Source organism: Anolis carolinensis, chromosome 5, assembly GCF_035594765.1.
Source record: "Anolis carolinensis isolate JA03-04 chromosome 5, rAnoCar3.1.pri, whole genome shotgun sequence".
NCBI classification, from domain to species: domain Eukaryota; kingdom Metazoa; phylum Chordata; class Lepidosauria; order Squamata; family Dactyloidae; genus Anolis; species Anolis carolinensis.
In genome coordinates, this window is record NC_085845.1 from 119,391,627 (window position 1) to 119,535,805 (window position 144,179).

Sequence of the window (144,179 nt, forward strand, 5' to 3'; positions counted from 1 at the left end):
TTTGGGGGGCATTTGAAGAGACCATGGGCACAATTAAACCAATTTGATTCCATGGTGTCTATTCTATGGAGTGCTGATTTTGGTGAGGCACTATTGCTTTCTCCCAGGGTGCCATAGCAAACACTTTGTTTGGGAATGGGAGAAAAATACAGTATATGAGAAATGGCTCCTGGAGACACTGCCTTCGGCCTCATCCCCATCCTTCATGAGTAGTTTGGCTGCAATACTGGGCATGCAATTCCTCCAGTTAAATATTATTATATTAATATTATTAAAAAAGGAAGTTGAGAGGAGATATGGGAGCCTTGCATAAATATGTGAAAGGAAAATAATAATTATTATTATTTGGAAGTCTGGACTTCTGAATCCAGACTGACAAAGTTCTGGAACACAATACACCAGACATCACGGTTATAGAAAAGAAAAAGGTTTGGATCATTGATGTCGCCATTCCAGGTTACAGTCGCATTGATGAAAAGCAACAGGAAAAACTCAGGACCTCAAGACTGAACTTCAAAGACTCTGGAAGAAACCAGTGCAGGTGGTCCCAGTGGTGATTGGCACACTGGGTGCCGTGCCAAAAGATCTCAGCTGGCATTTGGAAACAATAGACATTGACAAAACACAAGAACACAACTACTATGGGTTGCTGTGAGTGTTTTTGGGCTGTATGGCCATGTTCCAGAAGCATTCTCTCCTGACATTTTGCCCACATCTATGGCAGCATCCTCAGAGGTTGTGAAGTCTGTTGGAAACTAGGCAAGTGGGGTTTATATCTCTGTGGAAAGTCCAGAGTGGGAGAAACTCTTGTCTGTTTGAGGCAAGTGTGAATGTTGCAATTGATCACCTTGATTAGCATTGAAAAGCCTGGCTGATTCCTGATTGGTGGGAGGTGTTAGTTGGCCCTGATTGTTTCATGTCTGGAATTCCCCTGTTTTCAGAGCGTTGTTTTTTATTTACTGTCCTGGTTTTAGAATTTTAAAATACTGGTCACCAGATTTTGTTCATTTTCATTGTTTCTTCCTTGTGGATTTCAATGGCTTCTCTGTATAGTCTGACGTGGTGGTTGTTAGGGTGGCCCAGCATTTCTGTGTTCTCAAATAATATTCTGTGTTGGTTTATTAAGTGCTCTGCTATCAGGGCCAGTTAACACCTCACAACAAAGGATTCCCCCAGGCAGGACACAGCCAGACCTTGAAGCTTAATAGCTATTCAATGGTAATCAAGGTGATCAATTGCAACATTCACACTTGCCTCAAACATACAAGAGTTCTTTCTCCCACCCTGGACATTATTCCACAGATATATAACCCACCCCCCCCGCCTAGTTTCCAACAGACCTCACAACCTCTGAGGATGCCTGCCATAGATGTGGGCGAAACGTCAGGAGAGAATGCTTCTGGAACATGGCCATACCGCCAGGAAAACTCCCAGCAACCCAGTTTTTTAATGTTTGGAACGAGACTTCAATTCCCAGAAGCCTCAGCTGACTTGGCGAACGGTCAGGAATTCTGGGAGATGAAGTCCAAAACTCCTGAAGGGATCAGACTTTGGGAGACATTGCATGAGGAGGAGGAAGATTCCCAAACACATTGAATGTGGGGAACTCATTCCAAAAATGGGGGGAAACAATGAAATGGGAGGAAAAACTGGACGCTTCTGGACCAGCAGACAGGTCTTCATGATTGACTCGGTTTCAATGAATGGACCCCTCGTCGAGGCTCTTTGAGGCTGGCAGCTTGCGAGTACTGCGCATGCGTTTGGGAAGCAACGAGGAGGAGGAGGAGAGGAGAGGACCCAATCGCTGTGACGTGGCTGCCTCTTGCGCACGCGCAGTGGTCCGCGCCGGCGGTGAGGAGAGCAGCCTCTCCACCGCATCCGCCTGTGTCGTCAGTGCGCGCGCGGGGGGCATCTGGGGGCGGGGCCTCTGCCTCGGGGGCGGGCGCGCGGAGGCGGCAGAACGGCGTCGGCGGCAAACAGCAGCAGCAGCAGCGGCGAGGCTCGCGCTCCCTCCTCGCGCCGCTGAGGGAAACCCTTGCAGAGCTTGAGATGAGGCTCGTGCTGGTGCTCCTGGTGCTCCTGCCGCTGCCTGAGGCGGGCGCCGCCCTCGCCGCTTCCTCCACGCCGGCCAGAGACGGGGCCCGAAGGGGAAGCAGCAGTGCCGGCGGCGTCGGCGGGGCTGCGCCGGCCTCCTTCTCTTCCTTCTCTTCCTCCTCCTCGTCCTCCTCTTCGTCCTCCTCCTCGAGGCCCCTGGGGACAGGTAAAAAGGCGGGGAAGCCGAGGCGGGCTTGGTTGTTGGCAGCATCCCCGCGGCTCCGGGCATGCGCAGAAGGCCCTTCGCGGTGTGGAAGGGACCCGGGGTTTCAGCCGCGCGCGGGATGGGCTGCGGGGCGAAGAAAGCAACGAGGGTTGGCTGCCACGTCACGCGGGGGAAGCTAGGGGAAGGGCGCCCTGCTGGTGCGTGGGGCCGACACGTGTCTGTCGAAGCCGGGATGCGCAGCGTGTCTGCGCCCCGTGATTCTGTGTAAGGTGTGAAATGGGTCCCAGGAGGAGAGATCTGGCCCAAGCGAGGCTCTCTTGGCGCTTCCTGGAATCTGTCAGTGGGCTTCCAGGATGAGGAGATCTGATGAAGGAGGGATCAGGAAGTGTTTGCTTCGAGGTCCTCTTTGGCAGCACTGAGGCTTCCTTCCTAATTTCCTTCCTTCTATCTTTCCTTCCTTCTTTCCTTCCTTCTTCCTGATTTTTCTTCTTTCCTTCCTTCCTTCTATCCTTCCTAATTTTTTTCTTCCTTCTTTCCTTCCTTCCATCTTTCCTTCCTTCCTTCCTTCCTTCCTTCCTTCCTTCCTATTTATTTCCATCCTTCTGGCCTTCTTTTCTTCTTTCTGTCCATCCGTCCTTCCTTCCCCTCTCCTTCTTTCCTTCCTCTCTCCCTCCCTTCCTCCCTCCCGTCCTTCTTTACCCCCTTTCTTCTTTCTTTCCTCCCTCCCTTCCTCCTTTACTTCTTTCCTTTCATCCTTCCTTCTTTCCTTCCCATATTTCTCTCTCTATCCTCCCTCCCTCCTGTCCTTCTTTCTTTCCTTCCCTCCTTCCTTCCTTCCTTCCTTCCTTCCTTCCTTCCTTCCTTCCTTCCTTCCTTCCTTCTTTCCTCCTTGTGTCCTCCCGTCCTTCCTTCTTCTGTCTTTCCTCCCTCCCTTCCTTCCTCCCTTCCTTCCTCCTTTCCTTCCTTCCTTTCTTCCATCATCCTTCTGGCCTCCCTCCCTCCCTTCATTCCTCCTTCTGTCCTCCCTCCCTTCTTTACTCCCTTCTTTCCCCCTTCTGTTCTTCCTCCCTTCTTTCCTTCTTTCCTTCCTCCTCCAAGGTGTGATGTGCGTGAAAGATGGGAAGGCACTTGCTAAAATGAAGTCTAAATGAAAACAGTTGGTGGCATTTCATCCAATGAGTAGCACTTGACAATTTGGTTGGTCAATATTCTGCACATCCTGTTGGTGTCTATCTGAGCTTTCCACGCATTTCATGTTGGTGATCCACTTTTTAGACATTTCAGGACACATCATTATTTATTTATTCATTTCCAACATTTATATCCCGCCCTTCTCACCCGAAGGGACTCAGGGCGGCGCAACAATTCGATGCCTACACATAATTAAAACATAGCAATGAAAATCCAATTAAAACAATTAAAAATATATAAAAATATAAAACATGGTTAAAATCCATTCATCCAAAATCCTTGTGCTTTATTAATAACATTATTATTGTTATTATTATATTTCTTCCATTCTAAGTCACACTTTCCCCCCTATACAAAAGTCTCTAAAAATGGGGTGCGTCTCAGAATTGCAGGTGTATCTTATGTAATTTTGTTGTTGGTACTGAAATGAGAGTGCGTCTTACAATCAGTGGCATCTTAGAATTGAAGAAATATAGTACCAACTTCATTTATACCTCGCCTTTCTCCTTGTGGGGACTCAAGGTGGCATGCAGTTTAGTTTCAGAAATTTATTTATTTATTTATTTCTCACATTTATATCCCACCCTTCTCACCCGAAGGGACTCAGGGCGGCTTACAACAGTGGCAACAATTAGATGCCCATACAAACCAATATAAAAACAGCACATGAAACAGTTAAAACTATTAAAATACATTATAGCAGATATAGAAATGTAGCAGAAATATATGGAAATTTGTTTTTAGGGTACATGGAGGAAATTGGTTGCCTGCACCTTAATACCTGTACATGATAGACACCAGAATGCCTTGAGTTAATGCTCTTTACATCGGAGTTATTCTGTTTTCCACAGCTTCTGAAACATTTCATGTTGATAACACACTTTTTAGACATGCATAATTTTGTGACACAGTAATTCAGTTTTGTTTGCAACCAGAGGTTAAAGGAACCCCTTATAAGAGATATGGACACATACATAAATTGTAATCATGTGTAATCATGTGTGGGGATGCAGCATATATCAAGAAAACCTTTCAGGGATATTTTTAAAAAGATACGATTTATTGCTTGTTTCACATAGACTCAGAGGTTTCTTGTTACATCCACACGGCATCCTTACATGCTGCAGGCGACATACTAAAGTCTATATGCCAAAAGGTAGACAGCATTGTGTCCTTTCAGTGCATGTTTATTGACTGGAGCAGGAGGAGCCGAATCTGCATTCAGCATTACATGAACCAGCTTTAGTTCTAATTTTCAATTAGCAAAGTGCTTTATGCACTATTTTCTCCTTTGTGTTTTCAAACATCCCACATATTCTCCACCCTCCCCATCCAGAGGAAACTGTCACTGCTCTTCCTGCCACTGATTATTCTTGCAGAAGAAACAAATGACAACTGGACTGGGCACTTGGTGTGTGTTTGAATTACTGTTCTAAAAGAGCAGCAGCAATGCGGAATAGAGGCCAGTTTATTTGGCTTCCTTGGCAATCCCATACTTCCGATTCACCATTAGCCTGCAGGAAGTTTGCATAAAAGTGTCCAAAGGTTTTTTTTATTATTGGGGAGAAAAGATGTGGTGTATTCACCATATCTTTGTGTATTTTATAGTTGTGTTTCATTGAGGAGGCTTCCAACTGCCATTGAGACAGTCATAACTGTTTTGGTCATTTATCTCTTTCTGGATTTTGTGCTGTACATAACAGCAAAAGACACTGTTTAGCACATTAGGGAAATTTTAAGCAGAGAGAAGGAAGTTGGAATAAAGTAAACAGTCCCATGAAAGGCTGATAAAATATTATCAACAGGAAGGCATGCTGTAAGTCAGGGGATTTTTTTCCCCAGGAAAGAGACTCACCATTCTTGTTTCTGCAAATAGGAAGATGAAACGTAGATTGCTCTGATGGAAGATTAATGAACATGATGAAACTCAGTAACTGAATTTATAGCCCTGGGCGCCTGCATGCATTTAGTGTAAGAAGGTACATATTCATCATTAAATATATTTAACTAGGAATTGGTATGTTAAGAAACTCAAACAGTTATTTTACTCCTCCATACCCCACCCTTCAACATGTTTGTTCTGCCACTCTTATTATAGTCCTCTGCTGACAGTGAGTTCCCACTTCAAGCTTGCTGGTAAACTAGAAAATATAAGTTTAAACAGCATCAGCTGGACATAGTCAATGCAACTGATATCCAAACAGTTAAAACAGAGTTAAGATTTACAACTTTAAAGATGCCGATCAACAAATGTATACACTCAAACAATGAGAAAATGGCCACCTACATCCAGCACGCCAAGGTCTTGATTATGATGTTGGATTACACTATGGAGTTGTCATACTTGACTGCACTGCACCTCTGCACTAGGAAAATGGATATACGAACATGGACTACTTTGCACAGCCGGCAGAACTCATGCTGCCTCAGCTGCAGCTGTGATTCCTGCATTAAGACCTAATAGTGATGAATTTTGTCTACATACAAACTTGGAGAAAAAACTCTCATCATTGGGTATGCAACAAGATCAGAGTTATTAGAAGATCAGTAACTTCTGGTTTTGCTGCTTCCTTGGCATAAACACACTACTTTCTCAGTTCAAAATCTTGGATTGCTGAATTGGTTTTTCTGGTGCTCTCTATTAGGAAATACCACTCTTTCCCTGGCCTGAGCAGGTTAAAAATGAATAAATAAGTTAGTTGTTCAGCCAGTGGGTGTGTCATGCTAATCTCTTTGTCTTTATGGTCAACTCTGCTTTATTAAATGCCAGTCATAAGTGACTAAAAACCTAAAAGTCAGAAAAGTAAAATGAATTGGAGGAATACTGTCTGCATATTTCCTTTGTTCTGATATTTTACCCTGGAGACTTTTTTTTAAAAAAAGAGAAAGCTTGGAAAGCAAGACTATGTAAATCTTGAAATATTCTGGTTTATCAGTAGGGCCAATTATGAGGACCCAGTGGTGGCACATGACAGTCACTGACCCTCATGTCAAGCCCACATTTCTTTCTCATAACAGGTTAAATCTGGGATGAAAAAGATTGTAGTCTGATTCTTTCCCTTTAACCTGCTTTTTTGGTGGTTTTAAAAAATGCATGACAGTTTTGGACTCGGCTTTGATCTTGCACCAAGAGGTGGTGATCTTTTTGTTATTTTTGTATAGGAACCATTCTTTGCCCTTTGGGATCATGCAAACATACATATAGTTGTAGTGTTTTTGTTTTACCGTGATATGAGGTAGAGGAATGTGATATGCAAAGGTGCTGTGGCTAACTGCAAAATTAGGATAGGGTCATTGGTTTGGGTAAAAATCCTTTGTTGTTGCTTCTGGCAACTCAGATTCTGAGCATTTCATTGCAATGTTTTATTATGATCAATAGGTGCACACTGCAACCACTTCCCACATCCAATATTTAAGGGACAATCAAGGATCAGGGACTCTCAGCAGGTTCCCTCATTGGGATGCTGGAGGAAACCTAGACCTTGTCCCTTTTCTCGTCAAAGTGAAGGAGGATTTGAGTGTGAACCATTGTCTTTGAGTCAGTCCCACTGAAGGCTCTGGAGCTTACTATGAAGTAGGAGTAGACTGTAAAGCAGAGGGATGTGTGCAAGTAAGACACACATCAGAATGAACAATTTGAGGAGATACTGAATCTGTGCACATATGTGTGTACAAATATAAATATTCGGTAAGTAAAAGTATTTCCTGAAACAAATTAACATGTTCACATCCTAGGGACAGTTTAAAAAATATTGGTGGCCCCATCTTATCTGAATCTATGTTTCAGTGCAGTACTTGACCTCCTTTTGATGAGACTCACTGTTGGTCAGGCCCCGTGCTGTGATTTTACAATGGTGTGGGACTTGTAAGCTCAGGTCAGAATCATACTACAGAAACCTTTCAGGTGCAGACCGGAATCAAAAATAACTTGCAGCAGATTGAGAAGAGAGTCAGAAAATATATTGTGTACCTTGGAGGAGACATTGTTGCCATTGCTTTCTGTCCTGGCTATTCGGAGGGAACATTGTTGCTGTTTCTGTGGATTTTTGTGTGTGTCAGGAGTGACTTGAGAAACTGCAAGTCGTTTCTGGAGTGAGAGAATTGGCCGTCTGCAAGGACGTTGCCCAGGGGACCCCCAGATGTTTTGATGTTTTACCATCCTTGTGGGAGGCTTCTCTCATGTCCCCGCATGGAGCTGGAGCTGATAGAGGGAGCTCATCCGCGCTCTCCCCAGGTGGGATTCGAACCTGGCAGCTTTCAGATCAGCAGCCCAAGTCACAAGGCTTTAACCCACTGCTCCACCGGGGGCTCCAAGGTTTCTGTGGATGCTATGTTATCTTATGGTTTATAAGAGCTGTCACAGTAAGAGATCAAGAAAGGCTGGAGGAGTTTACTTTGACACCCCCTCCCCCCTACTTCTTAAATGCTGGAAGCTTATATTCTGGAGGAAATGTAAACCATCTTCCAGCTATCCAGTGATGCTTGTGCGCATAATTGGCATGCAGACACATAATCTGGTCAGCGAGAGTACTTTAAATGTGAAAAAGTGCTTCCTTTCCTTTATTTCCCTTCTCCTTTGCCTCAGTTTCTATCCTCTTGGGCCAGTAGTGTGACATCAACAGCATGTTAATACATCATCAACAATGCAGGACTGTACTTTGCTTTGCCTGGCCATGTAGGTACCTATTGTTCGAGAAAGCATTATTTATCATAATCCAGGTTTCCTTGTATTCTTCTGACAGCCTAATATTAGTTCTAAATGTGCTTGGAAGAAGAATTCAGTCTGCAAAGAAAAGAGAATTGTTGCCAGGGTTTAAGATCTTACCTGCTCCAGCTATGTTTTGTCTCCACAGTACCTTTCAGCTGCAGCACACAGGTATGTGGTGCTGTTGATATTGCTGTACTGATATTGTGCAAGGTTACTTCCAGTCTGAATTGATAGCTTTTAAAAATCAGTATAGCATATTATCTGCTCCACATTGAGATTTAAAGGAGCTATCCAAGGCTCTGTACACAATTTTGGGATAGTGTTGTGCATTTTGGATAATTTGGAAAGTTCAGACAGAAACATGGAGGGTACTCACAGCCATTCTGGCATGATAGTGACCAGCTGTCATCGGTTGTTTCCCTTGTTCAGTCTTGTGCAAATATTTAGTGGCAGCAACAGGCAGAGAGGGAGTAGGATCTGATAGCAACAGCAGAGGAATGCTTGTTCTATTTCCCACCATCTGCAGTTTTGTTGAGAAATGGTCATAGGTTTTTCACTGTTAACTGTATGTATGTACATTCACACTGGCATTTGTAAGCTAGAGGTTAACATTAGGCTGAGGAAAAATGCATATTCTATAACAGTGCCGCCTTACACATTCTTAGTTGGAAGTATGTTATGTTGACCATAGCATAACTCCATATTGAGTTAGGCATTGATTTTGCTACATACTCTTATTGTCTTGCCTTTCCCCCAGTCTGGGACTCAAGGTGGCTTATAAAAGGTAAAATGGATACAACTGAAAACGTCACAGTGCAGGAATAAAATTAAAATCAGTTTAGAAAGATTATTAAAAAGAACAATAAATCTAAACAACAAAGTACAAAGATGGCCCTTTCCCCTTTTGTAGTTGACCATCAGAGGCTTTTTGCAACAAAGAAACAAGCCTTTTCTTGCCTTGTGTTGAATGGTAGTATTGTGGAATTGATTACACCCTAAAATGTGCAATTGAATGCTCATACAGATCCACATGGTCATTGCATGTGTGTGTCCTATGCAGAAAAGCATTTCATGGGTAATGCCACTTCCATAGCCCTGAGAACTAGAATGACATCATAACCTTGAAGTGGATGGAGGCGAAATGATGTGGCCTGCCATTCATACCATATTTCCTAGGATTTTATGTATGGATTTTAGAGTTACTTTGTCATGGTACTCTGGAATTGAAAATAGAATGGTTCTGTACTGAATCTAACACTTTGAAATGCTTTAATGATAGTTAACTGACCTGGATGGAGATGTGCATTTGCTTTTTTCTTTGGGCTGTTTGACAATATCATCCAATGATATTAAGTGGTTGGAGGGTGTGGCACTGGAATTTGGAATTCGTGAACAGGGCAAGCCTGCTGCCAGTTATCCCTCAACTTTGCTAGCAGAGAACTTTAAGTTTTGCAGTCCAGCAATACATTCTAGACTAGGCATGGGCAAATTTTGGCCCTCCAATAAGCTGGCTGGGATTTCTGGGAGTTGAAATCTAAAACACCTGGAAGGATGAAATTTGCCCATGTCTGTTCTGGATTCTTTCTTTTGGTGACTTGGTAGAAGGTGTTGGCCCCCTTCTCAGAGTTCCATTTTGAGACTCCCTCCCCAATTTCAAGTCCTGCCTGCTTCAACTCCCAATCCTGCCCACAAACGCTACCCTTGTTCAGTCCCCTTTCCATGTCAGATGACTCCATGTCAGATGACTCCTTTTCTCTCCTACCAGTGGAGATGGGCTCTTTCCCTAGACAAACAAATACATTTGGAGGCTCTCCATCTTTGGACAGCTGACTAACCCCTTCAGAAGGCAACCTCAATCACCCAATCCACCAGGGGGAAGAGGGTTCACACGGGTGGGGCACCATCGAGGTGGTGTGGGGGAGGAGGAAGATCGGTCACTTGCTGCCCAGGGAGAAGCGCAACAGAGTTCTTGCGACCCTGGAGAGGAATAGGTGTGGTAGTCTCCAGGACAGACCCCCCGGTCTTAAGGTTCTGCTTTTGAACGCCAGATCCGTCAACGGTAAGACAGCTGTCATTCAGGATTTGATCCTGGATGAGGGGGCGGATCTGGCGTGCATCACCGAGACGTGGTTGGACGAGCTGGGTGGAGTGAATCTCACCCAGTTGTGTCCACCGGGTTTCGGGGTGCATCAGCAGGCCAGGGCTTGGGGGCGGGGAGGAGGAGTCACGGGGATCTTCCGGCAGTCCATCGCCCTGATCAGATGCGCCGTTCCGCAATCCTCGAGGTTTGAGTGTGTCTTCCTGAAGGTGGGAGCCCGAGACAGCTTGGGGATTCTGCTGGTGTTCCGTCCACCCCGCGACCCAGCAGTCTCTCTGTCTCAGCTAGCAGAAGTGGTCTCCAATTCGGCCCTGGTCTCCCAACAACTGTAATTCGCTCTACGTGGGGCTTCCCTTGAAGACGGCCCGGAAACTACAATTGGTCCAGCACTCGGCTGCCAGGTTAATTACAGGGGCGAGTTACAGGGAGAGATCTACTCCCCTGTTCAAGGAGCTCCACTGGCTGCCTTTTATTTTCCGGTCCCAATTCAAGGTGTATACCATCACATATAAAGCCCTAAACGGTTTGGGACCCACCTACCTTCGTGACTGTATCTCCTATCACAAGCCTACCCGATCCCTTCGTTCATCAGGGGAAGCTTTCCTGTCCCCACTCCCGATATCCCAGACCCGCCTTGTGGGAACAAGGGAGAGGGCCTTTTCTGCTGTGGCCCCCCGATTGTGGAATTCTCTGCCCGCTGAGATTAGGCAAGCCCCCACACTAGCAGCCTTCAAGAAAGACTTGAAAACATGGCTCTTTCGCTGTGCTTTTGGAGAGTAACCATTTTATATTTCTTTTCCGTTGCTCCCTCTAATATCTATCCTCCAGAATACCCCACTCCCTTATGACCCTGTTTGCTGTGGTTTTTATTTTTATGTCTTTCTCACCCCGAGTTTTAACTTAATGTTCATGTGGTCTGCCCTTGTTTTCATTGTCTCCTTGTTTTATTTTGTAATGGATATTATTATTTATTGTATTGCTTATTGTATTGTGATGTGCTGTTCTTTTATATGCTGTTTACATTGTATTGTTTTGGGCATGGCCCCATGTAAGCCGCCCCGAGTCCCCGTTGGGGAGATGGTGGCGGGGTATAAATAAAGTTTTTATTATTATTATTATTATTAATTGTGTGCCAAAGGTTGATGTAGCTTTTTTTTTGTTTCTGTGATACAAATCATGGCTTCCTGTAGATGCAGATCTTCTGTGTTTACTACTTTTATCTAAGTGAGCTAATGATAAAATGGTTTACAATTATTTGAAAGTCTGACTGTATGTGTTCTTTTGTGATGTATCCGTGTAATTTGTATTGTTAGATAATATGCAACATATGATATGAGTTTGTGAAGAGAATGGTAGATTGCCGTTGTTCAAGATTCCTGTTTGAAGTAAATGGATATAAGCATACACATAGTACATTATTTTGAAATACGTATGTGAGGAGCTCTCAGTGATGAATTTGGGAATGGAAATTATAATCAAATTTTTCTCCATGCTATCTTGGGTGAAGATATCATCACATGCAAAACAGTGTTCAGTGAATAATTGTCGACATCTCTGTTTTGTTTAGTTAAGGTTCTTGCAAAATCTTACCCAAAGTGGTTTAGTTAGGGAGGGAGACTATTTTTCCTTGGAATACTTCTGTGTTCCAAAAAGTTATGATATGTTTCAGCATAAATCAAAATATAATTAAATCAAAAGTTATGTCATGTTCCAGCATAAAACAAAATATAAGATGGTACAGGATGAGAAAGACAAGGAAAAATAGACTGAGAAATAACTTTTATCCTAGTGCTTTAACTACTTTGAACTCCATGGTTTTGCATTGGTGTGGCATTGGGGGCTGTGCGGTGGCAGTTGGAGAATAGGGGATGGGTGTGTTGTTTCTGTTATGTGTGCTGAGGAAAGTATTTAAATTTGTTGTGCAATGTAAAATGACAATAAAATTGTTTAATTCTTTTCTATAGGCAAAGAAAATATAAATTCTCCCCTCTTCAAGTTAAGTCTCAACATGTCCATTCTTTAGTCTTAATAACTAAAACACTTCAAGAAATTGGAACTAATCAAAATGCTAACAAGATACTACAGCCTTTTGAATTCTCCAGAAATTTCCATCAGTCTAGATAGTACAAAAAGCACAGGCTAAAGAAAGATACCAACTCAATTCCAAAAACATTAAAAAGATCTGATCCAGCTCTTGGGATCTGCATCTAGGAATCTGTATCATGATACTGTAGACCAGGGGTCCCCAAACTTTTTAAACAGGGGGCCAGTTCACGGTCCCTCCGACCTTTGTAGGGCTGGATTATAGTTGAAAAAAAAACCCCCTATAAACAAATTCCTATGTACACTGCAAATCTCTTACTTTGAAGTTAAAAAAAAAACCAAAAAGGAACAAATACAGCCTCAATGTTAATCATAATCATAATAAAAATAATAAAGAGGGTTGGAAGATACCCCTTAGACCATTGAGTCCAACCCTCTTCTACCTTTGTGCACCAAAAGCACAAGCAAAGCACCCCTGACAGATGGCCACCCAGCCTCAATGTTGTTAATAATGATAATAATAATGCATCACACAGCTCTAAACGCTTGGGAACTTGTGATTTGTGATACGAAATCCAGCATATATATCTCGTTTGCTGTGTTATACTGTGTCTTTGTGTCAATAATAATAATAATAATAATAATAATAATAATAATAATAATAATAATAATAATAATAATAACTGGACAGTTTGGACAGAAAAACAAGAAAACTCATGACCATTCATCACTCACTGCACCCTTGCAGTGATGTTGACCGGCTGTATCTGTCTAGAAGATCAGGGGGCAGAGGACTCTTGCAAGTAAAACAAGCAGTCAAAGAAGAACATGCCCTGGCAGAAGATGTCAAGCAAAGTGAAGAACCTGCTTTGATTGAAGTCAAAAATCAGAAACTCCTCAAAGCACAGCAGACAAAAAACCAGTACAAGAAAACCGCACTACAAACTAGAGCTGACCGCTGGCACAACAAAACATTGCATGGAAAGTTCCTTGACAAAATTGAAGGAAAAGCTGAGAAGGAGAAGACCTGGCTCTGGCTCACGAATGGGACCCTGAAGAAGGAGACAGAAGGCCTGATCCTTGCAGCCCAGGAGCAAGACATCAGGACAAAGGCAATCAAGGCCAAGATCGAAAAATCAGCTGATGACCCAAAATGCAGACTGTGCAAGGAAATCGATGAAACCATGGATCACATCCTCAGCTGCTATAAGAAAATCACACAGACAGACTACAAACAGAGGCACAACTATGTGGCCCAAATGATTCATTGGAACTTATGCCTCAAGTACCACCTCCCAGCAGCAAAGAATTGGTGGGATCACAAACCTGCAAAAGTATTGGAAAATGAGCACGCAAAGATACTGTGGGACTTCCGAATCCAGACTGACAAAGTTCTGGAACAAACACACCAGACATCACAGTTGTGGAGAAGAAAAAGGTTTGGATCATTGATGTCGCCATTCCAGGTGACAGTCGCATTGATGAAAAACAACAGGAAAAACTCAGCCGCTATCAGGACCTCAAGATTGAACTTCAAAGACTCTGGCAGAAACCAGTGCAGGTGGTCCCGGTGGTGATGGGCACACTGGGTGCCATGCCAAAAAATCTCAGCCGGCATTTGGAAACAATAGACATTGACAAAATTACGATCTGCCAACTGCAAAAGGCCACCCTGCTGGGATCTGCACGCATCATCCGAAAGTCTACAATTATTTATTTATTCATTTACTACATTTATTTATTACATTTATAGCCCTTCTCGCCCCGAAGGGGACTCAGAGCGGCTGTATGTACATACAATATATTTTATTATTAGCATAGCACAATATTAGCATTATATATTACTATATTGAACTATACCACTATACTGTAATATTATATGTAATATATATCATATAATTAATATTATTATATGGCATTATTAGTATTATATTGTATAACATTATAATATTATTATCAGTATTATATGTATATACAATGTATTATATTATTTAAAATGATATTAAAATATTATATTATAAAACTGAGGGCGGGGGCCAGGTAAATGACCTTGGAGGGCCGCATCCGGCCCCCGGGCCTTAGTTTGGGGACCCCTGCTGTAGACAAATAGATTTGTTAATGATACATGTTTCATATCTCTAGTTTTCTTATCACTTTAAATTGCTGCTTTGCTTTTATATGGCGGTTTTTATTTAATTACTACATTATTGTTCAAAATGATGTTTTATTCTGTTTAAATTTTTTGTTTTATTTTGTATGTATTTTATCCTGTTTTATTGTGGTTATCTGGGCTTGGCCCCATGTTCGCTGCCCTGAGTTTCTGCAGGGTGATGGAGGTGGAGTACAAAAATAAAGTTGTTGTTGTTGTTGTTGTTGTTGTTATTATTATTATTATTACATTTTGGAGCAAATAAGTAATAGCCGATCCCCATTTCTGCAAAAAGGAAAAAGAAAAAAAAAGATCTGGCTTTATGTATCTGTCATGTCTATTTCTTGCCTTGTTTCTGAGAAGACAGAGAGCAAAGGGAGTGAGGATGGTGTGTACATGAGCAAATCTGGGGATTAAGTTTAGTAAAGGTACCATATCGTAGAAGCTTAGCAGGATCAGCTCTGGTTAGTACTTAGATGGAAGACTGCTAACAAATCCCAGATCCTATTTTTCAAAGGAAGGCATTGCCAGTACCACTTTGAATATTCCTTACCTAAGAAAACCCTATGAAATTCATGGGCTTTGCCTTTAATTGACATGCTGCCTGAGGGCACATGCATAGACAGAACTGTAGGTAAAATTAATATCTGGCTTGTATTATCATCCTCTCTTTTCTTGATCATTGATACTGGATACTTCTATAATTTAGGGGATCTATGTAGTAGAAGTGGGACCTATCAGTGACTGTGGTTTCTTTGTCAGTAGTAGATGTCTACTGCTCCATAATTTAACTTGACCAGGAATGAGCAAGTTGGTGTGCCTGAAGTTCAATTTTGCCACCATCTTGTCCTCTGTAGGCTACATTCATTTTACTCCCTTATGAAAAAATTGCACTTCAAAGACTAATAGGAAGATAGGAACACATGGCTGCTAGCTTATTAAAATGCCTAATTTCCTTCCTAAGGAACAGAGATCCTGGCATCACCAGTTGCATCTTTTGAGTGCCTTTACTCTCAGGGCCTTGAGGACCTTGAGTGAATTTACAAGAGCAACATGACATAGTTGAAAAGAGGCAGCTTTCCATCCTTGGAAGGGTACGTCATGCATACCTGTGGATTGCACTTGTTAAGTTATAGGGGAGTATCACTATTATTGAAAACTGTTCTTGGAGTAATCTTAGTGTAATGATAGCAGATATAAAAATTAGAATGTACAGCAATAATCAGTACATTTTTAAGTAAGAAGAAGAAAAAAACCAGAATGTAATTATATATTTTTTGTGTGCATTATTCTTAGGATCTTAAGACTAATAACTTGGAGCAAATGGGTCTGTTGATTGGGAACTGTTAATGATATGTTATGCCAAAGTGAAAAGTTAGGGAGATAACTGTTCCATATCTGTCAGTGCTGATGACAAGATTCCATCAGTTATATAATGGTTTGTAGCTCATTCTCTTTAAATTCAGTTATCATTCTGGAGTGTTGGTTGCTGTGGAAACCAAGCTATGAGACACCTACAATTGTAAATTCATTACATAACTGTTATATACTTTTTAATTGTAATAATTGCAAGGTGACTGCATTTGCATCAACCACTGACAATAAAGCATATTATTTTGAATGTAGTAAACATAAGAAACTTGAGCCCACAAATTACTCCATGTCAAAAATATGTGTTTTGGACATTATGTAAGAGCCAATTGTTTTCAGTTGGGAATGTTCATGCCTGTTTCTATCATTTCCATAGTAACGAGAACTTCAGAAATGTAGCAGAAAGGATACAAAGTAGAAACTTTTTGGCATTCTGTGCACATTTGAATTGGTAAAATTTGCCAAGAGCTCTCCGTTTTTGGGTACACACACAGTTTTGAGATCAAGCAGTATTGATGGATGGCTGCAAAAGGAGAGCACCCATGTGTCCCATCTTGGATCAGTTGAAAAGAGCTTGAAGGATGATAATTTATTTCTCAAAAAAGGTTCAGTACCTTGGATGGGTTTTCAAAACTTCAGACTACAATCTAGAATGAATTTGCAGTCTCACTAACGACCACTAGTGCTTCCATGTAGATTTGTTAAAGAGAAGCCTTGTCCCAATCTAGGCATTGGGATATCAGCCACTGATGATCATGCTTCTGGGATCTTTGATCAGCTAAGAATGTTATAAGAGCAGTTGCCATATATGTTCAGACAGACAGGTACTTTTCAGATGTTGCAGAATCACCCAATTGGGTAAATGAGAATCCATACTTTAAAGCAATATTTCCATAACTGGTTTTCCAGATATTTTGAACTTCAGCTTATAAACACCCTGATCATTGTCCAAGGCAGCAGGGATTTCATGGAATTGAAGTCCAAAACACATGGAGGACTAGAGTTTAGGAATCCCTGTTTCAGAGTAACATATTAAGTTATTTTTATTTATTTTTTTCTAAATGAGGAAGGGTTTAAGCTCCTTTCTTTCTTTTTAGTCTCATTTCATCATGTGCCATAAATTGATTGTGATGTTTTAACTTTTGAGTTTATGTTCAGTGCTTCTGTCTGGTTTCTTTTTGTTAGCATGCTTTCTGAAGGGAGCAGCTACAGTTAATAGAATACAAGAATTATTGAGTTGAATTAGAAATGCTGATTACTGCAGCCTTATAGATCCATAGAAATAATGAATTTTCATGTCCTTGTTATTTAACAGATAATGAATTGCTTTGAAGGAATATTAATTTATCTTGAACACATGTTTAAGAACCGCCTGTTAGTCCAGTTCTGTTTTGCTCCACTTTGAATTGTATTGCAAAGCATTCAATTTTATTTCTACAATACAAAATTCATAGCTGTGCAGGACAAGGTTCATAAACCACCTCAGTACAGACATTTGGCTTGCTCTAATTATCCCCCCCCCTCTTTTTAGGTAGGTATAGCACACTTTTTGTTCATCATTTTGTTCATCACTTTTTGTTCATGAGTGAAGTTAGAGATTCAATATTAATTATCTAGCCGCTGCAGTAGCAATACATATTCTTTTTAAACATTTTAAAGTAAATTTCATGCATATGATTTCACTGTAGTTTAAACTCTAGGAAAATCACTTGCCACTGGTTTGTTTCTAGAAATGTTGTTTCCTTATATAGGTTTGCGGGCATCCAAATTGTATACGCTCAAATTATAAATTGTTTGCTTAGCCTTTTTCTCATAATAAAGAGGACTCTCTTACATGTTTTAGTGGTTTATAAAAAGTATAAGGTAAACATTTTGAAATAAATTATCATCCTTCAAGCATAGCTAAAACTAGGGTGTTTTACATTCAGCCACAGATCAGGGACCTCATGCTTCATTTCCCATCTAATATGATTACTTTTTGTAATCTAGTATTCTTAAAAATAAAAAGGGCTTTTGTTAAGCTTGTATAAAGAACAATTTTAGTGGAATATATTTCACCCAGCCATTAAGTGCATTGCATACTGTTCTTCTGAGCCCACATAAAAGCAGGCTTTGACAAAAACAAAATTATTGCTCCTACAATTTGATGAACCCTTTCTCAGTTAGTTGTACCTGATTTCATAAGAGAAACTTGTCAGTCGTTTTTGTTCCTATTTTTAACAGCTGTTATCTGGCTTTTGAGGCTATTTATCTTCGCCAAAGTTTCTTCTAGAACAGGAAATTCACTCCTACTACCACAAACTATTTTGATGACATTTTATTATATTATCTATTCTCTGTTCCTTTACAAAAATAGTTTCAATTACATTATGTAGGTTGATATGTTTGTATTTATTTCAGGGGATTTATAATATAATATGGAACAATATCAACTTTATGCAAATATTTCAAATTGGTACTTCACTACTGTCCCCATTTAAAAGAACACGTAAGAACATTCCTGCTTAGTCAAGCTTCACCCCCATCTAGTTCAGTAGGCTGTTTTTGAAAGGAGCAAACTCTAGGATGTTTCAGATATGCATGCAATAGCTGTCCATTGTTTTCAACTCCCACCAACTAGTTTCTAGTGGCATACTGCCTCTGGACATGGAGAATCCATTATGATCATTATGACCCCTTTGGCTTCATATCTTGCTTTGAATGTGCTGTATTCCCCCATCCATCCCAACCTCTGCCCACCCCCCAGTGTGTGTGTGTGTGTGTATGTATATATGTATATGCTCGCTGTTCTAGATCTATACCAAGGATGGATCTATGGGCCCATTTTTTACTTCTGCTGTGGCTGTTCAGCTAAAGTTTGGTGATAAAACACTAACTATAATTAAAACAAGCAGGACATGTTTGATTTAATCAGATTTCCTGTTTTGTCACAGCAAATACGGCTTTTAACTATATTTGATTTATTTTTTCTGATTGTCCTAGAATCCCAGTAAGATTTTTCTGAGGGGCTTTGACTTTCTTTTCCTCTAAATCTGAGGGAATGTAACTTGACAAAGGTCACCCAACAGGTTTCCATGACCAAGCAAGGATTCAAATGCAGGTCTCCATAGTTGTAGTCCAAAGCTCAAACCACAAATCTATCTCAAAAAGGTGTGACATAAAGGAATAAATAACAATAACGGTCATATCAGTCCTTTGAACGCAAGCAGGCTTTCTGCAGTATGGCCTTGGGAGTCTGTTTACAGCTTCTGAGTACATGTGTCCCTGATCTACAGCATGCCGGTCATTTGCATTGGGTCACCTAGACTGTTGGTATTATGGAAGAAGGAGAAAAGGATCTCACCAATGTAGTTGTTTCATGCCAGGCATAATTTCAGAAATCACTGCCACATTTTGGCCACATGAAGGAAGCAGGATGTTGGACTAGCTGTGTCTTTGATCTGATCCCGCAGGGATATTCTTATGTTCTAGAAATGTCTGTGATGAGCAACACTTTGCTTATGTAGCTGTTGTTTTACATGCTGAAGTGCCAACTGGAAATACTTGCAGCGTGTTTGCATGTTTTATATGAGTTTGCATAGTATAACTCTTAAAGAGCTTCCAAAATTTGGTGATTTGAGTCTTTTCTCTATAAGTCAATTTGCTCTTTCAAATTAGTGTTAAATGGACTTTATTTGTAATTAGCAGAAACAGAATAAAAGAAAACAAACAGGCATGTTGTTTTCTTTTGGCATATGGCATAATGGGGGTGAGGTGAACAGTGAAGGCATCCTAGTCTATGATAGACTAATGGTAAATATTAATTAAGCGGGAACTATCCATATTACATTTTACATCTTCATTTACGCATCAGAGATTGGGGAAGAGACATTAAAATGAAAAAGAGATTTTGGGCCCTTCTACGCTGACACAAAATGTGGGCCTGATCTCAAGCTCATATGGAGTTCTGTGAAAGATCCTGTATGCTGTGCTGGCGGCAGCAGGGGGGGGAGGGCATGGGGACTGTGCAGAGCCTTAAAGGCTCAGCAGAGCACAGTTTGAGAATTTCTGCTTTACAACAATATTCAGAATGTACCTCTTTTGTTAACTTGAATGCTGTAGCTTGGTCCTACAGACTCTGAAATTTGCAGTTTTGTTATTGACTGGAGCTCTGTAGAGGAAAATTTTAAATGTCTCACAAAAATATAAATCCTGGGATACTACAGGTTGGAACCATAACAGTTAGTGTAGAGATACAAGTAGTTCAAGAAAAAATAGATTATTATCTCTACATGATGGAAACAGAGCAAATACATTTTAAAATAACTTTAGCAATCATAAGCAGTAGAAATGAAGACCAAGATTTTTCAAAAGAATTTTCTCTCAACTGCAACTTTCTTTTTTCTTTTCTTTCTTTTCTTTCTTTCTTTCTTTCTTTCTTTCTTTCTTTCTTTCTTTCTTTCTTTCTTTCTTTCTTTTTTTTAACCAACCATTGAGCATTTTTCTAGTGCACACACAAATTTAGTGTCACTATTTGGCTTCCAACTCTATGTAGTAGAACTGTTTTCTTTTCCTTATATGTTTTGCTGGTGAGCAAGATTAAAGTAAAGGTAAAGGTTTCCCCTGACATTAAGTCCAGTCGTGTCCGACTCTGGGGGTTGGTGCTCATCTCAATTTCTAAGCTGAAGAGCTGGCGTTGTCCGTAGACACCTCCAAGATCATGTGGCCGGCATGACTACATGGAACGCGGTTACCTTCCCACCGGAGCGGTACCTATTGATCTACTCATATTTGCATGTTTTCGAACTGCTAGGTTGGCAGAAGCTGGAGCTAACAGTGGGCGCTCACTCCACTCCCCGGGTTTGAACCTGGGACCTTTCGGTCTGCAAGTTCAGCAGCTCACCGCTGAGCAAGATTACATGACATTAATTTGGGTTTTGACAGAAATTGTTTATTTGTGAACCCAAAAATTGTATAATGTTCACTTTCCTTGTCTTGATTCTGTCTGAAGGATGTAAGATTAACTGTAAAAAATGCATTATATAAAGTTAGAGATGTAAATTTCCAGAGATTTTGAAGCTGTATTTGTGTGCACGTGCAAAAATGCCATGTATACATGCTCTTGGAAACTCTGAAAGTTCTTGGAAAAATATTAGCACTCTTTACTGGTTAAAAGCCACCACACAAAATACTTATCTATAACTGGTTAGGCATAAAAATATGCTTACAATATTAAATGAACATTTTACTCAGTATACAGTTTGAAAGTCAGATTTTAAAAATTTTTTTTGTTGGTTTGTTACAAATGGAACTAGAATGTCCTGTACTGTAAGAACTATAAGGAATCTTTTGTCTGGGCTGTTCAAGGAGTAGGAAAACACACATGTAAGTAGTAAGTAAGTAAGTAAAAGTTTATTTGTATACCGGCCTCTCTCCCGAAAGGGACTCAGGGCGGTTTCCAATATAAAATCAGCATAAAACATTGTACAATAAAACACTGAAAACACTATAAAACGCTATAAGAATTAAAAACAAAAACAAAACATAACAATTGACTAAAACAATCACATAAACAGAAGGAATATAATCACTCAAATAACATATGAATATGAAAAGAAAAAAGACCACTGGGATGGAGGAGAGGATGGCCTAAAATGCTTTGGGGCAGAGGAATAAAGTACAGTGTTTCAAGTCAAAGAGATGGCCTGTGCAACTACTATATCTATAGGCTCGGTTATCCAAAGGCACAGCGGAAGAGCCAGGTTTTAAGCAGCTTTTTGAAGGAAGCCAGGGTGGGTGCTTGCACAAGAAAACAAATAAACAGAAGACAATATCAACAAAGGTAAAACAGAAAAATTACTTCTCTTCACTAGATCCCAATAGTATCAAGCAGACATAATATACTTATTCCTTTAAGAAGAACTGAGAAATGAATGCCAAAATGAGGAAATGTAATAATCTGATGCTGTACTTGGTCTTACATAAATGCTTTCCTTTTACATAATTTCAAAAATGATTGATGTAGTAAATATGTAAACACCTTATCTAAAACATTTTATTTATCAATCTAAAATAATGATGTTCCATAATCCATCTTGTTCAAACTTTCTAGAAAAAAATATGTTTTTGGGGGGACCCCCCCCCAGGAAACTATGACACCCCTATCCAAGGACTTGAGCCATATTCCCAAAATAGTTCCAGAACCTTGGACAGTTCCTTTAAAGTACAAATGAATGATGGACACATTCTCTGCCCCATTGACATGGGAACCCTGAACCCCCATGCTTGTAATCATAGATAGCTCTTAACCTGCTGGTAGCTGATTAGAACTTAATAACAGCGTTTGAATTTCGGCCAAAGTCCTGACTGGTCCAGTATTATTTCTTCACAGTTGGCAAACAGACTTTGATGGGAAGCTCCCAAGCAGAACATATATATGTGTATAAGCATGATTCTGAATCATCAGATGAATCACGATCTCTTTCTAGCATTTATTCTGCTATATTGTAGCAGTATACTATTTTGTGTCTGGTAATGGAAAAATTAATTGCGTTAATTCAGTAACAGAGATGGTGCATGTTAGTGAATCTACATTGAATGGGAATAATGTAGAATTGCAGGCTTTTGAAGAGGTGTGTTTCAATAAATTAATTGTCAATACTAGATTGTGTGATTTTTTTAAAAATACCGGTATATTTCTTTCTATGTGTTGTTGGAATTATTGTATGGCTGGAATGACTGGGTTGCTGTGAGTTTTTTTGGGATGTCTGGCCATGTTCCAGTAGCATTCTCTCCTGATGTTTCTCCTGCATCTGTGGCAGGCATCCTCAGAGGTTTGTTCAGAGGTCTGTGGGAATGAGGCTAGTGGGGTGTATATATATCTGTGGCGTGTCCAGGGTGGGAGAAAGAACTCTTGTCTGTTTGAAGCAAGTGTGAATGTTGCAATTAGCTAGCTTGATTAGCATTGAGTAGCCTTGTAGCGGCAAAGCTTGGCTATTGCTGCCTGGGGGCATCTTTTGTTTGGGAGATGTTAACTGGTACTTGATTGCTTGTTGTGTGGAATTCACCTATTTCTGAGTGGTGTTCTTTATTGTTTTGCTTCTAGTGTTTTTAATACTGGTGACCAGATTTTGTTCATTTTCATGGTTTCCTCCTTTCTGTTGAAATTATCCACATGCTCACTGCAGGAGTCTACCGTATTCCATGCAACTGTGGACAATCTACACAGGGACCACCAAACTCAGCATTGCCCAAACATGAATCAAAGAGTATGAAAGGCATTGTGGACTAATTCAACTAGAGAAGTCAGCTGTAGCAGAGTACTTGATAAACCAACCTGGACACAAAATACTATTTGAAAACACAGAAATTCTAGACCACTCTGACAACCAACATGGCAGACTACACAGAGAAGCCATTGAAAGCCATGTCATAGCTATGAAAGAGTTTGTCCACTTGTAATGAAGTCTTCTAGATAATCTTCTGCTGTCCTAAGTACATTTCAGTCCAAGTTTTGTAAATTAAACTAAAAATATACATATAATTATGTACTGCATAAATATATGGGGACTTTTGCAATAACATAAAGTAGAATATATGAAGTACTAGTGGAGGAGGGCTTAGTAAAATACGTAGTGCATCTTAAATTGTATAATCTGTCAAATTTAAGGGTTTTCTCATTATTATTTTTAGATACTTGTAAATATTTGAAGCCGACACGACACATTTTTTTTCAAACAGTGACATTATTGACAGAATCAATGCATGAAAATAAAAGCACTGAAATTTGTTAAAATGTTAATTTGAATAAATGTGAAGGGGCATATGTATATTTGTGCTTTTTATGAAAATCCTCTGGAAAGATTAATATGCTTGATCATAGGCGTACAGTAAGATCCTTTCAAAACCAGAGATGGCCAACTATGTCAAACAGGTGTTCTTTCTACACAACAAGAAGTCCCACTAAGTCTGTATAGGATTGCTATCTTAATTACTATTGCTTTTACTTCAGGTGATCAATTTGATTTATATTGTTTTCCTACATGCTTTATGAGATAATGTGTTTATAAAATCTTCCACCTCACCCATATATTTAGATTGCAGTTTTATACACATTTGAAAACAAATCTCATTGAACTCAGAGGAATCTCTGTTCCTTTTGGAACATTGTGCTTTTTAAAAATCATAGGTTTGTACAGAACAGGATACCAGAAAGCTTTTCACAGTAAATCTTGGATTCTTGTCACTCCAAAGCAATTGCCTTGTGTAACAAAAAACAATAAACATACATGTAAGAAAAAGGGAAGGGAAGAATAAGTAGAAGGAAAGCATAGAGTCTTTTTAGGAATATCCTGAGAGGTTTATGAAGTTGTTTAAAACTATCACAAAGGGCTGTTGTTTTTATTGAATACCAGCCAGACCGGTTGTTTGCTTTTACAATCTTAGTAAACTTCATAACACCACACATAAGGGCAATACTTCTCATTGGTAATGCTTTGTGAAGAATTTATGTTAACTTCATTGCTTTGGTGCACTTTTGGGAAACTATGGATGTTTCAAAACTTTTTATTACTTGTTGAAGAGATAAGTAGCTTTTCAGTATTTTACCTCTCATTTTTGTCTTAGTCTTGGAGCTTCTGGGGCGTTGGCTTATGGGTTCTGTTTTTATGGGTTCTGAGAATTTAGATGAATGCAATGACTAGAGGTGCTAATGAGGTTTTCACATGTCCTGCTTGAGACTTCAGAAAAGACCTCTAAGAACTTTAAATTCTTCCACAAAGGAAACATGACCTTTTAAAATCTGATTTGCAGTCTGTCATGAAAGGCAGCCCGCATCACATGATTCTTCTAAAATGAAAGGGTTTCTCTCGCCATTCTAATATCTTTTACAGTCTTTCACCCCATTTAATAGGGCTGCAACGGGGCACATTTTTTCTACCAAGAGTGACTGACCTACAGGAAAGGAAAATTAGGAAGAAGTCTCTCGTCATGGGAGTGTCTGGAGCTAGTGGATAGAAGCATTAATTCTTTTTCTGGTCCACACCTTTTGAAAACATCCTGCTTTCCCTACTCAATCAGGAAGTAGTGATGTTTTCTTCTGTGCTATTGTATTCTCCACAGAAGTATTCTCCATTTGGGGAACGAGAGGTTGCAAAAGAGAATAAATTATCCTGCGTGATGAATTGGGGGCATTGCCTGTGAATCATTTAACATAAACAATTTGGTTTTGTTTCGCAGTGGGTCGGTGGGCAAGGACCACACTTGACTTGTTCTCCCTGTTTAGAACTTCAGTTTTACATAATAAAACTGATGGAGTGAAAATTTTCCACTTTTCTTTCATTCATCCAACATCTTTCTCAGCCTTCTTTTGAAACTGGATTAGATAATTATTTTTAGGATTTTATTTTTGTGTGGGTGCTTTTTTAAAAGACAGTACAATCAGTTAGATTTCCATGTTCAAGGTGCTGTACTTTCCCTATCCAAGTGGATAGCTGATTGCCTTTTCTTCATCTGAACAGGGAAAGCATTGTGAAGCCTTGCAAAATGGGGTGTGCCTCAATGGGAGTATGTTGGGGCAATGGAGGAGTAGCTCCTTTAAGAGATCGAGTTTTCCACTATGCATATGTTTCCAGTTTTTTTCCATACAGTGATAACTATGTTAGAAATATTGGGTTCTCTGAACCACCAGATTTTTTAAATCCCCTTTTATTCTCAGTAGAAAGTGTATGGGACTTGGGAGCACTTAAAGAAAGCTTGTATTTTTGTGACAGTTTAATTAATATTTTACCTAATTCTTTTCCCTTTCCTTTCCCCGTATTTTTGTAGGAACTTAGGTACGACTCTTGAAAGGAGAAACAGATTCTGGTCTGTTTCTACATTGGCAAAGATGCTGATAAATATTTTGGGAGGGAGTCAAAAGATCAGGGCATGTGTTCTGGATTATAAAAAGGAATTTAGATGCCAGTATCTTAAGTTTCATTTTCTTAAATCTTTCTTCAATAACAAAGAGCCAAGGCATTTGAAAAACAAAACAATGACTTCTTGTACTTCACTTGCTAAGTCTTAATTTCTGCAAATTTCTATGATGCTGATTAAGTCCTGTGATTTATACATTAAGACTTTTTCAAGTCTTATGCTTCTTTTTACACGTACATTGTAAAAGATATTGCTTAGTAGGAGAGTAAACTTATGAAATGCTTGTACAAAGCTTGTTATATAGGTTTTTTTATCATGACCAGTGACAGGTGTGCTATTAAAAGGCATTGTTGCTTTATGACTTGTGAGTAATGTTATGATTTTTACTGGAAAGCTAAGATTCAAAATATGAATATTTTCCATACCTTTCTATTTAAATCTCATAAGAAGTCAGTCCTGATTTTTTAAGTGGGAAATTTTCAGAGGTAGGGGGTGGGGGTAGAATTGCAAATATTGCAAATTAAGATTGTCAGTTGATAAATATTAGTAAAGCAGTTAGTGATTATGGGAAAGCTGAAGTAAATTTACAAAAGTAAATGGATGACAAGGTCATTTGATGGTCAAACATTTTTTTCTTGATATCAATACCCTGTTGGCTAAGCAATAAGACTTCATTCTGATTTTTCTAACTGCTTCAAAATGGGTTCTCAAATAAGGAATGAAGAACCATATAATACAGGCAGTATAGCAGAACATGGTCCACCATTTCAGCCATACCTGATTGGCAGAAATTAGCACATTGTATACAGGAGATTCATAAGCTTCTTCCTTCCAAGAGAGCATATATCAGATGTTAAGGTAGGTCAGAGTAAAGGATCTGTGATATTTAAGAAAATTGAGAGTGCAAAAGCAAATAGCTGAAACAGTGTTTTTGCTGAGATTGGCGCTACAGGAAAATATTGGATTCTGACTCTGTCGTCCTGCAGAACTACATCCCAGATCTGTTTTTTAATTATTTCCTTAGCCCTGGAGAAGCTCGAGCACATCAGGGTTAAGGAAGAGAAGCCACAGAAACATACCTCAGACTCAGAAGAAGGCAAAGCCTAACAAATCTTGCCAAGAAAATTTCTATGATAGGTTCACCTTAGGATCTCCATAAGTTGGAAACAACTTGAAAGCACACAGCAGCAGTCTCTTTATGCCATAATGTTTCTATTTTGTTGAAAAAAGAAGCTTCTAGTCTTTTTAATGATTTTTGTGGGAATAGACATACAGACAGATCAAAATTCCAGGCTAGAAATTTGCAATCAGTCTGTTCTTTGGAAGAACTAAGATTTTTTTCAAAGCGACATTCTCATTAACAAATGAGACACAACTAACATTTTCAAACTGATTATTTTACAACCAGCTAGTAGCTCTTTATTTTCAGGGAATGATCGTGATCCACCACTGAAGTACTTGTTCAATAAGTACAGAGTATGTTTATTACAAGAAGTACTTAGAATCCCTTTTACACAAGTAGCTGTTGTGTGATATGATGAACACACAAAAAGCTTCAGTTAATTGTGTCAATGCTGACTTACCAGTTTTGCTTTCCAGTTATTTCAACTTACCTGTTAATTTTATTGAATAAAAACAAGCAACTTAGCAGAATGATAAAAAGCAAGGCTACAACTTGCTGCAAACAGAAGCTACAAGACTTTTATTGATCAGTTCATAGATCAATGGAAATTTATGCTAAGGGAATCTTCTTTTAAAAGGTGGCTAATTTTTCAGGAAACGAACATGACTTTACTAATGTTCAGATGTTGTACTGTGTATTCTTTATTGCAAGACCTCAACATGTATTTGAGTGAATGTATTTTCCAGTTACCATATCCTGGTTCACCTTAGCATTACATGCCTCTCTGTTCCCTGCTAACTTCACCAATATTATATTGTCTTGGTGAATATTCTACCTTCTCATTTAATAGTGTGTTTGTGTGTCAGTAAAGATACTGCCACATCCTTCTCCCTTTCGCCAAGCACTATGAAGCCAAGAACAGGTTGTCTCTGTGTTTGTATTTTCCTGTGCTTGGCATCACAGCCATTTCCAGTTGCTATGATAAACCATTTACAGAGGAAGTTGTCTCAGCCATTTCAGGTTCCCACTTACTCTGGAACACCCTGAATACAGATGGAAACCTCAGAAGAATGCAGCCAAGCTATAATAAGGATTTGTTTGTGTAACTGTTGCATAAGTTTAATCTTAGAGTAGTGTTTTAAAGTTCCCATGATCAAAGGTGGCAGTGGCTCCCTTATCTTGGTATATTTTAAATGTTCCTAGATATTTATGTGTTATTTCCAGGTGCTGTAGTCTATATTTCAGAATAAGGCAATTACAAACTACCTCCACATTTTCAATGCCCTAAAAATCATATGAAATTTATGAAGTTGCCATTAGCTGACTTGAATTCACATGCACACATATTTATATGTAACATATATTACAGAGCACGTGGTGATCTAAAGTCACCTAGAGTTTCTCCTCTGGTTTAGACCATAAATGGAATCCATCTGATCACTTATGGATGTGTGAGGAATTACATGGAATGTTACTTGGATAAACCAAGATTTCATGTTGAATTCATCCACAGGACTCCCTGATTCCTGCTGTGATGGAATCATGTACAATATTCTGCATAGAATTGTAGGTTGTGAGGTCAATATTGTTGTACAACCTTGTGGATAATTGTGTAGTAGTAGTAGTAGTAGTAGTAGTAGTAATAATAATAATAATAATAATAATAATAATAACAACTTTATTTATATACCGCCCTATCTCCTCAGGGGACTTAGAGTGGTTTCCAACATATCAGGAAACGTACAGTCAGTTAAAACATACAGCAATTAAAACATTGTAAACATAAACAGAAGTGCATAAAGCAGATAACCATACAACACATAACTGAACATTTAGAAACCTAATAACAAGACTTAATAAATCCACATACAGTGGCCAGGATTTAGCGTTGGAGTGGCCAACTATAAAATGCTAAATGTGCAAGGTATTTCAATACATAGTGGGCAAGGGTGGATAAAGAGCTAAGTGAGGGCCTAGCTGGAGGGTCTAAGGAGCTCTATTCACCAGGTTAAACCACCAGGTTTTCTTCATGGAACAAGATTAAAGTGGGAGCTTGCCTAATCTCTCTAGGAAGGGCATTCCAGAGCCGGGGAGTCACCATCGAGAAGGCCCTCTCCCTCGTCCCTACCAATCTTGCTTGAGACGGTGGCGGGAGCCTCTCTGGAGGAGGGCCTCTCTGGAGGATCATGGGGGAGATGTGATCACAGAACTGTGTAGGTATTTTGAATGGCTGAGAAATTGTTAGTTTTAGCAAAAGGGAGCTCCATTCAGATTCCAGGTCAGCTCCAAATCAGAGAAAGCGTGGCATCCAAAGAATGTCAAAGCAAAACTTTCAGATAATGCTCCTTACACAACTTAGAAGGATGAGGGCACAAGGTGGTAAAAAAAGAGGGACCCTCCAGTATAATAAAGCAAGATAAACACTTCTTTGTGGCTGGAACAGAGATTTCTGAGCAATCGATGCAGCTTTTATGGTAGGGTTTAGTTTATTCTGTAAGTTTGAAAGGAAAGGGAGTTCATGAAATGTGAACTCCATGTCATGCACTCCCTGACCCCATTTTCTTATACTTTCAGAATCCTTTCAGTTGTTACAAAGTTTGTCTATTTTGCAGCTTAAGTAGTATTTTTGGCATGGAGTTGGTTTGAACTGCGCAAAGTGCTTTTCGCTCTGATTCAAATCAACTACTCCCAAAGAACTTTTTAAGCTGTGAGGGGGATAGGCTTAAAGGGTCGTTGAGGTGGAGAAAATTGGCACTAGCGGGAGGAGCGCCTTCTGCAGCTGATGGTCTGTTTTCCCTGCTCCCATTTTCTTTTCTTGCCTTAAGAATTAGATCCTAGGCTGAAGGGAAGTAAGTGGGAACTTGAATGCTACTCAGTATTCCTATTTTAGATTTGTTCCTTCTTAAAACCCATTACTCCTTCTGTCTGGTAGACCCTATTTTCCTGCTATACTGTTGAAATGTGTTACATAGATATTGGTAGTAAGTGCTTCCTAAATGTAAGGACTCACTGAATTGGAGATTGTAGATGTCTCTTATCATTTTTCGGGCAGTGGTTTTGTTTATGACTTTATCCATTGTTCGGTGATGACCAATACTCTTCCACCCTGCTATCGTATTAGGTGGCTCTGCCTAAATGTATCAAGGTTTATAGTAGTCCCCTTTGGGGTGAGAAGAGCGGGATATAAATGTAGTAAATAAATAAATAGTATCCTTTCTCCAGACATAGACCCATTAATGTACATAAAAGCATGGAGGGTTTGGAATGTAAAGTCTCTCCACAGATCCTTTATAAGTAACATTTTTACAATGTGAAAAAAATGAGAGAGACTTTGTAGATTTTACTGTATAAATTAGTTGTCTATTGTAAAAGGCTTTTGTCACAATTGTTTCAGGGTGTTTAACATGCCAAGGCATTGCTGCCCAGGCTGGAAACGCTCTCTATTTCTTCTAGTAAACAGACTTCACAGTTTTTGGTAGTGTTGAAAATACCTCTTCATCCACAGTAAACTTTGGGGAAAAATACATTTTAAATGCATTTCTTAAGACATAAAAGTACAAGGCAGTGGGCGGGGGAGAGCTAACTTGGCCAGTGTCCTATAGCAAGTTTTATTGGTCAGTGGAGATTTGAATCTCTAGAGGGCAGTAAACTATTCATACTCACTCTGCAGGGAAATCCTCTACATTATGTTCAGTGGCCTTATTCCTAGGCAAGTTAAATCTGCAGCCTTTGTTTAAACAGCCAGATTAAAAGCCCTTCAATTATGCTGTACAAATCAGATTAATTAAGCATACTTTTAAAGTTGATGGAGAATAAAATTACTTAGGGGCAACTTTAGAGAATGCATTACTGCATCAGTTTACTTGTTTTTCTATTACAAATCCAAGGTATCGCTCATCATCTTGAAAGCCATTTGCAAGGCTGCCTCTGGTTACATGCAAGGACAAACTCTCCTGTGTGAACATGACCTTCTTGAACAGCTGTGTTAAGTTAAAACAATGGAAGTAGTGATCCTCAGTGAAACTTGTTTCAAACTGAGCTTATGGTGTTCTTTGAAGAGATCAGACTCCATGAAGTTTGAGCTAGATTTTTTGCTGTCATGCTACTTTCCTTCTTTTTGCCATCTTGCTTTATTTTATTTTTTATACTCATTTCCTGTGTCATTCCCTCAGCTATTTGTCAGATGTATTCCATTGTCATGTGTTTCCTTATGCTACAATTACAGTGAATATGTAGTTAAATACTTAATTGTAAACTTTAGAACAATGTAGATACAGTATTCCCTCCCTACTTTGCGGTTTGCTTTTCGCTCTCTCACTGCTTCGCGGTTTTTTGCCTGAGAGGTGCGCATGCGCAAAAGGTGCCAGTTTCCCTTTTGCGCGTGCGCTCTTCCTCTTGTCGGTGACCAGCTGGGCCACTCTGGATGCCGACGAGAGGGAGGCACATGCAGAAAAGGGAAACTGGCAGGCGCCGGAGAGGAAGAAGCACAGGAAGAAGGCTTGCAAAGGGGAGAAAGGCCACCCAACTACTAATATAATGTGTAAATACTGAAATAAATATAGTGCCCCTACTTCACAAAATTTCACTTATTGCGGGTGGTCCTGGAACGTAACCCCTGCTATAAGTGAGGGAACACTGTATTTGATATTTGGATATTCTTTGCATGTGCTTCCTCACCACCATCCTTTACTACTATTTGGGATTGTACAATTTTGTTTTCAATTCTGTTAATAATGCTTAGTGTTATGAGATACACTTGCTCATTCCATTTGGATGATATATGACTAATCCTTCTTGTATAAGGCACTTTTCATGTGGGGAATTGTTGTTGCCTATCAGCATGAGACTCTATAGTGGTGTCTCAATATGTATATATAATTTGATAGTATCTTTTATGAAAATTACTTTCCTATTTTCAAATTCTTGACATTTTCATACTTATCAATTAAGTGTAAAAATCCGAGTATGTGGTAAGATTCTGATTTGTACTTGTACTTTACTGTCTTGTCATTTTAAAAATGATAAGGTATAATTTAACCCTTCTCATCACTAGCTGATTAAAATTGTCAAGATACATCTGTGCAGCTGGTTGCAGAAGTGACTAATATGACAGCAGTTTGGGAGAGAGTGGAACGGTGATGGTTCCAATAATTCGGGGTGGAGGGAATTTTTTGTAAGGTCCCTGAAAGAGAGAGAGAGAGAGAGAGAGAGAGAGAGAGAGAGAAAGAAAGAAAATGATGATCTAAAAATGTTAGTTATTAGCTCAGTTGTCACTCCCTATTTGAATATGAATATACAAGCTCACAATGCAGATTATTTTGCCTTCTCCACTTTTCTCCATCTATGTGAAACCTCCAGGAAAGTCTTGAATTAAATATAATCAATATTGTGATAACATAAACCACACATCTCTGTTACATGATTCCAGAGAACACCCACTTGGGCTTGCTGGTATGACTCACTAAGTAGAATCCGATGGCTGGACTGTACTTGAACCCACTTGTGTACCTCTTAATAGTTTTGTGCTCTCTTGAGCTCTCTATTTGAAGTTCTTTTCAACTTTCCCTTATGGTACTTTTTGACTATATGCCTTGTTTCGGTATTTAGACTAGAGTTGAATACACATTTCGGGCTGCATTGTCAAGCAACTTTTGTACTGCGAAGGGGTCCTGAGTCAGCTTTGTGGTTGGCTAAACCTCACACAGAGGTGATCCAAGGTAACAAGGGGCAGAGCATCCTTGATACATGCTTGATCTGAGTTTAAACCAAAGTCACAGGATATTCTGAATTCTGGTCCCAGTATTCAGAGCAATCCATAATTTTGGGTTTGTGTAATCAGTTATGTCAGTTCTAAAGCAGAACTGGCCACATGTACACTGCCATCTCATGTTTCCTGGGATACTCCTGTTCTCTGTGTTGCAGCAGTCTCTGGCTGCAGTCTGGCTGCAATGGTTGGCCATTGCCTGCTGTGACATTGGCCAGGGTGAGGGGATGATCAGGAAAGAGATGGGGTAGGGTGGTGATTCCTCCTTTCCCCATGCTCCCTCTCTAGTTGTCTTGTTTTAGGCAATGGCTCATCGGTAGGACCCATGTTCTATTACAATACAGAAAATGGGACGGGATGGTAAGGGTGGTTATCTGGCAATACCAAACCAGGTTCAGTGCTACTGGATAGTAAGGACTCTCTTCCACGTCCACAACAATTTACAGGGGGTTGTGTAAATCATCTCAGGGCTGATCTGCCATACAGCACACCAGATTAGCTCCAGGGTAATGGATCAGTGTGGATCTGTCCCTTGACTCTATGAAGAATAGGTTCTGATATGGCGGGGGCTGGTAATGGCCCACAGACATTTTTTTAAATTTCAAAAGCTTTCAAAAGTATTTTGAGTAATGTTAATGCATAGTTTCAAAAATTGTAACATTTTTAAATTTTGTTTTACACCTAGTATATTGTTTAATATGTTTTAGCTTAATTAAATTATCTCATTATTCTTTTAGCCTGTTCACCCTGCTTTAAATCTACTCGTAATCTGCCATGAGATCTCTTGATAGAAAGTGTGTTATAAAGACTTCAATAAATAAATAAATCAGATATTACTTTAATTTCATTTTGAATTTGATTCCTCTCTTTCAGTTGTGTTGTTCTGAATCTAGCCTTAATTCTCTTGGTAGCTGATATGAATTCTACATTCAGTTATACTTTTTAATATAAATATCAAGCATGGGTTTAAAATATTTAAGATAAATAAGAATAACAATTTAAGAGTATTAATTTAAAAATATTATTTTAACCTCAAGTGAAATAAAAGCACAAATAAAAATCCCTTTTCTGTGTTTGCCAAAAGAAGCAAATGAGATTAGCTTGATTTTTCTTCCCTTCCCCCCACAGCTGTAAAATGGCTTGTCTTTTAATTTTCAATCAGGTCACTGTCCTCCCTTCGCCTTCAGAATTTGATCTGTGAGAGGTATCAAGTGTTCTCTTGACTAGTCCTCAAGGGAACCGATAGTTTCCTTGTGTCTTCTGTTGAAAAAACATAAGGAACCCTTCCCAACCTTCTTTTACAGAATAAACAGAATACAGTTTCAGTACAGTATCATGTATTAGGTAACCTATGTAAAATCAAGAACCAGTTGGTCTCAATAATAATTTTTTGTGATGTGGTGAACGCTTTTCATGGATGCTTCATATCTGCAGCTTTCATTATTCATTTCTTTACATGAACTGCATGATAGCAGTTTTAGGTCCAGGCAAAAGAGGCCCACCCCTGTTGCAAATCAAATTCCCTGAGTTCCAAAAATTGTTTTAATTCTGGGGTGGGATAGGGATTGGCTTCTTATGGAGTCTCTGTTTTATTTATATTACAGTATTTTGTTGGTCTGCCCATATTTATCTATGGGTATTTTTACTCTGCCTTCCACAAAACATCCTCAAAGCTGTGATGTGTTTGTGTTCAAATATGAGGAGGAGAAGAGAGAGAGAGAATGGACGCTGACTGCCATATATAGCCACTGTAAACTATGCAAAGGAGAGGAATGTGCTTGTCCTGCCCCATCATTATGCAATTATGTTGCTCTCCACACAAAAAAATATTACTTTTGGAAGAGGAGAACATCCCCAATGCATGACTTTCCAGGATTCTGAATTATGTGGTGAACAAGTCACATTCTGTATGTAGAAAGTGACAAAACATGCAAGGTGGTGACAGAACTATTGCTTCCCCCTTCTCAGTTGTTTATTTTATAACTACGGGATTGAGCTAAAGTCATGATCCAATATAGGAGATTTTAAGGTGATGTGAGTGAATTCCTCTGGTGGGGTTGAGTTTAGGGCAAGCTTTCTCCCCTTGCATTTTAATTAAACTTTATTCAGTTTAGAAAAAAAATGCTAATAACAAACCAGACGCAGATGGTGGAAAACAAAACAGAATAAAAAAATGAAATAATGCAAAATAAAACTAAACATGTAAGTCATTAAATACATTAAAAACAACATTAAAATGTTTACCTATTATAATGTATAACATTATTATTCCCTCTGTCACAAACGTAGGTATTGTTATCACCAAAATTATTTCTAAACTCTATACCCACTAATTGTGTGTCAGTTGAGTTGTATTGGTAACTGTTTACAAATCACAATATACGAACTAAACCTGAGCTCAATACCCCTAATCTAATATCTCAATTTTCACTCGCCAAACCTTATTTTCTTGAAATCATTTTGTGGTCTTCCCAAATATTGTACAAATAAATTCCAGTCTCTCTCAAAATATTCTCCAATCTATCTATTAATAAATATATCCGTTTATCATTTTCTTTTCTTTTAACCAATCTATTTTGAAAGAATATAAATTATTTCCCAATATTTAGCATAAACTATACCATATACTACATTAATCTTCCATGCACTTTTTTTGATATCGAAACTTTCTCCAAGATGGCAAGCAAGAAAACATCCAGTTTTAATTCTGCTTTATCTTTCTCCCCCCCCCCCCTTTTTTTTTGTCTAATCATCATCCAGGTTGTTCTTGTTTTGCTTTCCTTCATTTCCAACTCATATGGAAAAGGAACCAGCTTTTTTTTTACTCTTCCAACAGTTGTTACTCATCTCTTTATACATTTATGTCAATTTAACTAGATAAAGATACCACAGATTTCAGATTATAACAAAGAGTGTACTTAAGGTTCTTCCAAATTTTCTCTCATTGGGCCCAGTTAACACTACATCCTGAACTCGTAGACTGTTTGATCATCCCGCTTTTTTATTTGTTCCTCTTCCTGATTTTTATTAACAAATTATACATTATAGCTAGGAAATACATCATCTACTAATCCTTTCTCAGATTCTGATTTAATTCCCTCACAATCTCTTTTATGTATGCTTTACATCTTTCCAGGATTTGTAAATAAGAGAACCATTTCAACTTAAAATCTCATCATATTTATGATTAAAATGCTAAAACAGTGAAAACATGTCATGGTTAAAACTGTGTCTTTTAACGTAGTTTTACTTAGATAGTTGGACAGCTGGAACATATTGCAGTATAGAGTATGTGATATGGAGAGGTGATGTATAGGGTCTACCAGATTCAGGGCGATGGAAATGCTGTACTTGCTCTGAAGCTTTGAATAATGGACTTTTCCATTGATTTCTCTCAAGATTGAAATGTAGCCCTTCCATCCTCATGAAGCCTTGACATAATGTTGTGGTTTAAGCATTTGGCTAACAGCAGATTTTTTTTAAAAAAAGAAAATGTATATGCAAGCTAAGCTAACAGCAAATTGTGTATGTTTGCTGCAACTATCACTACACTTTCCTACGTTTAGTGAGTTGTTCTTGCTAGGCTATTATTTATTCCATTAGAATTTCAGGAACGGGACAGTTCAGTGTTTTGTTCAAATAGTGCTGCTTTGCAAGAGCAAGTGTTTTTGGTAAAATCAGATAAGATTTCAGCTAATCATGACTTTGATTAGTGTATGATGTTGTGTTGTTGTTGTTGTGAGCCCCTAAAACTGTTGAAAATTCTGTGCAGTTATTAAAAAATAAAGAGGCCCTAACAATTCAAGAGACACAAAACAAATGGGCAAGAATGAGAAAGCTAAAGGGAAATGTGAAGCATGGAATGCTCTGTTCTTTATCACAGTATTGCCTCTCAGCTGCCTGGTGAGAAAACTATTTTTCTTTTGGTTTTGTAATCTTTGTTCACCTGAGAGTACTTTAAATCTCATCTGATTATGGCATACAGTTCACAGAGTTGATGTGTTCCCTGGCATTGCCTCTTTAACAGAAACTTTGGCAAAAATAAGGTTGGATAAAAATAACAGGAAAAAGTAAGGATAGATTCTTATACTACAAAAAGAAGAGTAGTTCAACAGATTCAGTAAATATTTTGTTTAAAACTTTGGAAAGTGGATACATTGGATTCATGTAAACCTTGGATATGTCAGCAAAAATATTTTGAATATTTTGAAAAATATTGATTCCATTGGAGCGTCTCCAAATGGATCTAGGGATAATCTTTAATATTTCACCATTTGCCACTTCTCTTAGGATTTTGATTTTGGTGGATTTCATTAATGTGCTGGGATTAAATGGTGAAGCAACTTATCTGCTTTCTTGTTTTCTGTCTATTTTGCTATTCACTCATATTCGGTAAGGGGTTTGGTAGGCAGCTCCTGTTTCTTTTGCCTGTTGCAGGCAGGAACACATAGCAACAGTAGTATTGCTAAAGCAGAATTCCTTTTCGTCCGAGCTTATGCCTTGGTTTTTTGTTATTACAAGTATGATCCAGCAAATTTACAAAGAAAGCCGGTGTTCCTTCATACTTTCTTTACCATCCTCCCAGTGCAGATACTGCTAAAAAGCTTCCAACTAGACAAACCAAAGAAGAAAAGTAGGGCCTGAGGGCAGACAAACATCTTTTAAAAAGGTGTTTTTTTGTCAGGAGCTTTGTCAACAAAGGTGTACCTGTGTCTTTACACTAATCATGGTGGAGATGTTGAAAATATCTGACAGAAGAACTAAATTGGTATTAATGTGTATGGAAAATAAACATAGAAGATGGTAGTGTTCTTTGGTGTTAAATAGATGTTCTTCTAGGCAAGATGAGTGTTCACTTTGAAGCTAGAAGTTTCAAGGGTGAATTCTGGATTCCCATTTCCATTTAAGTATATACTAAATTTCTTAATTAACAATTCACTTACCTTAAAAAAATGAATGTATCCAGGTTGCCCCCCCCCCTTTCCCGTGTGTAGTATAACAATCAGTAAAGGGGAAGTAGAGTTTCCTGTTCATGAATAATTATTCTCCTGACACTTGGCTTGGAACATCTGAAAATGTAATTTAAGAAATTGCTCTTTGTCAAAGATGAAAAACCATTTATTTATCAGTAGAGAACTAACAAGAAGATCTGTGGATTGTATTTGAGAAAAGTAATGATTTCCAAACTCTAGTTCGTTAGGTTTTTTGGATTTAAATTCCTTGGCCGATGATAAAGGGTTTCTGGGAGTGGAAGTCCAAAACATCAGCAAGACCAGCATTTTGGAAACACTGATTCTAGTACATTGTGCATAAAGAAATCAAGAAATAATAGTGGTAGTGTGCACGTTACGATGATTTATGAGTAGGGAATTTGGAACAATCCCTTAGCAGAAACAGTTTTCCTGCAGTACCTTTGTTGCTTCTTTTATGTGACTTTTCAAGTCTATAATGTTTTCCCCCTTTCTCCCACAGATCCTTGTCATTTATTGAGCCCACCATGTTTTACAGAAGAGGATAAATATAGTCTAGAAGCTCTCCGCACAATTCATAAACAAATGGATGATGACAAGGATGGGGGCATTGAAGTAGATGAAAGTGATGAGGTAAGTGGAGGAAAGACTTTACTTTCAGTACATTTTTAAATAAAAATATGAAAATTATATGAACAGTAAGAAAATGTGTATAGTCCTTAACAGTGTTTTGGTGTGCTTCAGTAAAATGTGGGGCTTATAAGACTCTTGGTATAGAATTTTGTTGATAGACAACTAATAATGCAAGACGTTGGGTTGCTGTGAGTTTTCTAGGCTGTATGGCTAAGTTCCAGAAGCATTCTCTCCTGACGTTTCACCCACAGCTATGGCACGCATCTTCAGAGGTTGTTGACCTCTGCAAGACTTTTATGGCATTTTTCATTACTTATATATTAATGTAAGTCATTTGTGAAGGGTGCAGATCTTTTCAGTGGCACAGTGAAACATTGAGAAATGAAGATAAACAGAGGAGCACAAATTATTTTATCAGTTTTATCCCCATAGCAGGGATGTTTTGATATCTGTGTAGTTTCTAGAAACCTACCTCCAGTTCACCTTTCTCCTTTTATCTCATACAAATGTAAACTAACTGGGGGAGAGCAGAGACAGTCAAAAGCTACGTTGTCATAGTTGACACACAGTGATGCAGGCAACTTCTGGAAACTACTGTGGAACTTCATGAGATCCTGGGTGATGATGTTATCATTGTGCTTCTACTTTCAGAGCCTAAGGGTGACTGCTTAGCTATATTGGGGGAGGGAGGTAAATCCAGGCTGCAGGAAAGTAATTCTCAAAATCTATTTGAAGATTTGGGGGGGGGGGGAGTAAAAAGGGATTGCAAGAGGACTCTTGACATCCAAGAAGCTCTTTTTTGTCTTCTTGAACCCTTTTAATATTCCCCTCATCCCTAGCATTAAATTTGAATACAGATTACAACGAGCTTCTTACCTATCTTAGCAGAAAAAATGGTTGCTGGACATGATATGCAAATTTTAAACCATTTGTTGTCCTATAGTATTTTCTTGCTTTTGACAGGTCAGCTAGGAGGATGAATTTCATCAGTCTTGTACAGGTGTATGGCCACATGTTTCGATTTTTAGTTGTTGTTTGACAACATCCTGGCAGCTTAAGGTGGCAATTTTTAGAGTGTAGTTAAATATAATAAAGGATAAAAGAAAGTGGAAATGTTATAGTTGACAGGGAAGTGGAGTGGATTTCTCCACTCACATTTAACTTTATAGCATCAACCTGTTTCTGGGTTGAAATAGCTTCTTATCATCTAAATGCTCACTGGGCCTGTATTCCTGACCCCTGAACAGTATGTTCAGAACTTGGTCCTTTGGTGAGAGCTTTCTTTTTTGACCAGTTAAGGAAATATTATTGCCTCCAAAACTGTTAAGTCCATATATTATTTAAGCAGCACTCTTCTTAATAATAACAAAAAATATTTATCTGCTTTGGACAACCTTTGGCCAGCCTTTACCCAACTGCAGGGAGTGAGAAATGAGGGACAGAAGAAATAGTTGTTGATCTTGGGTGAAGGTTTAAGGTTTTATAATGCAACAGCTGGATACTTTCTTGTTGATGTGTGAAGAGGAGTAAACTAGATGAAAATAGGAGAGGGCATCACTTTGAAAAACATTTTTTGAAAAAAATGTGCTGGTGAATAAATTATCTCTGCCTACCTTATTTTAATTCTTGGAGGCTTGGTGTGTGAAGAAAAGTGTTAGCTAATAACACACAGCAAGGTAGGCTACAAAGACGTAGATTAAACCCTTCTGAGTGATCATATATGTTGTGCTTCAAAGAGAAGCTCCTTCTTAATATATATGAATGAGATAGACATGTGTATGCATGTATATAGTTTCCCCATGTGTGGTTTGGCCTCAAGTATGAAATAAAATTTAATATAATGTTATATACAGAGTTTAAAATGATCTAAACTGGACGTTTGTTCAGTAATCTCCCCTCAAAACCGGTCGTTTGGTGTGAATATCTTTGATTGTTAGGTGGGGACTTGTAATACTAAATACTTGGTCATAAATTGGAGATCTTGGTCTTATTTAAGACTTAATTGTTGTCAACCTGCAATCTACAGCAGCCCTTGCTTGAGCAGCCAATGATGAAAAATGCTGCAGTCAATAACCTTTGGATGGAAATATTTTGCCCATCCTGCTTTATGCTATGATGGATATAGGCAAATCACTGCTTAAAAACAAAAAAACCCCTATCTTTCTCAAAATCCGAACTTTACTTCCTATCACATTTAGGTTGTTGTATGTTTTCCGGGCTGTATACTTCTAGAACATGGCCACACAGCCCGGAAAACATACAACAACCCTGTGATCCTGGCCATGAAAGCCTTCGACAACACACATTTAGGTTTCTTTGCAGGGTGTGTGTGGCATTTTTGGATCTTTGGGTAGACTGTTGGACCCATCACAATTGTTTACTTTTGATCAAATTTGTATTTTAAAGGGGATTTAACAGGTTTTCAGTTGCCTGGAGAATATATAAATATTTTCTTAAATATGTTTAAATTATAGGAGTCCTATCCACATTTGTGGGCATTAGAGTCCCAAAGAAAACTGGGAAAACCACACTTTTTTCGGTCATGTACAGCAGCAGACACGGTGGCATATACAGTAATCTGCAAGTATTCAAATCCATGTATGGTTAACCTGAAAATGTGGAGGATGACTGTGCATATAAAATGTAAGATAGATGTCCAGGAAACCATCTTAAAACACACGCCCTTAAAAAACAAAATACTGTAGTCACAGTTTTCTCTTGAGTTATTGCTATGCTTATTTGGTTTTCTAAAATCTGTTGAGTTAGAAACCCACTTTTCTGACTTCCTGTGGGATCACTAATTGCATTTTCAGAAAAACGCCCAAATCAGAATACAATAGTTAATTTTAGTGATAAGTCATTTAGCTACTTGTCATACTAAATAATGTAACAAATGTTTTAAAAATCAATGGCAGGCTAGTTCAGCATAGATATTGTTCTTGCAGACGCCCATCCGAATGAGCTCTTTCGTTTCACCATCTGAATATACAAATGCATTCATCCCATTGGCAGCAATGGGCGGGCTGCCCGGGCTTAAGGTACCACTGATTCTGAGATGTCTCCCTCCTGATCTGCAGAGGAGACATGAGGTTAAAGAATAAGCAGGCTGCAAGGCAGGCACTGAGGCAGGCAAGAGGCAACAAGCGTGTCAGGCAAAGCAATAGCAGCACCACCCAGCAGCTAAGAAGGACATGCCCGCAATGAGCTCCCAGGGCCGCAAAGGGAGCGCCACATGGAACAAACAGCAGCAAAGCAAATGGTTTTGTGCTGCTTTCACTTTCATTTCACTGTTTCATCCATGTGGGGAGGGGTCTGCCGTACCGTTTAATGGAATGAATGGTACGGCACAAAAGCACGAATGAAACACATGAAACAAATACCAGACCCTACTCTATTGGAAACCCTGATACCTCTTGCTTTTTGTCAGCATCAGAATGAAAACATGACTGTCAGATGTTTTACAAACACATTATTTATCATGTTTAATTTCTGAAGAAAGAGGGAAAAAAAAGAATTGAGTTCAAAGAATGTTGTGCACTTCTAAAGGAAATGCATCTTAAAGAATGTCAAATGGCTGGTAATTTTTCTCTTCCCAAGTTTTAATTTTATTATCACTTTGAAAAGATAATATTGTATTTCTTTGTTTATATTCCCACTCCTTGCCCCCAAAGCTAGAAGTGGGAAATTGGGAATTTCATTGTAATTCCACCAGAGTTATACATTTAGGAATATAGACTAATCCACAGTACAGGAAAGTGCAAATGGCTTAAACTTGACCTCACTGCCTGGGTTAGAGCACAGCCTGGCCTGCCTGAATGCAGTTCTCTCTGTGAAAGACAGTAGAAGGTGTGAATTGCTCAGCTGCTTCTGCTCCTCTTGATTTAGTGCAGCTTCCAGGGCCGGCCGGAGATATTTTTTGATGTGAAGCGGGGGTGCTGAAAAGCGCCCCCGCCACCGGCGCCCTGTGTGAAATATGTTGTGTTAGGATAAGTGGAATTACTGAGCTATATAATGTTTTTTTGACATACAAGGAAATGGTTATAGCTGACATTTTTTGTTGAGTGTTGTTGTTTGTGAATGTGTTAGAAGTCCATATGTGACAGGGACTTGGAAAAATCTCTACTCGATACTCTGGGAAATTGTCAGAGCAAGATAAACTATCAACCTTCCTAGGACGTTTATCGTTTAAATGCTGCATCTTACTGCTGAGGGAGAATAGGCTAGGCTCTTCTGTTGTCAGTCAAAGACTTGAGTTCAAATACATGATACCAGTATGTTTGGTCTGTATTTAAAAGAGATACACTCTCAAGTTGTGAAAGATATTTGTCATAAAGTGCTTGCCCTCACTTAGGCATTTTGCACTTTGTATTCTTTGGTTTTTCTCTGGACTTTAGAAGGTAAATATGGACATTTGCAAATCTGACTGCTGTTGTCCATAGCATTGAGGAAACCTCATGCAGAGGTGGGCCACATATAATTTGCTGATAACACTTTGAAGACGGATAGGTCTATAATTCGAGGGATCAGATCTTTTTCTTTTCTTGTATAAAGGTATAATGATTGATAAACCCCAATCATCTGGAATCTTTGCAGAGAAATCAATGCTAGTGAACAAAGCAGCTAGCACTGGTGCCCACCATTCAGTATTGGCTTTCAGTAGCTCCGGTGGGATGTTATCCACGCCTGGGGCTTTGCCCTGTTTTAGTTTTAGAATAGGTCTATGAACTTCCTCTGCAGTGATTGGAGGCCACTTTGGTTTGGCAGTGCTTGCGATCGGGGGTGGGGGTGATTGGTCATCTTGCTTGCTTGAATATAGGGAATGAATATGTACTTCCCAGACTGTGGCTGAAATTACATATTCCACTTCTGAAGGAGCGTTTTGCCATCCTTTTAAGACAATTCCCCAAAAGGTGACAGATTCTTTCTTTCTAAAGGGCCTCTATTAGATATTGCAGTGTTTCCCTTTGAGTCTGGTTCTTTTTTGTTTTAATCAGATTTTTGTCCTTTTTTTGAAGATCAAACCGCTTTGTTGGTAATTTAAAGAGGTTAGCTGACCTAAATAACCTATATTTACCATTAGGGTGTGTTTTATGTCCCTACACTCCTGGTCAGAATTGGTTGAAGCCTCGCAGCGTCTAGGTCCCTTTTTGTGATTCAGACTGGCCTGGATGGAGAGAATTATATCCTGAAATATTGTTATTGTTGCTTCTCGGGAGGTTGCCCTTAACAAGGCATTTTACTTGTGTAGGCTTTCATCAGGATGAAGTTTCTTGGTTATTTGTTCATTTGGTTGGCCAGACCATCTAATATGGGAAAACCTTCATTCTACCTCACCAGTTGCTAAGGGTTTATACTCAGCAATATGGGTTATTTCATTTTCTGTCTTTAGGGATATATTTGCTACCTGTGCAATCTCCCACCTTACACTCTAACACCCTATTCAGGAGATTGTGTGATACAGTAATGTCATCTTTTGTTGATGCCCCAGCGCATGATATGAAGGTGAACTCCCTGCCCTTATCACCTTTAGCCCTCCCATTCAGCATCACCAGGTCTAATTTAGGTGTCATTTTAGACAGACATAGTCTTGCATAGTTGCAGCCTTTGTCTTTTGATTGCCTATAAGTATGTGATGAGCTGCCGGGTCAGGTGGAGCTTCATGATAGTAGGTATACAGGGCATCCTCATTTTGTCCAATTCGGGCACTGGTGGCTAGGAGTTGCAATCCAAAAATGCATACCTACTATACCCTTTTGATTTTTTAAATGTGGAAATTAAATTGACAGAGCAGCAGCCGGTGGAGCAGTTATCTATTAAAAATCCACTGACCATTATATCTGGTTGCTTCAAAGGATAGATTCTAGTTTGGACTGATTGACTGATTAGAAATGTTTACTTTCTAAACAGTCATTATAATAACTTCATAACTTTAGGAATCTATGCTTTTGTTTGCTTGTTTTTCTCTTCCCCTACCCTTTTAAAAGAAATTTAATCTTCATGCATTATTTAATAAATGCTGGGTATTTCATAAACTGTATCTAGTAATGGTTATATAAAAGCAGGGAACACACAGATAGGAATTAAAAGAAACAAAAGTTACCACCTGAGATAAAAAAAACAGTTAAATGTTGGTGGTTTTTGGATATCAATAGGAAGGGTGAAAGATCTTGCAAAATTATGAAGATTCATTTACCCAATTCTTAACCATTTTAGGGATTTAACGTACCCTGAATTGTGCCAGAGAATACATTGGAAACCACTGCAGACCTTTGAAGATGTGTGATAAGTTTGGGGGTGGGGCATGCTGAAGTTATTAATATATACCATTCTAAAACAGTTAAGTTTTTATTAGTTTTCAAAGGAAACCTCAAGCACACTATGTTGTGTTGTCAAATCTGGGTCCACTAGAATAGTCAAGTGCAAAAAGACTTTCCAGGACCAGCTAAAACTGACATAGTAGCCAAATGTGAAGCACTTTGCACTGCAGGCTTTCTTTAAGGAGCTGGTAAAAAGACTTGATCTGACATGGCTCCTAGGTTGCAAAGAAATTATTATTTTTTCTTTGCAAGAGAATACTCTAACATCACCCAAACAGATCAGATGCCATTCCAATGGGCAGCTGCATCATCTGTCAACAACATCTCTATCTTTCTTTTGTTTCTGGAATCATAGGGTTAGATGAGACCACAAGGACCATCCAGTCCAACCCTCTGTCATGCAGGAACATACTATCAAAGCTGGATAGCAGCATTTTCCACTGCTGAACAGCTCTTACCTCAATGAAGTTCTTCCTAATGTTTAGGTGGAATCTCTTTCCCTGAAGTTGGAATCAATTGCTCCTTGTCCTAGTCTCCAGGGCTTTTGGAGACTAGCAAGCCTGCTCTCTCTTTCTTATGACATCCTTTTGAAGATACAGCATTAAGTATATTACTCTCATACAGTGCATTACTAATTCCAGGCATCTGGATATCACTTACACCACTTCTTGTTCAGATAAAAAAACAACAACCAGAATTGATGGGTGGCAGTGGTAAATTAATGGCACGTCAATCCAAATCACCAGACAGGCTCACCCAACCATTCAGCAAATGTTTTAAAAATGGAAGAGAATGGACACAGACACACCATCCAGTTAACATCAGATTTGGGTTTTTTTAAATTCCTATTTTCTTCTAAGCACCATATTTGTGTAATTACCCATTAGGAAAGAGCAAAAACATCTTTAACATCTGAGATGGCTCCATCTGAAACAGGTAGCTGGAAAGATACCATAACTGATAAAGGACTAAAAGCAGCAGCAAAGGGACACCTGCCAGTATCCCTTTTCCAGATCATCCATATGATGACAAAAATAGTTGCAGTGCCAAATTTGAGTTGAAAAATAACATTGGAATGTGTTCAGAACAATGATGTCTGAGAATGTGACCTGATCTACTTGAGGCTTGAGCAAAAAGAGAGAGTTGCAATTTTCATATTGCTGCATTTTCCTGAAGTAGTATTCTGACTTGCTCCTTCGATGCATGAAGGAGTACTTTCATTAACCATTTTCTTGAGCAAGAATGTTATCCTCCTCCATTTAAATCTCCCAAGGGGATAGGGGTTAAACAAACACATTGTGGCCCACATGTCCCAATACCTTGCCCACATCATTTATAACTCCAAGCAAAGGTAGCCTTTTTTTTTCAGTAACATCCTGTATTTCCACTCTGCCAGCAATAGAGTCCAAGTTGTTTGTGATGCAGTTAATGGGATTTGCATGGTGGTTTTTACAAAAGAAGTGCAGAGATTGAAGAAAGAAGAAGTTTTCTTGGGACACCCTTGAGCCTGTAAAGAAAATCTACATCTCTCAAATTGGTTCAGTTGGATGATGCTGTATTTAGGTAGCATTGGCAGGAGACCATCATCTCTACAGAGAGTGCTCTAAAATGAACTGTTATTTATATTTAGTAAGTTTTGCACTATTTATATTTAAGCCATTGTCTTAGTGGTTTCAGAGTTTCTCCAAATACCAACAAGTTGAATTAACTTTACACAGTGGATGAGAATATTTAGGACTGATCATTTTTGCAGACTGAAACACCTTGATATATTGCTTTCAGGGTTTGGGCAGCATATGAGTAGTGCACAAAGACAGATGCTGTTCTGTTGTGCTTGTTTTGGATTATGCTTTCCTTATCCTTTTTATAGTATCTTTTTTGGGACACTATTTAAATAATGGCAGTGATGTTTAAAACTCTGAGTCAGGATTGAAGAACAGACTCTAGGTATTGCTGGACCGAGAACAGCATGGTATAGCAGTTTGAGTGAGGGACTAGGAACTTGGTGAAGTCAGGTCAGGGTTCAAATTTCCACTCAGTAATGGAAACCCTTTGGGTGACTCTGGGAAAGTCTCATTCGCTCAACCTCAGAATAAGGCCATTAAAAACATCTCTGAAGAAATCTTACTGAGAAAGCCCTATGATGTGTTCACTTTAGTGTTGCCATAAGTTGGAGACAGCTTGGAGGAACACCCCAACAATATTATTGGACAGCAACTTCCATCATCCCTCACACTTTGCTGTGCCAACTAAAGTTGATGGGAATTGCAGTCCGATAACATCTGGAGGGTCATGCTTTTTACCCTTGCTTAAAACTGTTTCAGGAAAAATGCCTCCTATGCAACCTGCTTGTGGTTTGAGATTAATGTCATAGGGGCGAGACTGTTCTTGCGTCTGGCTCTCAAGACTTATTCTAGATCGGTGAACATGAGATAAAATAAACTTCTATTTCTGATACTCTTACTTAGTGATATATGTATGATCCCTACTTATTTCTGTTTAAATTGATTTTAATACAAAGTAATTTGTGTTTTTTCATTACTGCTATCTTTGTGCTAGAGCTTTGGTCATAATTTTAGAGCTTTGGTCATAATTTTATTGACTTTAATGAACTACTTTATTTCCATATTAAGTTGTGTGATAGAACACTATTGTGTCTGTGTACATGCCTATGAGTGACCCTATGAATTTCGTAGGTTTTCTTAAGTGGGAAATACTCAGAGGTGGTTTTGCCAGTTTTCCCTCTGCAATATGGTGGGCAGCATCTGATAGTCCCATCCAAATATTGGCGACAGCTGACTCTGCTTAGCTTCCAAGTTAGATAAGATATGATATTTTAAGATATTTAGGCCAGTTTATTGTGGCATGGCACTTTGAAATCTACCATACCAGTGATGGTATGGTAAATTAATGACAATTGGATTTGTTTTAACCATTCAACTATTATTCAATAGATTTGTTCTACTGGAATCAGCAGATAAAAGTAAAAGTAGGAGGAATGTTAATGGTTTATTGAGTTGTATCCTAAGGGCATTGGCTTTGCTCTTACGCTCAGTGTTCAAACAGCTTAATGTACTATGGAAAAACTAGTATTAGTTGTGGAGATTTTTAAAGGCAAAGGAGAAAAAGCTTCACTTTTATACTGTTTTCTATTGGGATGTTTAATTTATCATTGATACAGTCCCTACAAATAATAATAATAATAATAATAATAATAATAATAATAATAATAATAATAATAATAATAATTTTATTTCTTACCTGTCTCTCCTCATGGCTCGAGGCGGGTTACAACATTGCTAATACACATAATCAAAACACATATGGTAACCATTTAAAAACACTCAGTAGAATTTTAAATACGGTAACCATTTAAAATCACTCAGTAGAATATACATATTAAAACATATTTCCATGAAATACATATTAAAATACTCAAAACAAAAGTTAGACGTAGAGTGGAAGTTTAAAAGTTTAAAGTTCATCATGAAAACTATCTGGGTAGGCCTGCCGAAAAAGATAGGTCTTCACTTGTGATCTAGCTGTTGGAGCTGTCCTGGCAGATTGTTCCACAGTCATGGGCAGCTGATGAAAATGCCCTCTGCGTGATAGTTGCCAGTAGGGTTCTGGCAGGCCGGAGGACCTCAGTGTTTGGTGCAGATTATGCGCGAGCTTGTGTTAACAACTTGTGTCTGAATGGCCATATCGATAGTTCCACTACTTTTTGTTTTACATTTATAATTTGAAAAGGCTAATGGGTGGATGCTGTTAGTTTTTAAATATTCTTGTTCCTTTTGGAAATTGCAGGAATTCTCTGCAGTATTCAAAAGAGTTATTGAACACTTCCTACTGTGTTGTGTTTTAAAATAGGGCTTCTGAGGATATCATGTCTTTCCTTTGCACAGGAGAACTTGCCAAAACAACAGGAGGCTTGCCAAATGAAAACAGGAACATCTCAAGTGAAAGGAAATGTACTAGGTGGTTATTATGCTTAAAGTGTAGGTCCTAGTTTTAAGAAGACAGTTAACTGTTCCAAAGATTTGTAAAAGAAATCTTGTTTAATAAATGTGTATTGTCAGTGTTTGACTTTTCCATTGATTTTGCAAATGAAAAGCAAATATTCTTGAAAAGCACTTGAATTTTCTGCCACCTCAGATCCGCTGAAGGAGTGATCCCAAGGAGCCTTGCTGTGCCGGATGGGAGAGTTTTCTTAGCTTTAAAAACAGCATAGTCCTAGAAACATCAGCCTTCCCCTCTGTTGCCTTCCCCATATTCTTGTCTTTCGTCTTCCTTTTTAGTTTGGAACTAAACGATGCACAAGAAGTAGGGCTGCTAGTAGTATAAACTACAAATGAATCTGTGCAAGGAAGGCTGCAGCTGTTGCAATTGTGCTGCTGGTTAAAAGGACTGAAACATTTTCTTGGACAATGGCGTGCTTGAAAGGAACAACTGGATCTGAAAGCAGGAATAAATACACCCTTTTTGTTAACAAGACATTATAAGGAGTAAAAAAAATTAATATGTAAACAGGAGGAACTTTTATGGCTTGTTGGCACGATCAATTATTAACTCTTATTTTGAGTCCTGTGCTTCTCCTTAAATATAATCAGTTGTACAATGGTGTGCCTATTATGATCAATTGCAAGCTTTAGTTATATAAGGAGGCAGACCAAGCTTTAATTAATGGTCTTAGCAGTATTTTTATGCTGGGATGTGAAAAGTTGAAGGAAATGGTTTATTCATCTTAAGAACACTTATCATACACACATTTCACTGAAGCCAAATTACAGATTGAGTAGCCCGAGAGGTTGGAAAGTTACTTTCTAGCCTTTGTTTTATTAGTTAAAGGAGAGGTGTTAAACTAGTGGCCGTCCAGATGTTTGGTCCTCCCAACTCCCAGAAGCCCTAGCTAGCTTGTCTAGTGAACAGGAATTCTAGTAGCTAAAGTTAAAAATACTTGGAAAGCCACAGGTTTCCTATCAGAAGCTTGAAAATAACTAGAAACCTTTATTTGTAAAACTGATAAAACATAGCTTGACTCTTCTCATGTCATTATTATTGAAATGTATTCTTGTTATCCAAGAAAGCAACTAGATAAAGATAATGAAGTTCTAAACTCTGATTGTGTGGCACTAATTTTTGTCAGCCTGTGCTAGGTGTAATATGAATGTTTGAAAAGGGACAATCATGAGAACCAACACTCTTTGTTATTTATATGGAGAATTGGAAGTGCTCAAATAGTGTGTGGGAATAGTAGTAGTATAGTACCACTATAGTAGCTGATAAAGATTGAGAACCAGAAGCTTCATCCAGACAAGACTAAATAAAGTGAGCGTGGGTGTTTGTTTGCTCTGAGAAGAAATAATAAACGTAATCTAGATGTGGTTGCAATCCTGGAGAGAGGGGAGCCCAACCACAATTTAATATATCTATTGGTAACATGATGAGATCTGTGTAATTTGTTCAAAATACATTAGCTAGTACATTGATGAGGTCAGCCAGTGCAGTGTAGCGGTTTGGGTCAGTTTTGGAGTAAGCTCTGAGATACTAGGATTCAGATCCTTGCAAAGTCATAGAAACTTATGGATGTTGGACAAGTACCACTCTCTCACTTTTAGGAAAAAGTAGTGGCAAGCCTTTTCTGACAAAATCGTGTCAATAGGGACCTAACCTGTGGTTGGAGGGTTGCTGAAAGTTAGAGTTGACTTGCAGGCATATGGCAATAAGTAAGAGTAGTGAGTGGGACTAGCTGTATGTAATTTATCTTGCCAGTTCTTAAACAATTACATCGGCCTCCAGCCTATTTTTTTGAGCAAAACAAATCAGAAACAATCAAACAAAACCAACCACTGCTTTTTAAGATACTATATATCATGACATCAAGATAGTAAAAGTGTTGGCTTCTTCCATATATACATGCCCAAGAGGAGAGGTGAATGCTTATAGACAAAAAGAAACCCCATATTTGAACTGCTTATTTATAGAGATTTGCCTGGCAATGGGGTTTATGCCAATGCCAAATGTAAATTTTTTATTTACCTAAGCCATTTTGGACTGTGGTAACACATCACTGTTGTTTTCTGATTTACTGAACTTCAGTTGTTTGCTTTATTTGCATTTTAACTGTATTAAACATATCTACGGATAACATTGGAAGGCTTAGCTGCAAGGCAGGAAGGAGGCAGTTCCTGAGTTGCAAACATCCGATTTATATCTTACTCCTAGTTACAAATGAGGTGAGACAACAGGAAGTGAGAGGAAATCTATCTCTAGGAATGGACATTGACAAGAGTCGTCATGAGAAAAGGTGTCTCCATAGAAGCTTTATATGCTAGGAGCAGGGCTGCATGTGTTCTCAGTAGTATTTTATTTGATTTGTTTTCCAACTAAAAATTAGCCATGTCCTCTTAAAGGCTGCCTTAGACCGTGGCCTGGGGTTATTTAACCAGGAACAACACTGCAAAACAGTGTTCAGTTTATTTTCAGTTTATTTCCTTCTGGTTGAAATAAAACTAGAAGAAATAAACATCTGCAAAGAACCTGCTAGTGGAGTTATACTGAATGATCTTTTGAACACAGGAATAGGAGAGCATTTTATAGCCTGCTATAAACAACGTGTCCATTGTTTTTGCAGTTTAAATGGTTTGGTTCCACACTGACCAGGACACTATAATTAATGCAGATCCAGTAGATTTGACTTTTGTCCCTGCTTGTCCAGTGATAACTAGAGATGGGAAGACCTGGAAAAATCTGGAAAAATTGGGAAAAAACAAGTTTCTTTCTGTTCTTTCCAAAACAATTTTTTTCGAGAAAAATTGAAAGGTGTATAGAATATATGCTTTTCCAATGATAAATAATATATCTATGACATGGTATTCAAACTATATAACACGAAGACCTTAATGAAAAATTTCTGAAACTTTTTATTTTTACACATCTGTTTTTAAATTTTTCTGGAAAAAGTGGTTTTGGAAAAAAAAGGAGAGAAAACTGTCATCCCCCCCCCCCCCCCATTTTTCCAGGTTTTTTTTTCAGGCCTTCCCATCTAGTGACAACACATGCTTTTCAATTTCTATAATACAAGGACAGGATTCCTGTCGAGATGAGAGCCACCATATATGGGAATATAGTGACTAATCTCTTCTGGCTTTTTTGAAATAGCCAAGAAACTAGCTGAATGAGTGGAGTGAGCATTAGTGCCTTGCTAAAACAAGACAGTTATAAGATTATAATTGAAAAAGTCTTCTCTGAATTCCACCATCTCAGGCATTTATCATCCAGTTTTCAGCATTCCATTTGTGGGTGAGGTGCTGGAGCAGTTCTTCCCTAAGTGAGTGATACTGGCCCTTTGAGGTGCTGGTATGATCCAGGCAGGCAGTAGTAGCCTGGGGTGCAATTGGCGGGCGTTGAATAAAAATAAGAAGGTCAAAACATTTTAAAAGAAGAAAAGAAAATTTTGATTTTTTTTTACATGCATGTTTGATCTATTGTGTAACAGAACTATAGTCGTACTGATGAATTTATTTTACAAATTGAAATTATAATGGATAAATAGTCAAGTCCTTCACCAATCACAAACATAGTACAGAGTTTTCAAATTTATTTGACCTATCAGTCCCTTTTCAGAAAATAGAAAACAACCCAGCGCTCTCTTGGAAATCTAGTTATATAGGAGCCATTTAGTTTACAACTACATTCTCTGGATTATATTGTGCTGCTGAATTGAAAATGGCTTGTGGAAATAAGTAGACGTTTTTCTTTCCTAGTTTATCAGAGAAGATATGAAATATAAAGATGCTTCCAACAAACACAACCACCTTCACAGGGAAGACAAACACATCACAATTGAAGATTTGTGGAAACGGTGGAAGACTTCTGAAGGTAAGGCACTGGGAACTGTCCCAGTCTGAAGGCTCTACTGGTTTATTAACTAAAGAGCAAAGTGTCTTCTCGTGGCTACACACTGAGAGTATTTATCACTTTGATTTAGAGAAAAACATTCCGCTTTAAGGCAAACACCACAAATTCTGGCTTTGGGCATTAGGCATATTATGGTCCTATATTTTTTGTACCAACAGATTAGAACTGTCAAGAAGTTAAGACTGTAGAACCAGTTAAAAGGACATTTTAACATTTGCATAGTAATTTAGTATGTCCAGAACTTTCCCAGTATTTATAAATAATAACTTGATTCTGATAACCCGCCTCCATCTCCCCGAAGGGAGTCGGAGTGGCTTACATGGGGACCAAGCCCAAAGAATCAAACAACAAATATAAAATTAAAAATACAACAACAATATCATTAAAACAGTAAATGATAAAACATCATAAATACATCAGCAGACATCATTATTAAAAAGTGGAACTATTAAAATCACAGTATTTTTTACTGTAAAGCAGCCGTTCTCAAAGAATGCTCTGCGGAGCCCTTGGGGCTCCAGAAAGCTTAATGAGGGGCTTCGTAGTTCCTTCTGCTTCCTCCTCCTACCACTCCAAGCTTTCCCTTCTTTTTCCTACTCCTCCCTCTCTCCCTTGTCACCAAAAGCCTTTCCCCTGCCTCCCTCTCCCCAAAAGCATTTTTCCTCACTTCGTCACCCCTAAAACCCTATTTTCCTCCCACTGCTCAGGGGGTGCTTTGATTGTGCTTTCCCTGCATGGCAGAAAGGGGTTGGACTGGATGGCCCACTGAAATACTATTAAGTGTATGTTGGTCAAAACTTTGCCCATGTCTCATATGTACATGTATATACATTATATATAATATAATGTATACAAATTTCTTGTGGCTCCACAAGAACCTTTTGCTTCAAAAAGGGCTCTGCAGCTGAAAAAGTTTGAGAACCCCTTCTGTAAAGTAAGCCAGTATTATTAGTACCATGTTATAGGTGGAGAGGTAAGACTGAGCGTAAGTGGTTCAGTTTTAGTGCACAACTTCGCTTAGAGACACCGTCTTCTCTTTACTGTTTTATGCCAACTTTTACTGGTTCTCATCTCCTACACATATCTGTGTGTTTGTGTTTAACGTTGGTATGCTTATTGATATTCATGCAACTATTATTTCATGTTGTGCAGTGCAGTTCAGAATGTGCTATGTCTTGCTTTTTGAAGTAAGGTTCCATCTTTTTCATACTGTGTTTGAAAGTGAAAAACCTGGATCAAGAGAAAAAGGTGGAGGATTTGAGTATGATTTTATTTTGGGGTGGAATATCTTTTCATGTTGCAGCCACCATTCCTAATTAATCCTTTTGGGTTAGGTATTCTCTATATTGTAGATGTTTTCTGTTATTTTTTCTTAAGATTTTTAATGTTTTTCACTCATTCATCATACCTCACCTTGGGGACCCTGTTGGATCTGAGAGGTGATAAACAAAGCAAAATAAGCAAAATGAGCCAGTAAGTAAAAATGTAGCATGTGGAAGTCTTTTGCTAAACTCAGTACTAATGAAGATGTCCAGTTTATCGATATTGAGAGTGGCAAAGAAAGACGTTCTTTTTTCAGGGCTTTCTGCAGTTTGTTCCAAGCTTGTCAAATTCCTTGGACATATACTTCCTTGATGAGCTTATGTTCAAGTGTATTTGTAGGGCTGTCGTTTTTCTGAGAAGAATAGGCTGGGGTACATGTTGTGTTCTTAAGGAAAATAACCACTATAGCATAGATGCAAAGACTCCTACTTTGCTCTCTAACAAATGTTATTCAGAATACACCTTTTTATTTAGAAATACTTAGAAATTTGATTTACTCTTGTTCTTTGTATGAAATGTTTCATCAAACTATATGAACATTCCAAAGTCATTTGCAATTATATGGAGTTTAATTAACCTCTAGTTTGACTTAATGGTCACTAGGCTGGAAATTGGGGTCGTAAGCAAAGTCCCTTAGGATACTAAATGCATGTCACTTGTTTTTATTAGCATAATTGAACAACTATATTTGCATAAATTTAATACTATCCTTTGCAAAACAAGTTTGTAGTTGTAGGCTATTCAAAAAGATCATGCAATTGCCCTTCCTGCTCTGTGAGGTGGGTTTGTTTTTATCGGTAACATTAATGATGTATTTTGGAAATTAAGGTTGTAGCTTGTTTTTGTTTTTCCAGCCATTTGGTTAATGGCGGCATGTTAAATGAATTATTGGCCTGGAATTAACTGGATTTCTAATGCTAGTGTAAAGGATGGTGTCAATAACATCAGCTTCCTTGAACTTGCTTGAAAGGAATTTGGGTGTCAGAGTCACAGGCTGTAAATAGTACTGATCATGTCTCATTAAGCACTAAGTAAGCCCTACCCAGAAAGGCTCCATCATGATGAGCATATTTCTTGATGAGCTTATGTTCAAGAGTACCCCTGAGGGTGAATTCTGTTCGGAATACATTGAAGCCAGGTCACTTAAAAAAGTACACCTGGTGGTATCCTTTCCCTCTGATTAATACATTTTAGCAGTACAACAACTCTGAATTAGATTAGGCTATAGGAGAGAGACTTCTCCAAGGTCAACCATAGGGATTCATAGTTGAATGTGAGATTTGAAGTTGCTTTTTTTCTGCAGATTTCATTACAAAATTGACTACTCAACTGAAGATATACAGACAATAGAGTGGATTGAAATAGTAGTTTTATCATGTAATGTTTATTAATGAATTAATTACTTCCTCTTATGAAATTGTGTTCTAGTCCAGATTTAGAGGAACAAATGTTATTATGCTTCCTTGAATGAATGTTTATACAGTGTAACCTCGATGTAGGAGCATCCCAATTTAAGAGTGTTCTGAGTTAGAGTTGTCGTTCGGCCCAGGTTTCCTTATGACAAGCTAACAGCATTTTGATTTAAGAGCTAGTGCCAGAGGGAGCACTAACATGAGAGTGCAGGTCTTTAGGGCTTCAGGGGAGCAGCCTCTGTGACTCATGCCTCATGCTCTTGTCCACTTTAGGACATTGCTGTCCGTTTTGCTCTTGTCTACTTTGAGGAACTTTGGATTAGTTGATTTTGCATGGTTTTTATTCCTGGGATGTTTGGCTTCATGAAGAGAGAGGCCCCTTCTACACTGCTATATAAAATCCAGATTATCTTCTTTGAACTGGATTATATTGCAATATGGACTCAGTTCAGAGCAGATAATGTGGATTATCTGCCCTGATAATCTGAATTATATGGCAGTGTAGAAGAGGCCAGAGAGGAAGGTCAGTCGGAATGAGTTCAGGATGAAGAAAAGATGCTTCTGCCTCTGCATTTTTTGCTTTGTTTTTCCTTGGCACGACTTTGTGCTTCTACTATTTTTAAAGTTGGTTTTTCTTTTTTCATTGTTCCATGTGAATGTGCACATTTTGCATTGCTGTTACACTGGCCAACACACATTTTGTTGCCTCAAAACCTTAATGAGGTTTCAGGGGTCTGGAACAGATTAATAGCATTTCAGTGGGAAATTTGCTTTGAGATAAGAGTGATTTGAGTTAAGAACTCAGTAATGGAATGAATTACACACTCTTAACTCAAGGTATCACTGTATGTATGATCTCTAGTTGTCTTCTGCTGTTTACAAACTCAAAAAGTGAGAAAGTGCTAAATGTTTTCTGCTGAAAGATATCTCTTCTTCTATGGATTCAAATGGATAGAACAGTTAGGCACCTGCATTTTATTTTTTGTAAAAGTGAGTTATTTTGCCTTCTTGCTGTTTGTACTGTCAAAATGAATAATACCAATCTATACTTATTTGCACACAATGTTACAATATGGAGAACAGTATTAGTTGTACTGTTGAAGCTTGTAGATTTCTTTAGGTACTTTCCTGATTGACTTACTTATTTATGTAATCCTAAATTAATGTTGGAAAAAGAAACTAAACACAGCTGGGGCAGTTTTGTAGTACACGACCAATTCAAATAATGTTTCTGATGACCTCAGTAGTTCAGATCTCCCATCTCAGAACAAATATTATTTCTCAGTAGCTGGGAATAAATTGCATGCCATTAAGAAATGTTATGGTTGAATTACATAATGTTTGTTATTAGCACCCATGGATTTTAAATATCTAGACAGTGGGAATGAATGTAAGCCAAACATTGTTGTGGATGCATTATGTAACCCTGTTTCTTTTTTTGAACAAGAGTAGTGCAGAATTGTAAGGTCCTATGTCTCAAAGGAACCTCATAATCTTAAACTGCTGATTTACAGTGCAGTGTTAATTTAGCAAGTGGGCCAAGAACTGGCTGAACACACATTAGGCTGCTGAGACTGTCCTGTACCCAAACCTTGCTCCCTCAATAATAGGTGTGGTTCTATCAATGGACTGAGACACCATTTTTTATTTTGGAAGAAGTATTATTGAATAATATGTGTTGGAAATAATTTAGGTCAATCTTAACCTTGGTTTAACTGTAAGGTTTGGATGTGATATAGCCCAGCTTCTCCCCTGCTTTGCCCCGTTTCCACCCCCTTTTAAGTGCCCAGCCAGCTGATATCAGGCCAAGTGCTGGCTGATTTCTCAGCTAGTTTATTCTGAGATCAGTCAGCAGAAGAGGCTATGTTGGCATAAAGGAACTTCATTAGACGGAAGGTCGGTTCATCTGGCACAAGTTTCTAGTGTCTCATTCTAACCATTCCAGCTAACCTATCTTTGAGTTAGGATTGTATTGATGATGTGTTTTATTAGCTGGTGGTAAAGTAGTTCACCATAAGTATAGTTTTGTTTTTTAAAAAATATAATCCTGCCAATGCTGAAAAGATAGTTAACCAGAATACTATTCTCAGTACTGTCTGTGTTGTAGCTGGAACAAATGTGCAAAAATGTGTTCCAATAGAAAAAAAAAATCGTGGAGAGTAGGGAGAGAGACTTCCTTTAAATGTGAAATTTCTGTATAGAACGTGCAGGTTCAGAAAGTGTTCAGTGACATATATTGGGTGTTCCTTGAAAAATAACAATAATTAAGAACCATTTTTTAACATTCCCTTTGATTATATTTGTTACCACTTGTCCTTTTTGAAGAAATCACTGGAACTCTGGAAAAAGAAAAGTTCAGAGTCCTTGGTATCTAAAAGTCTAGAAAATGTAATCAAAAAATCAACCCCCCAAAACTGGGTCAACTTATTCACAGGTCAGTGTGAGTACTGTACTTTAACTCACAAAAGGTAACCATTCCCTTCTCTGAGTAGAATGATAAAACACCCATCTTGGGAGGACCTAAAAGAGATACTGAGCCCTCTACGTCCTCCACCACGGCACTGCTTCTGACCTTTTTGAATGCCTGGGTGGGAAAATGATAGCAGTAGCCAGGGGTCCCCCCAGCCTTTGTTATTTTCCTCCCTTCATGGACTGACCCTTTACTTTTCCACAAGTCCTGTCAAAATCCATAATGTTGTCACCAAACTGCCCTCAACTTATGCATGAGTATACAGTTACAAACATCTGACTTAAAAACAACTCATAGTTAAGAATGGGAGTGAGACAACAGGAAGTTAGAGAAATATACCCATAGAAAAGGAAATTCACTACTGAAAGAGTTATCATAAGAAAAGGGTATCTCCACTGAAGCTTTCCAACCAATCCTTGTTTCCAAAACAAGTGAATCAAAATTGAGTTCTCACAGGGACAGAAAGAGAGGTAAAATCTTTTAAACAGAGGCACAGACAGCAAAACAAAACAAACACCACAGGGTTACACCGTACCCTATGCTATATAATCTATTTCCTGGGGACTGCCTGTATATGGCAGTTATAAATAAGTGTGGTAATCTGTTCAGATTTCTATTGAGCGGATGAGAATCCTTTTCACAATACGAGTTACTTCTTGAGTAACCTTATCTGAAATGAAGCTCAAGATCTTGGTAGCATTAGAATCAGAGTGTAAACGCTACCTTTGCAGCATGTAAAATCCTTTGCAGAATAGGTCAGAATTCAACTTGCCATGATGACAAGGAAACAGGAATCAGGTAGTGGTCTGCTAGTGATATAGAGGAATATTACTTGATTTTTACAGAAAAGTGTGTGTTCTCAGTGACTGTTCCGGGCCTTTGGTTGGGTGACTTTTGGAAATGTGCTGTAGTAGGATTAGTGTCTCAGCAACACCAGCACATTAATCCTTCCAAAATCTCCCATCAGATTCCACAGGAAATTAATTTTGTGATGAATAGAACCCTCACTGTTTAACTAAATAATCAGCTCCTGTTTTGCAACACTTTATGACTTTCCCCAATTGCCTGCTCCGACTTAAGTTTTTAATTCATAGTGGATTTTTGTTGAACTCAATGCTCCGTCGCTTGCTCTAGAATTCCAGTAGTTGAAGTAATAAGACTTGATATCTATGCAGACGAACTGATCATACATAGTATGACATTAACTTCATCATCGAACAGCCTATTTGGAGGCAACCCAAAAAGACTGCTAAATTGCTTACTGGGATATCAGAATAAAATACTAAGTTTAACCTTAATCAAAAAATCTTGCCAATTTAAATTCTAAGACAATAACGTGGTATCCATCACATAGATGTAAAAATATTAAACGACAGCACTCTTGAATATTGTAGCAGGCATCACAGGGCAAAGACTGGCAAGAGGTTCCACACATTGTTCTGAAAGCAGTCATCTGCACCAAGTCATCTTTTTTCTGGTCAGTGGTTTTGCTGGGAATGAGCTGGAGATTAGAGAATTGTTGCTGACTTGTAGCATGTAGTAAGTGCCCTGGTATTTGCATACATTTTATCCTGTTGCAGATAGGTTCATCAGATATTTCTGTTCACTGACAAAAGTGCCTTTGATTTTTGATTGCTTTCCTGGTAATTGTTCTGTGTTGGTTATAGTTTGCACTTACTCAGATAATTTGGTTTTGAATTGGTCTATAATTTTGATAATTTGAACATTAAAATGACAAATATTAGGATATCATACTCCCTTTTAGTCCTTCATCAAGGTAAACAGTTTGTTTAAATGATCATAAGTCTAAACAAAGTAATTTTTATGACTGTGTAAATGTTTTTAAGGTATTTAGATGCTGACTTTTAATTTACAAAGAGATTAAACATTTTTAAAATTTCATTAAATGAAAACAGTTTAACAAATCATTATAAGCAATATAATATGCAAGTGAAAGTGCACAAGTAGGGTAAAGTGAAATTTTTTTTTTTTAAATCTAGCATGTGTTCCCGCTATTTTCTTGATGTCCTGTTGGAAGTTAAGCAGGGGTGTACTGGTTAGCACTTAGATGGGAGATCACAAACCAAATACCAGATGTTGTAGGCTATATTTTGGAGGAACAGGCAAGACCATCTTTTGAATATTCCTTGCCTAAGAAAACCCTATTAAATTCATGTGTCGGCATAGGTCAACAGGTCACTTGAAGGTACATGCGTACACATGCACACACACACCCTGTTGAACATATTAGATCTAGGACTAGAATCCCAACAACCCTTTCAGCTAGTTTCATTAACACAGGGTTTGCCAGATTTGTAGGTTGCAGTATACTCTCCCCCTTCCTCCATGCTGTGTAGTGAGGGCCTTCAGGTCCAGCAGATCATGAAATATCTGGACCCTGCTGCAGACAAAAAAGAAGTTAAACTTGTACTTGATGGGAGGAACTCTTTGACTTGGCAAAAGAGCTCTTTGTATCCTGGTGAGATTGTTACTGGCATTTCAGTGATAGTGTCATAAAATGCCTAAAGCTGTCAGCTAAGGCCAAGATTATGATTCTTTCTATATTTAAGGCATTTGTGCTTTGCTTCTTGTCTGGAAGGTCTGAAAGACCTGGCAGTGAAGATACTGGTTTCCCCATCAATAGCAATTGCATTGCATTTATTTGAAGATAATTTTGGTGATTTTGTTGTTCATATCTTTAGTGAATATATTGCATTTGATTTTTTAAATGTCATGTTTAAGCATATCTCTTCCTTTCTGTATTTTCTCATTGCCCAGTTAATCATTCCATTTACCTTCCCTTAAAAATGCCAAGGAACCATATGGTATTCCATAATAAATACATACACTCCAAAATAAACATCTCCTCTTCAGTATTAGCTTAAATGGGTGTAACATGTATTTGCTTTTGTTTAGTTCTATAGCAAGGGATGAGAGACAACAGGAAAAAGAACTCTGTGTCCACTTTATTGGTCACACGATTTTTCCTTTTTCAATTATGCCATGGAATTTTTAATGAAGGAATATTTTTGAGAATTATTTCTTTATAATCTTACTCTAATCTTCACCTCGATGAACACATGATAAAGAAGGAGAACCTGCCAATAATGTATTGTTTGTTAATTCTTGATAATCCAAAAAACATGTCAAATAGTATTTCTGATTTTGCCTTGTAGTTCACAACTGGACACTAGAGGAGACTCTTCAGTGGCTGATAGAATTTGTTGAACTTCCACAGTATGAGAAAAACTTCAGAGAAAATAATGTCAAAGGAACGACATTGCCAAGGTGACTTTTTCAACTCGGATAAGTTCTGTACATGTTGTACCATTCAATGGCATGTCTGAAGCACTGCTTTCACAATGAAATAGAATGTAAACTTTTTATATATCAAATTTTTCTTCTCAGAAAATTTGTAGTGTGTTCCTTATAGTTTCTATAGTGCATGTTCAAGTGAATATATTAAACTTGCATCAAAATAACAAGTTTTATTGTGTTAAAATGTCTTCAGAAGTTCACTTGATGGTGCATTATTGGTGGTAATGCAATAAATTAATTTTAATAATAGTTTTGCAGGTTTATATTTTAAAACAATTGATAGAACCTTTGGGTTGTATGGAATCCTTGTTTTAAACATAGGTGCTTGGATTGTATATGGTAGTACCTCGATATCCATGGGAACATGAGAACCCTATTGAAATTAAGAACTTCTGGCTCATGGATACTATAGAGTCTCACTGAGGAATCTAGAAAATGCCTAGAAAATACATATTTTGTCAGATGTGGATAAATGAAACTGGACACTGGTTCTGTGCATACAGGGGTGGTTATACTATACTAAATTTGGTGAAAATTCTAAAGCTCTGCAGTCAGAGAAATAGTAAAGTAAAATATTTGGCCAGTTCATGTTATTTTTATTATAACTGAACAAAACTAATATAAAAATAACGAATTTTACATTAGATTGTTATATTGTATCTTCTAACCCCAATTTTCAAGAGTACATTTTATCCATGCAATTAATATCTGGAAAACATAGAAACTGTCTCAATGCCTGATTCTGAGATTATTTCACTCTCTGAGATTTGCATGTTTTTGTATCTTTAATCTTTTTTTACAATCTCTTTTGTATTGTATGCAGGATAGCAGTCAATGAACCTGCATTTATGATCTCTCAATTGAAAATCATTGATCGGAGCCACAGGCAGAAACTTCAGCTAAAGGCCTTGGATGTTGTTTTATTTGGCCCTATTACACGTTAGTACAGTTTTAATTTACTTCAACTTTAGAACTTAGCCTTTTTACTGCTGCCAGAAGGCATTGTTCTACTGAAGTGTGATAATCCTTTAGTTAGATTATCTAGTTCCATTGAGAATATATTCAGAAATACATACCACTATGTTATCACTTAGCCTTTTTTCTTATTATTGGTAATCTCTCCAATAAAGTTTCTGTCTTTCTCTGTTTTTCTCTAAAGCAATAGGCCAGACCTGAAAGCTACATCAGATATCCCATTTCCTTCTGGGACTAGAACAGAGAGGCTCAAATTTCTGACTATAACAGTAATAACACTCCCCATATAGCCTTTATCTACATTCCTGTGTAGGGTGCATGCTCAAAGTTTCTTCTGAAACACCAGGAGATGTTTAATTACCAATTTTTAACAATAGATCACTTTGCTTAATCCTTTCTTTTCAAGTCAAAGGAAACAGAAGTATAATTGTAAAAGTCTTAACTTTCTCTGCACTAAATATTGTTCACGAACTCTTTCTTAGCACTATATGCAGCTGTTGCTGCCTTCTGCTGCTAAGCAGCAATTTTACTTTTTCTAGTGAATGTAATGGTGTCATTGGGGTCAAATTTAGCTGCATCCGTATGTGAAGAAGAGCAACTATTCATCAGCTGAATCACAGATAGCTTCTTCTGAATTATTATGAAATATGTACACATGATTGATTAGGAAGTACTGCACAATGGCAGTTGCTTCTTACCTGTGTTATGGATTGGTGCTGCTTGATATTTTTGACTTACCAAATTGTTGACTGAGGGTGGTGAATGGATCTGTTTTGCTTTTCCTGTTTTGCTTAATCTTGTTTTGAATCTTTGTTATACTTTGAAATCCTAGAATCAAATTCTTATTGTCATCCAAGTCAGGAATTCTTTAAAGTCACGTTTGTCATAATCGTTTATTGAGACGAATTACTTCTTAAGTAATTAGATTTGTTGAGATGAATGACTTCAAGGTAGCCAGGTATAGAAGCTTTATGAAAATTGTTTTTGAATTTTTAAAAATACAAAGGAATAAAACAGATTATGGAAATTGTGAGATGTTTTCGTGTACTAGAACTTCGGTAAATTTATTTGTAGGGCTGCCCAGTTAGTTTTACTGTTTGAACAGCAAGCCAGAACAACTGCTACATTTCAAAATTGGATTTCCATGCAGCATAGTTGATAGATTAATCTGCTGAGATGTGATCCTACCTCCTGTTTCAGAAAAGGAGTTCTTGTCTGAAAAAAGAAAATAACCTCCCTCCCTCCCTCCCTCCCTATCAGGGCAGGTCTGTTTTGGATTATCTAGGATCAGATAAATAGTTCCTATTTATCTACCTTAAATATTTAACTTATATGATGATTGATGGAGACAAGACACCTTGTAAATGGTGATTTGGAGTTGGATTATTTCTGCATCAATTAAAATGGAAACAAAACTTGCCCACCTCACCACGCAAGGTTAAGGTTCACATTGGCTCATTTTTATCATGATAAGCCATGGTTTAGTGCTGCATACAAATCAGTCCAACATGTGTACTGTCTAAATATGTGTAACTGTGTTTTTCAGGACCGCCTCACAACTGGATGAAGGATTTCGTACTCACTGTTTCTATTGTGATTGGAGTTGGAGGCTGCTGGTTTGCATATACTCAGAACAAGACTTCAAAAGAGCATATCACCAAAATGATGAAAGATTTGGAAAGCCTTCAGACAGCAGAACAGAGCCTGTGTGAATTACAAGAGAGGTATATAAAAAGATATAAGGATTCATAGATCTTTAGTCCATTCAGGTGTCCTTATGAGGATCTAGTTTGGCAGATTAGCATTTATACAGATATTTTAGAGTGCTGAGAAATAGTAGCTCATCCCTGCCATCTAGTGAGATAATGGTAGAAGTGATATATAATAAAATCAGGGTAGGGAATACATGGGGAAAGGACTACATATGGTTCTAACCCTAGCATGAGCAAACTTCAGCCCTCGGTGTTTTGGACTTCAACTCCCGCAATTCCTAATGACTGGCAAACTGGCTTGGATTTCTGGTAGTTGAAGTCCAAAACACCTTGAGAGCTGAAGCTAAATTACCACAGGAGACTTCCACAGTCCCCAGAGTGCACCAATTTAAAAAATAAATCTGAGAAAGAAATTTAAAATATGCTTCCAGAGCATTTTAAGTATCATTTGCTTTATTACATCCTTCCTAAAACCTACAACTTCCCTCCCCCCCAAAGCCAAAATGAAACCGACAAGTGATGTCACATCACTTCTATGGCACTATGAACCCAGCGCCTTTCCCACAAAGGACCAAAATCTACCCCCCTGTCCCCAGTGCAACTGTCCACTTTGGTGTAATATGAATTGGAAATAATCAGATTATGGAGTTCTGATAACCTTCACTAGTGGGATTGTCCCTGGTATGGTAAATTGACCCATGAATAAAATTCAGCTGCTTTGTCAAGAGATTAGGAATGTTTTAGTCCTCCCAGTCTATTTGATACAGAGAGGTGCTGCTTGATGATACCACCAGCTAGTTTAAATGATTGCTCAAGCAATTGAACTGTGACCTGAATTAAATGAATGTCCACTAACCTGTGGGGGGAAATGTCTGTTTTGAAGGCTTGAAAAAGCGCAGGAAGAGAATAGGACTGTTGCTGTAGAAAAGCAAAATCTGGAGCGGAAGATGATGGATGAAATCAGTGATGCAAAACGGGAAGCATGTCGTCTGAAAGAGTTGAGAGAAGGAGCTGAATGTGAACTCAGCAGACTTAAGTATGCAGAAGAGGAGTTGGTGCAGGTATTTGCCAATGTTTGTGTGCTTTCTCATTTCAGTTTCCCTTTGCATTTTAGTGTCAGCATGCTTGCAGTAGTGGTCTTTTTTAAAACACTAAACTTATTATACAAATAAAACTGATAGTTCTAATTACTGTACTTTGAAACTGTAGATATGGCTAGGAGAAAGACCTCCCTACTATAGGTGCAAGCACGCTGGGGTAGAAGTAAGTATGCATCTTCATAATGGTGAATTATGCTCTAGTTTATTATCAAGGCATGAGCAAAGTTTAGAGCTAAGCTAGAAGTGAGATATTTTGTTTAACATGATTAGTGAAAGTGAAGAGTCAGAAAAAGTAGGACTTGTAAGCAGAATGTTTAGGTAGTGGCATGTTCATGATGCTCCTGCCCTTTCCCCCGCCAGTCTGCTAACAGAAGTAGATGTTTACAAAGAGTCAGGAAAGGGCTAAAGTGAAGAGGGGTGAAGAAAGGTAAAGCCTCAATCGAGGAACTTGAGGAGGACCCTGTGGCCTTTGCCATTTACTGTATAACACTGGCCAACACATTTTAGTGCCCCAAATGTTATACCCGTTTCTGGGTATATTTGATCTGCTGGTTCCAAAAATGGCACCAGTTTCTCCCTATCAGCTCTAGTTTTTGAGATACATAACATATGGCACATACCAGTTACCATTTGCTTGCCCATAGAAAGTCATAATCACCATATCTACGAAACTAGCACTGATGGGTCTATGCAATGCAATTTTCTGAATCAGCACCCTGCCAAAAAACTCTAGGAACAAGCCTAAAAAGCAAAACACCAAGATTCCTTTTTGTTGGCCTGTGTAATAATTCTCAGAGTGTGGCTTTAGACAGTGTTCCAAAATACTTGACTGAATCAATCTGTGACCAACACACCTGATATATCCCCCTATATTTGAAACAGTGAAAACATTATTGTGCGATTTTTAATGTTAATTAGGCCTCTAGACCTCTTTAGTTTCAACATATGAACTGGAATAGCAGTTCTCTTCAGTACTTTCCTTGTCATAAGGCATTTTTGCTAATACTTAACACTTGTTAGTAAGATATGAAGCTTCAGATTTTTGTCCAGGGTAGCTTTCTACAACTTGGTTTGGGCTTCCTACAGTATGGCCAGTAATAAGGAATTTTACGAGTTATAGTCCAAAGCATCTGGAGAAGACCAGATTGTGGAAGGCTTATCCTGAGAGATCTAACAGAGAAAAAGGAAATGGGAGCAATAATACTTATCCAAATGTACAACTATTGAGGAAGCACTTCATCCTGTGTATGTGTGAATGAATTAATCTTGAAAGTATTGCTGCCTTTGTTTCTGTATGCTGAGTGGGAACATGTGCCTTTTCATCTTGGTCTGCGATTTCTGTTGTCCTTCATGACTGGTATGCTTAGCAGGGATGACAAGTCATGCATTCCTCACCCCTGTATATATACTAATATCTTTATATATATACATACACACACACACACACACACACACACACACACACACACACACACACACACATATATATATATATATATATATATATATATATATTACTAGCTGCGCCCGGCCACGCGTTGCTGTGGCGAAGTATGGTGGTATGGGAAATAAAGTATCTTATATTATCTGCTTAGAACGGGATTATATGAGGCCCCTTCTACACAGCTGTATAAAATGCACACTGAAGTGGATTAGATGGCAGTGTGGAGTCAAGATAATCCAGTTCAAAGCAGATAATATAAGATTATAAATGGGTCATATAGCTGTGTGGAAGGGCCTTGAGTCTACACTGCCATATAATCCAGTTAAAATATGATAATCTGTATTTTATAGGCAGTGGGGAAGAGGCCTAAGTGAGGCCTAACTCTGCCTGTCCCCTGGGCTGAGTGGGTTGCTAGGAAACCAAGTGGGCGGAGCATAGCCTTCTAACTGGCAGCTATTGGATAAAAACAATTATTCCTCTCCCTTTAATTAGGACTTTATTTTTCTTTTCTTTTTGTTGTGTGAACGTAGAGGCATGGATGAGGGATTGTGCTGCCAAGTTTAGTGTTTCTGTGATGTGTAGTTTTGTTGTTTTGTCCTAGGCCAAAATTTCATTACCCTTTTATATATATAGATAATGATTAAGAAATTTTAAAGTGTCCTGTCTGATTAATTGGAGATACCATTTTCAAATCTGTTTTGGTTGCTTAATCAATCATTGATATAGCCTACTATTATAATGTACTGATATTCAGTAACCTATCAGTTGTCTTAAATACAGAAATTTTAATGCCTCAGTGCTTTTTCATGTCTCTCTTGATTCCTAGGTCCGTATGGCCTTAAAAAAGGCTGAGAAGGAATTTGAATTGAGAAGCAATTGGTCTGTTCCTGATGCCTTGCAAAAATGGCTCCAGCTGACTCACGAAGTTGAAGTACAGTACTATAATATCAAGAGACAAAATGCAGAAATGCAGTTAGCAATTGCCAAGGAAGAGGTAATGGGTATTCTTGAGTTATATCTCCTTAAACATAATGCATGCTAACAATGCTGCCTTCTGTGAAAGACAATTTATAAATCAGTTAAATGATAAAGGCACGAATTAAAATGAATAAATTTTAATATCCCTGTTGGTTTGACTTTGGGAGACAATGTTTCTTTAGCTACGCTAATAATTGAACAATAAAACTTTCCATGTGTAGCACAGTCTCTTAAAGAGATTCCCCATCCTCTATTTTTACCCATTGCATTTTTTGAATATTTGCCTTTGATTTTATTTGTTCCTATTTGTTCTTGATTTTAGGCAGAAAAGATCAAGAAGAAGAGAAATACTGTATTTGGGACATTACATGTAGCCCACAGCTCTTCTCTTGATGAAGTGGATCACAAGATTCTGGAAGCAAAGTAAGCAAATGACTAGAGTTTTATGGATGCTTTATGTTGTGGATGGTTTATGTTGCAGATAATTTTTAAGGCCAAAGATTCAGCGTTTTGATATAGGCTCACACTTGAAATTAAATACGTTGGGATTCTCCATGTTTTTATTCATTTAAAAGTCGTTCTGGTGTTGTATAGCAGTTTGTAAATAAATGTTCCCAAGTATAATTTCCATAGAGAATAATGTTTTGTAAAATAAACAAAAAAATCTTTTTTGATTTCCAGGAAAGCACTTTCTGAATTAACCACTTGTTTGAGAGAGAGACTCTACCGGTGGCAACAGATTGAGAAGATCTGTGGTTTCCAGATCGCACATAACTCTGGATTACCAAGTCTGACTTCATCACTTTACTCAGATCATAGTTGGGTGGTAATGCCACGTGTTTCCATTCCACCATATCCAATTGCAGGAGGGGTGGATGACCTTGATGAAGACACTCCTCCTATAATTTCCCAGTTTCATGGTACGTGGAGACGTATCTAGTAAGATGTTGTACAAGCGAAGACTGATAGAAGTTTTTGAAAATGTTTGAGACTTTGACAAAGTAAAGCAGAGGTTGAGGGATTTATTAGAGGTAGTAAAGCAAAAGTACCAGAGGTATGAAACAATAGAGGTCAGAAGAGCAAATATTTATTTAATAGAAAGTGAAAATGCTTTGAATTTGATAGTCAGTACTTACGGAAGTAAAAATGAATCTGGGAAAGAAGACTAAGCTCTTGGGAAGATGTGATTTTATTAGTTTCAGACATATTTTATGTTTGTTTCTTGTATGATGCAGAAAGCCAGTGTTATAGAAAATTGTTTCTCTGCACTTGTATGTGCAGACATGTACACACACATACACAGAGAGTGAAAGAGAAAGAGAGAGAGAGACTGTTTCTTGTAAAAGAGCAAGGCCCCAGGCAAAGGTGGCAGGTTTTTGCACATGTAATTTATGATAAAAGCCCAGGTACTAAAAGAGCTCTCTCTGTCTCTCTCCCTATCTCTTTCTCTCTCCCTCTCTCTCTTGCAGGCTGCCTCCAAGTGCTTTCTATGTGGGTGGGGCTTTTTCCCTTCTTATTTTGTAGGAAGAAAAAGAAAGTGCTCTCAGTTTGGAAAGAAAATCCTCTTGTTTCTAATACGCCTGAAAGGAGAGTGCCTCACCCACAGGGACAGTGGCTCAGTGGCTACCTGTAAGACAGAGAGCTTTATTAGTGTTTTGTACAAAGGAGGGTTATGGTAATGCTGGTTCCCACTTTCTGCTCCTTCCTGTTGGGAGGGTAATCTTTCCACTGCGTGCTGAGGAGGTGGGTGGGAGTGAGGAGACCTGATTTCAAATGTTTAGTACTTACCGTATTTCACCACGTTTTTATATCATTTTTTAAAATAAAGGGGGTGCAACCATGATGCAAAGAAAAACATGCCTTAGGTTTGCTAGTCTCTGTCTTAACTCTGAAAGATGAGGAGGGAGAGCTCCAATTTGATTTTTTAAATAACCGCCTTTCTTTTGAGAGGGGAGGAGGGAAAGCTCTGCTTTTAAAGACAAACTGTCTTTCCTCCTAGAGGGGAGGAAAGGGAATTAATGTAACAATTAAGGAAGGAAAGGCAATAAATATTTGTACCGGAAAAAAGGGGTTCAACAATTATGAGATGACAACTATTACGCGGTGAAATATGTTATCCCTCCTCTAAAAGTATACCACAGATATCAACATTGTCTCCATCATTCAAATATCCAATTATTCTCTCTGTGTGTGCATGTGACCAGATATGTGATTTTCTCACACATTCTCTTAGTATCTCAGATGTCCATAAATGTTGTATAATTATGAAGGTTCCCGAGACAAGCTACTAAAAAGTGCTGAAGCATGATTACTCCTTACTCCCTCACTGTGCCATTTTAAATCACTATTCAGCCATGCCAATAGACAGCACTTCCCTTGCTCATCCGCAAATCATTGGTTTGATTTGCATCTAATAGACTTTTTAAAATTGCTGAGGCATTGTAGTAGTAGCAGGAATGATACTGATAGAATATATTCTGCAACACCAAGTGCAAATCTACCGGTGCTGGAATGATATATAAATGGGGAATGCTGTATTTCCAGGATGGGGTGATCAACCATACTATTCAATTAGTTATCCTTCTTGAAACTGTTTTGGTTTTTAAAATAGCTTTTACAGGACTCCCTATGCAGATTTTGTTAACCTACAGCTCCTACTATCAATGATTACAATACAGTAGAGTCTCACTTATCCAACATAAACGGGCCGACAGAATGTTGGATAAGCGAATATGTTGGATAATAAGGAGGCATTAAGGAAAAGCCTATTAAACATCAAATTAGGTTATGATTTTACAAATGAAGCACCAAAACATCATGTTAGACAACAAATTTGGTAGAAAAAGTAGTTCAATACGCAGTAATGCTATGCAGTAATTACTGTATTTATGAATTTAGCACCAAAATATCACGATATATTGAAAACATTGACTCAAAAAATGCGTTGGATAATCCAGAACATTGGATAAGCGAGTGTTGGATAAGTGAGACTCTACTGTAGTTATAATCTTAAAACTTCTGGAAGGCCACAGGCTCCCTGCCTTAGATATTTTTTAGGTATCATAACTTACTTAGAGCTCATTATGTACTGTCTTTCTACTTCCAGTTTGTCACTTGTCTCTAGTTTCTTCTATGTTAAAATATCTCTCAGGTTTTAAAATGAGTGTTTTTAATCCTTAGAATTATATGGAAACAGAATTCCTGTTTTTCAGTTGAACTTAAGTTCAGCAAAACATTATGGATTCCTGCTAAATGTTTGAGTCAGGTGTTGCTGCCAACAACATAAGTTTGTGACTTCCTGTGTGACCTTCTCTACTAAGACTTTAGAATGGTAACTAAACCTTCTGTGAGATTCCAACAAGTAGAGGTCGTTTTCACACCTGCTTTGCCCTTGCCTTTCTCACTTGAAGATATATTTTAAGTATACATGAATACATACATAGAAAAGCAGAATATAGATGATTTAAAATTGAAACTGAATTCTATCTATAGTATTTTTTACTCCTTATTCTTATATTACAAGAGTCACCTTTCTACTTATGGTGACTATGCATTTCATGGAGTTTTTATGGCAAGGAATAACTGGTTTTGCAAGTTCCTTCCTTTGAAAAATAGCCTACAGCTCCAGGTAGTTGTTGGCAGTCTTCTATCCAAACACTAACCAGCTTCCAAGATTTCTGTGTGAAGTAGAATTAAAGATTGGCTGATAATGTCATTTGATTCTGAATGACGCCAATCTTTTCTGTTTTTCTCAGGGTCTGTTGTAAAAACGAGCACCTTAGCAAGGAGCAGCAGCATGTGTCGCTCCCGACGAAACGTCGTGCCATCATCGCCACAGTCGCAACACTCAGCACAAATGCAACACACTCCGCATACGCAAGCTACTTTGCACTCTGCAGATCCGGACATCCTTTCAGTGTCCAGTTGCCCTGCTGCTTACCGCACAGAAGAGGAGGAGGAGGCCATTTACTTCACTGCTGACAAGCAATGGTATGAACCTTGGTGTGTTATTAATTTTTATTATATTTTCATAACAGATTAAAATAAAAAAACAGACACTGAAACAAAAAACAAATAGAAGAATTTGATACAAAAATAATTCAGTAATATTCCCATCCCCTTCCTCCCAATCTCTCTCAACAACCAACAAAAACCAATGTCGAGCCCTACCTTAAAAAAAAAAAGAAAATAAAAATAACATTAAAAACATAATTGACTTTTCTCCTTCTCAAGCAAAAGTAACTAGCAAACTATTACATATATTTTTGTTCTAATTAATTGCATCAATATATTATTTTAATACATACCACAAGTAATAGTCATATGAACAATTTTCCATTTTAACTAACACTCAAATTCTTGTAGATTTCATCTTTAGTTTATTATATCAGTATCACCTCAAGATTATTATTCTCTTTAATTTAAGTTAATCTTGTCTTATATAGCCTGTTTATTGTATTTTAACTATTAATTTCTATACAGTGCTGTATTTTCCCCCTTTCATCATCAATATTTTATTTCACCAAAAAACCCTTTCCTTAAAAAAATGCAGTCTTTATTTTTATTTAAGATTCTGTCAAAATTCTGAATTCATTTTTCCCAGTTCTTGTCACTTAAAACAGAAATCCCTCCTGTTCAGCCACATCTCCATATATAATCTGCAAAACCCCTGACATTTCAAGCTGACTATGGGAACCATTTGCTTGTTTTAATCTGCTATTATTGATGCTGTTGTTGTTTCTACCATCACCTTTGTCAGTCTACTGCTCTGCGACTCTTATGGTTTTCTTGGATTATGTTAATACATTCTTTATATCATTAAAATTATTATTTAATATTGATTGCAATCTGAATCAGCTCTTTTTTAAATTCCAATAACATTTACAGAATAATAATGTTTTGAATGTCCTGATTTTCCCTCCTTGATGGAAGATCTGTATGTCCCTCCTACCTGGGTTTTGCCATTTGGAAATATTGAAGAGAGGCTATTTCTTATAGCTGTAGAATCATGTTGATAGTCCCAACTAAAGTGGACTGATTGAATCAATTATTAAATCACCTAAGATTTACAGAGGTGATCTGCATAGGTGTTCAATAGATGATAATATTTGAGCCCACATTACCAGAACCAAAGTGCCCAAATCAAGAGAAGTAAGAGTCCTATTATATTTTGTGCTGTTCAGGCCTTATCGGTACTATTTAGTTCAGTTCTGGGTGCCTCATTTTAAGAAAGATTTAGATAGAGTGTTATTTGGTTCAGAGAAGGGTGTCATGTTCAGCCTGGTGAAGAGAAGATTGCATGCTTTTAATACAGGCAGCCCCCAAGTTACAAACATTCAACTTCTCTAGGAAGGGAAATTCACTCCTGAAAGAGTTATAATGAGGAAAAGGTGTCTCCACTGAAGCTTTCTCACCAATCCTTGTTTCCACAACAAGCCAAATTTTTCAAAAGGTTCTGACTTACATACAGATTAAATTTAAGAACAAACCTACAGAACCTATCTTCCTTGTAACTTAGGGGCTGCCTTTATCTGAAGGGCTGTCACAGATATGAGGTGCAAGTTTGTTCTCTGCTGCCCCAGAGGATAGGACCAGGTTTTAAGTTACAGGTGGGTATTTTGATTTAATATTAAAATAAATTTCTTAATCATAAAAGTGGTTCAGCAATGGAGCCATTTATCTAGGAATTCCAGCTAGAGCAGGCATGGGCAAACTTCCTACTTTCTGTTAGGGATTGTGAGAGTTGGAGTCCAAAACACCTGGAGATCCGAGGTTTGCCCATTCCTGAGCTAGAACATCCTCAGCAGGTAACTGTCTAATCCACATATGTCAAATTCAAGGACTCTGAATCCAGCCCACCATTTCATTGTATGTGGTACTTCAGATGTTGGATTACAATTCCTGCATTCGTAATAATTATACATCAGAGTTGTGATACAGTAACATCTGGAAGGCTGCAGTTTGTTTTATTTAGTCTGGATTCAGATTTAGCCTTTGTATTCAGATGCAAGGCCTGTGGATATCATGTCTGACTTTAAAATGTCATTTAACATTTCCCCAACCTCAAAGCCACAAGTGCTGTTGGTTTGCAGTTCCCATTACCCACTATTACCTGTAATCAGAAGTGAAGAGAGATGTCATTCAGTAATATCTGGGGACTCAAACTGGATAAAAACTAAAGAACATCCATGGATCAAAAGCCCTTTGAAGATAACCATACGGCTGATGTAGGCCTAGATGAAAATGAGTTTGACACTCCTTGTCTAATCTCTTTTTGAAGATATCCAGAGAAAAGGACTACACAGAGGTGTAGGGTACTTTTTTCTGTATATCTTCCAAAAAAAGAGAGAGAGAGAGAGAGAGAGAGACAGTTACCTGCTGAGAATGCTGTAGCTGGAATTCCTGCATTGGACAGAGGGTTAAACTAAATGACCTATGAGGTTTCTTCTAAATCTGATTCTAAGTCATGACCTTGGAAGTTCAGATGTAAAATTGAATCTTTGGGGGATTTTTTAAAAATCCTATAATGAAGCCATTCCTTACATTTTTTCTTATCTTTGCTATAGGGAAGTACAAGATACAGCCTCAGAATGTGATTCCTTCAATTCTTCGGTTGGAAGGAAACAATCTCCTCCTTCAAGCCTTGAAATATACCAACCCCTGACACCTCAAAAAATATCACGGGAGGAACTCTCTTTAGAGGAGTCATCTACCGGAGACTCAACCTCCCTAACAGCTGATATTTCCAGGGGTTCCCCTGACTGTGTTGGCATGACAGAAACTAAAAGTATGATCTTCAGTCCTGCAAGCAAGGTGTACAATGGCATTTTGGAGAAGTCCTGCAGCATGAATCAACTTTCTAGTGGGGCTCCGGTGCCCAAGCCTCGCCACACTTCATGTTCCTCCACCAGCAGTGAAAGCAAAGCAGGTCACGAACCCTCTGCCGCCCCTCGGATAAGTAGCACCTCACAAGACCTCTATCAGAATGGGGAACGGAACAAAAAGTCCTCCAAAATAAAAAGTCTCTTTAAGAAGAAATCAAAATGAGGTGACTGGAGAAAATGCTTAAGAGTGACATTGTTAGACTTTCTTGTTGTTTTTTTTAACTTAAGAATGTAGTTATCAAGGTTTACCCAGCTTGGATGCCACAGCCGGAAAAACCTCCTAGGTTAACGTCTCTTCAGTTTCAAACGACTTCAGAGTCAACTTGTGCCAGCTGTCAGTGAGAAATTTGGTATTTCAAGACAGTTGACATTCATTGGTCTATTTATTTCTGCTTCTTCTTTTTTAGTTTATATACAAAACTTTAAAAACAAACAAAAACCCCACCACTTTAACACAAGCTTTAACGGACTAGTAAGCCTGTGTGGGCTTGCCAAGGTTTTCTCTTGTTTACTAGAACATCTTCTTATCTTTCCACAGAAGTTATGGCATTTGCTTAGTGGACAAAAGTAACTTTTAAATGAAGTATACTACTTAAATTGCACTACTGTTTTCCTGACTGGAAAGTATCTTTACAAACAGAACTGTTTAGATTTCTAAAATGATGGAAGAGATGAGTTGGTTCATTGTTGTTTTTTAGATTATTTTTTTTAAGAAGCTACCATTTCTAACAGTTGATTTCTGGAACTGGAACCCCATTTCTTCTACAGAATGCTTACTTAAATGCATTTATTATTAACCTAATGGATTGGGTCCTGTTGTAAAGATCATGATTATCCAGGCAGGGCTTTCACTGTGATTTTACTGCATTGCACAGGTTGTATGGTAAGAAAAAAGACTTACCCGGAGAAGAGGCTTCTGATTCCATGTGCAAGTGAGAAGATTCAAGACTTGATTTTGAAGGACCTTTTAAGTCATTCACAACCTTAAAACTGGGATAGGGACATCTGTGGGCACTTGTTTACATACTTTGACAGACAACGGATGTTTGATTTGTGAATATTTGTTACTGTGGCAAAAATAATAAATTGAAAATATTGTGCACTGACTTGTTATGATTTTGGCCACTCCCTTGTCCAAACCAACCCCTGGATTCCTGTCTTCTGAGTGCAATAATTGTCATTTCTATCTCTTGCATGACATTATAAATGTGCTCACACTCTCCTTCCTGGCATATTAAGCTTTCTTATACTTAGATGGGTAGGAAACCTTGTATCATTACATAAATTGTTGGACCTAAAAGTCTCATCACACCCATCCAGCATAGCCCTCATAATCAGAACTGCTGGGGTTCAAAAGAACAAAAACAAATTCAAGTCAAATACCAAGCATACTTACTATGCAGTGGGCTTCACTGACTCAAAACTGGATGTAATGTTAAGCGATGGTTTGGGTGGGACACAAATAAACTGTGTGCTTGCACATTCTTATCTTTTCTCTTCTTCTTTGCCATTCCCTTGATTGCCATTCTTCTCATAGTTTACTCTTCAAATCAAACTAGCAAGCTAGTTTACCTCTTCTCCCATTCAAATCAAACTAAAATTGGAAGACGGTTTACAATCCTGATTTTGAGATCAAAGCTCATTTACAGTGACTTAGCATTAACTGTGAATTCACCCACATAATTCAATGAGTTTTGCATTCAGGAGGTGAGGAAGAACTGTAGTCTTACATAGTTGCCTTAGTACTAATTTCAAATTCTTATCCATGTGTCAAATGCAAGGCCCCCCATGTCATTTTATGTGGCCCTCCAGATAGATTCTGGACTACAGCTCCTGTATTCCTCATCATTAGACATCATGACTAGAGCTGATGGAAGTTGTGATACAGTAACATCTGGAAGGCACTAGTTTGTTCTGTTTAGTTGGGATAGTGGAGTTTGAATTTAGATACAAGGCTTGTGGATAGATACGATGTCTGATGTTAAAATGTCCTTTAATCTTTCCCCAACCTCAGGGCCATAAGTGCCATTGAGTTGCCATTCTCATTACCCTCAGTCTGTATGGTGGATAATCAGAACTGGAGGCCCATAGCAGATAAAAACTGAAGAGCACCATCCACTATGTAAAAAATTATAGTTGGCCCTCTGTTTCCATGGATTCTCTGTACATGGATCCAGTGGCCCTTTTAAGGCAACCATAAGGCTCGATGAAAATGAATTTGATACCCCTATTTTAGAACATTGGCTTTACTTACCCATGTTAAACTTGTATGTGCAAGACATCATGAGTAGCTGTTGAATGTGTGAGTGAACTCCATGAAAAAGCTTTATTTGCAAAGACTGTAACTTTAGGGAAATACTCTGGTATTATAACTGATAGCCCATTCAATATGCAAACCATATTGATATTGCAATCAACTGATGAGCATCCAGGCGTGATGAATCTATATGTATCTCTGATTCTCTGCTTGTAGTTTTAATATAATTCTAAGGCAAATGTTAAAACTTTTCGGTGATGTAAAAGTGTAGTCCAAGGACTGCTATAAGTTGAGGTAAGATTGAGAGTCAAGCTTCCACATGAAAAGCATTTTATTCTTGGCAAAGTTTTATCATTATCGAATGGCCACTCAGTAACAAAAGAAGCTTTCTTAGCAAAAACAGTGCTTGGTTGTTCAAAACCATCACCATTTTTGTGTTGCTCAAATAACAGTGCCTCTTAATCAGTTCTGAAGTGTTTAAATCTGATTTGGAATTTTGTGGGGGCTGTTGTTTCAGAATTACTCTTTGCTTTGAAAACAAAAATAAAATTGGGGAAGAAGAAAGTGAAGAGTTGAGCCAGTGTGGTGATGTGATTTGAAATCCAATCATGGAAACTCACTGGGTGTCCTTGGTCAAGTCGCACACTCAGCCTTAAAGGTAAGAAACTTCCTCTGAATAAATCTTGTCAAAAGACCCCTGATGGGACCACCTTCAGTTGACTTGAAGGTATATAACAAGAACAGTGAAAGGTTTTTGACCCTCAAGAGATGGTTGTCTTAATAGCTCATAAACTCAGACTATAAAAATTCCTGGCCTTCATATAATTGTATATTGGAATGATTGCCAGAGCACTTCTGTCTTCCTGGTAGACAACCTTACTTTGATTTAACAGATCAAAACATTTGCTAACACGATCTTCCCCTGTCATTCTTCCCATTGCTACCACTGCAGGAGACTTTATGTGTTGCTATCTGAAGGGTTTTCCCTTCTGTCTTTAAACCTACTGCAGCTGGACCTTGTGCCTTCTCCCTGTCCTATTTTCTTTCCCTCTCTCCTTCAGCCTATTGTATAGATTATCTTGTTAAACAGTCAAAAAGGAAGTAGACAAGATGGGAGAGCTGTATCTCCCAGTTTGAATGTCAGAATTACCAGTTCACAGGGCTGTTGGATACTGTTCCATTATCTGGGCAGAGGACTCTAGGGGGCACTGGAAGGAGAAGGATAGTCCATTTGGGGTGGGGGTGGGGAGTTGAATGAGGAAAATCACTCCCCCTTTTTCTCTGATTATGCTCCCTCCCACCTTCCCATATCAGAATGGGGACATGGGTGGGCTGAATAACAGGAAAATGGGGAAATGGTTTAACTCCTTCAGCCCACCCCCATAAAATGGACTATCCATCTTGTTTTAAGCAAGCGGTGGTAAAACCGCTACTAAAAAAGACCTCGTTAGACCCATCGGTTTGTAACAATTACAGACCAATCTCCAACCTCCCATTTTTGGGCAAGGTTCTGGAGCGGGTGGTTGCCACGCAGCTCCAGGGTTTCTCGATGACACCGATTTTCTGGACTGCTCGCAGTCTGGCTTCAGGCCTGGGCACAGTACTGAGACGGCTCTGGTCGCCTTGGTGGATGACCTCCGCAGGGAACTGGACAGGGGGAGTGTGACCCTGTTGGTTCTCCTGGATATTTCAGCGGCTTTCGATACCATCGACCATGGTATCCTTCTGGGACGACTCTCTGGGATGGGGCTGGGTGGCACGGTTCTGCAGTGGCTCCGGTCCTTCCTGGAGGGTCGTTCCCAGATGGTGAAGCTGGGGGACACCTGCTCGGACCCCTGGCCATTGACCTGTGGGGTTCCGCAGGGGTCTGTCTTATCCCCCATGCTTTTTAATATCTACATGAAACCACTGGGAGAGGTCATCCGGAGTTTTGGAGGGCGTTGCCATCTCTACGCAGATGACACGCAAATCCACTACTCGTTTCCATCTGACTCCAAGGAAGCCCCTCGGATGCTGAACCAGTGCCTGGCCGCTGTGGCGGACTGGATGAGGAGGAACAAGCTGAGAATCAATCCCGACAAGACAGAGGCCCTCCTGGTCAGTCGTGCGTCGGATCGGGGCATTGGGTGGCAACCTGTGCTGGACGGGGTTGCACTCCCCCTGAAATCACAGGTCCGCAGTTTGGGGGTCCTCCTGGACTCAGCGTTGATGCTTGAAGCACAGGTGTCAGCGGTGGCCGGGAGGGCCTTTGCACAACTCAAACTTGTGCGCCAACTGCGACCATACCTCGTGAAGTCTGACTTGATCACGGTGGTCCATGCCTTGGTTACCTCTAGACTGGACTACTGTAATGTGCTCTACGTGGGGCTTCCCTTGAAGACGGCCCGGAAATTACAATTGGTCCAATGCTCGGCTGCCAGATTAATAACGGGGGCAAGTTACAGGGAGAGATCCACTCCCTTGTTTAAGGAGCTCCACTGGCTGCCGTTCATCTTCCGGTCCCAATTCAAAGTGCAGACCATCATCTATAAAGCCCTGAACGGTTTGGGACCCACCTACATCCGTGACCGTATCTCCCTCCATAAACCTTCCCGATCTTTACGATCATCCGGGGAGGCCCTTTTATCACCACTGTCTATATCCCAGGCCCGCCTTGTGAGTACAAGGGAGAGGGCCTTTTCTGCTGTGGCCCCCTGACTATGGAACTCACTGCCTACTGAAATCAGGCAAGCTCCCACTTTGTTAGCTTTTAGGAAAGACCTGAAAACATGGCTCTTCCGCTGTGCTTTCGGTGAGTAATTTCTGTTATATATTTCTGTGTTACTCCCCCCCGAACATCTATCCTCTAAACTGCCCCACTCTCATATGTCCCTGTCCACATTGGAGTACCCCTCTGTCCCTCTCACTCCGGGTTTTATCTTTGTGTTCATGCGGCCTGCTCTTGTTTTACTGTTTCTTGATTTCTTGATGTGATGTCTATTATTTTCTATTGTATTACTTTTAATTATGTTATGATATGCTGTTTTATATTTTATTATATTGTATTGCTTTGGGCATGGCCCCATGTTAGCCGCCCCGAGTCCCCGCTGGGGAGATGGTGGCGGGGTATAAATACAGTTTTATTATTATTATTATTATTATTATTATTATTATTATTATTATTATTATCCTCTCTCCAGTGCTCCCTTATGGTCTCCACCCAGATAATAGAACAGTACTATATATGGAAATAAAACTAACAAGATTGGAGGAGACAAACATCAAATCCGGGTGGATGCCAGTATGGTTTCCAAGTCAAGAGAAGCTATAAAATGCAAGAGATATTCTGGTGTGTTTATCATGCTACACCGTAGAAAGGGAAGCCTTCTATATTGCAATTTTTCCATCCAAGAAAAGGAGTTCCAAGGGGTCAGATGAAAACAGACCCGAAAACGGCATGCCATCTGGCCCGAATGCACACGACTAATGTATTATTCTTAGTATTGTTTGCCTTCAAGTCCTTTCTGACATTGAGTAATCGTAAGCCATAGGTATCATGGGCTATTATTGGTGAAATTTATTCAGAGGGGGGTTTGCCATTGACTTCCTGTGGGGTGAGAGACTTGCTTGAGGCCACCCAGTGGGGTTTTTTTAATATATAATGTTTATTTATTTTCATTCATTCAAATGTATGCAAGTGTTTGTTGCATACAATGCAATACTTTCATCTATTAGTCTTTCATAATTATTTCCCAGACAATATATTTTCAATGTGATGCGGCTGCTAAGAAAGCCAACGGGATTCTGGCCTGCATCAATAGGGGTATAGTGTCTAGATCCAGGGAAGTCATGTTCCCCCTCTATTCTGCCTTGGTCAGACCACACCTGGAATACTGTGTCCAATTTTGGGCACCGCAATTGAAGGGAGATGTTGACAAGCTGGAAAGCGTCCAGAGGAGGGCAACTAAAATGATCAAAGGTCTGGAGAACAAGCCCTATGAGGAGAGGCTTAAAGAACTGGGCATGTTTAGCCTGCAGAAGAGAAGGCTGAGAGGAGACATGATAGCCATGTACAAATACGTGAAGGGAAGTCATAGGGAGGAGGGAGCAAGCTTATTTTCTGCTGCCCTGCAGACTAGGACACGGAACAATGGCTTCAAACTACAGGAAAGGAGATTCCACCTGAACATCAGGAAGAACTTCCTCACTGTGAGGGCTGTTCGGCAGTGGAACTCTCTCCCCCGGACTGTGGTGGAGGCTCCTTCTTTGGAGGCTTTTAAACAGAGGCTGGATGGCCATCTGTCGGGGGTGCTATGAATGCGATTTCCTGCTTCTTGGCAGGGGGTTGGACTGGATGGCCCATGAGGTCTCTTCCAACTCTACTATTCTATGATTCTATGATTCTATGAATAAGGGGTCACAGTCTTCTATTTTAATAGTACATATAAAAATATTGTAAGTTCCAAATTTATATCCGTTTCCTCCCTGCCTTCAGTCTATTAGCTTCCTCTATGTACATTTTTAGATCATTGGTTGCCATTCATTAACAAAGTTCTCTAATGGTTCTCCTCTTAAGTGCATCATTATTTTGTCCATCATCAGCAACTCTATAATATATTGTTCCAGTTCTGCTAAGGGAGGTACCTCTGAGGTTTTCCAATATCTAGCGTATACTATCCGAGCTGCCACTGTCACGTAAAACAAAATTCTTCCATATTTCCTTTCCAATTCTTCTTCGGGCATATTCAAAAGGTACATTTGTGGTGTCATTTTAAAATTTGTATTTAATATATTTTCTAGATGTACATGAATTTGTTTCCAATAGCTATTTACTTTGTTGCATGACCACCACAGGTGGTAAAATGTGCCATTTTCTTTCCCACATTTCCAGCATTTATCGGTGTACAATTGCACCCAGTGGGTTTTAATGGCTGAACAAGTTTTTGAACCCTGGACTCCAGAGCCATAGTCCATATGCCCACATGGAGTCCTCCTTTTAGCTTGTGTTCTGGGGAAGAAGTATTTTGTTGATTCAAAAGAGCATGTGAACTAGGCCTAAATCATTACAGGAACATTCCAATATACCCTGTGTGCTGTATTACAGGAGTGGGCAATTTTGGCAGGGACAATTTTTCTTCCACCAGTGAACCAAATTAGCTGGAACTTACAATCAGAAGTCATCTTGTGTTTCAGCAAAACCATTTTGCTTTGTTGATTTTGGACTGAAAACACCCAACACAAATTTTGGCACCTTAAACATTAGCCCTGTTTTGGATATATCTGACTGGCTGATTCCAAAAATGGCACCAGTTTTCCCCTATCAGCTCTTGTTTTTTAGCTACAGAACTTTCCCATTTACCTGTCACCATCTGCTCCCCCATAGAAAATCATGATAATCATATCTAAGCAAGTAGAACCGATACAGCTATCCAATGCAGTTTTCTGAATCAGTGCCCCCAATAACTCCAGGAACAGGCCTAACAACCAGTCAAGATTTTTTCTTATTGGGCTATGAAATCAAACGAACATTTTTAAAAAGTTATAAGGTGATGTGATGACTTCTTAATGTTACAGCAGCCAATTACTCCAAATCTGTTTGAATGACATTTCTATTGTCTCTCTACAGGAGTCTACACAATCATTTTGTCATTCCACCAAGCTTCTGAATCTGCAGATCTGCCTGTCTTTGGTAAAGGTTTTCATTAAAGCTGTTTAGTTAAGTGTCAAAAGCTTATATGCAAACAGTCATGAACTACTGTGATATCATTGGCTGCAGTATTATGTTCAGTTGTGCTTAAAAGAGCAGAAGAGCTTATGCAAGCATTTCTGATGTACCAAGATAAACAAACAGAAAACAAATGTAATTTTACAAACAAGTTGAGCATTGCCCGTGGTGAATGATACGGAAAGGAATTGAGACTGACATTTTCCCTCCCTTGATTTGTTGTGATTTAGCATGTTTTGAAAATTTTGGAAATCTGGGAGATTTTTGTTTTTACTATTAAATCGTAGTTTGCTGCATTGTATGTCTACAAAATAACTTGTCTGGTATTTTTAAGAAAGAGAAAAGGGGCAAAAATGTGGGGGAAAAAACCTCCCACTGCACTTCACAGAGATATGGCTTAGCTAGTTTTTTTGTTTCTTTAGATATCAATTATCAACTCTTATCTTAGAATCATAGAAAACTAGAATTGGAAGAGACCACATTGGTCATCTAGTCCACCCCCCTGCCATGCAGGAAAAGCACAATCAAAGCACCCCCGACAGATGGCCATCCAGCCTCTGCTTAAAAGCCTCCAAAGAAGGAGCTTCCACCACTCTCTGAGGCAGAGAGTTCCACTGCTGAACTTAAGGTTAGGAAGTTCTTCCTTATGTTCAGGTGGAATCTCCTTTTCTGTAATTTGTACCCATTGTTCTGAGTCCTAGTCTCTAGGTTAGCAGAAAGCAAGCCTGCACCCCCTTCCATATGACATCCTTTCACATTTTTATACATGGCTATCATGTCTCCTCTCAACCTTCTGTTCTGCAGGTTAAACATCCCCTGTTCTTTAAGCCATTTCTCATGAGGTACGGCCTCCAGACCGCTGATCATTTTAGTCGCCCTCCTCTGGACACCTTCCAGCTTGTCAATATCTCTTGTGAATTGTGGTGCCCAGAAATTGATGCAATATTCAAGGTGAGGTCACTATACTTCTTCAGATGCAGCCCAAAATCCCATTGGCTTTTTTAGCTGCTGCATCACATTGTTGGCTCATGTTCAACTTGTTGTCCATTAGGACTCCCGAGATTTTTTTGACATGTACTGTTGTTGAGCCAGGCGTCGCCCATCCTGTATCTTTGCATTTCATTTTTTCTGCCTAAGTATCTTACATTTCTCCTTGATGAAAATAATTTTATTAGTTTGGCCAAGTTCTTTAATCTGTTAAGGTCATTTTGAATTCTGATCCTGTCTTCTGGACAGAGCCGGCCCTAGGTATTTTTCAAGTGTAGGCGAACAGAATTTTGGCGCCCCCCCAAACCAATCACTGAAAAATAAAAGCGTTGGATAAGCGAAAATGTTGGATAATAAGGAAGTATAAAGGAAAAGCCTATAAAACATCAAATTACATTATGATTTTAAAAATTAAGCACCAAAACATCATGTTTTACAACAAATCAATAGAAAAAGCAGTTCAATACATGGTAATGTTATGTAGGAATTACTATATTTGCAAATTTAGCACTAAACATTGAACAGGGATATAGGGCAGTGTGGACTTAGATAACCCAGATAGCCCTCAGTATTAAAAAAAACCCTCTAAAATCAGGACAATAAATAAAGAACAACACTCTGAAAACAGAAGAAATCCAGACAGTAAACAATCAGGGACAGCTAACTCCTCCCAAAAAAAGATTCTCCCAGGCAAGAAGAAGCCAGGCCTTGAAGCCACAGGGCCATTAAATGCTAATCAAGGTGATTAATTACAACATTCGCACCTGCTTCAAAGAAAAGTTCTTTCTCCCACCCTGGACCTTCTACAGATATATAAACCCCACATACCTAGCTTCCAAGTTCCTACAGACCTCACAATCTCTGAAGGCCCCAAAGGTGGGCTTGCGTGGTGCAAAGGCGGGTTTGCGCTGGCCGGAAGGCCCGGCGCGGCCGCTGGAAGGCTCGAAAGAGAAGGAGGTGGAGAGTGGTGCCCTCCTCCCAGGACGATGGTGCCCCCGGGACGATGGCGCCACAGGCAAATGCCTATTTCGCCTTATGGTTGGACCGCCTCTGCTTCTGGAGTATCCCTCCCAATTTGGTGTCATCAGGAAACTTGATAAACACTCCCTCTAAACATTCACCTAAGTTATTAATAAAGATGTTGCACAGCACCGGACCTAGAACAGAACCCTGTGGCACCCTACTAGCCACTTCTTTTCAGGATAAAGATAAACCATTAGTGAGCACCCTTTGAGTTCAATCACTTAACCAATTACAAATCCACCAAACAGTAGTATTGTCTAGCTCATATTTTACTAGTTTATTTGAAAGAAAACCATGGGAGATCATGTTGAAGGCCTTACTGAAATTAAGATATGCTACATCCATAGCATTCCCTGCATCTACCAAGCTTGTAACTCTATTGAAAAAAATAAATAAAATTAGTTTGGCATGATTTGTATTTGAGAAATCCACACTGACTTTTAGTGATCAGAGCTTTCTTTTCAAAGTGATTACCGACTGTCTCAATAATCTGGTCCAAAATCTTTCCAGGTATTGATGTCAACAGTAATTGGTTGGGTCCTCTTTTTTCTTCTCTTTGAAGATAGGGACAACATCTGTCTTCCTCCAGTCTGCTGGGACTTTCCCTTTTTCCCAAGAATTCTCAAAGATTATTTCCAGTGGTTCTGAAATTACTTTGGCTAAGTCCTTCAATACTCTTGTATATAATTAGTCTGCCTCTGGAGACTTGAATTCATGTAGAGTAGCCAGGTATTCCTGGACTACTACTTTACCTATTTTGGGTTTCATTTCCCCTATTACCTCGTCCGCTCCATATTGCTCAGGTTGAACATCAATTTTCTTTTGGGAAAAGACTGAGTCAAAGAAGGTGTTGAGTAGTTCTGCTTTTTCCCTACCCAATGTTAGCATTTCATCACCTTCTCCAGGTAGCTTCTTCTCCTGTTATTGTTGTTGTTGCTGCTGCTGCTGCTGTTACTATTAACTTTTATACTTGCCTTTTTCCCTGTGGGGACTCAAGGCAGCTAACAATCTAAACTAGAAAAGTTTAAAAAGTACAATACAAAAGTTAAAAAAAACAAGTAGTAATTGTGTGGTAAAAAAAAGAATTAAAATACAATAAATACACTAACATGGCCTTTAAAACTCATAACCCTCCCATCCCACCCAACCTTCCCAAAGCCTTTTTTAGTTTATTTTTTTATTTTAATTTTTGAGTGATTTAATGACATACAAAATGTGAAAAGAAAACTAGAAATAATCAAGTACACATAATACAGGTATGCCATTCCTCCGAACAAGTACATTGCCATATTCGCTTATAACTTATAAGTACATCTTTCACGATAACCATAAGATATTACTGGCATTACTTTTATATATATATAAATGTGTGTGTGTGTGTGTGTGTGTGTGTGTGTGTGCGCGTGTGCGTGTGTGTAAATATTTATCACCTATGGGTCAATAATATTTTTATACTGAAACATGCATGTAGGAGAGGCAGGAAAAAACCCCACTGAAGCAGAACCAATGTGCAGATAAAGCCTTGTTGTTGTTTATTTGTTCAGTCACTTCCGACTCTTTGTGACCTCATGAACCAGCCCACACCAGAGCTCCCTGTTGTTTGTTGCCACTCCCAGCTCCTTCAAGGTCAAGCCAGTCACTTCAAGGATACCGTCCATCCATCTAGCCCTTGGTCGGCCTCTCTTCCTTTTTCCTTCCATTTCCCCCAGCATCATCATCTTCTCCAAGATTTCCTGTCTTCTCATTATGTGGCCAAAGTATTTTATCTTCAGAGAAAGCCTTATCTGTTTCCAAAAGCTTTTTGAAGAATCAAGATTTTCACCTGTTTCTTCTCCCTTGAAGCTAAGCAGTCTTTGTAGAAAGCATTCTATAGAGTTATTATCACTTCCATTAAGACCCCAGACATTGAATGGAGCATAAGAAGGGGATATATATGTGAAAAAAGTGCGTCTTCAAGTACCAAAATTCTAACCTGTATCACCATTATTAATTATAGGTAATGAATAGTACTTTGAGTCAACTCCAGAAAGAAACAGGTAATCAGTGCAGGTCACAACATTTGGATACACACAAGCATTTTAGGACATATATCTACCAGTTGCATACTATTGTAAAAATACCAGGGTAATGCTGACATACCTGCAAAAGTTGTTATTTAAAGAGTTGAGATGTGCTAATTATAATACAACCTTTTCCAAGTTAGTGTCCCCTGCATGTTTTGGACTACACCCCTATCATCCCTGATGATCTAGCTGACAGCACAGGTGATTAATATAATTGGTCATTAAATGTCCCAACCAGATGGCCCCTGGATGGCTTATTAACTTGCCTCCAGGGCTGCTCATCAAACTACATGTTGGCTCATCATAAAATCTTAATCTGTGTTCCAACTGTGGGTGAAGACTAGAATGGGGCAACCTGTTCCAGCAGTTGTGCCCTCTGTGCTTGGTTTGGTGCCAGCAACAAACCAAGACTTGGAGGGGTGACTGAGGAGGAGCGCTGGCTACTGGAACTGCTTCTCTCTTCCCTGGATTTATGTCTGAGTATAAATATCTTTAATCTCTTGTATGTTGTGTTGAAGATTGGGAAAGGAGTACGGCAGGACTGTATACTATTGCCCTACCTATTCAACTTGTACGCAGAACACATCATGCGACGTGTGGGGCTTGACGAATCCAAGGCTGGAGTTAAAATTTCTGGAAGAAACATTAACAACCTTAGGTATGCAGATGATACCACTCTGATGGCTGAAAGTGAGGAAGAGCTGAGGAGCCTTATCACCAAGGTGAAAGAAGAAAGTGCAAAAGCCGGGCTGCAGTTAAACGTCAAGAAAACCAAAATCATGGCAACCAGACCGATTGACAACTGGCAAATAGAGGGAGAAAACGTGGAGGCAGTGACAGACTTTATATTTCTAGGTGCGAAGATCACTGCAGATGCAGACTGCAGCCAGGATATCAGAAGACGTTTACTTCTTGGGAGGAGAGCAATGGCCAACCGCGATTAAATACTGAAAAGCAGAGATATCACACTGGCAACGAAGTTCTGCATAGTGAAAGCGATTGTATTCCCCATAGTAACTTATGGCTGCGAGAGCTGGACCATAAGGAAGGCTGAGCGAAGGAAGATAGACGCTTTTGAACTCTGGTGCTGGAGGAAAATCCTGAGAGTGCCTTGGACCGCAAGAAGATCCAACCAGTCCATCCTCCAGGAAATAATGCCCAACTGCTCACTGTAGGGAAGGATATTAGAGACAAAGTTGAAGTATTTTGGCCACATCATGAGAAGACAGGAAAGCTTGGAGAAGATCATGATGCTGGGGAAAATGGAAGGAAAAAGGAAGAGAGGCCGACCAAGGGCAAGATGGATAGACGCTATCCTTGAAGTGACTGGCTCGACCTTGAAGGAACTGGAGGCGGCAACGGCCAACATGGAGCTCTGGCGTGGACTGGTCCATGAGGTCACGAAGAGTCGGAAACAACTGAACGAGTGAGACGACAACGATGTTGTGTTTGGTATTTGAGAAATCTTAGGTATCCTGCAAGTGTGCTCCCTCAACCTTCATTTCCATTTCTTCCTGCCTGAGCTAATGGTTGTGGTTTCAAATCTGGTTTTGAGGACCCTTAGGATAATATCTGTGAAGGATCTCAGCTTCTACACCAAATCCTTTACCTCTGCAGTGGCCCAAGGTTTCATAGTCAGCAAGACAAGCATGGGATTGTCCCAAAATGTCATTGGCTCAACACCCATTATAGATCAATAAGGTTATAGAGTTGTCATATGTTTTACGGGCTGTATGGCCATGTTCCAGAAGTATTCTCTCCTGATGTTTCACCCACATCTATGGCAGGCATCCTCTTTGTGAGGATGCCTGCCATAGATGTGGGCAGAACGTCAGGAGAGAATACTTCTGGAACATGGCCGTACAGCCCGGAAAACATACGACAACCCTGTGATTCCAGCCATGAAAACTTTCGACAACACAATAAGGTTATGTATAAAGGACCAATCACAGGAGCTAAAAAAAGTGTGACATTACAAACATCGATTATAGTAGCATGCTATATTCTTTCTGTTTGTCTGTATCTATCATCTATCTATCTATCTATCTATCTATCTATCTATCTATCTATCTATCTATCTATCTATCCATCTTACTGACACAAAGCTACAATCCAACATCCCCTCAGCATAGCATAAATACCCACATGCGACCATACATTGTACTAACATAAAACATGTTGAATAGCAGTTTTGCACAACACAAGTTAATTACTTGGTGCTGTTACAAAATGCACAGTGTGAAATGTGCAATTGCAATGCACAATGTGTAATGTGAAATTGCAATGTATAGCATTTTTGTATGCACTAATCTGTTTCTGCTTCTACCAGCATAAAATGCCTATTGCTCTATAGTGAATAACTTGACCTGCATGCCTAGTGTATCTAATTAACGAAATACCAGTCTCTCTGTGAGTATCTATATTTTGGTTGGTTCTACATACATAAACTTTTTCTTGAGGCAATGGAAACCAGAGAGAGAGAGAGAGAGAGAAACGAGAGAGAGAGAGAAAGAGAATCTACAATACAACACAACTTGCATTTGGAGTTGATTTTTATTTTATATTTATCCTATTATAAATGTATGATTGGTGTTACATCTGTTGGGACCTTTTCAACTGTGCAACAAGTTAACCTTAATTGTTTATCCCTGTGTTGTAGATGGATCACTTCCTAGTAAAGTTTAGACAGTTGCTGCAAGGTTGGGAGATCTATTAAAATGGTCTACTACCTTCCATAGTAAGTGAGTTCCAATGTCTACTATAACTTTGGTGTGTGTGTGTGTGTGAGAGAGAGAGAGAGAGAGAGAAAGAGAGAGAGAGGCAGGTTTTTGTTGGAATATCTGACATTCTTGTTGATATCTGGGACAACCTACGGAATTCAAGAATTTTTTTCAGCAAGATCATACCTAAGAAAACATCCTCGCCTTCTGAGCAGTGCATGGGTGGTTCCTGTAGGAATACTGGGTATCTATAGGAGAGTAGAGTGCTGAACAGTTAATAGTATATATGAGTTTGTGGTAGGAAACAAGAGAGAAAATATGCAGGATGCTCTGGTAAGGCTAAAAAAAGTTTTTTTAAAAAGTTGAACATGTGATGACCTTATGAATCAGAGACCCCCAAATCACCCTCATCAAAAGCCCTGAATAGGGCTTTTCTAGTTAGCCTCCGGTGGCTCAGTGTGTTAAAGTGCTGAGCTGCTGAACTTGCAGACCGAGAGGTCCCAGGTTCAAACCCAGGGTGCGGAGTGAGCGCCCTCTGTTAGCTCCAGCTTCTGCCAACCTAGCAGTTTGAAAACATGCAATGTGAGTAGATCAATAGGTACCACTCCGGCAGGAAGGTAATGGCGCTCCATGTAGTCATGCTGGTCACATGACCTTGGAGGTGTCTACAGACAACACTGGCTCTTCGGCTTAGAAATGGAGATGAGCACCAACCCCCAGAGTCAGACATGACTGGACTTAACGCCAGGGGAAACCTTTACCTTTACCTAGTGAGTCATGTCTTCTCATGATATGACCAAAGTATGGCAGTTTCACTTTAGTCATTTGTCTTCTTGGGAGAGTTCAGAATAATAGAATCATAGAATTGGAAGAGACCTCATAGGCCATCCAGTCCAGTCAGACTTCATGTTCTCTAGGGCCCATTCATTACAGCTCTATTATTGAGCCTACTTTTGTAGTAGTTCTTAGTTGTAGTGTAGACCAAATATTTGGAACTCTTGTTGGAATACTGTGTCAAGTTTCTGAGACTCTGAAGGACGGGACCAAAGCACCAACTAGTTTTGTTTTATTCATGATTGTCAGATAGTGTGAAACCTAACAATAGTTGCCTGACTAAATTCAGTTGACTGCTTATGTGTTTGTCTTTTGCCCTTGAGAGAGGTACCTAAAGGAGATGGTAATTGTGACACTTCTGGCAAAGCCTAATCTGGACTTAGACGATATCGCCAACAATGGGCAAGCTGCCAAGATGACCTCCAAGCAGGTAGTTGTCTGCTAACTCTAGTTCTCTTGGATGACACATATGATATAGATTTCAATGAGGCTTCAAGCTTACTTAGGGATCAAGACTGCCAAGGCACAGCTCAGAGAGTGTGAGGGCAGAATTAATACAATTTGACACCACTTTATCTGCCATGGCTTAGTGCTGTGGAGTCATGGGAATTGTAGTTTTACAAGGATTTCAGCTTTCTGTACCAAAGAGTGCTGGTGCACCAAAATCCCAGGATTCCATGGCATTGGGCCATGGCAGTTAAAGTGGTGCCAAACCACATTAATTCTACAGTGCAGTTGTACTCTGTGTCATTCTGTCATACTTGATTTTTGATACTGTTAACTGATATTCTTTGGATAGGCTGTCTGGGCTGAGTGTTGAAGGTTTGTTGTTATATTCTGATAAGTTGGCTCTTACTTATGGCTACCCTATGATTATCAGACTTCCGAGGGACAATGTTATTAAGACCCCAGCTCAGGTTTTGTAGATTTAGGACTGTGGCTTCTTTGACTGACTGAATTAATTCAATTGAAGTGCAACCTTCCTTTTTCCTACTGCCTTCAACTTTATCAAGTATTCTCATCTTTTCCAATGTGTGCTATCATCTCATGGTATGCTCAAAATATGATCAATTCCAGTTTAGCAATTTTTGGCTTTTAGTGAGAGTTCAGATTTCATTTGCTCTTGGACCACTTTTTGGTGGGAAGGAGGTTGGCTTTTCTGTTATCTGTGATGTCTGCTGAACTGTAATCTGGCACTGTGTTCCAAATTAGTTGAACTTTTCCCTATCACCCTTCCTCACTGCTTGGATTTGATAATCTTACATACAATAATTTTTACCTTGGCATTTAATGATATCTTATAGCTTCCAAGCTATAGCTGCCCTTCAAATTCTTAGTCTTTGGATGTGCTCAGGGGCTGATGGTGGCTCTATTGTTTTGATCAGTGCATCCATGCTGAGTTTTATGGGACCTATCCAAGGTGCTGAACCCAGAGTAGCATCAGTAAAACTCAACTTAGGCTCACTGCTAAAACTATGCACCCATTGGCTGCCTCTGCAAGTATTGGGTTGTGGTGGTTATGCTCCTGTTTTGATGGATATTTTTCAGGGTGTACTTTTCTATTTATTTATTTATTTATTTATTTATTTCCAACATTTATATCCCGCCCTTCTCACCCGAAGGGACTCAGGGCGGCGTACAAAATTGGCAACAATTCGATGCCTATACATAATTAAAACAGCTATAAAAATCCAATAAAACAATTAAAACAATATAAAAAATATAAAAACATATGATTAAAATCCATTCCTCCAAAATCCTCGTGCTGTAGCCGTAAATCAGTCCGGGTCGTCATTATCGTTTAATCTTCAAAAGCCTGGGCACATAGCCATGTTTTCAGGGCTTTTCTAAAACTCAAAAGGGTTGGGGCTTGCCGTATTTCTCTGGGGAGGGTGTTCCACAGCCGGGGAGCCACCACCGAGAAGGCCCTGTCCCTCGTCCCCACCAGCCGTGCCTGTGAGGCAGGCGGGACCGAGAGCAGGGCCTCTCCAGATGACCTTAGGGATCTTCCTGGCTCATAGGAGGAGATACGTTCGGACAAGTAGATTGGACCAGAACCGTTTAGGGCTTTATAGGTCAAAACCAGCACTTTGAATTGGGCTCGGTAGCATATCGGCAGCCAGTGGAGCTGGCTAAGTAGGGAGGTGGTACGCTCCCTATAAGCCGCCCCAGTTATTAATCTGGCTGCCGCCCGTTGTACTAATTGGAGCTTCCGGGCCGTCTTCAAAGGCAACCCCACGTAGAGAGCGTTGCAGTAGTCCAAACGGGATGTAACCAGAGCGTGGACCACCGTGGCCAAGTCAGACCTCCCAAGGAACGGGCGCAGCTGGTGCACAAGTCTTAGTTGTGCAAAGGCTCCCCTGGCCACCGCCGAGACCTGGGGCTCCAGGCTCAGCGATGAGTCCAGGAGAACCCCCAGACTGCGAACCTGTGTCTTCAGGGGGAGTGCGACCCCGTCCAACACAGGCTGTAACCCTATTCCCTGTTCAGCCTTGCGACTGACCAGGAGGACCTCTGTCTTGTCTGGATTCAGTTTCAATTTGTTCGCCCTCATCCAGTCCGACACAGAGGCCAGACACCGGTTCAGGACCTGAACAGCCTCCTTAGTGACAGGTGGGAAGGAGTGACAGAGCTGGACATCATCTGCGTACAGATGACACCGAACCCCGAAACTCCTGATGATCTCTCCCAGCGGCTTCATGTATATGTTGAACAACATGGGGGACAGTACTGAACCCTGCGGGACCCCACAAGTCAATGGTTGTGGGGCCGAGCAGGTGTCCCCCAATGACACCATCTGGGAACGCCCCTCCAGGAAGGACCGGAGCCACTGCAAAACAGTACCTCCGAGACCCATCCCGGCAAGGCGCCCCAGAAGGATACCGTGATCGACGGTATCGAAGGCCGCTGAGAGGTCCAGCAGAACCAGCAGGGACACACTCCCCCTGTCCAGTTCCCGGCGTAGATCATCGACTAAGGCAACCAAGGCTGTCTCGGTACCATGCCCCGGCCTGAAACCAGACTGCGCCGGATCTAGAAACTCAGTGTCAACCAAGAATGCCTGGAGTTGTGCGGCCACCACACGTTCCACGACCTTGCCCAAAAAGGGGAGATTGGAAATAGGCCGATAGCTATCCAATTGAGTGGGGTCCAGTGATGGCTTCTTCAACAGCGGTTTGATCACAGCCAATTTAAGGAACTGGCAGATGATCATCTATCTTCCCAGCAAGCCAGTATACTTCTCCATAAGTACTTCTCAGAATTATGCAGATCTCCAGATGTTGTTGAACTCCAGTCCTCACCATTCCTCCTCCTTAGTTCATCTGTCTAAGGCTGTTGGGACTTCTGGTTTTATATATTCAGAAGGGCCACTTGGCCACCACCATTTCCCTCAGCATATGTGCCATGCTCAAGTCCAGTATTGATTTTTGGTGACTCTCTAAATTTCTTAGGGTTTTCTTATGCAAAATACTCAAAATACTCGGATATTCACTATATGGGGTGCTCTTACGCTGGAGTGTTGTCACTTGAGGCATTGGTGGCCTCAATGAAATGTGACTGCTTTTGTTACTTTAGTCATATATGTCATTAGAATATAACTTCCAGCTAATGTGAGGCAGCATAGCCAACTGTGAGGGATTCTAGGAGAGGAAGCCCAATAACATCTAGAACTTCATGATTCTTTCTGTTGAACTGAAGAAATTCATGGGATGAGAGGATGTGGTAGGTTTGTTAGTGGCAATTAACCCAAATGCTAAGTTTAGCTGGGGTGCAACTGCAGGTGGGACAAAATGAGGACATTGTCCCACCAAATAAGAATTATGACACCTTCCACCATGAAATATTTCTTCAGTTCCCAAATCTTTAGCATTGCAGTGACTTAAAACTTCAGCTGAACAATTAAAAACACAACCAAGACACCCAAATAAAAGTAGGCAACTCTACCAAGAAAACATGAAAACAGCAAATGTGAGAGTTCTAGGTGTTTTCAGTGTCTCACTCTCTGCAATGCTAGAAATTGAGGTGTTGTCTAACAACGATACCCCCCCCCCCAAGATCTATAGTTTGCCAAGGGCTCTGCAATAAATATTTTGTTTTTTTATTTTTTAATAATACTTTTTCAAATTTGGCTACTTTGAAGCAGCAGAGATTGGGAACAGACTGGCCGCAGCTCCTTCCCAACAAAGACTTTATCATTCCAACCCTATAATAAAGTGTATCTATTTTTCCTAACTTGTATCTTTCTGTATACTGTGTCCATTTCTTTTATACAGTAGAGTCTCATTTATCCAACATTAGCTTATCCAACGTTCTGGATTATCCAACGCAGTCTGCCTTTTAGTAGTCAATGTTTTTGTAGTCAATGTTTTTAATACATTGTGATATTTTGGTGCTAAATTCGTAAATACAGTAATTACTACAGAGCGTTACTGTGTATTGAACTACCTTTTCTGTCAAATTTGTTGTATAACATGATGTTTTGGTGCTTAATTTGTAAAATCATAACCTAATTTGATGTTTAATAGGCTTTTCCTTAATCCCTCCTTATTATCCAACATATTCGCTTATCCAACATTCTGCTGGCCCGTTTATGTTGGATAAGTGAGACTCTACTGTATATAAATCTCCCTATAAAATGTAGCAAGCTACAGCTCAGAGACATTCAACTCTTCATAACCCCTCTGAGAAATTTCCTGAGCAGGAAGGATGGGCAAGTTCCTCTGGTTGTTTCCCAGCCAGAACAATCATCATGATCCATTTTTGTGTATGAAAAGGTAGACAGTTTCCAGTGTCAGCCCAGATAAGCCAGATGTATTTGTCTAGTATTTGTTACTTGAAACTGAAATATTGCTTACTGTGGAAACAGAGGTTCTGAGTATGTACTTTAAAAAACCTCTTTATTGGCAGTCAACCCTCGATGGCCGAGATCACCACCCTTTGTCTCAGTAGCCTCTCATCTATGTTAAGCACATAATTGGACAGTTGAGTTATTCAAAGGCTCATGATCATTTCTTTGACCTTGTCTCCACAAAGGACATCTCCTCTCAGGAGATGTCCCACCAGCTGATTGCTTCCCCGGCCAGCAAATCTCTAGCTTACATTTCTCTGCAAAAAAGATTCCTTGCCTGAAGGTGGTAACGTCAATGGTGCCCTCCCTCCATCAGAGTGAGGGTCCAGACCGACCCTTCTCTCGTCCAATCAGGGAGTTTTGATAGCTGTAAAATTGTATAAGATGTCTTGCTTTCTCTATGTTTTATGCTTGCATATTTAGAAGTGTCTACTTGTACTTGCATCCCTTTCAGCTGAATTTAAAAAATGTATGTGACTTGTCATAGAATCATAGAATCGTAGAGTTGGAAGAGACCTCACGGGCCATCCAGTCCAACCCCCTGCAAGCAGCAGGAAAATCTCATTCAAAGCACCCCCAACAGATGGCCATCCAGCCTCTGCTTAAAAGCCTCCAAGGAAGGAGCCTCCACCACAGCCCGGGGGAGAGTTCCACTGTCGAACAGCTCTCACAGTGAGGAAGTTCTTCCTAATGTTCAGGTGGAATCTCCTTTCCTGTAGTTTGAAGCCATTGTTCCGCGTCCTAGTCTGCAGGGCAGCAGAAAACAAGCTTGCTCCCTCCTCCCTATGACTTCCCTTCACGTATTTGTACATGGCTATCATATCTCCTCTCAGCCTTCTCTTCTGCAAGCTAAACATGCCCAGCTCTTTAAGCTGCTCCTCATAGGGCTTGTTCTCCAGACCTTTGATAATTTTAGTTGCCCTCCTCTGGACACTTTTCAGCTTGTCAACATCTCCCTTCAACTGTGGTGCCCAGAATTGGGCACAGTATTCCAGGTGTGGTCTGACCAAGGCAGAATAGAGGGGCAGTATGACTTCCTTGGATCTAGACACTATACCCCTATGTATGCAGGCCAAAATCCCATTGGTTTCTTTTGCTGCCGCATCACATTGTAGGCTCATATTTAACTTGTCGTCCACGAGAACTCCAAGATCTTTTTCACACATATGCTGTCGAGCCAGGCATCTCCCATTCTGTATCTTTGCATTTCATTTTTTTTCTGCCTAAGTGAAGTATCTTGCATTGAACTTCATTTTGTTAGTTTCAGTCCAACTCTCTAATCTGTCAAGATAGTTTTGAATTCTGCTCCTGTCTTCTGGAGTGTTGGCTATCCCTCCCAATTTGGTGTCGTCTGCAAACTTAATGATTGTGCCTTCTAACCCTTCATCTAAGTAATTAATAAAGATGTTGAACAGAACCGGGCCCAGGACGGAACCCTGCCGCATTCCACTCGTGACTTCTTTCCAGGATTAAGAAGACGCATCGGTGAGCACCCTTTGGGTTCGTTCGCTTAGCCAATTACAGATCCACCCAACTGTAGTTTTGCCTAGCCCATGTTTGATTAGCTTGCCAAAAGGTCATGGGAGACCTTGTCTTCAACTTGGTGAGTGCTTCTCTGTCCTAGCCCATAGAATCATAGAATCATAGAATAGTAGAGTTGGAAGAGACCTCATGGGCCATCTAGTCCAACCCCCCGCTAAGAAGCAGGAAATCGCATTCAAAGCACCCCCGACAGATGGCCATCCAGCCTTTGCTTAAAAGCCTTCAAAGAAGGAGCCTCCACCACAGCCCAGGGGAGAGAGTTCCACTGCTGAACCACCCTCACAGTGAGGAAGTTCTTCCTGAGGTTCAGGTGAAATCTCCTTTCCTGTAGTTTGAAGCCATTGTTCCGCGTCCTAGTGTGCAAGGCAGCAGAAAACAAGCTTCCTCCCTCCTCCCTATGACTTCCCCTCACATATTTGTACATGGCTATCATGTCTCCTCTCAGCCTTCTTTTCTGCAAGCTAAACATGCCCAGCTCTTTAAGCCGCTCCTCATAGGGCTTGTTCTCCAGACCCTTAATCATTTTAGTCGCCCTCCTCTGGACACTTTCCAGCTTGTCAACATCTCCTTTCAACTGCGGTGCCCAAAATTGGACACAGTATTCCAGGTGTGGTCTGGCCCATTCAGTTTAGCTTACATTCAGTGGGGACAGATCCTTTTATCCGTGGTCCTAATTATCCACAACAGAGGAACTAAAGCAAATTTCCATGTGGGTTTAGGAAAAACATTCTTATTTAGAGTGAAATGGCTTCATTTTGGTCCTCTCCCGCAAACGAGACCTTGGACATTAGCCATCACTATTTTGCTCTCATTGGGGAGCAGCCCTGTTATCTCGAAATGCTTTCTTTTGAGTCTCACTCTTTCCATGTGAGTAAATGGGGGACCTTGGAGTTAGGTATGGAAGGCTGTGCCATTAAAATATAAAATATGCTGGGGATTTTATTTAACTGCCTTCCGTCTGCATTCAAGAAGTCCTGGCAATTTCTATAATCTGACTTGCCTAATGTACAATGCTCTCTTTATAATTGTGCAGTGTGACTGAAATATTAATACAGTCATAACATGATTTGCTGTAATTGCCTGACATTCAAGACTCTCTCTGTCATTTTATGTGAATCATGGAAGGGAAAAGAAAAGCTGGTACTAAATGCGTTTGTCCTCAAGGTGGCACCATTGTACTGTCTAAGATTTCACCTTTTGCAAAATCCCAAATAGAATTATGACTAAAATCTCCAATGTTTGTTGCTTAGCGTCTTTCCGCCTTTCCCTCACCAGTGCTAATTTATCAGTAAGAAGTATAAATAGTGCATCAGAGAATTAGGGAAGTAATCATAATTCTTACAGGAGTTGCTTCACTCTATTAGCACCTGCAAATGATAGAGAGTGAAATATGAATTCAATATGTCCCTAACCCATCTTTATGGGTGCATGTTTTAAACAGCCAGCTCTGCACCTCTGCAACTGCAAAAGCAAATAGCATCCAAACAAGCTTAAAGGACCAATCTTATCAGGAAGTAAAGTCAACCATTAAAAGAGGTATTTTGTTTGGATATTTCATATCTTGGCTGCCATGTTGCCATGTTTCTATGTAAATGTTTGGCTTTTAGTTCATCTGTGAAAGATATATTGTTGTAGTTGGGCCAAGGGGAAGTTCTGGTACTACTGCTAGTAGGAGGAAAAGGGACAATAGGGAGCAGGTATCTGATGAGGAACAGCAGGTAAAGCGGATTCGTGAAATACTTATGGCTCTTTCTGAGGATGAAACGTTTGAAGGATTCTCTAGTGAAGAGGAGGTAATGCTGGAGGATGATGAGCTGACAGAAAGTAGAGGAACTAAGAGGTCAACTCGGGAGCAAGAATCAGATGAGGAAAGGGAAAGGAAGAAGATCTGGGAAATACTTACTGCTCCCACAGAAGATGAAACGTTTGAGGTTTTTTTGGGGGATGATGGGTCTGGGAGTGGGATGGAAGATACTGCAGACTGGACTCAAGTAAATGTGTGTGCAGAACCAGTTTCTGAGTGTGCATCAGAAGACTGGCAAACTGCTGATACGCCAGGGACATGGGGAGATCTAAGTCTTGACCAAAGATGGAGTAGTTGGAGGGCTGATGGATGAGGTGCACATATGAGATCAAGATCAGCTATGGATCATGATGACAGGGCAGAGGCCTCATCATCATTAGACTCCGAGGTGTAAGTTAAAAGTGGAGTTGGAAATGGAGGTTCCTTGCAAAAAGCAAGGTGTCTTTTGGGACGTTGCTTTGTTGCTGCCTGTCTCCTTGGGTCCTGGCTGTACAGCTTCGTGTTCCTGAATCCGGATTGCTTCCTGACGACATCGTTTGTTCCTTCTTTGGCGTTCCTGTTTTGGCGTTCCTGCTTTGGTGTTCCTGGCTTCCTTTGGTTCCTGAACCCAGTTTGGCTCCTGACGACATCGTTAGTTCCTGCTTTGGCGTTTCTGGCTTGGCGTTTCTGGCTTCCCCTGGCTCCTGAATCCGGTCTGCTTTCTGACGCTGACATCGTTTGCCCCTGGATTGGCATTTCTGGCTTCCCTTTTGGCTTTTGAACTTGGCTTGGCTTTTGACAAAGTTTTCGTTTGTTCTCTTTACTTGAGAGCGTTTGGCTCTTCCCTGACTCTCTGTGCCACAGCATAGCGTGGCGCTTGTTCCTGTGAACGTTTTGATTGCATTTGAACCGGATTATCAAGCTAGATAATCCGGATTATCTTTCTGCCCTTACTAAAGTGCTTTTCTTGAAGCAGAGACGTTCTATTTTGGTTGAAACACTGAAGTTAAGTGTTTCTGAGTTTAAAATATCATTTAATAAACATTTGTTACTTCTACTTGTGTGTGGCACTTTAAGAGGAGTCTGTGTCGTGACATATATCCTTTGAGCTATTTAAGGGATGTGTGATATTATGCCATAATTTCCTGTTTAAGACCATACTCTAGCCCTGCTTTCCAAAATGAACATAGGGATACAGAGAGAAGAGATGTATCCCAATGCAGTATTCATGTGTGGATGCTCACACTTCTGCATAACAACAAATACATTTATTTACATGGAGGATGGAGGGGAAAGTGAAGTGTCCACTTTCATGTGGATGAAAGTAATGCAAAGGATTGGAAATGTGGAGTTGCCCTCTAACTGTGAGGTGAGTTTTGGCAGGAGGAAATGTGTTGCTGGTTATGGCAATCTTACTACGATTTGTCTGATGTGTATGGCATTAACAAGGTCACTGCAGGGCCAATGCAAACTGAGAAAATGCAATGCCAAAACAGATTTTTTTCATTGGTGTAGACGAGCCCCAAGAAACGTTCCAAGTTCTGGATATAGATGGCTTCACTGTGATAATATTAATTCTTCCATACAGCAACTTTTCAAGTTCTGTTGCTGCAAGCCTAACGTCTCCTCACCCCTGTTGCTGCAAGCCTAACGTCTCCTCACCTTCGGCTTACATGACCGAATTCTCTGTTAGGACACATAACATCAGCTCAGCTTCTACACTTGCGTTTACAGCAAGAGAGAAAAGACACAGAAAAGATTATAATGCAAGATCTGAAGTGAGGTTTCTTGAGGATTGTGACTTGTTTCTTTTTTCTTTGCCCTAGGCATCGAAGTCTTTCGAAACCTTCACTACAAATTAGAAATCCAGTTGCTTCATCTGGCTTTGAAAGATTGTTTAAAAATTCCTAACCTGTAATGGAGGTGGCTTTTGAGAGGAGGAAAGAGAGACATAGGAAGAAGTTTGGGGATGATTAAAAAGAACAAAATCTGAGACAAACGTAAGGCATCTTCATCAGCATCATTATATAAAACTTGCAAAATATTGAGCTGTTATGAAAATTGCCAGAGGCATGTTAATTAGATAACACTTGGGGAACAATACATTCCTAGAACATATAATTGGAATCGTTTCATTGAGGAACATTTTAGCTCATTATTCCAAGGGTGAACATCAATATTAGAAGCTTTTAAGAATTCATTTATATCATCAGTAATAGGCCAGCAAGAAGGAAGCGAATCTTCTTTTGTTTTATGTCTTAGAGAAGAAGGAAGCCCCCGGTGCAGTAGTGGGTTAAAGCCTTGTGACTTGAAGGTTGGGTTGCTGACCTGACCATTGCCAGGTTCGAATCCCACCTGGGGAGAGTGCGGATGAGCTCCCTCTATCAGCTCCAGCTCCATGCAGGGACATGAGAGAAGCCTCCCACAAGGATGGTAAAACATCAAAACATCCAGGCGTCCCCTGGGCAACGTCCTTGCAGACGGCGAATTCTCTCACTCCAGAAGCGACTTGCAGATTCTCAAGTTGCTCCTGACATGAGAAAAAAAAAAATCTTGCCTACGGTGAAAAAATTATGATTAACTGTTCTGATTATAAAGGGCAGTTGCTCTTGCTACAGCATGTAAGCATGGTCATGTTTTCCAGTACTGTGGTGGAAATGAAAGTTTTAAAGTAACAGTTGGCTACAAGTAGCAAAGTAACAGTAATTGGGTGCATCTGTTTTTCACATTTACATTTCCCACAATATCATGCCTATTGCACTCTTTCATCTCAAAGGCATAATGCTTGCATTCTTTTTAAAGATTTGCATTAAGGATATTATGATAGTTGCCATTTGAAAAGGAAGGTCACTATTTTCAAATTCTTCTGCTCTACCCACACCCTCGTGATCCCACATTATCCAACAACTATGTTAGAATCATAGAATAATAGCACTGGAAGAGACCACATAGGCCATCTAGTCCAACCCCCTGCCATGCAGGAAAAGCACAATTAAAGTATCCCTGACAGATGGTCATCCAGCCTGTTTAAAAGCTTCCAAGGAAGGAGCTTCCACAAGTGGTTCCAGATAGGACTTTTCTGCTTTTCTGGGGGAGGGGCTGTCCAGCTGTCTTGCTCGACCTTCCAGCAGGGAACCCAGACACAAAAGACCACCCCCCCAGAAAAGTTTTAAAACGAGAAAATAACTTATTCAGGTGGCATTTCCCTGCTGCAGACCCTCTCCAGGCACATAGAAATGACGTGCCAGAAAAAGGGGGGGGGGGAACAGAGGGATTTTCCTTCTCCTGGTGCATCCTTTATATGTGTTAAAAGAGCTCCGTTAGCACGGTAATGGCAGTTGGGTAAGTTATGTTCTTTTTGAAAGGTTTTTTAAAAGGGTTTTGGGAGGTGGGGGGGGGCTGTTTTGGTTTTTTTGGGGTTTCAGGAGCCCAAAAACTGAGACGGGTAATAATAATAATAATAATAATAATAATAATAATAATAATAATAATAACCCTGAAGAAGGAGACAGAAGACCTGATCCTTGTAGCCCAGGAGCAAGCCATCAGAACAAATGCAATTAAGGCCAAGATCGAAAAATCAGCTGATGACCCAAAATGCAGACTCTGCAAGGAAGCTGATGAAACCATTGATCATATCCTCAGTTGCTGTAAGAAAATCACACAGACAGACTACAAACAGAGACACAACTATGTGGCCCAAATGATTCATTGGAACTTATGCCTCAAGTACCGCCTCCCTGCAGTAAAGAACTGGTGGGATCACAAACCTGCAAAAGTATTGGAAAATGACCACGCAAAGATATTGTGGGACTTCTGAATCCAGACTGACAAAGTTCTGGAACACAACACACCAGACATCACAGTTGTGGAAAAGAAAAAGGTTTGGATCATTGATGTTGCCATCCCAGGTGACAGTCGCATTGATGAAAAACAACAGGAAAAACTCAGCTGCTATCAGGACCTCAAGATTGAACTTCAAAGACTCTGGCAGAAACCAGTGCAGGTGTTCCCGGTGGTGATCGGCACATTGGGTGCCGCGCCAAAAGATCTCAGCCAGCATTTGGAAATAATAGACATTGACAAAATTACGATCTGCCAACTGCAAAAGGCCACCCTACTGGGATCTGCACGCATCATCCGAAAATACATCACACAGTCCTAGATGCTTGGGAAGTGTTCGACTTGTGATTTTGTGAAACGAAATCCAGCATATCTGTCTTGTTTGCGGTGTCATAATAATAATAATAATAATAATAATAGTAATAATTTATTTTTATACCCCGCCTCCATCTCTCCGAAGGGACTCGGGGCGGCTTACATGGGGCCAAGCCCGAATAAAAACAGCAAACCAAATAAAACAAAAAGGATTACAGACATGCATATTAAAAATCCAACACTCTAAACATAACCAAGATATAAAAAATTATCATACCAAAACACGGATTTGGCACCCAAGTAGAGAAGATAAAAACGAACTGGGCAAAGTGCAATGAGTGAATATTATAGCACGAGGTAGTAGATTCAGTTCTGTGTGGATTGGGACTGAAAGTCACACGACACAATGCCTGGGCCCAATCCACACAGCTGCCATAGCTGGAAAGCATGGAAGGCATTTTTGTAGTCAATGTTTTCAACATATCATGATATTTTGGCGCCAAATTCGCAAATACAGTAATTACAACATAACATTACTGTGTATTGAACTACTTTTTCTGTCAAATTTGTTGTATAACATGATGTTTTGGTGCTTAATTTGTAAAATCATAACCTAATTTGATGTTTAATAGGCTTTTCCTTAATGCCTCCTTATTATCCAAGATATTCGCTTATCCAAGGTTCTGCCAGCCTGTTTAGCTTGGATAAGTGAGATTCTACTGTACCTCGTAATTTTGTTACTTTTGTTACCTTTGGCCCAGCTCTCTAATCTGTTATGTAGAGATGTACATTTTTTGTTAGTTCTCAAAAGTCATAAAATTTGTTAAATTCATACTTACGAGGTGATATTCAACACATGGGAATGGCACGCCCCAAAAACTTAAGAATCAAAACTTACCCAATAGTTTGGGTTTTTTTGCATTTTATAAATTTTGGAAGCCTACAAAAGTCAGTTTTATTTTCAGCGCAAGAAAGCAAAGCAAAGCCACAAAGACTGTCTTTCCTCTTTGAATTAATGGCCTCTTGCCATTAGGTGAGGGAAAGCAGGGAGCAGTGTTTGCTGGGAAAGAAAGCACAGAACTCTGGGAAATGTAATTTGGGAAGATGAGGAGCCATATGGCAGAGAATGCAAAAGTCCCTGCCCTAAACTACATTTCCCAGAATTCTGTTCACATCCGAATGCCCAATCAGGTGAGGGGAGAGATTTGTCCCTCCATAGCAGCAGCCAGCCAGAGTTCCAATAAATTATTGAATCTGCAAAGGGGAAGACTGACCAGTACTTCTGGTAAGTAAATCTTTGTGCTGGGTTGAGAAGAAATCCCTAAATGGATGTTTCTTGTGGCTCCCTTCCAACTCAATAGGGGAAGCATATTAATTAGTTCAGAGGCTGTGTGGCCATCTGTCAGGAGAGTTTTGATAGTACCCTTCTGCCTGGAAGAAGAGAGTTGGGCTTGGGGGTCCCCTCAAACTCTAGGATCCTATGAAAATGTAGAATTGGTTAACATTGGTTTCTATTGGTTAATATATAAGAAACATTCAATGAGATTGCTGTTGTGGCTTTTTTTAAAATAAAAAAGTTTTTGTCAAAACCTTAAAAAATTCCCTAAAATCAGTTGATGCATGAATATTTCTGAAAGTTGGGGGAATGACCCCCTGTTATCTTGTGTCATTGTATAGAAAATTCAAGGAGATAGCTCTTGTAGTTTTTTAAAATGTGGTTTATAAAAATTCCCCACAAATTCCAAAAGCTGTGGATTATTTATTTATTATTATTTATTTACTTACAGTATTTATATTCCGCCCTTCTCACCCCGAAGGGGACTCAGGGCGGATCACATTACACATACAGTAGAGTCTCACTTATCCAACACTCGCTTATCCAACATTCTGGATTATCCAATGCATTTGTGTAGTCAATGTTTTCAATATATCGTGATATTTTGGTGCTAAATTCATAAATACAGTAATTACTACATAGCATTACTATGTATTGAACTACTTTTTCTGCCAAATTTGTTGTCTAACATGATGTTTTGGTACTTCATTTGTAAAATCATAACCTAATTTGATGTTTAATAGGCTTTTCCTTAATGCCTCCTTATTATCCAACATATTCGCTTATCCAACATTCTGCCGGCCCGTTTATGTTGGATAAGTGAGACTCTACTGTATAAGGCAAACATTCAATGCCTTAACATAGAACAGAGACAGAAGACAAACGCAGGCTCCGAGCTGGCCTCGAAGTCATGACCTCTTGGTCAGAGTGATTTGTTGCAGCTGGCTGCTCACCAGCCTGCGCCACAGCCTGGGCCTAAACTGGGACAAATGGATGGATAAACTGGGACAAATCAAAGTTTGCTCTTTGGATTTGTCTCAAATATTTTCAAGTGGTGGATGGTTGAATTCACGGATGCTGGATCCATGGATGTGGAGGATAAACTGTATACTATACATGGAACTTGGGTTTTACTGAGCAAGGAGGAAAAAACTTGCGGGCAGCTTAGTACTACCGTATATGCTCGAAGATAAGCCGAGTTTTTCAGCCCTTATTTATGAGCTGAAAAAGCCTCCCTCGGCTTATAATCGGGTCAAGGTCAAGGCTGGCAACAGAGTCTGCAGGCTACTGCTTGCAATATGTGATGTATTTCTCTCTTCTCCTCCCTTGTCAATGTTTTCTTTTGCAAAGCCTCCTTCGCTCTTAATCAAGGGAATGTTTTGCAAAGAGAGACACCCTTGCAAGTCAGGAAGAAGAAAAATATATATTCATTAATCTTATGAAAGCACTTTCCCCTGAAATATTTGTTAAACTCTCCTACAGATATATAGGCTTTAACCCTTTGCAAGCTTTTGCAATCTGTAAGTACCTTTATATGTGTATCTATCTATCTATCTATCTATCTATCTATCTATCTATCTATCTATCTATCTATATCATAGAATCATAGAGTTGGAAGAGACCTCATGGGCCATCCAGTCCAACCCCCTGCCAAGAAGCAGGAAATCGCATTCATAGCACCCCCGACAGATGGCCATCCAGCCTCTGTTTAAAAGCCTCCAAAGAAGGAGCCTCCGCCACAGTCCGGGGGAGAGAGTTCCACTGCCGAACAGCCCTCACAGTGAGGAAGTTCTTCCTGATGTTCAGGTGGAATCTCCTTTCCTGTAGTTTGAAGCCATTGTTCCATGTCCTAGTCTGCAGGGCAGCAGAAAATAAGCTTGCTCCCTCCTCCCTATGACTTCCCTTCACGTATTTCTATATGGCTATCATGTCTCCTCTCAGCCTTCTCTTCTGCAGGCTAAACATGCCCAGTTCTTTAAGCCTCTCCTCATAGGGCTTGTTCTCCTGACCTTTGATCATTTTAGTTGCCCTCCTCTGGACGCTTTCCAGCTTGTCAACATCTCCCTTCAACTGTGGTGCCCAGAATTGGACGCAGTATTCCAGGTGTGGTCTGACCAAGGCAGAATAAAGGGGGAGCATGACTTCCCTGGATCTAGCATTGTTTATATAAGCATTGAATATTTGCCTTTTACTATGTTGGAAGCCGGCCTGAGTCCCCATGGGGAGATAGGGTGGGATCCAAATGAAGTTTTATTTTTATTGTTGTTGTTGTTATTATTATTATTAGGTTATTGTTGATACCATATTGTTTTTGTTGCCCCTACTTTTCCACTTCTAGAGCTAGTTTATTGTTTTTCTTTGAAATACGGTAAATCTTCAAAAACATTTAACCTACTGATGCCTCAATTAATGAAATTTTATTGGTATCTATTTTTATTTTGAAATTTACCCGTAGCTGCTGCATTTCCCACCCTCGGCTTATACTCAAGTCAATAAGTTATCCCAGTTTTTTTGTAGTAAAATTAGGTGCCTCGGCTTATATTCGGGTCGGCTTATACTCGAGTATATACGGTACCAACAATACACACCACAAGCCATTATCTGTAAATCATTGTGATGTCAGAGAGGGAGAGGGAGAGGGAGATAGATTCCCTTGCCTAAAAACTGTACAGGGGGTATAAGAGAACAAACCTAAAGGACCATATGTGTCTCATCTTATCTAAAAGGGGAAAAATGCTTCAAGAGTAAGTATCAATGACACTCAATTCCTCATGTTAAATCCAATTTAGAAATTGCCATATGGCTCCTTGCTGTTTCTGGATTGGCCATGGAGAATTCTTGCACATTTGGAGCCTTCTTGTTAAAACAGCGCCGTTAGCAATTCACAAGCAATTTACATCTTGGATCCGATGAATGAACTGACTGGCTGATATCACAAAACCCTAAAACGGTATTACTGTGTTGCATTAAAGACTTGCTTAATGATACCCATTTTGAAGTGGTGGCAAATGCCTGCCAAAATGTGCATTGCAGCTAAAATATGTGAGAAGACAGCTGCTGTGTCAGTTTCTGAAAGGCATGGCAGAGTATTGGCATGTTGGCACTTTATCACTGCTGACCAATTATAGCAGTGAAACGAACGATCAAAAGACACATAAAGTCACTGAAAGGCAAATTTTTATTTGCAATGCTTTGGATCCCTACTCTTTCCTTACTGTTTTATAATATAAATCTTTTTCTACCTTTGTCTCTTTCCAAAAGGCATATTTTTTTGCTAGTGAATCATTTTCTCTCAGGCATACATATCAACTACTTAGACCATGTTATCTATTAGAACACACCACATGAGGTGAGAAATAGGTGCAATGTGCCAAAGGCCACCACCAAGCAGAAGGAAAAAAATACGAAAGATAATAGTTCCAACTGATACAATGAAGTCTAATGGACAATGTGGTTGTGGAGTTGGAGTTTGACTGCAATATCTATGTTACTGTTTAGGTAAAGGTAAAGGTTTTCCCTGACGTTAAGTCCAGTCGTGTCCGACTCTGGGGGTTGGTGCTCATCTCCATTTCTAAGCCAAAGAGCCGGCGTTGTCGGTAGACACCTCCAAGATCATGTGGCCGGCATGACTGCATGGAATGCCGTTACCTTCCCGCCGGAGCGGTACCTATTGATCTACTCACATTTGCATGTTTTCGAACTGCTAGGTTGGCAGAAACTGGAGCTAACAGCGAGCACTCACTCTGCTCCCCGGGTTTGAAGCTGGGACCTTTCAGTTTGGAAGTTCAGCAGCTCAGCGCTTTAACACACTGAGCCACCGGAAACTAGTTTAATTGTGTTCTGAGGAAATTAGAGGGTATCTGAGCCACACAGTTATAGCAGTCAAATACTACCTTAATTCTCATGGTTTCATCCTATGGAATTTTTGGATTTGTAGTTTGGTAAAGTATTTAGCATTCTACCAGAAGCTGCAATCCACTCCCCTGAACTACAGCACTTGACCTCTTGAAACATGTAACTATCTAACATATGAACTCATGAATATGTCTAAATGGGACAGATAAATCTGGGGCATTTGTACCCTGGAGCTCTCCTGGATCCAGCATGTATTTGCTTAATCTGGGACTATATTCCCAGAAAGACATTATCTACATGAGACAGATTAATTTGGGGCATTTGTACCCTGGAGCTGTTCTGGATCCAGCATGTAGTTGCTTAATCTGGGGCCATGTTCCCAGAAACTCCAGCCTATCCCCTTCTTGACCTGACTCAATGTCCGCATGTTGTCACTACTTCTCACCAGCCACTGAACTCCTTGTGGGCATTTGATTGTCACCTGTTGCATCTGTGCTGATCAAGGAGATTATGGTGATATCCATATGGACAACAGATTGTGCAGAAACAGACCCAATCCAGTTATCTAGACTGCAGAGCCCTAAAATAGTCCAGAGTTTCTTGCAAACTCTGGAACATCTCCCAAGTTTTCTGACTGAAGAGCAAAGTTCAGTTAAGAGCAAAAGACTCTAGATCAAATCAAGTCAAAATCTTTATTACGGTCATAGACCAGCGTAAGTGGGGTACAGTCTCATAGAAGCATGTACTGTACATACAATCTAAAAGGCTAAAAAACCAGTCATCTATTGGCAGATTTTAAGTGCAGCATTGTAGGTTATAACTGGGTTAGTATCAAACCTTTCCAAACTGTGTGTCATGACACATGTGTTGTCTGTAGTGTGTAGGTGTGTCAGAGTCTGTGAAGTAAGCAATAAAACATATATTTTTAAAAAATATATATAAATACAAGGTATTCATGAGATATGCTGTGTCCCCATATATTTAATCATTACAATTTCTGTATGTGTTTGTAAATCTTGTAAATCTAAAAGGGGTTGGTGTAACCTCAGGTTTGCTAGCAAAATTGAATTACTGTGTCATGAAATAATTCATGTCTAAAAAGTGTGCCACCATCATGCAATGTTTGGAAAGCTCTGTTCTAGATACTTAGTGAAAGTCTCCATGCATCATGAAGATTTCCAGTGCTGGATTTGGGACGAATGTGACTTTTACACTAGCTCCACGAGAGTAAAAATGGCATCAGTTTTCAACAGTTTGTGCAGTGCATGTATTCTCACCGAGTATTCTGGAATCCTCATGACTTATTTTAAGCCAGTCAAAGGGCCAGAAAGTGAGGGCTTAGCTTTCCTACCTGCACTGCTATGAAGCAACTGCTGACTCATAAATCTGTTCTGAAATATTGGAGCTGGTTTACTTTTGATGATTACAGTTTGTTTTGACAGGCTGGTTTGCTTCTCCCCTTCTGAGCAGTTTAGACACTGTCAGATTAATTTAATGCACCACGTCGCCTTAATTATCCACCATTTCCACATCACTTTCTGAATTATAGATTTACGTAGATGAAAACATCAGTAGTTCATTTGTCAGCTTCTACACATGGCTGGCAAGAAAAGAAGCCCTTTGTAGTCCTCTCTCTGAAAAAGGCTGACAGAACAATTAGCCAAAAAAAAAAAGTAATCCGAACGGAGACAGAGACTGGTCTCACCTTCTGATAAGTTTTGGGTGCTTCACTTTAAACTTTTCCTTTAACTATATACCACTCTGCCAATGTTTTGGCAAGAAGCATGACAATCTGTCAGTGACACACCAAAGTGTAACCGGGGGCTACGTTTGTGCATGTATTTTTTCAAGACCTTGTGGAAAGAGGTTTACATCACCTCTTTCTTCAAGGCCACCACCCCAGGAGGCTGAACACCAAGGGAAACTGTCAGCGGGACAAGTCATTTAGTGTGATGTAGGCTCCTGCTGAATGAATTTACATAAGTGAGAGAGGCCCCATTAGTTTTCTTCGTAGAATTTCATCCTTATATTATCTAGGGATGTATTTCTTCACAAATTTCATTCTTGAAGCAAAAGTAAGTTGAATAATTTACTTCTCGTGACAAGAAAGTATTTGAAAACAATTCATTTGTAAGTATGATTTTTTTTCTAGTTCTTGCAGAAGATTTACATCACCTTGCTTATAACAGATCAAAATTGGATTTAGGGCAAAAGGATACATATCAGAAGTTCCCATGCACCCTGTAGACTGCAGTGCTGGATATGAAATTAATACAGTTTTTGGTGGTATGGGCAGAGCTGGCCCTAGGTATTTTTCAAGTGTAGGCGAACAGAATTTTGGCGCCTCCCCCCAAACCAATCACTGAAAAATAAAAGCGTTGGATAAGCGAAAATGTTGGATAATAAGGAGGGATTAAGGAAAAGCCTATTAAACATCAAATTACATTAAGATTTTACAAATTAAGCACCAAAACATCATGTTTTACAAGAAATCAATAGAAAAAGCAGTCTCAACTGCACCCCCATATGTTTTGCGCCCGAAGTGACCGCTTAATTCGCCTCATTGTTGGACCGGCCCTGGGTATGGGGATATCACGTCACCTTGTCTGTCTCCTGAGAAATCTGTATAACAACCAAGTAGCAACAGTAAGAACAGACCACAGAACAACAGACTGGTTCAAGATTAAGAAAGGAGTACAGCAGGACTTTCACCCTAGCTATTGAACTTGTATGCAGAACACATCATGTAATGTGCAGGACTTGATGAATCCAAGGCTGGAGTTAAAATTGCTGGAAAAAACATTAAAACCTTAGATATGCAGATGATACCACTCTGATGGCTGAAAGTGAGGACGATCTGAGGAGCCTTATCACCAAGGTGAAAGAACAAAATGCAAAAGCTGGCCCGGGCTGTGGCACAGGCTGGTGAGCAGCCGGCTGCAGCCAGCTGCAACAAATCACTCTGACCAAGAGGTCATGAGTTCGGAGCCTGTGTTTGTTTGTCTCTGTCTTTGTTCTATGTTAAGGCATTGAATGTTTGCCTTATATGTGTAATGTGATCCGCCCTGAGTCCCCTTCGGGGTGAGAAGGGCAGAATGTAAATACTGTAAATAAAATAATAAATAAAATAAAAGCTGGGTTGCAGTTAAACACCAAGAAAAACAAGATCATGGCAACTACACCTATTGATAACTGGCAAATAGAGGGAGAAAACATGGAGGCAGTGACAGACTTTATATTTCTAGTTGAGAAGATCATTGCAGATGCAGACTGCAGCCAGGAAATCAGAAGACGTTTACTTCTTGGGAGGAAAGCAATGCCCAACCTCAATAAAATAGTGAAGAGCAGAGACATCACACTGGCAATGAAGGTCCGCATAGTTAAAGCAATAGTATTCCCACAGTATCCTGCGAGAGCTAGACCATAAGGAAGGCTGAGCGAAAGAAGATAGACGCTTTTGAACTGTGGTGTTGGAGGAAAATCTTGAGAGTGCCTTGGACCGCAAGAAGATCCAACCAGCCCATACTCTAGGAAATAATGCCCAATTGCTCACTGGATGAAACAATATTAGAAGTAAAGATGAAGTATTTTGGCCACATCATGAGAAGACAAGAAAGCTTGGAAAATATCATGATGCTGGGGAAAATGGAAGGAAAAAGGAAGAGAGGCTGACCAAGGGCAAGTTGGATGGATGGTATCCTTGAAGTAACTGGCTTGACCCTGAAGTTACTAGGGGTGGGTGACGGCCGACAGGAAGCTCTGCTGTGGGCTGGTCTATGAGGTCATAAAGAGTCGGAAGCAACTGAACGAATAAACAACAAAACCCTTTTTTTTAAAAAAAATTGTGTAAACAAGGCCTGAGAAGGGGTCAATAAAATACCATGCATTGATGTTTCATGCCAGTTGACCTATAGCAGGGCTATGGTTGTTGGGTGGGGCAGAGAATGAGAGCAAAATAAGACCTTCCCTCTCAAAAATCTTTCCTTGGGGACTGAAATAAATTTCCATTTTGTGGGACATAAATCTAAACGCAGTGCCCTCATTTTGAGCCACACCTTATCTAAACCCATAACCTCCACATAGAAGATATATGGATCTGAGTGGGAAAGGTAGCATCAAGATATGACTTCCTGATGTTTAGGGTTCATGTACTATACTTTTATAAGACTGGATTATTTGACATTTGGACCAAAGTAATTGACATAATTTGAGAACTGTGTTGACCCAATACTTCGCAACATGTGTTTGGGGCTGAAGTGCTTGAATTCTAGTTTAGCTTGCTTGCAGCTCATTTTTATTATGACCTGTACTTGAAATGAACTGCTGCATATTTCAGGCACAGCATATTTTGCAGTATGCCAAAGGGGCAGATGCTTTGCACTCTCAGTCTTACCAGGAGCTCATATTCTCTATAGTCCAGAAGCCTCAGCGCAGATGGTAGGTCAGACATGCTGTGGAACATGCTGAGTAACACTGGAATTTTAAAAGATGTTAACAATTATGTTCTAAAAACTCCTTAGAGGGTTTAAGAGGCTGTGTATTTTGCAAATTTGTGTAGCATTCTTGAAACTCTACATAGTGTATTGTTGACTTTTATCTTTTTCTGGTAAGAGCAGACCATTGGACTTGCAAGGTCAAACCAATGACTACCTAGCCCTGTATTCTTTCCTCAAATGTTGTCCAGAAATGGGACACAGAAGTATCACTTGTACCATGTTTCCCCGAAAATAAGACAGTGTCTTATATTAATTTTTGCTCCCAAAGATGCGCTAGGTCTTATTTTCAGGGGATGTCTTATTTTTCCATGAAGAAGAATTCACATTTATTGTTGAACAAAAAATTGAACATTTATTATATACTGTACAGTAGTTGTCATCACAGACCAGCATAACCAGACAAACTATTAATCCTATCAAGAACTTCTTGTTACCACCATTCTTTCCATGCACAACACTCTATGGTACGTACATTTACCGATCCTGCAAGCTCTGGTGTTCTGTTTGGTGGACATGCTTCCAAACAAAACTTTGCAAGGTCTTACTTTCAGGGGAGGCCTTATATTTAGCAATTCAGCAAAAGCTCTACTAGGTCTTATTTTTTGGGGATGTCTTATTTTAGGGGAAACAGGGTATGCTATTTGTCCTCAGCTGCTGAATTAGAGTCTGGAAATTTTATTTTATTTTGGATTATGTCTCCCAAAATCCCCAACCAATGCTATTTGGGAGTTTCTGAAGATTATAATAAATAAAAAAAAGATTTTTTTCTAAACTCTGTGAATGTGGGAGTCCCATATGTTAGTTTAATTCCTTTCAAAAACAAATTCATCTATCCTAATCAGCAGTAATGAATTCTACAAATAATGCATTGCGTGAAATAATAAACATGTTGTCTCTTTCACACATACGTGCTAGTCAATTTCATTAGAGCATGCTGAACTTGAGCAGTATATGAGAAAGAAAGAAAAAAAAATACTGCCTTCACGGCATGGTTGAAATGTTCTAAACCACAGCATGGAGTTGAGTTTGGATTCAGATTAAGACCTCTTCAGCTTCGCCTCATATTTTCTTGATTCCGCTGATCATTTAAAAATTATTTCCTTAGTTGTTTTTTAAAGCAAATCTAAACAAATCAAATCAAAGATGAAATAATTTGATTTCCTGGTGGAGGAGTCTGCTTGAAATAACAGTCCAGTGAAACAAGCTAGAATGGTGGTTCTCAACCTTTGGTTCTCTTGGTGTTTTGGACTTCAACTCCCAGGAATCCCTGCCAGCTTGCCAGATGTTAGGAATTGTGAAAGCTGTAGTCCAAAACATCTGGAGGATCACTGTGCAAAAGCACAAATGTTACAGGACACGTATCATATTGTGTTGTCGAAGGCTTTCACGGCTGGGATCACAGGGTTGTTGTATGTTGTCCGGGCTGTATAGCCATGTTCCAGAAACATGGCCATACAGCCCGGAAAACATACAACAACCATATATTATATTTTCACAATCATATCCCACAATAGAAGACAAAGAATTTGTCTTCTTTGCATACCCCATAAATGTTTGTACTGTGCTCTTTCAAGTAATGTGATTTTCAAGTTCAAGTGTTCAAGGCAGTAGGCAATCTATATATATAAAAGGGTAATGAAATTTCGGCCTAGGACAAAACAACAAAACTGCACATCCCAGAAACACTAAACTTGGCAGCACAACCCCTCATCCATGCCTCTATGTTCATACAACAAAAAGAAAAGAAAAATAAAGTCCTAATTAGAGGGAGAGGAATAATTGTTTTTATCCAATTGCTGCCAGTTAGAAGGCTAAGCTCCGCCCACTTGGTCTCCTAGCAACCCACTCAGCCCAGGGGACAGGCAGAGTTAGGCCTCACTTAGGCCTCTTCCACACTGCCTATAAAATACAGATTATCTGATTTTAACTGGATTATATGGCAGTGTAGACTCAAGGCCCTTCTAAACAGCTATGTAACCCATTTATAATGGACTTAATATCAGGGGAAAAGCTTTACCCTTTACCTTAACTACCACCAATTCCTCAATACTTTATTTCCCATACCACCATACTTCGCCACAGCAACGCGTGGCCGGGCACAGCTAGTATACCAATAAAAAATAAAAGTAGACTGCAGGGAGATGTCTGCCCGATTCTTCCCAATTTGCACTAGATAAGAATGTAATTTTCATAGAAGAATTTTCAGTCTTGCAATCTTTCTCCCACGCAAAAGTTTGAGGATGTTTGAGTGTATTACCAGGTGGTGACCTGTTTGCATAGCAAGAGTTTTGCATAATTTGAGCAATGCACTCTTCTTCTCAAAAGCCACATTGAGCTCAGAAAGCCTTTCAAGGAAAAGCACGAAAGAAAAACATATTTGCTCTCTAGCTTGTTGGAGAGCTTCTAAAGTTGATTTTGCCCTCCAGACAAGTGAAGAATAATGGCTCATACTGTGGACAACTTGTGACCTCATAGAAGTGAATCAGAATTGTATGAGGCGGCCGATGCTTTTAAGATTGGCCTGAGCTGACCCGTTGGCAGGTAGATGGAGGTGTATTTGAAAGCTGCCTTTTGCTTGGGGCCAGCTAGACTGAGTGATGAACTCATTTGCTCTGTGAACAGCAATGAAAGAGAGCTTTGCTGTGTTAGCTTCTCAACTATGGACTAGCAAGATGTCATTTCTTCATCAGTTTCAGATAGGCTACAATGAGAGCAGCAGAAGTAGCCATAGAAGCCACAAAATATCCAATAAATAAGGCAATATAACCCTTTATTTGAAATACATATGTCTGTCACTTTCGGAATTTGAGGGAAGATTAATGGCATTTCTAAAATTTAGATAGGTGCAACCAAAGAGGGCTAGAGTCCCATGATTCAGCTAAGGTGGCCCTCTCTGTGGTGGAACATACATGGACAAAGACTATTCACAGCCTTCATTCAACAACAACTCCATGGGACAAGAAGACGTTCTATGCTAAATGTTCCTAATTTTGCTGGTATACAACAGTGTCCTCTAGTAGTCTCTTCCTAATTTTATGGTCTCTAGTGAGCCTATTTGATGATGTATGTCAGTGGTTCTTAACCTATGGGTCCCCAGATGTTTTGGCCTTCGACTCCCAGAAATCTAACAGCTAGTAAACTGGCTGGGATTTCTGGGAGTTGTAGGCCAAAACACCTGGGGAATCATAGGTTGAGAACCACGGATGTAAGTAATTTATTTTATTTATTTACATCACTTTTACCCCGCCCTTCTCACCCGGAGGGACTCAGGGCGGCTTACAACAGTCGGCAATTATATTGCCCAGAATACATTCAATAAAACAGTAACAGAATCCATAAACAATAAAACAGTACCGCATTAATTAAAACTCTAATTAAACTCTATTAAACCATGAATTATAAAATTTAAAATGCATATATAGTTACATTCGTCCACTAACACCATAGAATCATAGAATCATAGAATAGTAGAGCTGGAAGAGACCTCATGGGCTATCCAGTCCAACCCCCAGCTAAGAAGCAGGAAATCGCATTCAAAGTACCCCCGACAGATGGCCATCCAGCCTCTGCTTAAAAGCCTCCAAAGAAGGAGCCTCCACCAGAAGTTCTTCCTGATGTTCAGGTGGTTTCTCCTTTCCTGTAGTTTGAAGCCATTGTTCTGCGTCCTAGTCTGCAGGGCAGCAGAAAACAAGCTTGCTCCCTCCTCCCTATGACTTCCCCTCACATATTTGTACATGGCTATCATGTCTCCTCTCAGCTTTCTCTTTTGCAGGCTAAACATGCACAGCTCTTTAAGCCGCTCCTCATAGGGCTTGTTCTCCAGACCCTTAATCATTTTAGTTTCCCTCCTCTGGACGCTTTCCAGCTTGTCAACATCTCCCTTCAACTGCGGTGCCCAAAATTGGACCCAGTATTCCAGGTGTGGTCTGACCAAGGCAGAATAGAGGGGGAGCATGACTTCCCTGGATCTAGATGCTATACCCCTATTGATGCAGGCCAGAATCCTGTTGGCTTTTTTAGCTGCCGCATCACATTGTTGGCTCATGTTTAACTTGTTGTCCGCAAGGACTCCAAGGTCTTTTTCGCACACACTGCTGTCAAGCCAGGCGTCCCCCATTCTGTATCTTTGATTTCCATTTTTTCTGCCGAAGTGAAGTATCTTGCATTTGTCCCTGTTGAACTTCATTTTGTTAGTTTTGGCCCATCTCTCTAGTCTGTCAAGATCGTTTTGAATTCTGCTCCTTTCTTCTGGCGTACCTTCACGTACGCCTTGATTCACGTAATAGCAACCCTCTGGATCAGCACAAGTTGCCATTTTAATTTTCTATCAGGTTTGTCCTGAACTCTATAGTGATTTTTCAGTGGTGACTCTGGGACTCAACTGGGACATCACCAATATACTAATGCCAGGTCAGGGAAAGTCCAGTACCTACGCTGTTCTGCTTATCCTCTTTCTTCTCCCTGTGCTGTTATCAACACAAGTAACTTATTGCCAGTATTAGTTACTTTTAATTAAATCCATTTTCTCCAGTAACAAGTCACTGGGACAACCTCCTGCACCAAGAGACATAGTAAGTAAGTAAGTAAGTAAGTAAGTAAGTAAAAGTTTATTTGTATACCGCCCTCTCTCCTGAAAGGGACTCAGGATGGTTTCCAATATAAAATCAGCATAAAACATTGTACAATAAAACACTGGAAACACTATAAAACGCTATAAGAATTAAAAACAAAAACAAAACATAACAATTGACTAAAACAATCACATAAACAGAAGGAATATAATCACTCAAATAACATATGAATCTGCAAAGAAAAAAGAAAAAAGACCACTGGGATGGAGGAGAGGATGGCCTGGAGGGACCACTAGAACTAAAATACAATGTTATATTCTAAGATGCTTTCGGGCAGAGAAATATAGTGCAATGTTTCAAGTCAAAGAGATGGTCTGTGCAACTACTATAGCTATGGGCTCGGTTATCCAAAGGCGCAGCGGAAGAGCCAGGTTTTAAGCAGCCTTTTGAAGGAAGCCAGGGTGGGTGCTTGCTGGATCTCCTCCGGAAGGGAATTCCAGATCCGGGGAGCAACAATAGAAAAGGCCTGCTCCCTCGTCCCCGCCAACCGAGCCTGGGATGGTGGCGGGAGCGAAAGGAGTGCCCTACCGGATGAACGAAGAGGACGAGTGGGTTCATAGTGGGAGATGCGGTCAAAAAGGTAGGCGGGTCCCAAACCGTTTAGGGTTTTATAGGTAAGAACCTGCACCTGCATAGGTTGAGATCCTGGGCTGGGAGATGTATTATACATTTCTAATCTCTTGCTACCAGCCCCACTTTCCTCTGCTGCCACTCTGCTCCTAACACATTTGTCGCAAGCCTGGGGGGTGGGGGGAGCAAGGAGAACATCAATGAAATACCCAGCTATTTTCATATAGGTGGGCACTGGACACACACCAATATATTCATTATGAATGATCTCAGAAGGACCTTGAGTCTAACTGGAGAATGCTTGTCATTGTATGTGCACCTTTTTCTCTCTCCTCCAGCCAAGAAATAGCCTTGGGAGGCGGGTGTAGCAGAGAAATTACACATCATTTAGTCGGACATGGTTGGTACAAAGGTTGGTAGAAAAGTCAAACCTCTGTAGCAATCAAAACACTGAGTTACTACTTCATATGTTGGACTGGGAAGTGCTGCAGGTTGTCTTTGGGCCGATGTCTTTCCAGTGCTCTTAGCTCTCCACTGACCACTCCAATGGCAATGGAGAGGGACCCGTATGAGGAAGATGAGTCTGAGGGAACAAGAGCTCAAATGAGGAAATGAATTCCTCCGTCTCCAATTATCATAAAAAAGACATATGCAGGTGTAAGTTGTATTTACTCTAATAGGATATCGGCCATTATTTCCCAATAACAACAACGGTGAACAGTGTCTCTCTTAAAATCATGCACCCGTTTCCTGCTTTTTGTGTGTTGGTATCTGAAAGAGATAATTTGGGCATTTCTGCACCATGTTCCTTGTCACATTTTAATTGCGCTAATTATAAATGATGAAACATAACAGTTGAGGCCTTATGTTTCATTTGAAAAAAAAAAGCCTTTGCGAATTCATTTTCACAGAAGCGAAGTGCAGCAAAACTCTTGCCACTCTGACACCTAACATTTCTGCCAAGTCTTGGAGGGATTAAAAAAAAGTCGTAAAAAAGTGTTGTACTGAAACCCAGTGCCTGCAAATTACTCTTTGGCATGGAAATGTGTTTCTTGTATAATGCAAAAACTGAGCATGACAACTTGTGTAAAAAGGAAAGGGAAAACAAAATGATGTCTTAGTTTACTAAAGGTTATAAAGTATACCATGTGCTATGCTTGGTAGGAAAATGTCACACTAACTTTCCATTTCATATTTTCATTCACAATCATTGTGGGGAATTAAAGTACAGGTTATCTTTTCCCCCAAAATGCTTGGAACCAGAAGTCTTCCACATTTCAGAGTTTTTTCAGATTTTGGAAGACTTGCATGTGCATAATAAGATATCTTGGAGATAGGGCTTAAGTCTAAATGCAAATTTCATTTGTGCTTCTTATATCTCTTATGTATATGACCTGAAAGCAATTTATACACAATCTTTTAAAAATTAATTTTGTACGTGAAACAAAGTTTACGTACACAAAGCTATGAGAAGGCAAAGGTGTAACTCTCTCAGCAACCCAAGTGGACAGTTTTGGATTTTGGAATTTAGATAAGAGATAACCAACCTGTATTCTGTTAATGAGTTTTGTGTAGGTTTAGCACAGGTATAGCAACTTGATGCCACTTTAGCTGTCATGGGATATGTAAAGAATGGTTGTAAATTCTCTGAACTACTACATTAGAACTAGACTTTAGCCCGATCCATTTTTATCAATTTCCTTCGGTCAATCCAGCTTCTCTGCTTTGTTCAGATACTCGTAATGGTAGAAAGAAACAGCTTTAATGAAGCATTAAACCCGATCTCCTCTACAGCCTTTGCTGACACCCAGGCTCCCTTGAAGAAAAAAAAAGGAAAGTGTTCTAGGAATGAAAAGGGCCTTGCAAATTCCCCATTGCTGCCAATGGGCTGAATCTAGCTGCTGCTTTCGGCTATGGACTGAAAATGGTTATCTAGCTTCCTACTCATTTTTTGGAGTCATGTGAAAATGGATATGAGGGTCTACCGGTGTCTGGCCAGCAGAAATAGAGTGAGCTTTAGCCAAAATGTACAAGCCTAATTAGAACTGTTCATTGCACTACAAATCTCAGAAGTTCATATGATGGAGCCATAGCAGTTAAAATGGTATCAAACTGGGATATCTACTGTACAATTATACACCTTCATCAACATAGATACTGGAAGAATGCCAATTGGGGAAGGTGGATCTAAATTTGTTAAATTATCACAATTATGACTCAAACCCTATTGGTCATGTCCAACTAAGATTGAAAGCCAGGATATGAATTTATTATTCAAAAACTAAATCACATTGATTTTTGTTAAATATCTAATCTAGGTGGGCTAACAATAGTATTTAAGTCATTGTTTTATTTACATCTTCAGTATACCCAGGTTCAGACAGCTGCTATTTAAATTCTTTCTTTCCTTCTTTCCATACAATGCACCTTCGGAATGAGCTATATTCACTGATGAAAAAGCCCAATTTGCAACTTTCTAAGTATAGCAGAAGTGAAAATAATAACTCTTGCAAATTGAGAAAATCCTATTTTTTGGTTTTAATAGCCCTTCACTTTATATAATCAGATCTCTGACAAGTCTGAAGCCTTCACACATTGGGCCATTAATTAATTTGCAAACAATGCTATTTTAGCTATACAAATGCTACCTTGCTTAACTAATTCTTCACTAATGTAATCTGAAGTAGTTTGGCTCAAGGCTAAAATCCAAATTACATATTGGAGGTGGAAGGGGAGGAGGAATGGAATGTCAAAGAATGAAGCTTTTGACCTGACAGCAATATTTGGGTTTGTCATTTGATACATTTGGGTTAGGACTGAATTGAGGAAAAAAAAATGTCTGGCAAGAATGCAGCTATGAATAGCGAAGGATCCATTTACACCAGTAGTTCCCAACCCGTGGCTGCAGCCCAGCAGTGGGCTGTGAGAATGAAAATCCGGTCCACGAACTAACGTCCTTCCTTCCTTCCTTCCTTCCTTCCTTCCTTCCTTCCTTCCTTCCTTCCTTCCTTCCTTCCTTCCTTCCTCTCATTCATTCATTTCCACTCCTTTTACAGAGCTGACCATTGCATTAGATAGACTACATCAGCTCTAGATTATTAAATATTTCTGTGAGTGAGCAGATGGTGACTACTGGATGGCATATGTTCTGTATAAGAAACTAGAGCTGATGTGGTCCATCCATTGCAATTTTCTGAATCAGCAGCCCAAACAACCAAACCAAATCTAAAGTTGACCAAAAACCGATTCGTAACCCTTTTGCTACTAATGTTGGAGCGTGGTCCCTGGTTAAAATGGTCCCTGGTCAAGTGGGCCCTGGTCAAAAAAAGGTTGGGAACCACTTATTTACACTGTAGGATTAATGCAGTTTGATGTCACTTTAGTTGCCATGGCTTAATGCCATGGAATCATGGGAGTTGTAGGTTTATAAAGTCTTTAGTCTCCTCTGCCAAAGGAGGTGCCTCATGAAACTACAACTTCCATGATTCCCTAGCATTGAGCTATAGAAGTTATGCTGGTGTTAAACTGGTGTCACAGTGTAGATCAGTGATTCCCAAACTGTTGTCCTTCGTGGCTTTAGAAACCTCTGCTGCTTTGGTGAAAGAAGAAAGTGCAAAAGCCGGGCTGCAGTTAAACATCAAGAAAACCAAGATTATGGCAACCACACCTATTGACAACTGGCAAATAGAAGGAGAAAGTGTGGTGGCAGTGACAGACTTTATATTTCTAGGTGCGAAGATAACTGCAGATGCAGACTGCAGCCAGGAAATCAGAAGACGTTTACTTCTTGGGAGGAGAGCAATGGCCAACCTTGACAAAATAGTGAAGAGCAGAGACATCAGACTGGCAAGGAAGGTCCGCATAGTGAAAGAATGGTATTCCCCATAGTAACCTATGGATGCGAGAGCTGGACCATAAGGAAGGCTGAGCGAAGGAAGATAGATGCTTTTGAACTTTGGTGCTGGAGGAAAATCCTGAGAGTGCCTTGGACCGCAAGAAGATCCAACCAGTCCATCCTCTAGGAAATAATGCATGGCTGCTCACTGGAGGGAAGGATATTGGAGACAAAGTTGAAATATTTTGGCCACATCATGAGAAGACAGGAAAGTTTGGAAAAGATCATGATGCTGGGGAAAATGGAAGGAAAAAAGAAGAGAGGCGGACCGAGGGCAAGATGGATGGACGGTACCCTTGAAGTTACTGGCATGAACTTGAAGGAACTGGGGCAGTGACGGACAACAGGGAGCTCTGGCGCAGACTGGTCCATGAGGTCACGAAGAGTCGGAAACAACTGACCGAATAAAGAAGAAGAAGAAGAAGAAGAAGAAGAAGAAGAAGAAGAAGAAGAAGAAGCAGCTGCTGCTGCTGCTGCTGCTTTGGCTGACAGTAAGGGGTTCTGGGAGTTGAAGTCAAAAACACCTAGAAGACCAGAGTTTGGGAAACACACATGTTGATGAACCCTAAGAACCCTGTTCCATCAGATGGAGTCAGAACCTGTATTCATCAAGCAATTCCACATCTTTTCCATATGTGACCATTAGTATTGAATACACTCCTACCATCAATGTAAAGCAGAGAGCCGGGAAGCAGGTCATCACTGGAACAAATTGTGGCATGGTGCTGGGAGAAAGACAGACAGATCCCTGGACTGGAGTTTGTGATGTGAAACCCCGAGAATACCTTGCATGCTATTCCAATATTATGTGCACTGTTGATAAGAACATAAAGGAGCTCAATATTCAGAGTGAGGTGTTAGCTTGTAGCTGCCAACATTGCTCTCATGGGAACTTGCGGCGGGCAGTTATTCAAATATGTCTGTGATTAATTCTGGTGCAAATAATCTTATGGAAGACCTGTGAGAAGAAATGTGCTCTTTTTCCCTTGATGCTCTGCTTTTTCCCATTGATAGCATAAAGCTATAGCAAGGACAGCCATTCTGATGATATTAATAATGGGATTACAGAATCAGGTCACTTAGAAGAATAGAGCTGACTCAGTGAGTGTACAGCAGCACACGGAATGTGGAGATTAATTTCAATACAAATCTTCTGCCGGCACTCTCGCCGATGAAGAGTAAGTGGCGTTCTTAATGAGAAATATTTATAATGCCAGCAAATACCTTCCATTTACTTACTGTTGTAATGGGGTTACATATATTTCACCATTATTATGCTGTGATGACTGACTTAGTTACTGTTTCCAGGGTGAAGAATGTAGTTGTCTTTTCAGATTGTCCTGTGAAAGGAGTCAGGAAAAATTCTATTCTGTAGGAAGAAAAAAGTAAATCAAGCAGTCTTCTATCACCATTGCCTTTGTAAAGTAGAGAGTTGAGGAGTGCCCTGTGCCTGAGGACTCTGTTGGAAGGATGCATCTGATGCATCAGTGGATCTGATGTGGTCTTTCAAAAACATCTTGTTAGCTGGATGAAATTAAGCAACAAAGCAGAAGATATTTGAAATCAAGCAGTTGTACCACTATGATTCTACTTCAACTTCCATGGTTCTATACTATGGAAACCTGGGATTTGCAGTTTGGGGGTGGCTATTTTGAGCTCTAAAGCCTCATCAAACTACAATACTCGGGATTCTATTGGGTAATATTTCAAATAGAGCAGTGGTTTTCAACTTTCCTAATGCCACGGCCCCTTAATATAGTTCCTCATGTTGTGGTGACCCCCAAGCATAAAATTATTTTCATCGCTACTTCAAAACTGTAATTTTGCTACTGTTATGAATTGTAATGTAAATATCTGATATGCAGGATGTATTTTCATTCACTGGACCAAATTTGGTACAAATACCCCATATGCCCAAATTTGAATACTGCTGGGGTTGGGGGCAGATTGATTTTGTCATTTGGGCGTTGTACTTGCTGAGATTTATAGTTCACTTTTAATCAAAGAGCCCTTTGAACCCGATCAACAATAGAATTGGGCCAAACTTCCCACACAGAACCGCCATGACGAGCAAAAAATACTGGATGGATTTGGGAGGAATTGACAGTGATTTAGGGGAGATGTAGTTCACCTACATCCGGAGAGCACTGTGAACCCAAACAGCTACCCTGTTTCCCTGAAAATAAGAAATCCCCTTAAAATAAGACCTAGTAGAGGTTTTGCTGAATTGCTAAATATAAGGCCTTCCCCGAAAGTAAGACCTAGCAAAGTTTTCGTTTAGAAGCATGCCTGCCAAACAGAGCACCGGGGCATGCAGGATTGGTAAATGTCTGTACCATAGAATGTTGTACATGGAAATAACAGTAGTAACAAGAAATTCTTGATAGGATTTATGGTTTGTCTGGTCAAGCTGGTTTGTGATGACAACTACTGTACAGTATATAATAAATGTTTATTTTTTTGTTCAATAATAATATTTTTTGTTCATGGAAAAATAAAACATCCCCTGAAAATAAGACCTAGCACATCTTTGGGAACAAAAATTAATATAAAACACTGTCTTATTTTCGGGGAAACATGGTATGGATCTGAACCAAATTTGGTACAAATACCTGATACGCCCAAATTTAAATACTGATGTGGTTGGGAGAGGGGATTGATTTTGTCATTTGGGAGTTGTAGTTGCTGGGTTTTATAGTTAACCTACAATCAAAGAGCAGTCTGAACCCAGCCCACAATGGATTTGCAACAAACCTGGCACACTACCCACAAGACCAACATTGAATATTGGTGGAGTTGGGGGGGGGGGCTGTTTTTGAATTCTGTGAGTTGTTGTTCACCAACACTCAGAGAGAACTGTGTACCAAACTGGTGATGAAACTAGTAAACTTGCCACACATATCTAACATGCCAAATTTTGAATACTGGTGGGGTTTGGAGGGGATTGATCTCAGCGATTGGGAGGTATAGTTCACCCATATGTGCACCCACCCGATGGATCTGAACCAAACTTGGCATAAATACCCAATATGACCAACTTTGAATCCTGATAGGGTTTTGGGGGAGGACTGACCCAACATGATTGTAATTGTAATTCTTCCTGCATCCAGAGAACTCTTTGATCCCTATCAATGATGGAACTGAACCAAACTGGGGCACACAGACTCAACGTGGCCAACTGTGAATACAGGCAGGGTTTGGGGGATGATTGACCTTGGCATATGGGAGTTGCAGTTCCTCCTAATGCTGCTGGGCCACTCTCAGTCCCATATCATATGGGTGCTTTCTCCTCTACCTTGAAGGGACTCGCTGGCATGAGCCTCCCTCCAGCTTCATGTGTTCTCCCTCGCCCGTGAACCATGTTGCCATGTGCTGAGCATCCCTGCTCACTCCTCTCTGCTTGGAGTATCAGAAACAGCCCTTTCACAGCAGGATGAGGGCTTTTGGTGGGAGGATTCACTGTCTGTTTCTAAAAAGGAAGAGATGGACAGGTGGAGAGATCTTCAGCATTCTCTGCCAAAGGGATTTCTAAGACCATCAGAAATATGTGTTTTCTGATGGTTTTGGAGACATGCCCCTCATGACCCTGCCAGTGGTTCCAACCCCCGGGTTGAGAAACACCGAAGTAAATGAATAGTACTATAATTTTGTAATATGAAAAGGCTACAGGGTTTGACTTGCTGCCTGGGAAATGTACACTCTGAAATGTTATGCTTTAAACCTCTTTCATATTGGTGCAAGGTTAAGTAAAATCTCGAACTTTAAGGCTGCTTCAGCTTCATGTGGACATCTCCTCTTGGCTGCCAGAATTTCCCTGTGTAACTGGCCTCCCCGATCCAGTTTCATATCACAAGTCCTAGTGTAGCTACACTAATTTTATAAAGTGAGAAGCAATACAGTAATACTTTGTATTAGACATTTGCTACCCATGAGTAATTATTTGGGGTAAATGTACACTGTTGAATTACTGCAGTTTGATACCACTTTATCTGCCATGGCTCAATGCTAGAGAATCGTGGAGTTTGTAATTGTGCAAGATTTTTTAATCATGTCTTCCAAAGGGTACTGGTAGCTCACTAAACTACAACTTCCAGGATTCCATAGCATTGAGCATGACAGTAAAAGGGGTCTCAAACTTCATTAATTCTACTGTGTAGATATATCCTTGAGCTTGATGACAAATAGAACAATAACCAATGTCTTGCTTTTTAGTAGGATGATTTCAAGTGCTCTTCTATCGTCAAACATTATTGTAAGCTATTTTGGGGTTTGCTATCTATTTATCTGTCTGTCTTTCTGTCTGTCTCCATAACAAGATCATTTTCATAGTCATAGCATATAATAGATCCACTCAGATTTATTGGGTATGGGGCTGCATACGTTATATTAGGATCAATAAAGTCCTAGTACCTCTTGTTCTTAGTCTCTGAAATGATATGCAGAAGAACACTTCTAAGAAATTTGTAATTGTCAATTCAATTACAAGTTAATGGTGGTCATCAAAGTTGCATTTCAAGGCAATAGATTTTGACAGTTCTGGTTGATTTGTGCTGTTCGTGCTGCAATATCTGATGAGTCATACATTTGAAGCACAGAAGACAATACAAAAAGGCTGAGAATTTAAGATGCCAGTCTTCATGCAATGGCTATAAAACCTTGGAGCAGAATAAATAGACCCAGACTTATGTATTCACCATCTGGAGTTTGTTTACTTGTCATCTCTGCAGTTTGGTGCTTTCTCTTAAAAGAAAAGTCTCATACAGATGCCCCATTGATTGGTTTTTAGGTCCCAACTTTCTTTGCTGTTATCAGATTTAATTGCAACAGTAGCCACGATACCATTAGCAATGTCCCTTAATTGACAATTACCGTAAACATAATTTTGTCTTAATTCAGCACTAGTATTGTGTCCTTTATGCCATGCTGTTTCCTTCTCTTTTTTAGCTGTTTCCTCATAGCCACAGTGGTTCCTGGCATGTCTTTGTTACGTCCTCAAGTGAAATATTAATTTCAGAACAAGGTGGACATGACAGCTTCTCTAATAAATGCTACATTTTGGCCACCGCAGTACATCATGCCAATTTCTCCACATTGTTTTTGAACTCTCCCCAGTTATTATTCTTTGACCTGATCCAGGCCAAGACCTACCTTGTCATAGTGAGTTTTCATATGATTTGTAGATGCCAGGAAATGCTTCTGCAAATATATTCATATTGAAAGGCATACTCTTCAAGATTTATAATCTTATGAGTACATACTTGGAAGAAGGGAGGAGAAAAGCCATGCATGATGCCTGGAACTTATTGGAAGTTAAGGGGATCTAAAGCTAACTAATTAAATAATGCAAATAGGTTGATATCTTATGTTATCATAAACCACCTTATGATCACATAATCTTGAAATGAATCATTGTGCAGTATTCATATTCTCAGGAAGTGAATAGAGCTGTAGTTACATCTTTAGAACCACTGTTCAAATAGAGCTACCACAGAGTCATGGGTCCTGTTGCTCAGTGAGGGAATCCTGGCATGCATTATTTCATTTTCCTAGAAAGGTTGTGTATCATGTCAGAAATGGAGTTTTGAATCATAGCCTCTGATGCAGAGTCTCCGCAGACTAGGACGCGGAACAATGGCTTCAAACTACAGGAAAGGAGATTCCACCTGAACATCAGGAAGAACTTCCTCACTGTGAGAGCTGTTCAGCAGTGGAACTCTCTGCCCCGGACTGTGGTGGAGGCTCCTTCTTTGGAGGCTTTTAAGCAGAAGCTGGATGGCCATCTGTCGGGGGTGCTTTAAATGTGATTTCCTGCTTCTTGCCAGGGGGTTGTGTTGTCGACCGCGTTTTAGGGGATCGGGCCCTTAAGGAGAGACCCGATCCGGTCCTGAGAGAACGGACCTTGGCGAAGCCAAAAGGAGAATTACGAGCCGCAATACAACCTGAAGCCGAAATGAAGAAGGTCCGCCAAAGTTGAAGGAAAATCCGCCAAGGAGTCTTTATTGAGCAATTCAGCTGAAGAGGACTCTAGTAGCGATCATTCGGTCTACTAGGGTACCATACAATCAAAATAAAGCCATACTTATACAAAATTTCAGTCTGACAACCCTTTGAATTTCCCTCCCTGCTTCCCCGCCCATCTGATCGTTGATAGGCTAGAAGGTTGAACGAGGCGGGCTTTCGTTTCCTGCCTTGCTCCGTTGGCCCAATAGGAAGCTGCCTTTTGTCTCTACTCGGGCCAATCAGGAAAGAGAAGGCGGGAGTTATCAAAACAATGAGGTGACGGGACAGGAACTAGCGGATTAAGTCCTGCTAGACCGATTTCTAAAGGGTGCTTAATTTATTAATGGCAGCAATCAAGGGTGTCCGGGTTTCTGTCACGTATACAGATTTTAGATATGCCTTGGGGTGTCAGAGATGGAAGCAAAGATGGGTGGTGATGAGCCATATTGACAGGCTCTGCAGGGCGCCTTCCTGAGGTGTCCTGGTTTTTCCTTTTGGTGAGATATGACAATGTTTGCCTTGGGGCGAATCACCTTTAGGTCAGCAAACTCCGAATTCGGCGACTCAAGCCCTATATTGTCCATGCAATTTGAATTTGATTGGATTTAGCGGTGGCAGATTATCCTTTTGTTTTTGGGAAAGGAAGCCTGGGTCATAGGAAATGGGATAAGTTCTGGGGTTCAGGTTGAGTTCAAAATATTTCCTATTTGATTTCAGTTGGAGTGGATGGCCCATGAGGTCTCTTCCAACTCTACTATTCTATGATTCTATTGCTTTCATCCTCCTAGGTAAGAGTCATTATCAATGCCAAGAGATTGACAGGCAGAGGTTATGCTCACATCTGTCCTTTGCACATGAGGCATAAGCTTTGCATTTGTCATCTTGAGCCTATGGAGGAGAGATTGCTCTCCATAAAATAATATTGAGGTCATGTTTTGCCCCAGACAGAAGTGTCCCTTTCATTCCAGGAGACAACCCCAAGTTAGGAATGAGTTAAATATAAACAAAGGGGCAAAGCAAGGCAGAATGTCAAAAGGGTTCCCATATGGCAAGTGGCAGAGTCTCCAAAGGATTCAGAGAGAGCGAAGGAATCATTTTCCTAAGGCCTCCCAGAGAGAAAGAGAGAGTCTCCAGAGGATCCCCTTCACTATGATCCTTTTCCCTGCCTTCTCGGTTGATATTGCTCCTGTTGTATATCATCAGCTATCTAGTTTACCTGGACTCTTCTGCACATCAAAAGGTGAGAAAATCTTTGTGCGTTTCAGTTTGTAGCAGCACAATATTAGTTGCATTACTCTAGTCCAGTGTTTCTCAACCCATGAGTCCCCAGATGTTTTGGCCTTCAATTCCCAGAAATCCTAACAGCTGGTAAACTGGTTGGGATTTCTGGGAGTTGTAGGCCAAAACATCTGGGGACCCATAGGTTGAGAACCACAGTTCTAGTCTCCTTAAATTAGTTAGGAGTAAGATTTTCAACACATGCCATCTTTCCCCTCATTTTCCTTTGAGAAACAGCTTGTACTGAACATAAATTTTCTGTTGGGCTTTTACTGCTGTCTTTTTTGGTCACCTTAAAAACAAATAACTTGTTTGTTTCAAGATGAGCTTGTTCTCACCCTGTTTTATTTCTCCTTTGGGCCTACTCTGGTGTATTGCCATTTAAAAAAAATAGCATGTAAGGTTCTGCAGAGAATTGGTGTCTTGAAGAACTTTCCTCCCAAGTCAGTAAACCCAGTGAACTACTCTTATCAAGACAGTTTTTATTCGTACAGTAGAGTCTCACTTATCCAACACTCGGTTATCCAACGTTCTGGATTATCCAACGCATTTTTCTAGTCAATGTTTTCAATACATCATGATATTTTGGTGCTAAATTTGTAAATACAGTAATTACTACATGGCATTACTGCATATTGAACTACTTTTTCTGTCAAATTTGTTGTATAACATGATGTTTTGGTGCTTAATTTGTAAAATCATAACCTAATTTGATGTTTAATAGGCTTTTCCTTAATGCCTCCTTATTATCCAATATATTCGCTTATCCAACATTCTGCTGGCCCGTTTATGTTGGATAAGTGAGACTCTACTGTATTTTTTATTTTTCTTAGAAAACATGCTCAGATGGTGATATGCCTGCTGTGTCTGCAAGCCTAGCTTTGGAGAATGATCTTTTAGAGCCCGCTAGCTCAAGCAAGTATCCCCTCGTGGTAGAAAGCTTTCAGAAATATCTCAAGTTTGAATTCCAAGCATCTTGATATTCTAATAATAAGCTTGTGTTTTACTAACTCCTTCAACATGCCTATCGATTTGAAGATCTGTATCTACGTCAGTCAGTCAAACTTGTATTGTTTACAGCCAGAGGCTTTTGCAAAAAAACAAACATATCCTAAGCAATGTGGTACAAAGATTGCGCTTGTAAATACATTGGTGAGAAATGTTATGGATGTGAGAGTAATTAAAAACCAAGGGGAGAAAAAGCCCAACAAGCAGAAAATAAAGAACAAAGGAAAAAATAAATAATAATATTACAGGCGAATCAACGTGTCTCTAGTTCATTGATTTTAGCTTAAAGTCATAACTGAGTGTACTTCTGCATGGTCAGCTGTCCTTGCAAAGCCAGAGCTGATCGTGCAACAGGCAGCTTGAAAAGACATGCATACATCTCTGCATTTATTTATTTATTGAATACTGTACATTAAAAATAGAGAAGATCAGCACCTGCCAACAAATTACACATATTTTTTCACAGGATGTCCAGTGGATCTGATGCTTTGGGGGTGTTGAATCTATTTCTGGTTTTATCTCTGTGCCTCTGGTAGCAGCTGTGGGTGTAACTGAGTCATCCAAGTGCTCGACCTGGTTCTCAATAGAGGTTTCCCAATGGGAGAGCTTCTCTCCAACTTGGATCAGTTACAGAAGAGCAGAATCAGATATTTTTTCTCCATGTCAAGGATCCTGGGGACCTTGAGATGGCAAATCTTTTTTCCATCTCTAGATTTCAGTATGGCCACCCAGCCCAGACAACAAGTAATTAAAGGACATGCAAGACAGAATTGATGATCTGCAGAGGGGCATTTTGAGCAGTGTTTAGTAGCTTATGCGCATTCAAAGGAAACAGTGACAGCTGGATCACAGCTTCTTCTAATTTGCTGTTTTTAAAACGTGGAATTGTAAAGGACAAACATACACAAAGGATATAGCTGTGCTTACATAATGGGATGCTTTTTCCTTACTGCAGTATGTTATTATTTCAAGGCACAAAGTTTAAGCATACGCGGGGATCAGATCTCTGATGAATCCGAATAATGTTAAAACATTGGAATGTCTTCTAACTGTATGGTTTTAATTCCTTCTGTTCTTTTCTCACTCATTCTCTTCCTCTGGCAAATTTTAAATTGTAAGTTGGTTGTAGCAGATATCTCTATCCCCTAGGATCAGGTAATGTCACAGTGTAGATAACAGTCTATAATAGTGTCAAGGCTATTTTCAGAAGCGCTATAATATAAACCAGGGGTCCCCAAACTTTTTTAACAGGGGGCCAGTTCACGGTCCCTCAGACCATTGGAGGGCCAGACTATAATATTAAAAAAACTATGAACAAATTCCTATGCACATTGCACATATCTTATTTTGAAGTAAAAACAAAACAAAACAGGCTGTGGCGCAGGCTGGTTAGCAGCCAGCTGCAACAAATCACTCTGACCAAGAGGTCATGAGCTCGAGGCCTGCCCATGCCTGCGTCTGTCTCTGTCTCTGTTCTATGTTATGGCATTGAATGTTTGCCTTATATGTGTGCAATGTGATCTGCCCTGAATATAAAAGGGCGGAATATAAATACTGCAAATAAATAAATAAATAAATAAATAAATAAATAAATAAATAAATAAATAAAATGGGAACAAATTCAGCCTCAATGTTAATAATAATAATCATCATAATAAAAATAATAAAGAGGGTTGGAAGAAACCCCTTGTGCAATTTTGTCCAACCCCCTTCTGCCTTTGTGCACCAAAAGCACAAGCAAAGCAGCCCTGACAGATGGCCACCCAGCCTCAGCGCTAACAATAACAACAACAACAACAACAACAACACATCACACAGTCCTAAATGCTTGAGAAGTGTTTGACTTGTGATTTTGTGATATGAAATCCAGCATATATATCTCATTTGCTGTGTCATACTGTGTCTTTGTGTCAATAATAATAGTAATAATAATAACGAAGAGGGTTGGAAGTGACCCCTTGGGCCATTTAGTCCAACCTCCTTCTGTCTTTGGGCACCAAATGCACTAGCAAAACACCCCTTAATAATTAATTATTAATTAAATAATAATTAAAATACCATTATAAACAAGCAAAGCTTTGGAAGGCATGCACCAGGTGAGGGAGGAGGTGGGAAAGGCGTGCCTTCGTCGGTGGAGGAGGAGGGAGCCACCGCCACAGGGGCCGGATAAATGACTTCGATGGGCCGCATGTGGCCCCCGGGCCTTAGTTTGGGGACCCCTGATATAAACAATCAATTCATTCATGCGTATTTGGAGTTTTTTTTAATTTTAAAGAAAAGGGATTGGTGTGTCTTTGTAACAATCATCATTGTGTGGTGGTGGTGGTCTACTGAGGGTAGGGGCTTGGTAGTCTGGAACAGGGTCCCAATTATTTCATTTAAAATTTTTGTTGTAAATTCAGTTGCTAAATGCAACAAGAACAGGTCCACTAGGGAACTCATCACATTGTGGGATTTGCCACACACTGTGAGGAACCCATTGCCCCATGCCCCACATTACCCAGCTTCCCCCTCACCCCATCCCACAGGGGGAAGTGTCCTCTGTATGGCTTTCCACCATTGTTGCCTGTGTGACACAGGAAGCCTCCCCTGTTGTTGCCATGGTGGCTTACCACACTCCCACTTCACTTGCGGCATGGAGCCCTGCCGGAATTATATCAACATCATGGGATGGGAGCCGGTGGGCTCTGTGCCACAAGTGGAAGTGAGAGAGTCAATTTTGCCTGTCTGACGAGATTGGAAATCATTATAATTTATCAATTTATGAAGTAGGCATACTCTAGATAGAACTGGCAGTTGGATTTAAGCCTTTGACTCCATCTTGGAGGCCATCTCTTGCCTAGTTTCAAGGGTTGCAGTTGTGATTAATTTCCTTCTAATTTGCTTTATTTCTGCACAAACAACTTTCATGAGGGGCTCTTAGTCTCTACCACCTTCTGACAGAAAATTCTAAGTATCTTAAATACACTTCAAATCCCAGGATGCCATTCAACAGAACCATAGGAATTACAATAGCATCAAAATGCCATATCTATATTGCGTGAAAGAGATCCTGGAGCATGTTCTTGGCTGTGAAAAATCTCTACAGCTCTTTTTGACTTGAATTAGTCACTTCCCCATATAAATCTTTGAAATTGATGCCTTCTCAAATGGTTGTGTACCATCAGATTCAGCTAATCAATATACAATAAATATTGAGCTGACTGCAATGTGCTATCCACCTGATATTTGGTCCACAAACATGTCTCTTTATCATTCTTGTAATGCATATTCTAAGGTCACTTTGACAGAGCGAGCATGAAGAAATTTTCTACTGCTTCCTCCAATGAATTTTTCTTCCTCTCCTCATCACTCATCATTGATCAGGCTGGTTGGAGTTGTTAGTAACTGAGCTATATCTTTCCCCATGTTTCCTTCTCTTAGGTAGTTTGTTGCTATGCTCCTTTCTTTGCATACAGAGTCATTGGCTGAATCAAAACTACACGCAAAAGGATGAATGAAATGGTTTTACTGTACCCATAAGGAAGCTCCTTGCTGGTTTTGCTTCACTAAAGCTTTCAAGTGGGCAAGATTTTCTGTATATGTAACTCAGGCATGGTCTATACAAATAGCATATGAGGCACGTGAACCTCTACATTAGAGAAGTCATTCCTCTAATATGGCGGGTAGTAAGAGGACAGTTAGAACTTCATAATACAAGCAAAATTGCCTATCCTACAACAGTTTCACCTCACTTCAGGGACAGAGTCCACTGGATCCTATCAGACAATGCAGATTTACTTTTGGTGGGACTCCATCCCTGAAGTGAGATGAAACTGTCATAAGAGGCAGCAGTGAGAAATGGGAGGCTTCCCGTGTTTCCATAGAGAACGGGGGGAAACCAGGCAATCTGTGATCCATCAGAAACAAAAATCATAATAAATAATGGCATACCAGGGAAAAAGCCGGGTCATCTCCCTTCTATCCGATCCATAGATTATTAATAATTGGGTTAAATACATGTATTTATTGCATAACTCTACTGAGAGTCAACAGCTTCAATCTGGTTTAATCATGCATCCATTTGTGAGTGTATATATATACACACACACACACACACACACACACACACACACACAGTGTTCCCTCACTTATCGCAGGGGTTACGTTCCAGGACCACCCACAATAAGTGAAAATCCATGAAGTAGGGACACTACAATTATTTTAATATTTATACATTATTTTAGTAGTTATACACTATTTTAAGTCTTTATCAACTAATCATGTGTTGATAAATCGCCTCCTTCTCCTCCCGTTACCTCTTGAGCTCCTTTTCTCTCCCTTCGGCTTCTCCTTCCTCCCTTCCTTAGGCTGTAAATTGTAATTTTTTATGATTTATAATATTCTTTTAGAGTTTATTGAAAAACCGCAAAACAGTGAATCTGCGAAAAGCGAACCATGAAGTAGTGAGGGAACACTGTATATATCTATATCTATATGTATGTATGTATGTATGTATGTATGTATGTATGTATGTATGTATGTATGTATTTATGGATGCATGAGCAAACCTGACTAAAGTTGCTGTCTCTCAGTATGGATAGGAAAAAAGAAAGAAAGAAAACTGTTTAATATTAAAAATTACATTTCATTGTATTTAAGATATACTAATCTCTTTTTCCCATACAAGCCACTGAACAGTATATTGTCTTTATATAGTTTTACAATCCCACTTGCTGTTTCTGTGGGTACCAGGCCTTACTGAGCACAAATAGGTTCTGTCTCCAGGACATTTGCAATATAAAGGTCTTAATTAGGACTTGAACCATTAAAAAGGAAAAATGTGATCTTTCAGTCTGTCCTTGGCAGTATTTTACCGCAGTTATCACTTCCTTCCAATTTTTCTTCCTTCAGGCTTTGTTAAAGATCATAATTACTTAGTGGCTGCATTTATTTTTCAATACCAGATGGGGGCACTTCAAGACCGATGTAAGGAAAATTGCACACATTTGCACATAACATGGTTTCACGAAGTAGGTAAACCACCCTGTACAAAACAAAATATAAAATATGCATAAAGCAATTAAATAAGTATGTAGCCAGAATTCTGATTCACTTTTTGTTTTTCTTCTGTGTCTTCTAAAATTGGAAGGACTAGTGAAAATTACATTCTTATTCTAAATAGACAAAATCGTTGTGCCACCATTTTTTCCTAAATAAATGGCTTGCAAGATTTGACATCTTGTTGTATGAACACAGCATGGGGTATATGGAGTCATTTATGCGGTGCTAATTCAGTGGTGTAAATCATGTGACCTTCTTGATGCTACTCCAAGCATTTCTTGCAATTGGTTCTAAGGGTTAGGACTACTGGGACTTATAATCTAATAACTTCTGGAGGATCGCATAATTCCCATAATTTTTGGGCTAAATTCAATATCATTTCATTGTGATTGGCACAAATATTCTGTGCTGCACTGTGTTAAATCTTTTATATATTGTACTAGCTGTGCCCGGCCACGCGTTGCTGTGGCGAAGTATGGTGGTATGGGAAATAAAGTATTGCGGAATTGGTGGTAGTTAAGGTAAAGGGTAAAGGTTTTACCTTACATTAAGTCCATTATAAATGGGTTATATAGCTGTGTGGAAGGGCCTTGATGTGATGACCCATGGGCCTTGTAGTCCTGCTCATGACATTGTGATGCCTGATGAAGAAGAAAACTTGGGTTTTTTACCTTCCCAGTCAGAACTGGATTCTTCCCAGACAGATTCTTCCCAGCCAGATCTGGGAACCTTGCACCTGCAAGAGGATTATGTTCCAGAAGTATGTCAAACAAATACTGAGGCTACATCTCCAGTGTTTTCTCGCCATGAGTTTTGTAAACAACAGAGAGGTTTGGAAGCAGCCTCGCGCAGGAGTGCGAGAATAATTGCTAAGAATTTGCCAATTAAGCCTGCTTTCCATGAGAATCTTTAAGGAGTCAAACATCTGGTCTCAGAGATTAGCTTTCGTTTCTGGTTCCCAGAGAACTGCTCTCGGCGGGAAAGTTAGACTCTATATAGGTGTTTTACCCGCGGAGTAACTTTGCGGAGTCAATTCGTCAGCCTCCGGAGCGAGTTGTGTCTGGACAGCGCGCTCCGTTTCAAGCCTCGTTCCTGCTCAAGCCTTGTCCTTGTTTCCTGCCTTCGCTCCTGCTTCCCAGCCTTTGTTTACCTACGGACCTTGCCTTGTTTCCCAGGACTAAACCTTGCCTTGTTTCACGGATTTTACCAAGTTATTCCACGGACCTTGTTCTTGTTCCTCGTTACCTTGTTCCACGTTTCAAGCCTTGTTTCAAGTATCAAGTTATTTCCTAGCCTTGCTCAAGTTCATGGACTAAAGGACCTTGTCATCTCCCCTCACTTTGCCTGGCAAAGTGAGTGTTTCGGTTATTGGATTACAACTTTGGACCTTAATATTTCATATTGGACATTGTTTCTTTGGACTAATTTTGACCTTTCCTGAAAGGTCTACTTCTGGACTAACTTTTACATTTGCTTTTACTAACTTTATATATTTCCTTAATAAAGATATTAGATAGAATCTGGCCTCAGCGTATGGTTATTGGTGCTCTGTAGCCTGGGTCGTGACACTTGAGTCTACACTGCCATATAATCCAGTTAAAATCAGATAATCTGTATCTTATAGGCAGTGTGGAAGTGGCCTAAGTGAGGCCTAACTCTGCCTGTCCCCTGGGCTGAGTGGGTTGCTAGGAGACCAAGTGGGTGGAGCTTAGGCTTCTAACTGGCAGCAATTAGATAAAAACAATTATTCCTTTCCCTCTAATTAGGACTTTATTTTGCTTTGCTTTTTGTTGTATGAACGTAGAGGCATGGATGAGGGGTTGTGCTGCCAAGTTTAGTGTTTCTGGGATGTGTAGTTTTGTTGTTTTGTCCTAGACCAAAATTTCATTACCCTTTTATATATATAGATATTGCTATGTTATTTAACTATTTTTAACTGTTTTAATTCTTATTTTATTGTATTATGATGTATTGGTAGTGATCCTACCAGTTGTGTAAGCCACCCTGAATCCCCTTGGGGAGAAGGGCGGGGTAGAAATATCGGAAATAAATAAATAAGAAATAAATTTCTATCTAGAGCAGGCTTATTGAAATGCATGGAACTTGTTAGTCATAAGCAACTTGAGTGCCAGTGACATTTTACTGGTCTGAATGGATTTTCATGTATTTTAATATGTGTGTTTTAATACTTTTTTGTTTTTAATCTATGCATTTTAACTATGTTGTACCTATGAGCGTTGAGGAGAGGCAGGTAAGAATTCTTATTTTTGCCACCACCATCAAGTTGAATGGGTCTACTCTAAGTATATCTGAGATTGGATTTAGTTTTTGTTTTTCAATTGCAAATGTATCTAATTTTAATATTGTGCATCCAGTTTAATCAAAAGGTATCTTTACCTTTAAGATATTTTTTCTTATTTATTTTACTACATATCTGGCCAGAAAACTCGTGCCTGGGACTTTGGCTTCGTTTTAAGGACCTTGTTTCATGCCTAATGTTTCCATGCATTTATTCTACAGCCTTCTTTTTGTAACTATCTTTTGGGAACTGAACTTTTACCTTTTATAAACTATCTTTTCTCTATTTCCTAATAAACTACAAAAGACTACGATCTGTGTGCAAGGTGAAGCTAACCTGAGGTGCGACAACAACCTTGTTCAGAAGAGCAGTAAATGTTTGTGTTAACTTTGCAACAACATGAGGTTTCTGCAGAAAAATATATTTAGGAAGATGCCATTGTTAGAAATTGTGTAACCCTGTGGCAATTTCTCCTTGTAGGAGGCAATGGTTTTCACACAGGGGGGTGGTTGGCAGCTAGCTTCTTGCGTTATTGACTTATGTAATGTGTCGGCCTACAAGCTTCAGGCTGTCATGCTGGACAAATTTATCTGGGAGTAAGGATTACTCTTCCATACATCTGAGTAGGTTGCATAAGAATGCAGTTAATTGGTATAATAAATATTTTTTCCAAGGGTGGTGTCTTCTGTAATTGGCAATGACACATTTTAACTGCTAGAAATGCTGATTTTTCTGGAAAGCCTGCTTATTTCTAATGAGCCCCCGCCGTTCAGAATGAAATCCCATTTTTTAATGTCTGTGAATGATCTCTACAATACAGCCACATGCACTGAAAGCTATTGCTGACATTTACTAAGAACAAAAAAATCTTCTGGCAGCCAAACAAAACCCCGGTTTCTTTGCATGCAGACAAGTCCTTTAAAATGAATCTTTCCATCCCCATCTTTCCAATGAAATAGCCAGTTCTCTCCTTAGTACAGCAGCCTTTCCTCCGGGTCTCTATTCTTGAAATAATTGATATTCTTTGATTACCTTAGAAGAGTCAAAACCTTCAAATTTGTATGTGAAAGAAAGGTACTTTCTATATATGTGCACAGCAAAGAGCAGACAAATAGGCTCAAGAACACTGTCCTTTCCAGAGGGAAACTAGCTGACCGCTGGGCTACGAAAGCATGCAAGAATGATGGACAGGGGATTTCTCTCAGCTGTACCTTGAACTGCGTTCATTTATTTTACTGCACTCATGTCTTCAAGGCTGTGCCATTATTCCAACATAGCATGCTGGCAACTGCATTAGTGAAGTGGAAGAATAAAAGGGATGCGATTTGTCCTTGGTCTCAGAGAAATCTTTGCGAACCCCTCAGCGTGGGGCAGTGACATCTTGAGTCAGACTTTCTAGGGACATTATCACAGCACAATAATGGCAAGATAAAAGTGCCTGTTGATGGGGCTTTACCATGTTGTGGCTGTCCCATAGTCGCATTGTGCTTGAATCGTGACTGGATCACTTGTAGAGAAAATCTTTAAATGTATCCAGTATCACCGTTGTTCCATGATTCTTTTTTGATGTGATAATTTCCTTCTGATGTAATCCTGGTATTGCAAAGCTCAGGAAGGTCTCATGGGAATGTTGAAACTGCAGGACCATCACTCTTGGTTTCTAGGCCTGTTCCCGGAGTTATTTGGGATGCTGATTCAGAAAATTGCATTGTATAGACCACATCAGCTCTAGTTTCTTAGATATGGTTATCATGGTTTTCTATGGGTGAACAGATGGCAACTGGTATATGGTAGGCTTGAGCCTAGATCCGTTTTTAGCTGTTTCCTTTGGCCAATCGGGCTTCTTCAGTTTATTTGGGTGCCCGTAATGGAAAGGGGTCAGCTGTTATGGATTTCCATCTGAAACGGGACCATGTGGCAGCCGATCTCAGCTCCTCCTTCCCTATTTGGCATCACAGTTTAATCATATTGATTTTTAAAAATTTCCTTGATTTTCTTGATTCTTTTTACAGTAGAGTCTCACTTATCCAACATAAACGGGCCAGCAGAATGTTGGATAAGCGAATATGTTGGATAATAAGGAGGCATTAAGGAAAAGCCTATTAAACATCAAATTAGGTTATGATTTTACAAATGAAGCACCAAAACATCATGTTATACAACAAATTTGACAGAAAAAGTAGTTCAATACGCAGTAATGCTATGTAGTAATCACTGTATTTATGAATTTAGCACCAAAATATCACGATATATTGAAAACATTGACTCCAAAAATGCGTTGGATAATCCAGAATGTTGGATAAGCGAGTGTTGGATAAGTGAAACTCTACTGTATTTAGTGGGACTGACTGGGAGTTGGGGATGTGCAGGGATAGGTGGGTCAGGTGCCTGTGTGTATTGTGGGCTTGGGAGAGTCACTCTTTTAGCCTTTTTTCTCCTTCTCTTCTTCTCCTTCAAATACTTCTAAAAGAAAATCATAATAATTTTTAATCCCAGCAAACAAAAAGAAAACCCTTACTCTCTGAAAACTACTACCACCTACCTTGTTTCCCTGAAAATAAGACAGTGTCTTATATTATTTTTTACTCCCAGAGATGCACTAGGTCTTATTTTTAGGGGATGTCTTATTTTTCCATAAAGAAGAATTCACATTTATTGTTGAACAAAAAAAATGAACATTTATTTTATACTGTACAGTAGTTGTCATCACAAACCAACATAACCAAACTAGACAAACTGTGACTTCTGTCAAGAATTTCTTGTTACTACCATTATTTTCATATACAACTGGTATGTACATTATCAATCCTGCATGCTATGGTGTTTTGTTTGGTGGGCGCCGGGCATGCTTCCAAACAAAAACTTTGCTAGGTCATACTTTCGGGGGAGGCCTTATATTTAGCAATTCAGCAAAACCTCTACTAGGTCTTATTTTTTGGGGATGTCTTATTTTAGGAGAAACAGGGTAGTTACCTCTACTCTAGAGTAGAAAGTAGAAACAGCTTTAAGGAACCATTAAATGTGGAGATTGAAGCCTGTCTACTCCAGACAGGGCCTGCAGTAGAGAAAAAAGAGGGTTTTTTTTTTTAAAGGAAGCCCAGGGAGATAACTCCGGGTCAATTGCTCTTTCTTCCCTGGGAAGTGGGAAGCCTCCTTAAATGCCTTGGAAAGCTGCTGTAGGGAGAGAGCATACACACCTGCAGCCTGTCTCCATTAGAGTAGAAAGAAACAGCTTTAATGAAGCATTAAACCCAGTATCCTCTACAGACTGAATGGAAAGGATTGCAGAAAGAGTGCTATCTTAACCCTGATGCTTTTAATCCAGGTCTTAATGAAGGATATGGAAGGGGAGCCTGTGGTAAGTCCCCCCCCCCCCAATAATGGGCCAGATAGGGTGTTTAAACCCGTTGCTGACACCCAGATGCCCTTGAAAGAAAAAAGGAAAGGGTCCGAGGAATGGAAAGGGGAGCCTTGTAAGTTCCCCCATTGCTGGCAATGGGCTATCCAGCTACCCACCCATTTTCGGTGCAGAAACATATATGGGGGTCTACTGGTACCCAGCCAGCAGAAAAGGATTGAGGTCTAGCCAAAATGCACAAGTTTAGTACATGGCATATGTTCTGTATTTCAAAAACTAGAGCTGATAGGGGATATGTGTTGCCATTTTTAGAATCAGCAGGTCAAATATACTCAGAAACAGGTCCAACATTGGAGGCACCGAAATGTGTGTTGGCCAGTGAATTGTGGCAAAATTTTGGAGGAGGGGAAAAACACACAGGGAGACTATGTGGAATACTGCAAACATAGGAGGCAATTTAACATTCTCATGAGAATATGCTCGATTCCGGCCACGGGGGAGCTATTACTTTATCATCCACTGTGACAACAAGTCCTTGATTCCTTTCCTCACGCTGCTGGATGATTTTTTATGGTGTTGTAAATTAATTAAATTAATCTCCCGCATAAGCAGTATCTACATTTCCTACTTGATAGATGCAGCTATCTTTTGGGTTGCTTAGGTCAACAACAACAACAGACCGAAAGGTCCCAGGTTCAAATCCTGGGAGCGGCTTGAGCACCCGCTATTAGCTCCAGCTCCTGCCAACCTAGCAGTTCGAAAACATGCCAATGTGAGTAGATCAATAGGTACCGCTTCAGTGGGAAGGTAACGGCGCTCCATGCAGTCATGCCGGTCACATGACCTTGGAGGTGTCTACAGACAACGCCGGCTCTTCGGCTTAGAAATGGAGATGAGCACCAACCCCCAGAGTCAGACATGACTGGACTTAACGTCAGGGGAAACCTTTACCTTTACTTTAGGTCAACAACGAGCTGGGCTATTTTAATGGTTGGGAACTTGATCCGACTCGGACTGGCTTCGAACTCATGACCTCACGGTCAGTAGTGATTTATTGCAGCTGGCTACTAACCAGTTGCGTCACAGCCCAGCCCACAATTCCTAACACTGTCTTTTATTCATCATAGGGGAATAAACTTTGACATGAGGTGTTTTTTAAATAGGGTTTAGGTAACGGGATGTGTGTGGGTATTCTAGCATTGCTTTTCAAGCTATCTAATGTGGGGAACCAGCAGTTATTCTTTTCCCTTTGTGCCAGGGACCAGCACCAGGGTTATTCCAAGTGACTATAATTCTTTCTTTCCTGGAAACTCACCAAGGATTGGCAGTCAGCAGTCTAGGGACTGGCACTGCTCCAGGCACCACTACCTTGAGTAGCACTGTTCAACAGATTTCCATAGCTTTACCTCATTGTGTGGAGTAATATTAATCAAGGCATTGCTTTTACATAGCACCACTTTTCTGTATTTATATTTTGGCTTTGTTTATTGGTTCAATGTCATTTCTCTTTTCCATAAATAGTTTTAAGGAAGGTTTTATTTTAAAATATTATTTCCTGGCTGTTTATATGGGATCTGCCTGTTTCTACATAGCGGAAGATATAACAAATTCATATTTAGATACTCAGGAATAATAAAAACTCAGCATGCCTGTGGAATCTGGGGATGCATCCAGATTTCCAGCCTATTATTTAGGCAATATCCTTAGTGGGGCTGCAGAACTGGTGGCAGTGGCTTGGCTCTGTCTATGCAAACATGCCTTTTTGATGCTAAAGTTGAAAGAGAGAGTATAAAAGAGAGCTCTTATCTATCCATCTGCTCATTCTCACATCACATCAGGTACTGGGGCATTTATCAAGGGAAGCTATTGTACATTACCAGAGAGAGCTAAGTGTCCACAAATAAATGAGTTGGATATATCCACTAGTAGACCTCAACATTAATCCACTAATGTTGATAGCAGGCTCTGCTCCTGACTTATCATAGGAAGGTTTTTCTTTAAAAAAAAAAAAGTGAATGAGGGAGAGAAAGAAAAGAAAGAAATTGCAATTTCAAGGCAAATAAAGACTGCTTAAAATTTATTTGCCAAAGGAAGGGCTGCTTTTCTCCGCTAAGGCTGAATTCTGAAGGGATGGATCAGGAGAAACAAGATGTCAAAATACCCACGCTAACTATGCAGTGTCTTATTATGAGCAATGCAGACCATTATCTGTACGCCTGGCTATTAATCATAATGATTCTCTCATGCGGGGCTAAAGGGGAAAAGCATATTTTCAGCATGAAAAATTTGTTCACCGGGACTGATTAAGTTCTTGCGTTTTTATTGTTCTGTGCTAGATTTGTGGCCATTGCTGCATCTTTAGATCATCACACACTTTCTGTGCTGCAGTATCTTTTTTTCAGATATTTCACTGTTGTATTGCATCCGAGAGCTCCAAATAAACTCCAAGGCAATGGTGAAATGAGGGGAACACACCTCTTATCTGGATCAAGAAGCTTGGGGGTAGGGTGGTGGTAGTGGAGGGATCTAATTTCTGATTTCTAGGACCCACCATGGGATGCACCATTCCCCCAAAAGTAAAATCACAAGTGTCCAGAAGTTAACTTCTGGTTTTGAACAAAAAATAGAGAGGGCAACGTTTAAACACTGCTGTTCTTTAAGACCATACCTGGTTGTTCCCAGGAGAGGTCATATCAATTGCCCCTTTCTCTTCTCTCCTCAGTTCCAACAAATGGAACAAGTTCAGTAGGCTGTTTTTCCTCAGTACTAGTCTTGTGTCAGAGTCTGCAATACAGACGAAGATGAAGGGCTGCTAGGCCCAGCATTTGAGTCAGTAGTGTGACCAAAATATGCATTTATGATATGTGGTATGAATGGAAGAGTGAAAGAGAGCTAGAAACTTGAAGACACCAGTCTGTAGACTGAGGCCTGCAAACCATTAACTACCTGCTCAGGAATTGTAATTAAAACCTGCTAATGAGACCTGAAATGGTTAACCTGCCCGGCAAACTGTGATAAGAACTGTGACTGATAAGAGAAATATTTACATCTGTTAACATCTGTCAACATTTGCTAACTTGATGAACTTTTGGGGCAGAGCTGCTTGTGTTTGCTAACACCAATCAAGAGGAATCAACATCTGGTCCAGGAAACTGAGGATATTCCATGATAGAAGACGTCTATGATTCATTTACAACTTTGGGACAACATCATCAGGAAAATATTGCTATATAAGTGACCTTATGACAGTCCAGAAGGTGTGACAGACAGCGACGCTGTTCACCCGCCATGCTCAGTGGAGATGGTGTACTTGGGAGTGGCAGATCTGCTCCGGGAAAGCAGGATTCTGTTCACTTTTTGGGGCCTCTTTTTCTCATGGGAAGAGAAAAGAGTGCGTTTTGAAGTCATGGTCTTTTTGAAGTTTTGGCGTTTTGGAACTATGTCTTGGCAGGCAGCAGTGGAAGCTGGGTCTGGCCTAAGCAGGTGCTTCTCCAAGGAGGGAGAAAGAATATGGTAATATTTGTGTGCATGAAGATGGATACATGTTGTGTGTGAATGGTGAATGAAAATGTAACCCCCTCCCCTTGTTTGTTTCTTAGCCAATGTAACTGTAGGTTGTTTGTGAATCCAATGTAGTTGCATAGAATCTGTATGTTTGTATGTCTAAATGTTGTTCTTTGTTGTTCTGTAAAAGTTCTGCTATACCTCTCAGACTGAAACTGCAATAAAAAGAACCTATGCTTTAAAGTTATTGAAAAGTTATTCATAACAGTAGAAAGCAGGGAACAACAACAGCCGCAGCCTGACACTGAGGAAGCTACTCCTGGAGTGCAGGACCAAGTGCTCAGGCAAGTGGGAGTCCTGAGTTAATTCAAGATCAGGAAAGCAATGAGGCAGAGTTAAATATCAGAGAAAGACTTCAACTGAGGACTCATGCTATTCAGCTGCGTAAATCCGCCCGACTGGAAAAGAGAAGAGCCAACAGGTGAGAGCACATGCTATGGAGCATAAAGGGTGGCAGTTTGGATTTGGTCTTTGCTGGGAGCAATGTTTGGAACCTGCTACAATTTGGAGCTCTGTCGGATGATTTCGTGTGCATTATCATGTGTTGGACCTTGGCTTTGGACTTAAGATTATGTATAGTTTTGGATGTTTTTGTGAGGACCTTTGGAATGGACTATTGAATACGACTTCTGGATTATCCCTGTATAGTTTGTTGTTTGAATCTACATTGGTTTGGATCCCGGACTGACTGACAACGAGATTAGTGAGTGGCTGTTTATACTGAGAGATGCTGTGCAGGGTTGAGACATCTTGTCAGTTCTATGGAATAAAAAGGTAAAGGTTTCCCCTGATGTTAAGTCCAGTCGTGACCGACTCTGGGGATTGGTGCTCATCTCCATTTCTAAGCCGAAGAGCCGGCGTTGTCCATA

General features: G+C 39.7%; 1 protein-coding gene across 4 annotated transcripts; it reads left to right on the forward strand.

Annotated features, from left to right (window-relative positions):
- Window positions 1-1,692: 1,692 nt before the first annotated feature.
- Window positions 1,693-75,163, forward strand: stim2 (stromal interaction molecule 2). 4 transcript variants are annotated; one of them, XM_062982197.1, is made up of 13 exons: window positions 1,898-2,260; window positions 38,074-38,204; window positions 52,288-52,402; window positions 60,823-60,934; window positions 61,788-61,903; window positions 63,486-63,663; window positions 64,535-64,712; window positions 67,022-67,189; window positions 67,496-67,596; window positions 67,855-68,093; window positions 68,643-68,802; window positions 70,929-71,175; window positions 73,740-73,878. In XM_062982197.1, exons 1-12 carry the CDS (start codon window positions 2,050-2,052, stop codon window positions 71,152-71,154), a joined length of 1,935 nt encoding a protein of 644 aa, XP_062838267.1. In that variant the 5' UTR covers window positions 1,898-2,049; the 3' UTR covers window positions 71,155-71,175; window positions 73,740-73,878. The 4 variants fall into 4 exon arrangements, with proteins under 4 accessions (XP_062838265.1, XP_062838267.1, XP_062838266.1 ...); XM_062982196.1 differs by having other exon boundaries at window positions 1,900-2,260; window positions 70,929-71,163; window positions 73,740-73,879; XM_062982195.1 differs by lacking the exon at window positions 68,643-68,802 and having other exon boundaries at window positions 1,693-2,260; window positions 73,740-75,163.
- Window positions 75,164-144,179: the final 69,016 nt, after the last annotated feature.

Coding starts and splice junctions, on each gene's coding strand:
- stim2 (XM_062982195.1), top strand. CDS start 2,050: ATGAGGCTCGTGCTGGTGCTCCTGGTGCTCCTGCCGCTGCCTGAGGCG. Junction 63,664..64,534: donor CTGTGTGAATTACAAGAGAG/GTATATAAAAAG, acceptor TCTGTTTTGAAG/GCTTGAAAAAGCGCAGGAAG. Junction 71,176..73,739: donor AAGCAATGGTATGAACCTTG/GTGTGTTATTAA, acceptor TCTTTGCTATAG/GGAAGTACAAGATACAGCCT.